This window comes from Gorilla gorilla, chromosome 20, assembly GCF_029281585.2.
Source record: "Gorilla gorilla gorilla isolate KB3781 chromosome 20, NHGRI_mGorGor1-v2.1_pri, whole genome shotgun sequence".
NCBI lineage: Eukaryota > Metazoa > Chordata > Mammalia > Primates > Hominidae > Gorilla > Gorilla gorilla.
In genome coordinates, this window is record NC_073244.2 from 20,652,610 (window position 1) to 20,774,914 (window position 122,305).

At 44.8% G+C, this 122,305-nt stretch overlaps 2 protein-coding genes across 8 annotated transcripts; one reads left to right on the plus strand and one right to left on the minus strand.

Annotated features, from left to right (window-relative positions):
* Positions 1–1,421: 1,421 nt before the first annotated feature.
* On the minus strand, positions 1,422–54,862 carry ADGRE3 (adhesion G protein-coupled receptor E3). 3 transcript variants are annotated; one of them, XM_055371986.2, is made up of 16 exons: positions 54,764–54,862; positions 48,825–48,875; positions 43,454–43,576; positions 41,996–42,151; positions 38,547–38,584; positions 35,049–35,232; positions 31,126–31,245; positions 27,641–27,825; positions 24,592–24,759; positions 21,901–22,098; positions 18,583–18,818; positions 13,735–13,801; positions 13,420–13,511; positions 10,522–10,690; positions 5,951–6,058; positions 1,422–1,776 (listed from the first exon to the last, which is right to left on the minus strand). In XM_055371986.2, the coding sequence occupies exons 1-16, from the start codon at positions 54,786–54,788 to the stop codon at positions 1,738–1,740; spliced, it is 1,959 nt and encodes a 652-aa protein (XP_055227961.1). In that variant the 5' UTR covers positions 54,789–54,862; the 3' UTR covers positions 1,422–1,737. The 3 variants fall into 3 exon arrangements, with proteins under 3 accessions (XP_055227961.1, XP_063557903.1, XP_063557904.1); XM_063701833.1 differs by lacking the exon at positions 41,996–42,151; XM_063701834.1 differs by lacking the exons at positions 35,049–35,232; positions 38,547–38,584; positions 41,996–42,151.
* Positions 54,863–70,519: 15,657 nt separating this feature from the next.
* ZNF333 (zinc finger protein 333) lies at positions 70,520–101,227 on the plus strand. 5 transcript variants are annotated; one of them, XM_031006518.3, is made up of 12 exons: positions 70,520–70,841; positions 74,134–74,177; positions 75,686–75,809; positions 76,242–76,337; positions 79,849–79,931; positions 85,649–85,765; positions 87,280–87,367; positions 95,633–95,721; positions 96,363–96,489; positions 97,240–97,335; positions 97,902–97,978; positions 98,473–101,227. In XM_031006518.3, the coding sequence occupies exons 2-12, from the start codon at positions 74,175–74,177 to the stop codon at positions 99,568–99,570; spliced, it is 1,998 nt and encodes a 665-aa protein (XP_030862378.1). In that variant the 5' UTR covers positions 70,520–70,841; positions 74,134–74,174; the 3' UTR covers positions 99,571–101,227. The 5 variants fall into 5 exon arrangements, with proteins under 5 accessions (XP_030862378.1, XP_055227962.1, XP_063557861.1 ...); XM_055371987.2 differs by having other exon boundaries at positions 70,520–70,621; XM_063701790.1 differs by having other exon boundaries at positions 70,674–70,841; positions 75,617–75,809.
* The last annotated feature ends 21,078 nt before the right edge of the window (positions 101,228–122,305 follow it).

The window sequence follows — 122,305 nt, forward strand, 5'->3', positions numbered from 1 at the left end:
ACTGCGCCCGGCCGTGTCCTCTCTTTTCTTCCAAAATTCCTATTATTCTCATATTAAACATCCCAGTCTTCCTTTTATTCTTCCAAGATTTTAATCTTTTGACCTTTTTTCCTCAGTGCTTTGAGCTATTTCTCCTGTGTGGTCTTCTAAGCCTCAAATTTGGCTTTTGAGAGTGATGACTTAAAAGAAAAAAGCACCCAGCATCAATAGCAGACAGGTGCTAAAGAAAAATAAAAATCATCCAGTAAAATATCTTCTTAAATGTATTCCTTTTTTATTAAGTTCCATAGAACTAGAACTTTTGGGCATGCACTTGAATCTTCTTACATTCTTTAATTTTTTTATTTTTTGCAAAATAAACTTTTATTTGGAGGGACAGCATAATTTAGAGTCCAGGCTCTTCTACACTTTAAACATTTATTTATTTATTTGTTTTATATAGACAAAAGTGTATATATTTATCATGTACAACAGGATGTTTTGAAATATATCTACATCGTGGAATGACTAAGTCAAGCTAATTAATACATGATTACCTCATATAACATTTTTTTTCTTTTTTTTGTGGTGAGAACACTTAAAATCTCTCATCAGGTGTGATGGCTTGTGTCTGTAATCCCAGCACTTTGGGAGGCCCCGGCAGGTGGATCGCTGCTTGAGGTCAGGAGTTTGAGATCAGCCTGGCCAACATGGTGAAACCTTGTCTCCACTAAAAATACAAAATTAGCTGGGCATGGTGGCATGTGCTTGTAGTCCCAGCTATCGGGAGGCTAAGGCAGGAGAATCGCTTGAACCCAGGAGGTAGAGGTTGCAGTGAGCCTAGATCTCACCACTGCACTCCAGCCTGGGTGACAGAGTGAGACTCAGTCTCAAAAGAAAAGAAGTTAGCCTGGGCCGGGCATGGTGGCTCACGCCTGTAATCCCAGCAGTTTGGGAGGCCAAGTCAGGTGGATCACCTGAGGTTGGGAGTTTGAGACCAGCCTGACCAACATGGAGAAACCCCGTCTCTACTAAAAATACAAAATTAGCCGGACATGGTGGTCCATACCTGTAACGCCAGCTACTTGGGAGGCTGAGGCAGAAGAATTGCTTGAACCCGGGAGGCAGAGGTTGCACTCACGCCGTTGCACTCCAGCCTGGGCAACAAGAGCGAAACTCCATCTCAAAAAAAAAAAATTAGCCTGTATCTAGCAAGGAAGTAAAGCCAGTAGGAAGCTGATGGTTTGAGGGAATGAGTGAGTTTAAAGAGCAAGTTTATGGCCAGGTGCAGTGGCTCATGCCTGTAATCCCAGCACTTTGGGAAGCTGAAGCTGGAGAACCAGTTGAGCTCTGGAGTTTGAGGCTGCAGTGAGCTACGATCATGCCACTACACTCCAGCCTGGGTGACAGAGTGAAACTCTGTCTTAAAAAAAGAGCAAGTTTAGGATGAGTGGGACTAAGAACTTGAGGAAAAGGACCTCTTCATTTACAAAAAGTCAAGGAAATATTTTCAGTGGTCATGCTTTGGGTTTCCAGGGACAAGCATTGACTGAATACACCATAGTGAAGAGAAATGCAATTTACCACACATTTGTTGAGAGCCTATCATGGAGAACAAACAGTTTGGGAAGTAAAGGTTGATTACTTCCTCTCCAAGGATGATATGTTTAATGAATTCCCTTTTCCTTAGCTTCATTCTTCATAATGCCAAAGAGATCCATGGATATGATTTTCCATATGGAGTTGAATATTCTAGTTTTAATATTTTCTCTTCACTTGTCCTGGAAAAACATCCCCCTATAAAAGAGGTTTAGATTAAAGGTGGATATAAGGGTAAAATAAAGTAAACAGACAAAATCAACAACATAGAAAAACAGCAGGAGTGATTTAAACCCAGTTTGAACCAGCAGGCAAGGATGGCATGATCTCCTAGCATTTAAAAATCCTAGGGCAGATGTGGTCTTCTTTGGCTTAGAGTGGGAAGACTTATCAAAAATTCAGCAGGAAGAATTCTTCTTTTTGATAAATTTTCAGACGTATTACACTCTGGAATTTCAGCCCCCTGGATGTTTTTTTGTCTATGAAGAAAGGTTAGAGTCTTGTTGGCTTTGTTTCTCTTTGAATGCCTGTTATCTAACATAGTGCCTGACACACTGTAGTACTCAACAAATATTCTCTTTGCACCCCACAACTTACAGCTTGGTTTAGCAGCCCCAAGCTCCACAGAGGAACCAACATCTCCCGAAGAAACCTATGAGGTTAGTGCTTCCTAGCCTAGTTATAAGAGTTGTGTGCAAGAAGTTCAAAGTTACATCTTCCTTCCTGGTATTTATGGTTCATTCATAGAATTTCCCATCTAGATGCAATTTACAAGTCAAGCTTGACTTTTTCCATAGGCAACATTGCCTGGCAACCTATCTGATTTTCCAACTTTATCACGTTTCTTGGGAACAGAGTTAGAAAGTTAACCCAAGGTCAAACTTGTCCATAGAGAAAGAGTTTCATTAGCTTTTTACTCAAACTCTGTGCCTAAAAAATAAAAGCATAGAGATTTTTCTGTAGAGGTGGGGTCTTATTTTGTTGCCCAGGCAGGTCTCAAACTCCTGACCTCAAGCGATCCTCCTACCTTGTTCTCCCAAAGTGCTGGGATTACTGGCATGAGCCACCATGCCCGGCCAAAGCTAATGTATTTCTTAAAGAGAGATTCATATATACATGTATATGAATATTTTATGAGTATATATGAATATATATGAATATATGAATATTTTATGAGTATATATGAATATATATGAATATATGAATATTTTATGAGTATATATGAATATATATGAATATATATATATTTTTTTGAGACAGGGTTTTGCTCTGCCACCCAGGCTGGAGTGCAATGGCATGATCTTGGCTCATTGCAACCTCTGCCTCCCGGGCTTAAGCAATGTTCCTGCCTCAGCCTCCCAAATAGCTGAAACTACAGGCTACAGGCATGCACCACTACACCTGGTTAATTCTTTGATGTTTCTGCAGAGACAGGGTCTCACTATACTGCCCAGGTTATATTTGATATTTTCCCCTTCCAAAGATACACTCATATTATTCAATTTCCACAATGTTAAACGATTTTCCTTATTTCATTGTGGAGAACCAGTAACTGGAATGCTGGCAGCTTTGGGAATTATTTTGGATTATCTGGTAACCTTTCATAGGTCACAGTCAACAGTTGGCACTTTTACTCTTGTTGAGAATAATTAAGCCTAATATTAATCAAAAATTTTTTTTTGAGACAGAGTTTCATTCTTGTCGCCCAGGCTGGAGTGCAATGGCATGATCTCGGCTCACCGTCATCTTTGCCTCCCAGGTTCAAGCGATTCTCTTGCCTCAGTCTCCTGAGTAGCTGGGATTACAGGCACCTGCCACCACGCCCAGTGGCTCACACCTGTAATCTCAGCACTTTGAGAAGCCAAGGCGGGCGGATCACTTGAGGTCAGGAGTTCGAGACCAGCCTGGCCAAAATGGTGAAACACCATCTCTACTAAAAATACAAAAAAATTAGCCGGGTGTGGTGGCGGGCGCATGTAATCCCAGCTACTGGGGAGGCTGAGGCAGGAGAATCGCTTGAACCCAGGAGGCAGAGGTTGCAGTGAGCCGAGATTGCACCACTGTACTCTAGCCTGGGTGATAGAGTGAGACTCTGTCTCAAAAAAAAAAAAAAAAAAAAGTGAAAAGAAAAGAAGAGACAGGTTCTCACTATGTTGCCCAGGCTGGTCTCAAACTCCTGGACTCAAGTGATCCTCCCACCTTGGCCTCCCAAAGTGTTGGGATTACAGGTGTGAGCCACCATGCCCAGCCTCTTTTTAGACGTCTATTCTGTCATTTATTCAAAAAGCCAAATATGGAACGAAATGTCACATAGTGTAGAAAGCTCATTCTGTGGTGCACTGAGCCTGAGTTAGTGCAATGGAAGAACAGAATACCAGCAACCAGATTCCAGAAGTATCATCTTTCTAACAGGGCTATTTCCTCCCCCAGAAAGGTCCCATGATTCCCTGCACCCATCCTCTGCAATTATGCAGAGCAGCTGGGGCAGAATCCCTCCCCTGGAGCCTGTTCCATGGCGTACCGTCACTCTGTGGGCCCACATCCACATCTTTATGGACAGTGGGCATTTGGGGGAAGATGATCCCTCTGCTATGCCTATGCTTGTAAATTTCCCCCAGTGGGAGTCTGTGCTAGATTGCATGGGTTCTGGTGATATGTTTTACCCATACATCTTCACACAACAAGAATACATATGAAAACCAGCTTAAGTGCTGTTAGTGAGCAGAGAGGAGTCACTGAGGAACAATATAACAAGAATGAGGAACTCAAACCAGGTTATCAGGAAAAGGACTCTTCCTCATACCCTCCAGGAAAGCAAGTCTGTACTAAGACTAGCTCCTCAAAGCTACCCTATGTTTCCCAGGCTGATGTCAAACTCCTGGGCTCAAGCGATCCCCCCATCTCAGCCTCCCAAGTAGCTAGGACTACAGCGCCACCACACCTGGCTTCCTTTTTTTTTTTTTTTTTTTTTTTTTTTTTTTTTGAGACAGGGTTTCGCTCTTGTTGCCCAGGCTGGAGTGCAATGGCACGAGCTCGGCTCACTGCAAACTCTGCCTCCCGGATTCAACCGATTCTTCTGCTTCAGCCTCCCGAGTAGCTGGGATTACAGGCATGTGCCACCATGCCCAGCTAATTTTGTATTTTTAGTAGAGATGGGGTTTCTCCATGTTGGTCAGGCTGGTCTCGAACTCCCAACCTCAGGTGATCTGCCCACCTCGGCCTCCCAAAGTGTTGGGATTATAGGCGTGAGCCACTGTGCCCGGCCTGTGGCTTCCTTTTTATTATTATTATTTTACATTGTGGAAATTGAATAACGTGAGCATATCTTTGAAAAAGGAAAATATAGGCTGGGTGTGGTGGCTCATACCTGTAATTTCAGCACTTTGGGAGGCTGAGGTGGTAGGACTGCTTGAGCTGGGAGATCAAGACCAGCCTGGGCAACATAGGGAGACTCCATCTCTCTCTCTATAAAAAAAATTAGTAGGGCATGGTGGTGCACACTTGTGGTCTCAGCTACTCAGGAAGCTGAGATGGGAGGATTGCTTGAGCCCAGGAGGTCGAAACCGCAGTGAGCTATGATCACGCCACTGCACTCCAGCCTGGGTGACAGAGCAAGACCCTGTCTCTTAAAAAAAAAAATAAATAAAATAAAAGGAAAATATAAATTAAAAACTAGAGGAAGCTCAGCAAACGAACTCAGGAGCAGAACACCAAACGCTGCATGTTCTCACTTGTAAGTGGGAACTGAACAATGAGAGCTCATGGACACAGGGAGGGGAACAACACTCACTGGGGCCTGTTAGGGGAGGTTGGAGGGGGGAGAGCATTAGGGAAAAGAGCCGATGTGTGCTGTTTTTTTTTTTTTGTTTGTTTGTTTTTTAGACAGAGTCTCGCTCTGTCACCCAGGTTGGAGTGCAATGGTGCGATCTTGGCTCACTGCAACCTCCGCCTCTCAGGTTCAAGTGATTTTCCTGTCTCAGCCTCCCCAGTAGCTGGGACTACAGGTGCATACCACCACACCCGGCTAATTTTTGTATTTTTAGTAGAGATGGGGTTTCACCATGTTGGTCAGGCTGGTCTTGAACTGCTGACCTCAGGTGATGCACCCACCTCGACCTCCCAAAATGCTGGGATTACATGCATGAGCCACCATGCCCAGCCAATGCTGGGCTTAATACCTAGGTGATGGGTTGATAGGTGCAGCAAACCACCATGGCACATGTTTACCTATGTAACAAACCTCCACATGTAACCTCAGAACTTAAAAAACAAAAACAAAAACAAACAAACAAAAAAACCCCAAACTAGAGGAAGTTTGCAGTGTCAAGAGAGGAGTATGTAAAACATTAGAACAATTCAGATGTTCACTTACCTCACTGGGTTTTGAGTCAGGACCCATCTTGCTGGAAAGTGTGTATGTCTCAGACTCAGATTTTGATTTTACGATCTCTCTAAACCACTTTTGATATTGTTTCTGGACCTGGAACATCAAAGGAAATACCTGGATGGGTTTTGCTAACATTGGTGAACAGCAGAAAGGTCGGTGAGTCAGGAAGAGGATAGAGATGTATTATTATTTATTTATTTTCACAAAACATGGTCTATTCGTACAACGGAATATTATTCAGTCTTATAAAGGAAGGAGATTCTGACACATATGCTACCACACGGATGAACCTTGAGGACATCAGGCTAAGTGAAATAAGCTGGTCATGAAAAGGCACATACTGTATGATTCTACTTATATGAGGTACCTAAAGTAGTCAAATCCATATAGCCATAAAGTAGAATAGCGGTTTCCAGGGCCTGGGGGGAAGGAGAGTGGGGAGTTAGTGTTTAATGGGGATGGAGTTTCAGTTTGGGAAGATGAATAAAGTTCCGGAGATGGATGTTGGTGACGGTTGCACGACATTGCGAATGTGATGCTACTAATGGTACACTTAAAAAAGGTTAAAAAGGTAAATTTTATTTCATATATGTTTTACCACAGTAAAAATTTTCCATTGCAGGCTATATAATTGTTGTAGAAAATTTATGGCCAGGTGTGGTGGCTCACACCTGTAATCCCAGCACTTTGGGAGGCCGAGGCGGGCAGATCACGAGGTCAGGAGATTGAGACCATTCTGGCTAACACAGTGAAACCCTGTCTCTACTAAAAATACAAAATGATTAGATGGGAGTGGTGGCTCATGACTGTAATCCCAGCTACTCCAGAGGCTGAGGCAGGAGAATTGCTTGAACCTGGGAGGCGGAGGTTGCAGTGAGCTGAGATCACGGCACTGCACTCCAGCCTGGGAGACAGAGCGACACTTCATCTCAAAAAAACAAAAGAAAAGAAAAGAAAAGAAAAAATAGAAAATGTATAAGATATGCATATGCAAAAGGAAGAAAACAGAAGTTACATATAATTCCTCAATCTAGTGAAAATCACCAATAATATTTTGGTAGTACCCTTCAATGTGTCTTGGTTTTGGGCACCTCAGAAGCAGACCCTGCAACAAGGGTTGAAGTGTAAGGAGTTTATTTGAGGGGTGATCCCAAGAAGCACCAGTAGGGCAATGAGGAAGCAGGACAGGGAAGAGAAGGCAGCTGGTAAAGAATGCATAATTAAGGTTATTTCCATTGTGGGAATCTGGGGCTCAGCCCCATTCAGGAGCTCTGGGGTAGAGCATGGAACTACCTTAGAGTCAACTTGCCTGAAGGAGGAGGGAGCTGGGGTATTTATCCACCAGCTCCCATCAGTCATGGGTTGATGGCCGGTCTCAAGGGCCATTACTCTTTGGCATCACCAGTTTGCCCTGTGCATGGGCCAGGCATGTCCTGTGGGCAGTATGAAGCCTTCAGGCACAGTCATGGGTGTTTGCAACAAGCAACTCCAGGCATGTAGAGACATAAGCCAAAGGGATATGAGAGGGCCGTGGACAGCATCTGCCACACCGTGATATCCTAACCTTGGCACTGTTGACATCTTGGGTTGGATCATGTTTTGCTGGAGAGGGCTGTCCTGTGTGCATTGTTTAGGATATTTAGCAGCATCCCTGACCTCCACCAACTAGATGCCAGTAGAAACCCCCATGCCAGTTATGACAAGCATTTCCCCAGACATTGCTAACTGTCCCGTGGTGGGAATACAGTTGCTCCTGGTAAGAACCATTCTGATATGGCATAAACACCCATACCTACACATAAATAAATACATAACAATAACACAAACAATGAGGCTTATACTCGTTATATAAACAAAATGAAAGCCTCTGGGGTAGTTTCTTTTGTTTTTTTTTGAGACGGAGTCTCGCTCTGTTGCTCAGGCTGGAATGCAATGGTGTGATCTCAGCTCACTGCAACCTCTGCCTGCCAGGTTAAAGTGATTCTCTAGCCTCAGCCTCCCTAGTAGCTGGGATTACAGGCAGGTGCCACCACTCTCGGCTAATGTTTGTATTGTTTAGTAGAGACGGGCTTTCACCATGTTGGCCAGGCTGGTCTTGAACTCCTGACCTCAGATGATCTGCCTGCCTCGGCCTCCCAAAGTGCTGGGATTACAGGCATGAGCCACCACGCTTGGCTGGGTTCCATTCTGGAGACAGTGTGCAGTCCAGATTATCCCTGAGCACCCCTTAGTAAGGGATCTTCTTGGAGGACACAGACTACTGTTCAGTTGCAGACAAATAAAGTGTTTTGAATTTAGTAGCCATATGAAATAAAACTATATATATCTTTAAAAACTGGATGCTAGGCCAGGCACGATGGCTCACGCCTGTAATCCCAGCACTTTGGGAGGCTGAGGCAGGCAGATCACCTGAGGTCGGGAGTTCGAGACCAGCCTAACCAACATGGAGAAACCCTGTCTCTATTAAAAACAGAAAATTAGCTGGGTGTGGAGGCGTGCACCTGTAATCCCAGCTACTCAGGAGGCTGAGGCAGGATAATCACTTGAACCCGGGAGGCAGAGGTTGTGGTGGGCTGAGGTTGTGCCATTGCACTCCAGCCTGGGCAACAAGAGCCAAACTCTGTCTCAAACAAAAAACAAAAAACAAAACACAACAACAAAACGAATAACAAACAAAAACTGGATGCTATGATATGCCTCAAAAACTGAGATAAACTAAGGGAAGAGTACATATAAGTGTTTTTCGTATGCTCATGTGAAACCCCGTCTCTACTAAAAATACAAAAAAAAAAAAAAAATTAGCCAGGCATGGTGGCAGGCGCCTGTAGTCCCAGGTACTCGGGAGGCTGAGGCAGAAGAATCGCTTGAACCTGGGAGGCAGAGGTTGCAGTGAGCCGAGATTGAGCTACTGTACTCCAGCCTGGGTGACAGAGCAAGAATCCGTCTCAAAAAAAAAAAAAAAAAAAATAATGATGATGATGATGATGATGAAACAAACACTCTGCTAGTGGTGCCTGTGAACCAAGTGGAGATGAGTTTTGCCTCCCGCCTCAGCCTCCTGAAGTACTGGAATTATGGGCATGAGTCACTGTGCTTGGCCCCAGTTTCTCTTTAACAAGGCAGTTAACCTGCAGTACAGTGAAGTTCAAGACCTCATCATGCCCACTGCTGTTCCATGGTTTGAGATGTGAGTTGCAAAAACTGCAGTAGCAGACTGGGATGGATCTATGAGTTTGCCCCTGAAGACAGCCAGTGTTACAAGGAAGGCTGTGTGATCCTGGAATGTGACCTAGTTTGGGACAGTGACGGCTTTGAGGGGCAGGTATCATCTGATATGTCTTGAAGAAAAAGAGATAAATCAGTCCAGCATGGTGGCTTACACCTGCAATCCCGGCACTATATAATTGGTATTGACTGGAAGCTTTTTCTTTTTCTCTTTTTTTTTTTGAGAGGGAGTCTTGCTCTGTTGCCCAGGCTGGAGTGCAGTGGTGCGATCTCGGCTCACTGCAGCCTCTGCCTCCTGGGTTCAAGCGATTATCCTGCCTAGCCTCCCGAGCAGCTGGGATTACAGGCGCCTCCATCATACCCGGGTAATTGTTTTGTAGTTTTTGGTAGAGACGGGGTTTCGCCATGTTCGTCAGGCTGTTCTCGAACTCCTGAGCACAAGTGATCCCCCTGTGTCGGCCTCCCAAAGTGCTGGGATTACAGGCGTGAGCCACTGCACCCTGCCGATTGGAAACTTTTTCTGAAATAGGGCAGAACTGCTTGGGTGTTTTTTCCATGTAACTTAAGGTAGTAATGTAAATAAAATAGTAGTTGGAAAAAAAATAATTCATGTGAAGTGGTGTGTTAGCTGCATTGTTGATCTCCACGATTCACTCCTTTGTAGTTGTATTACACTCTGTCTTAGTCTTTTGGTGGGTTGAGTGTTCTTTTCCCATTGACTTTGGGCTTGGCTGTGTGACTTTCTTTGGCTAATGGGATATTAGTGGAGGAAGAATCACAGGCTTGAGTGACCTTGCCCAGTAGGGTCTGCCTCTTTGTCATTTCAGCATTGTTAGGAGAAGAATATTTGCTGGGTATTTGCTGGGGAGTTGCTCCCCCTTCTGCCTAAGCCTCAGGATGAGTCACAAGGAGCAGGCCTAAACCTGATCTGCATCCTGGAGCAAAGGCAAGCTGAGCTCAGCTAAGATCAGGTGAACCCCAATAGACCTGTAGACCCCAGAATAAGAAAAGCAAATATTTGTGTTTAAACCAATGAGATTTTTTGAGGTTGTTTGTTACACAGCATTAGCTGACTATTACGAGTGGGAAAACTGAGAAAAAGGCATGATTTTTTTTTGACATAGCAATTATTTATATTCTGAAATGTGTTAATAAATGATGTATCTTAACAACTAGTAGCATTTTTAAAGTAGAGAAAATAGAGAGAGTGTTTACAGGTGGATTATAATCTCATGTGGAACATTTAGAGAATGTCAACTTAAATCCCCATTGAACTCCATTTCCAAAATTTTCTTAAGTTTAAAGTAACAAAGAAAGGGGTCAGTGTTTACCTGCTGGCTGAGGAGGCAGTAGACCAAGAAGATGAAGAAGCCTTGGAGGCTGTTGATGATGGTGAAGAGGTAGGCCATGACCTGGGCAGCTGGACCCACCTGTAGCAAGCCCAGACACCATGTGCAGCCCAGGATGAAGAGCTGAGCTGTTGCTTTGAAAGCCAGCATCCTGGGAGGAGGAAGTCAGAGATTAGGATGTCAAAAAACTAATAATGAGCATGAACACCCCTCTAGTTAGCTGTTAATAGTGAGAACTCTGGAGCTAGACTACCTGAGTTTAAATGGAAGCCAGCACTGGCTACCTGTGTGAACTTGTGAAAGCTGCTTTACCTTCTTGCAACTCAGCTCCCTCATCTTATTTTATTTTATTTTATTTTATTTTATTTTATTTTATTTTTGAGATGGAGTCTTGCTCTGTTGCCCAGGCTGGAGCACAATGACATGATCTCAACTCACTGCAACCTCCACCTCCAGGGTTCAAGTGATTCTCCTGCCTCAGCCTCCCCAGTAGCTGGGACTAACTACAGGCATGCACCATCATGCCCTGCTAATTTTTGTATTTTTAGTGGAGATGGGGTTTTGCCATGTTGACCAGGCTGGTCTTGAACTCCTGACCTCAAGAGATCCACCCATCTTGGCCTCCCAAAGTATTGGGATTAAAGGCGTGAACCACTGCACCCAGCCTCAGTTCCCTTATCTTAATAATTGTCCTATTTCATGGGGTTGCTATAAAGATTACGTGAGACTTTAATGGGAAAGTATTTAGGACAATGTATGGGACAAAGTTAGTACCAGACATACATAAGGCATTTTAAAACCTGGGTGCTTTCTCTCTCTCTCACTCTTATCATTTATAGACAGGGGTCATATAATTTTTTTGTTGAGACGGAGTCTCGCTCTGTTGCCCAGGCTGGAGTGCAGTGGTGTGATCTCAGCTCATGGGTTCAAGCGATTCTCCAGCCTCAGCCTCCCGAGTAGCTGGGATTACAGGCACGTCACCACACCCAGCTAATTTTTGTATTTTTAGTAGAGACAGGGTTTCACCATGTTGGCCAGGCTGGTCACGAACGACTGACCTCAAATGATCCACCCACCGCAGCCTCCCAAAGTGTTGGGATTACAGGTGTGAGCCACCCCACCCTGCCGGGGTCATATAGTTTGTTATTCAAACAGGAAGGCTTTTGTGATCAAAAGGAGGTGTACTGTTCCTAACAGAAAGAAATGATAAATGTTTGAGGTGATGAATACCTTAAATACTCTGATTTGATCATTGCACATTTTATGCGTGAATCAAAATATCACAAATACTTTGTAAATGTATATAAATATTATGTATCAATAAGAATAAAAATAATAATAAAAAATGAAAGGGATACTGTTAATAATTACATTGTGTTGACAGACATAAACTGAGACTGTTCCAGGTAAGCTGAGATATGAGGCCATCCTATTTATAGTATTTATGGCAATATATACACACACAATATATATATGTACATATATATTTTATATACACTATCACAACATATAATCACAATATATAGTGATAGTGTATATAAAAATATACATTGTGTTATATATGTATAGAATATATTATATGTGTATGTATATGTGTGTACATACACATATAATATCTATATTACATGCATATATACATTATATATATCCCTAATTATTAAGGATATTACATCAGTGAGGAAAGCTAATTGAGGAACAGTTTTTATAGTGTGATCCTATTGTGTGTGTGTCGGTCTGTTCTACTTAAAAGTGCACAGAGAAAGCTCTGGGAAAATGTCATATTTTATCTCACACATCATACAGGCTGTTAATTCTGGCTTCCTGGGAAGTGGAAGTAGCAGGAAGAGGGACAGCCATTTTCATTTTTTACTGTATATATTTCAAAAGACTGTGAAAAAATGTAACAAAGTTGTCTTATTTTTATGATTAAAATGAAAACAACAAATTACATGCTCAAATTAAAATGGATGCTGCAACATAAAAATACTCATACCTCAAGATATTTTGAAATATTATACAAAATATCTTTTAATCTAGATTCTTATTGAACCTATCACACACAATTGGAGATAAACATTTAAATTGGTATATGTACAGAGAGTTTAATTTGTAATTTAAGCATGTGATTTAATATAGCTAGATTGATCTCTATTGGCTGGGGTGGACATAGCTTTGTGACATTACCAGATTCATTTTTAGGGTTTCTATATAATTTAAGCTTCTTAGTAACTGTTGGATTAGCAAATCTGAGTTGGTTGCTTTTGATAAAAAATATACTCCTGTGTGTATCTTGTGTAGTGTGGCAGAAACGAATGTTTTTCTCCCTTTTCATCTTCCTTTTAGTGTTAGATCTCTTCCCCTTTGAGTTTTAAAACAAGGCACATGGTCAGGGTAGAGACTACATTTCCCAGCCTCCCTTGCAGCTGGGTGTTATCATGTGACCAAGATCAGCCAATGGGATATGAGCAAATGTGGCAACTGCAACTCCTATATTACCTCCTTCCCATGGATGGGATATTGACAAGGGCAGCATCCTTCTAGAGGATGGTGGAGCAACAAAGTAGAAAGCACCTGAGACCCTGGAACACTGTGTGGAGCAGAGCTTCTTTATTAGCCCTGAACTGGTCACTTCTGGGTTGCAACATGAGACTGAAATAAACTTCTATTTTATTCTTTTTTTTCTTTTTTGAGATTTTTTCTTTATCACAGCAGCTTAGCTTGTATTCTAGCTAATTCAGGTTCTCATTAATTGTGATGGTGGAAGATTACAGTGGTCTTGCTAGTCCTGGGAGCATGGCTGTTGAATGTACGTGTGTATGGATATGTAGGAAGGATTGGCAGAAGGAAAGGGAATAGGAAGTACCATGTGTCACATCCTACCTTGTGTTCTGGATGGTTGACACTTCACTACTGAGGGAGGAAAGTTTTCTTTTCAAAATCCAAAAGACCAAGATAAACAATACTAAATTCGCCTGCAGGACCAACACAAACAAGGCAGAGTGCAAGTTAAAGTAATGTATGGTGTCCACTTTAAATTGCACACAGGAGTCCTACCCTCTTGTACATGGGACTGAATTGGTAGCAGGTGGAAAATCAAACCACCCAACAGTGGAAATGCAAGCCCCTTGTACCATCTTGTACCCAGCACTTCTCTTGGTTCTTCCTAGTTTGGGAACATCGAAGGCACATACTCACAGAGAAAATGGCACAGACTGGGCCAAGGAAACTCCACATGAATCCCTGGTCCAGGTGGAGCCAGCATCTAGGAACAATGGGAAAAGAGATACAAAGAGAGATCAGAGAAAGTGTGTGAGATCAACATAAAGTGACTCTTTTCCTACCAGAGAATTGTTTCCAGTTTCTCTTGAAAGTCAGCTGATGACAGGCCAGGTACGGTGGCTCACGCCTGTAATCCCAGCACTTTGGGAGGCTGAGATGGGCGGCTCACGAAGTCAGGAGCTCGAGACCATCCTGGCTAACGTGGTGAAACCCCATCTCTACTAAAAATATAAAAATTAGCTGGGCGTGGTGGCGGGCGCCTGTAGTTCCAGCTATTCAGGAAGCTGAGGCAGAAGAATGGCGTGAACTCGGTAGGCGGAGCTTGCAGTGAGCCAAGATCGCGCCACTGCACTCCGGCCTGGGCGACAGACTGAGACTCCGTCTCAAAAAAAAAAAAAAAAAAAAAAAAAATATATATATATATATATATATATAAATAAATAAAATAAAAAGAAAGTCAGCTGATGACAATAGCTTTTTTTTTTTTGAGACAGGGTCTTGCTCTGTTGCCCAGGTTGGAGTGCAGTGGTGCGATCTCAGCTCACTGCAACCTCTGCCTCCTGGATTCAAGTGATTCTCCTGCCTCAGTCTCCTGAATAGCTGGGATTACAGATGTGCACCACCACACCCAGCTAATTTTTGCATTTTTAGTAGAGATGGGGTTTTGCCATGTTGGCCAGGCTGGTTTTGAACTCCAGACCTCACGTGATTTGCTCCCCTTGGCCTCCCAAAGTGCTGGGATTACAGGCGTGAGCCACCACGCCCGGCCAACAATCAGCTTTGATTACACATTTTGATTGCAACTTTGATCCACACATCATGTGACAGCCACTTTCACTTTATATATTTCAAAAACTAGGAAAAAATTTTAACAAACTTGTCTTATTTTTATGATTAAAATGAAAACAACAAATTACGTGCTCAAATTAAAATGGATGCTGCAACATAAAAATACTCATAGCTCAAGGTATTTTGAAGCAGTAGTATACAAAATATATTTTCATTTAGAGCCTTATTGAACCTATTACACGCAATTGGAGATACACATTTAAATTGGTATGTGTACAGAGAGTTTAATTTGTAATTTAAGTATGTGATTTAATATAGTTAGATTGATCTCTGTTGGCTGGGGTGGACACAGCTTTGTGACATTACCAGATTTTTAGGGTTTTTATAGAATTTAAGCTTTTTAGTAACTGTGGTGTGATTTAGGATAATAGGCACCAAACAGCTAGGAGGAACAGCGTCCTGTTAAGCATTTTAGGAGCACAGTCCTGTTGAATTTTCACACCAGCACTGTGAGGTTGGAACAATGGGGACAACTATTATTCTCATCTCGCTAATGAGGGGACTGAGACTGGAGAGCTCAAATTACAGGAAGAATAAAGTTGGGACCCTAACTCTTGTGATCCAAGAGATTGAAACAGACACTTCTATATCTACTAAGATGGATCCTAAGGTTAAGGAAACCAAGTTACCTATGGGTCGGGGGTTCAGGGCCTGGCTGGTGAAGCAACTGTCTAAATTCCTCTGGCTACAAGAAAACCCACGCTTGCTAAACTCCATAACAATACGAGCCATCAGTTCCCTCCTAACTCTGATGTACAATCCAGACCACTATAACTCTGACTGGAAAGGGAACCAGTCAAAGCAATTATGGATCTTAAGCCAGTTTCAGTTAGTTTATAGAGGCTGTGCACAAACTGTCTTTGTGTCCTTTGGTTCAACTTTTGGTGTAGAGCCACATTCTTCCTCATTATTTATTTTATTTTATTTATATATATTTTTAGAGTTGGATCTTGCTCTGTCACTCAGGCTGTGGTGCAGTTGCTCTATCACAACTTACTGCAACCTTGAACTCCTGTGCTCAAGCGATCCTCCCGCCCCAGCCTCCTGAGTAGCTGGGACTACAGGCATGCACCACTGTGTCCAGCTAATTAAAACAATTTTTTTTTTTTTGGGTAGAGATGGGGTTTTGCTATGTTGCCCAGCCTGGTCTTGAAGTTCTGGGCTCAAGCAATCCTTCCTCCTTGGCTTCCCAAAGTGCTGGGGTTACAGGCGTGAACCACCATGCCTGGTCTTCCTTTTTTTTTTTTTTTTTTGAGACAGAGTTTCGCTCTTGTTGCCCAGGCTGGAGAGTGCAATGGCGTGATCTCAGCTCACTGCAACCTCCACCTCCCAGGTTCAAGTGATTCTCCTGCCTCAGCCTCCCAAGTAGCTGAGATTACAGGTGCGCACCGCCACGCCCGGCTAATTTTTTGTCTTTTTAGTAGAGAGGGGGTTTCACTGTGTTGGCCAGGCTGGTCTTGAACTCCTGACCTCAGGTCATCCACCCGCCTCAGCCTCCCAAAGTGCTGGGATTACAGGCTTGAGCCACTGCGCCCGGCTTTTCTATCTTATTTAATGCTAAAATCCTGCCCCAAAGTGACATGGGATATATGTTATATATATATGTTTATCCATTGTGCATGCACTCTGCTCTCGTCTTAAATAGGTACAGCTTTTCCAAACCTCCTGAATGTGTATGACTCTGTTGAGTAATACAGATCTAGTGAGGCATAAAACCTAACTTGTCCTTCCCCTTTTCAAAGAGGGAGCACCTTTGGCTCATGCTGGAGACTTTCTTTTTTTGGTTTGCAAACCAATATTGCCAATAAAGCTCTCCTTTCTCTGTTTCTCTTTCTTTCTTTTTCTTTCTTTCTTTCTTTCTTTCTTTCTTTCTTTCTTTCTTTCTTTCTTTCTTTCTTTCTTTTTCTTTCTCTTTCCTTCCTTCCTCTTTCTCTTTCTTTCTTTTCTTTCTTTCTTTCCTCCTTTCCTTTCCTTTCCTTCCTCTTTCTTTCTTTCTTTTCTTTTCTTTTTTCTTTCCTTTTTCTTTTTTTTTTCAGAGTCTCACTCTGTCGTTTAGGTTGGGGTGCGTTGGTACAATCACAGCTCACTGCAACTTCCACCTCCCGGGTTCAAGCGATTCTCCTGCTTCAGCTTCCTGAGTAGGTGTGTGCCACCACGCCTGGCTAATTTTTGTATTTTTAGTAGAGATGGGTTTTCACATGTGGGCCAGGCTGGTCCCGAACTCCTGGCCTCAAACGATTCTCCCGCCTTGGCCTCCCAAAGTGCTGGGATTACAGGCATGAGTCACCTTGCCCGACCTTAAAGCTCTTCTTTCTATTATTTATTCATCTTGATGGTCTTTTGAACAACACCCCAAACCCTCTCCTTCTGAAGCCATCTCCATAAACTTTATAAAAATAATCAGAGAAGACAAAAGGGGGAGAAATGAAAACAAGCCAAACTTGCAGCACATCCAGGATTCACTGCCAGGTCAGCTTGCTCTCTGACCTGCTTCCTCCTAGCTGTTTGGTGCCTGTTATCCTAGAATCACACAGATCCTAGATAACAGTTTCCCTTTACTGCTCTATAGGTAACAACTTAAATTTATAAAACATGAAGTTTCAGCCAGGTGCGGTGGCTCACACCTGTAATCTCAGCACTTTGGGAGGCTGAGGTGGGTGGATCACCTGAGGTCAGGAGTTCAAGACCAGCGTGGTCAACATGGTGAAACCCCATCTCTACTAAAAGTACAAAAATTAGCTGGGCGTGGTTGTGGGCACCTGTAATCTCAGTTACTTGGGAGGCTGAGGCAGGAGAATCGCTTGAACCCGGGAGGTGGCGGTTGCAGTGAGCCAAGACCATGCCATTGCACTCCAGCCTGGGCAACAAGAGCGAAGCTCTGTCTCAATAAAACAAACAAAAAAAAAACAAAAAAAATTAAGTTTCCCCTTGAGATATTCTTTCAGGTCCTGTGTACCAGTGAAACTACTGGCTTCAGCTGTTCTGAAGGACCACAGAAGGAGCTGAGTCACCAAAGAAGGCAGTTTCCGTCTCCTGATGATTTCGTCTGCTGTACCCTGAACAATCAATGACCCACATTTTCCAGCCTCCACACCCTCCATGATCCCTTTAAAAGCCCCAGTCCAGACCTCCTTGAGATTGATTTGAGAGTCTTCTGTCATCTCCTCGCTTGGTGCCCTGAGATCATTAAGCTCTTTTTTTTTTTTTTTTTTTTTTTTTTGAGACAGGGTCTTGATCTGTCACCCAGGCTGGAATGTAGTGGCCTGAGCATAGCTCACTGCAGCCTTGAACTCCTGGGCTCAAGCAATCCTTCCATCTCAGCTTCTTGAGTAGCTGGGACTACAGGTGTGAACCACCATGCCTGGCTATTTTTTTTTTTTTTTTAATATTTAGTAGACACAAGGTCTTGCTATGTTGCCCAGGCTGGTCTTGAAGTTGTGAACTCAAGTGATCCTCCTGTCTGGGCTTCCCAAAGTGCTGGGATTACAGGTGTGAGCCACTGTGCTCAGCTAATTTTTTGTAGAGATGAGGGTCTTGCTATATGGCCCAGGCTGGTCTTGAACTCCTGGCCTCAAGTGATCCTCCCACCTTGGCCTCCCAAATTGTTGGGATTACAGGTGTGAGCCACCACACCTGGCCTCATTAAGCTCTTTCTCTGCTGCAAACCCTGCTGTCTTGGTGGATTGGTACATTACTGTGCAGTGGGCATATGAACCTGTTGGTTGTATAAGACTTCCAGAACCTTGCAAACTCTTACCACCATCTCACCCTGCCTTGTTGGGAAAGAGGTTAGAGCTGTTATAAAGGAGAACATAGAGTGCATTGGTTATGTATATTCCCACCATCATCATGAATGCTGCCCTCAAAAGCTTTCTTAGGAAACTGTCCATGACACAGGGTGGGATTCAAGCTCACCGATCAGCAGTTCCATAAAGGTGAGGCCAGGAGGCTGCAGAAATGGCCACAGTCACAGCGGGAACGCCATAGCCGACTGGGAACATGATCCACTTCATGAGTCTGTTGATGCTTGAGTAGTTGACCACTGTCAGGTTCCGTGCAGTGAGGAAGAGGTGCACGCCCTCCAGCAGCATCCAGGTGAAGGCGGCCAGGTAGAGATAGTGCAAAGCACCGGCGATGATGGAGCACAGCACCTGGGGGAGGAGAAAGGGATACCTGAAGGGGTTGTCAGGGTGGAGTACGGCCCTAGGACATCTCCTTGACATTGGCTTTGGGTTCAGAGCACCTGACATCAGACCAAGGGCATTAAAAGTAAAGGGGAACTGGATGCAGTGGCTCATGTCTGTAATCTCAGCACTTTGGGAGGCTGAAGTGGGAGGATTGCTGGAGTCCAGGAGTTTACCAGCCTGGGCAACTTAGTGAGACCCCATCTCAATTATATTTAAAAAAATAGATAGTTGATAGTCAAGGATAGCTTTGGCCACCTGGGCACCAATCCCTTCAACCTGCCCTTGGACTGAAAGGGTAGCAGAATGTGCCACCTCCACCTATGCCACTTTGCAACAGATCACCAGAATTTATCCCTCCTTTTAAACTAAGACTTTGTATACTTTGAGCTATGTCTCCTTTCCTCATCCACTTCCCCCCTCAACCTCTGGGAACCTCCATTCTACTCTCTACTCCTACTGTACTGCGTGGTGACTATAGTTAATATATTATGAATTTCAAAGTTGCTAAAAGAGTGGATTTTGTTCTATTTTATTTCTTTGAGACAGGTTCTCACTCTGTCACCCAGGCTGGAGTGCAGTGGCACAATCATAGCTCACTGCAGCCTTGAACTCTCAGGCTCAAGTGATCCTTCCACCTCAGCCTCCCCAGTAGCTGGGACTACAAGTGTGTGCCACCATATCCACTAATTTTTGCAGAGACGGGGTCTCACTGTGTTGCCCAGGCCAGTCTCCAACTCCTGGGCTGAAGTGATCCTCCCGCCTTGGCCTCCTAAAGTGCTGGTATTACAAGCATGAACTGCCACCCCAGTCCTAAAAGAGTGAATTTTAAATGTTTTCACCACAAAGAAATGATAAGTATGGAAGTGATAGATATGTTTATTATCCTGGTTTGGTCATTTCATAATGTGTATGTGTATGGAAACTTCACATTGTACCCCATAATTTTATACATTTATTATTTTTCAATAAAAAAATAAAATTTAGAAAAAAGTTTCACTTTAGCATAAGAGATTATTATTATGATTATGATTCTTTTTTTTTTGAGACATGGTCTTGCTCTGTCACCCAGGCTGGAGTACAGTGGTTGCAATCATAGCTCACTGCAGCCTCGAACTCCTGGGTTCAAGTAATCTTCCTGCCTCAGCCTCCCAAGCAGCTGGGACTACAGACGTGCAGCACTGTGTCCAGCTAATTTTGTTATTTTTTTTGCTTTTTTGTAGAGACAAGGTCTCACTATATTGCCCAGGAAGGCCTCGAACGCCTGGCCTCAAGTGATCTTTCCACTATTGCCTCCCAGTGTGCTGGGATTACAGGTGTCAGCCACTGTGTCTGGCCCAAGGGATTATTTTAAACTGAAGGCAGTTGAGAAGAAGCAGATACAAAAATAGCTCTCTGCCCTCCCCCTATTTGCCTAAAAGCAGGACATACGTTTTTGTACTTGTCTTTTTTGGGGGGTGAGAACACTTAAAATCTACTTTGTTAGCAATTTTTCAATATAGAATATATTGTTATTGACTATAGTCATGATGTACAATAGCTCTCTTGTATTTATTCTTCCCGTCTAGCTGAAATTTGGTATCCTTTGACCAACATCTCCCTAAACCCCTTCCCTGCTGCCTTAGTCTCTGCTAACAACCATTCTGCTCTTTGGTTTTATGAGTTTGGCTATTTTAGATTCCACACATAAGTGAGATCACGCACTGTTTGTCTTTCTGTGCCTTGCTTATTTCACTCAGCTTAACACTCTCCAGGTTCATCCATGTTATCACAAATGGCAGGATTTCCTTCTTTTTCTGAAGGCTGAATAGTATACCAGGACATTAATTTACAAAGGCATTCCTCATACCTATTCTCTTCCTTCTACCCTCCTACCCTTGCTATGGAGGGGACAAAAGTTGATCACTAAGACAACTTATTTATTTATTTATTTATTTAAGATGGAGTTTTGCTCTTGTTGCCCAGGCTGGAGTGCAATGGCACAATCTTGGCTCACTGCAGCCTCTGCCTCCCGGGTTCAAACAATTCTCCTGCCTCAGCCTCCCAAGTAGCTGGGATTACAGGTGCTCATCACCATGCTTGGCTAATATTTTGTATTTTTAGTAGAGACTGAGTTTTGCCATATTGACCAGGCTGGTCTTGAACTCCTGACCTCAGGTGATCTGCCCACCTCAGTCCCCCAAAGTGCTGGGATTACAGGTGTGAGCCACTGTGCCCGGCCACCAAGACAACTTTAGATCCTCATTGGTCTGGAGCCAACACCGGAGGAATCTACAAAACCGATGATATGGTTTGGCTCTGTGTCCCCACCCAAATCTCATCTTGAATTGCACTCCCATAATTCCCAAATGTTGTGGGAAGGACCCGGTGGGAGATAATTTGAATCATGGGGGGGGTTTTCCCCATATTGTTCTCGTGGTAGGAAATAAATCTCACTAGATCTGATGGTTTTATCAGGGGTTTCTGCTTTTGGATCTTCCTCATTTTTTCTCTTGCAGCCACCATGTAAGAAGTGCCTTTCGCCTCCTGCCATGATTCTGAGGACTCCCCTGCCATGTGGAACTGCAAGTCCAATTAAACCTCTTTTTCTTCCCAGTCTTGGGTATATCTTTATCAGCAGCCTGAAAATGGAGTAATACAACCAATGATACTACTAAGCCTTTATCTATCACTCATTTCCCAGATATTTGCCTTCCCATACTTTGTTCCCCTAGAGACCCAAGATCTTTTCCCCTTCTTCAAAAATTTATCATTCTTTGTCAAAAACGCTGTCGTTCTAAACTACCTCTTTGAGAATGCCTCGTTACCTGGGTATCTCCCACGTATATATGAAATATGCATATATGTTAATGAACTTCTGTTTGCTTTTTCTCTTATCTGTCTTTTGTTATATGGGTCCCAGCTACGATCTCAGAAGGGTAGCGGGAAAATTATATTTTTCTCCTCTACAGACCCAAGGACATTTTATTAAGGAATCTAGTGCAGCATTGCTCCATGAGCTCAGTGTACCTTGGGGCAGAAAGGGCATCCTCTGAGACACTGTCAGTACCTTGGGTTCAGTTCGATCAATCCCCACGAGGAAGAGGAGGTGGGCCAGGAAGAGGCAGAGCGAGAGCTGCAGATGCAGTGACGTGCTGGTGTTCTGGATGGCTTTACACAGAAGGAAGGTGAGGGCCGCCAGGAGGAGGCACAGCAGAGAGACGCTCAGCCCCACGTAGGTGATGACAGTCAGCACGGGATCCTCCTCCTGGGACTGAGAAAAAAAGTTCACAGTGATGCTTTCCTGCACTGGGATTATGGCTCCCTCCTTGAACTGGAGCATCCTAGACACAGGCACCAAGCCCAGTGGTAGTGTGGGACCGTTAGACTGCTAATGTAGATTGCTAATGTAGATGACTGCTAATATACACTGCTAATATAGATGGCTAATGTAGATTGTTGATGTAGACTGCCAATGTAGATTGTTAATACAGACTGCTAATGTGATTGTTAATGTAGACTGCTAATATAGATTGCTAGACTGTCTTTTTTATTTTCAGCTTTATTGAGGTGTATACTTAATGTATCAAAATTACTCATATTAAATGTATACACTTTGATGAGTTTGGACATATGATTTTTTCCCCTAAAAAAAGTAGAATGGCAGTTACCAGAAGCTGGGGAGAGGAGAGAGAGAGAATAGGGAGTTGGTTAAGGAGTGAAGAGTTTCAGTGTTGCAAGATGAAAGGGTTCTGGAGATGGATGGTGGTTGATGACTGCACAATATGATTGTACTTTACTGAACTGTATATACATTTAAAAATGGCTAAGATGGTAGATTTTATGTTCTGTGTATTTTACCACAATCTTTACGAAGTGATTTTTGGGCCATGGTGTCTCACACCTGTAATCCCAATGCTTTGGGAAGCTGAGGTGGGAGGATTGCTGGAGGCCAGGAGTTCAAGACCGGCCTGAGCAACAAGTGAGACCCCGTATCTAAACAAAAAAATAAAGTGTCTTTGTATGCAGAGGGCTTGTGCTATGCAGTACCAGTTTGATCAGAGAGCTCATACTAATGAAGGGATTTAAAAAACTTCTTTAAGTTCAGAGATACATGTGCAGGTTTGTTACATAGGTAAACCCCTGTCGCGGGGGTTTCTTGTACAGATTATTTTTTCACCTAGGTATTAAGCCTAGTACCCATTAGTTATTTTTCCTGGTCCTCTCCCTCCTCCCACTCTCCACCGTCCGATAGGCCCCAGTGTCTGTTGTTCCCATCTTTGTGTCCATATGTTCTCCTCATGTAGCTCCCACTTATAAGTGAGAACACGAGTATTTGGTTTTCTGTTCCTGTGTTAGTTTGCTAAGGATAATGGCCTCCAGCTCCATCCGTGTCCCTGCAAAGGACATGATCTCATTCTTTTTGATGGCTGCATAGTATTCCATGGTGTATGTATTCCATATGTACCACATTTTCTTTATCCAGTCTACCACTGATGGGCATTTAGGTTGATTCTATGTCTCTGCTATTGTGAATAGTGCTGCAGTGAACATACATGTGCATGTGTCTTTATGATAGAATGATTTATATTCCTTTGGGTATATACCCAGTAACAGGATTGCTGGGTTGAATGGTAGTCCTGTTTTCAGCTCTTTGAGAAATTGCCATGCTGCTTTCCACAATGGTTGAACCAATTTACAACCCCACCAACAGTGTGTGTTCCTTTTTTTCTGCTACCTCACCAGCATCTGTTATTTTTTGACTTTTTAATAGTAGTCATTCATGATGTGGTTTATAGTAATCATGGTTTTTTTTTTTTTAGACAGAGTCTCGCTCTGTCGCCAGGATGGAGTGCCGTGGTGCGATCTCGGTTCGCTGCAACCTCTGCCTCCCAGGTTCAAGCAATTCTCCTGCCTCAGCCTCCTGCGTAGCTGGGACAACAGGCGTGTGCCACCACACCTGGCTAACTTTTGTATTTTTAGTTGAGATGGGGTTTCACCATGTTGGTCAGGATGGTCTTGATCTCCTGACCTCGTGATCTGCCTGCCTTGGCCTCACAAAGTGCTGGGATTACAGGTGTGAGCCACTGTGCCTGGCCCAGTAATCATATTTTTGCCCTGGGGTCCTATAGTCTGAGCAACTGAGGTCAACCATGTAGGCATTGCATACCTATGTGAATGATCCCCCAATACACACCCTGAACACCAAAGCTCTGGTGAGCTTCCCTGGCTGACAACACTTCACATGCGTTGTCATAAGTAATTGCTGGGAGAATGAACTGCATCTGTGTGACTTTCCTGGGAGAGGACACTGGAAGCTTGCATAAGGTTTCTCCTGGACTTCTTACCTTGCGTCTTTTCCACATGTTGATTTTTTTTTTTTTTTGAGGTGGAGTCTTGCTCTATCACCCAGGCTGGAGTGCAATGGCTTGCTCTCAGCTCCCTGAAACCTCTGCCTCCCGGGTTCAAGCCATCCTCTTGTCTCAGCCTCCTGAGTAGCTGGGATTACAGGCATGTACCACTATGTTTGGCGAATTTTTGTATTTTTAGCAGAGATGGGTTTTTGCCATGTTGGCCAGGCTGGTCTCAAACTCTTGACCTCAGGTGATCTGCCCGTCTTGGCCTCCCAAAGTGCTGGGATTAAAGGCATGAGTCACCATGCTCGGCCTTTTTTCAGTTTTTTTTTTTTTAATAGCACTTATTACCACTTAGTAGGGGCTCAGAAAGTATTTGCTGGAAGAATAAAACATATACATCATACCTGGCTGGTCAGGGCCATCAGGACAGCGAAGCTGGACAGGTGACTGCAATTACACATGGTGTGACTCTTGTTCACGTGTATCAGGAAGCAGCCATCCCTGGACCACTGGCTGCCCTGCCCTGTGCTCTTCCAGTAGACACAGAAGACCTTTTTGGTACTGGGGTTCATCTGAAAATAGAAAATGGAAAGGGCTCATTGTCTTTGTCTTTCTTTCTTTCTTTTTTTTTTTTTTTTTTTGAGACAAAATCTTGCTTTGTTACCCAGGCTGGAGTGCAGTGGCTCAATCTCGGCTCACTGCAACCTCCGCTTCCCGGGTTCAAGCGATTCTCCTGCCTCAGCCTCCCGAGTAGCTGGGATTACAGACGTGCAGTACCACACCAGGCTAATTTTTGTATTTTTTGTAGAGACAGGTTCAACTGTGCTGCCCAGGCTGGTCTCGAACTCCTGGACTCAAGCAATCTGCCTGCCTTTGCCTCCCAAAGTGCTGGGATCATACAGGCATGAGCCACTGCGTCTGGCCAGCTCATTGTCTTTTTCCTCAGGAGGGATAGTTCTCAGTGTTGGCCTATGCCAGGGTGCCACCTGCTAAGGCACCTGTGTGAAGAGTGACTCAGGTGATTTCTGTTTTGTTTGTTTGTTTTTGAGACGGGGTCTCATTCTGTCACCCAGGCTGGAGTGCCGTGACGCAATCACAACTCACTGCCACCTTGACCTCCCTGGCTCAAACGATCCTCCCATCTCAGCCTCCAGAGTAGCTAGAACTACAACTGTGCACCACCATGCCCAGCTAACTTTTGTATTTTTAGTAGAGATGGGGTTTCAACATATTGCCCAGGCTGGTCTTGAACTCCTGGCCTCAAGCAATCCTCCTGCCTTGGCCTCCCAAGGGGCTGTAGTTACGGGCATGAGCCGCTGTACCTGATTTCTATTTTATGCGGCCTCCAGGACCCCCGATCCATAACCGCAGCTCTTTTGGGATTTTATGTAACATAAAATAAAGCAGAGGCTCCCTGGGAACCACAGTTTCAAGAGATTTCTTTGGTTTTAGAACCTTGCCCCAACCATGGGAGGAAAAAAAAAAACAACCAAAAAAAACAGTGGAGTCTGAAGCTCTCATGTTTTTCCCTAAAGTCTCTCTAAGCCAAATGTCCCTGGTCGTTGTATAATCAATTTTGTCTCTACTCCCTTACAACACAATAATTGCTCATGCAATGAGAGGCATGATATAGGAAAGAAACGTCATGAGGAGAGAGAATAAAATGAGCCTTTGAAGCCAGGCACAGTGGCTCATGACTGTAATCCCAGCACTTTGGGAAGCCAAGGCGGGTGGGTCACCTAAAGTCAGGACTTGGAGACAAGTTTGTCCAACATGGCCAGACATCATCTCTACTAAAAATACAAAAATGAGCCAGGTGTGGTGGCACTTGCTTGTAATCCCAGCTACTTGAGAGGCTGAGGCAGGAGAATCGCTTGGGCCTGGGAGGCGGAGGTTGCAGTGAGCTGAGATCGCACCACAGCACTTCAGCCTGGGCGACAGAGACTCCGACTCAAAAAAGGAAAAAAAAAAAAAAAAAAGAAAATAGAAAAACAGGCCGGATGAAGTCGTTCATACCTATAATTTCAGGGTTTTAAGAAGCTGAGGTGGGAGGGTTGCTTGAGGCCAGGAGTTTGAGACCAGCCTGGACAACATTATGAGTCCCCCCTTCTACCAAAAATAAAATAATTAGTTGGGCATGGTGGCACACACCTGTAGTTCCAACTGCTGGGGAGGCTGAAGTGGGAGAGTCCCTTGAGCCCAGGAGTTCGAGGCTGTAGTGAGCTATGATTGTGCAACTGCACTCCAGCCTGGACAACAGAATGAGACCCTTTCTCAAAAAAGGTAAAGATATAGATCAATTAACTTTAATAATAAATTTTATTTAACCCACTATATCCAACATAGTATCTTTTAAATATATCAGTATAAATTAATAAATATAATCAACATAGATATTATCAAGGAGATATTTTACATTCCTTTCTTCTTTTCTTTCTTTTTTTCTGAGACGGAGTCTGACTCTGTTGCCAGGCTGGAGTGCAGTGGCGCGATCTTGGCTCACCGCAACCTCCGCCTCCTGGGTTCAAGCGATTCTCCTGCCTCACCCTCCCAAGTAGCTGGGACTACAGGCATGTGCCACCATGCCCAGCTAATTTTTGTATTTTTAGTAGAGATGGGGTTTCACGATGTTGGCCACTTGATCACTTGACCTCATGATCCCCCCACCTTGGCCTCCCAAAGTGCTGGGATTACAGGTGTGACCTTTCTTCTTTTCTTTTTTTGTTTTGATTTACTTTTTAAAAATATATTTTTAATTTATACATTATAATTGTATATATTTATGGGATACAGTGTGATTTATACTACTTGTATTTGCATACCATGTAGAATGATTACATCTAGCTAATTATTATTATTATTTTTTTTGCATTTATTCTTATTGGTTCTCTGAAACTCCTGGATCTGTGGTTTGGTGTTTGACATTGGTTTGGGGAAATTCTCAGTCACTTCCCTCCCTCCCTTCCTCCCTCCCTCCCTCCTTCCTTCCTTCCTTCCTTCCTTCTTTCCTCTTTGTTTCTTTGTTTCTTTTCTTCTTCTCCTTACTGTTTTTCTTCTTCTTCTGACAGTGTCTTGCTCTGTGCCCCAGGCTGGAGTGCAGTGGTGCAATCATAGCTCACTGCAGCCTCCAACTCCTGGGCTCAAGCAATCCTCTTGCCTCAGCCTCCCGAGTAGCTGGAACTATAGGAGCATGCCAGCCTGCCTGGTTTAAATCAAGCTAATTGTTTTCTTCTTATTAAGTCTTCAAAGGCTGATTTACAAGATGTAAATCTGGAAATACTGTCTTCAAAATCTCGATTCAGACCAGCTACATTTCAAATGCTCAATAGCGACAGGTGCTCCTGACTACAACCCTGAACAGAGTGGGTCTAGAACCACAGCCTGGGATGATACACACATCGTTTGGCCTGCCTCCTTGAGAACCCACAAGCTCAAATCATACCTGTGACCCACCTTCACGTGCTGGAAAGTCAGCGTCACAGACTTGGAGAGAGACATGTTCCTTTTGGGTCCAATAGCAGCACTCACAACCTGAGAGTTCAGATACACTTGATCTTTCTTATCCGTCTCTTCAAAAAAAGTTGCATTTATGATGTTTCCAAGAGAAGAATATGAGATAAAGGCAATGGCACTGGGACCTGAGGAAAAAGAAAGATGGAATCTTTTTTCTTTCCTTTTCTTTCTTTCTTTCTTTCTTTCTTTCTTTCTTTCTTTCTTTCTTTCTTTCTTTCTTTTTTTTTTTTTTTTTGAGACGGAGTCTCGCTCTTGTCGCCCAGCCAGGCTGGAGTGCAGTGGCGTGATCTTGGCTCACTGCAACCTCCGCCTCCCGGGTTCAAGTGATTCTCCTGCCTCAGCCTCCCAAGTAGCTGGGATTACAGGCACTCACCACCATGCCTGGCTAATTTTTTGTCTTTTTAGTAGAGATAGGGTTTCACTATGTTGGCCAGGCTGGTCTCGAACTCCTGACCTCAAGTGATCCACATGTCTTGGTCTCCCAAACTGCTGGGATTACAGGCATGAGCCACCATGCCCGGTCTGCCATTTTTTAGAAGAGTTGTTCTCAGATGGAGCTTAAATCCTGTGATCCCTGGAGGATTCGTTTTAACAGAGTGCTGGCGCCGGGCATGGTGGCTCACACCTGTAACCCCAGCACTTTGGGAGGCTGAGGGCAGGGTGGATCACTTGAGGTCAGAAGTTCAAGACCAGCCTGGTCAACATGGTGAAACCCTGTCTCTACTAAAAATACAAAAATTAGCTGGTTGTGGTGGCACATACTTGTAATCCCAGCTACTTGGGAGGCTGAGGCTGGAGAATCGCTTGAACCCAAGAGGTGGAGGCTGAAGTAAGCTGCGATCACGCCACTGCACTCCAGTCTGGGTGACAGAGTGAGACTCCATCTCAAAAAAAAAAAAAAAAAAAAAAAAAGATGTTTTCCTACAAACAACCCACTTTTTGCATTTTCTGGAAACTTCAAAGTCTGGTAACACTGAGACAATGAATGATAATCTATTTCTTCTTACAAAGGCTGTAGGTACGGTGGGCACCCTGGCTCGAATCCCTGGCATTCTTGGTTTCTTTAATATGCTGATGAATTCTGCTGTAAGCATCGGTGGTTCTGCCTGGGAACTTCCATGGGCGTGAATTTGTGTTTGGCCTGCACAGAGGACAGGCTGGAAGAGCTTGAAAGTTCAGCCCCCGGAGCAACCCTCCACCAATGATAGATCAGAGCAGATGGACAGACGTCCTAGCTGCCTCTTCTCGAATGGGACAACTCAGTGATATTGAGCCCCAGGTACCCCAACAGCAAGCTGCTCACTCAGGTACCTACCTCACTGGCTGCCTTTACTTGCCTGTCTTACTTTGCCTCTTACTTACTGTGATAGTTCATTTTACATGTCCATTTGGCTAGGCCATGGTCCCCAGACATGAGGCATGGATGTTGCCGTGAAGGTGTTGTAAAGATGAGATTAATATTTAAATCAGTAAACTGAGTAAAACAGATTGCCTGCTATAATGTGGGTGGGCCTTATCCAATCAGTTGAAGGCCTCAAGAGAAACTAGACTAAGGTCTCCTGAGAAAGAGGTAGTTCTGGCCTCATACTATCTTTGGATTCAAGCTGCACTATCAGTTCTTCCTCGTGTCTCCTGCCTGCCTGCCCACCCTGCAGATTTTGGACATGTCGGCCTTCCATAGTCAGGTGAGCCAATTCTTTAAAATGCCTCTCCTCGTCCCTCCTCATCTCTTTCTTTCCTTCTCTCTCCCCATCTCTCTCTTTCCATCTCTCTCCCCCATTTCTCTCTCCCCATCTCTCCCTTTCGATCTCTTTCCACATCTCTCTCTTTCCATATCTCTCTCCCCATCTCTCTAATTCCATCTCTCTCTCCCTATCTCTCTTTCCATCTTTCTCCCCATCTCTCTCCCCATCTCTCGAATTCCATCTCTCTCTCCACATGTCTCTCTTTCCATCTATCTCTTTCCATCTTTCTCTCCCCATCTCTTTCTTTCCATCTCTCCATCTCGCTTTTGATCTCTCTCTTCCCATCTCTCGCTTTTGATCTCCCTCTGCCCATCTCTCTTTTCCAATCTCTCTCCCCATCTCTCTTTCCATCTCTCTCTCCCCGTCTCTCACTTTTGATCTCCCTCTGCCAATCTCTCTTTTTCCATCTCTCTCCCCATCTCTCTTTCCATCTCTCTCTCCCCACCTCTCTCTTTCCATCTCTCTCCCCATCTCTCTAATTTCATCTCTCTCTCCCCATCTCTCTCTTTCCACCTTTCTCCCCATCTCTCTCTTTTGATCTCTCTCTCTCCATCTCTCTCTTTCCATCTCTCTCTCCATCCCTCTTTTCATCTCTTTCTCCCCATCTCTCTTTCCATCTCTCTCCCCATCCCTCTCTTCCCATCTCTCTCCCCATCTCTTGCTTTTGATCTCTCTCTCCCCATCTCTCTCTTTCCATCCCTCTCCTCATCTCTCTCTTCCCATCTCTCTCTCCTCATCTCTCTCTTTCCACCTCTCTTCCTATCTCTCCCCCATCTCTCTCCCCTATCTCTCTCTTTGCATCTCTTTCCTCTCCATCTCTGTCCCCATCTCTCTCTTTCCATCTCTCTTCCCTTCTCTCTCTTTCCATTTCTCTCCCCATCTCTGTCTTTCCACCGCTCACCCCATCTCTCTTTTCTCATCTTTCTCTTTCCATCTCTCTTTCCCCATCTTTTTCCATCTCTCTTCCCTTCTCTCTTTCCATCTCTCTCCCCTTCTCTCTCTTTCCATCGCTGTCCCCATCTCTCTCTTTCCATCGCTCTCCCCATCTCTCTCTTTCCACATCTCTCTCCCCATCTAATTCCATCTTTCTCTCCCCATCTCTCTCTTCCCATCTGTCTCTCCCCATGTCTCTCTTTCCACCTCTCTCCCCATCTTTCTCTCCATCTCTCTTTACCCATCTGCCTCTCCACCTCTTTTTCTCTCCATCTCTCTCATCTCTTGCTCTCTGTCTCCATCTCTCTCTCTCTCTCTCTCTCTCTCTCTCTCTCTCTCTCTCTCTCTCCTCTCTTCCGACACCCCCCACACCCTACACTCTTCAGCTCTTTAGTTGTGATCCTCTGGAGAACACTGATGAATACACCCACTGTTGTTCCTGGGGATCACCTCCCAAAGAAACTTCTCACACTTCTTTCAGGGTTTGCTTCTGGGTGAACCCAAACTGGGACACAGGCAGAACAGCACTTCCCCACCATCCCAAATTGCAAAGTCCCTCCCATACTGAATAATAGAAAACCTCCATTTTGGGAAAATGTCTTTTTTTTTTTTAAAGGGAAAATCTCCAATGTCGTAGTTTGAGGGTAACAAGCCCATGAGGGGAGAGCCCAGTGGGCTTGTTTCCCCATGACTCACACAGTGACATGGCTCTGTGTGAAGGATTCTGAATGCAGCCGTCAGGCATACCTTGTGTGTCTCCCTGGATGACGTCATTGCAACGGAAGTCCATTGAGTTCATTTGGACGTTCAAGTTGAATGTCTTTCTTTCTTCAGAGCAATTGTCTGTAATCACTTGAGTTTCAATAGCTGGTAAGAAAAGCAATGGGCAGGCTTAGTGATATTGTAAGAAACTTTAAAAATATGCATAGGAACAGGACATGGTGGTGCATGCCTGTAGTCCCAACTACTCAAGAGGCTGAGGCAGAAGGATTGCTTGAGCCCAGGAATTCGAGTCCAGGCAACACAGTGAGATGCTGCCTCTAAAAAAAAAATGTTCATAGCAACATAAATGGCTCACATATACTGAATATCTAGGATGTGTCGGGCACTGAGCTAAGAGCCTTACACATGTCACCTTATAAACCTATAACTTCATCAGGGACAACTCTATAGATGAGGAAACTGAAGTCAGAAGTTAGGTAAGACTCTAATTCCTGAAACCAAGTTCTTAACTAACAGCTCTTAGCATAAACCTTTGAAGATACAGTTCTATTTCTAGGAATTTATTCTCAGAAAACGATTGTGGATGGAGGGCAGATTTAGCTACAAGAAAGTTCATAGCAGCTTAGATGATAATGGTGGAAAATGGGGGATTATCTAGATGTTCAACAAGAGGTGATTGATTAAATAAGTGATGACATGGGCTGGGCACAGTGGCTCATGCTTGTAATCCCAGCACTTTGGGAGGCCATGGCAGGTGGATTGCTTGAGGCCAGGAGTTCAAGACCAGCCTGGCTAACATGGTGAAACCCCATCCCTACTAAAAATACAAAAATTAGCTGGGCATGGTGGTGTGCACCTGTAGTCTCAGCTACTTGGGAGGCTGAGGCACGAGAATAGTTTGAACCGGGGAGGCAGAGGTTGCAGTGAGCTGAGATCACGCCACTGCACTCCAGCCTGGATGATGGAGTGAGACTCTGTCTCAAAAACAAGTAAGTAAATAAATAAATAAGTGATGATATATCTCTGTGGTGGGGAACCAGGGCTTCAAATAAAAATAAAGTCACAAATGAATTGCAATCAAGAAAAACTCATGAGAAAAAAGGTAACCACGTGAGTGATGGATGTGTTAGCTAATTTGATTGTGGTGATCATTCCACAGTATATATGTATATCAAGTCATCCTATTGTACACCTTAAATATATACAATTTTCTTTATCAGTTACACCTTAATAAAGCTAAAAAATGTTAAGCTCATGAAAATATGTATCTTAAAAACAGACAACCCAAGACTGGCTGTGAGATGGAAATTGTTGAATTGGGTGATGGGTGCATCAGGGATTTTATTCTCCTATTTCCTTTTGTGCATATTAAAAGGTTAAAAAAAAAGAGAAGCAAGCAACAAAACAGCACATCAAGAATGACACTATTTTATGGCTGGGTGCAGTGGCTCATGCCTGAATTCCCAGCACTTTGGGAGGCTGAGGCCAGTTGATTGCTTGAGGTCAGGAGTTCAAGACCAGCCTGGCCAACATGGTGAAACCCCATTCTACTAATACACAAAAATTAGCTGGGCATGGTGGTAGGCACCTGTAATCCCAGCTACTAGGAAGGCTGAGGCAGGAGAATTGCTTGCACCCAGGAGGCAGAGGTTGCAGTGACCTAGATCATGCCACTGCATTCCAGCCTGGGCAATAGAGCAAGACTCCATCTCAAAAAAAAAGAAGAAGAAGAAAAAAAGAATGACACTAATGACATTCTAGAAACTACTACTGGTTTGTCTAATATTGACTCTCAGTTTTTGAAAAGTTTACAAGTATTTACTCTAATTATGTATTAATGTTTTTCACCTACTGTTTCATTCATTTAGTACGTTTTAAGGAATAGAAATTCTTGAGCTCAGTGTAAGTGAATTTATTGTTATTATTATTATTTTTGAGATGGAGTCTTGCTCTTTGGCCCAGGCTGGAGTGCAGTGGCATGCTCTCAGCTAACTGCAACCTCTGTCCCCTGGGTTCAAGCGATTCTCCTTCCTCAGCCTCACAAGTAGCTGGGATTACAGGCATGCACCACCATGCCTGGCTACTTTTTTTTGGTATTTTTTTAGTAGAAACACGGTTTCACCATGTTGGCCAGGCTGATCTCGAACTCCTGACCTCAAGTGATCTGCCTGCCTTAGCCTCCAAAAGTGCTAGGATTACAGGCGTGAGCCACCTCATCCTGCCCACAATGTTAATTTCATCATCCATTATATTATCGCTTGTTACTCTGTGTTATTTTTATCAAACCTCATTTTGACTTGTTTTTATATTATTTAATATTTTCTACATTAAACTATGTGTTTCCTGTAAAAAAGAATGTCACTATTTTGGTAATATTTCATAATATTAAAGAGTGGAAAGATAGAATAATCATAATTACAGCAATTACTACCGTAGTTTTTCTTCTTTCTTAAAAGTTTGAGTCGTTTAGCTTCTGAGGTATCCTAGTCCTAAGTGCATTACGTGCACTTTCATTATCTCTATTAAAAATTTTTTTTGAGACAGGCTCTCACTCTGTTGTCCAGGCTAGAGTGCAGTGGTGCAATCTCAGCTCACTGCAGCCTCGAATTCCTGGGCTCAAGCGATCCTCCCACCTCAGCCTCCTAAGTAGCTGGGACTTCATTTGCACACCACCATGTCCAGCTAATATTATCCTCATTTTATTGACAGGAGAATGAAGCCCAATGAGGTGAGGGCACTGGTCTCAGATCAAACAGTTAGGACATGGCAAAATCAGGAGAGATGAGATTTACTTGCAATCTGGAAAATGTTTTGATTTTGAACCAAAGTATCCAGATTCCTGTTTTCCAAGAAGAATAGGCACTGACTTTTTCAAAACCTGCTGTGTGTGTGTGTTTTTTTTTTTTTTTTTTTTTTTTGAATTTAAGATGGAGTCTTGCTCTGTCACCCAGGCTGGAGTGCAGTGATGTGATCTCGGCTCACTGCAACCTCTGCCTCCCCGGTTCAAGTGATTCTCCCACCTCAGCCTCCGGAGTAGCTGGGATTACAGTCGTGAGCTACCACGCCCGGCTAATTTTTGTATTTTTAGTAAAGATGAAGTTTCACCATGTTGCCCAGGCTGGTCTCAAACTACTGGCCTCAAGTGATCCACCCACCTTGGCCTCCCAAAGTGCTGGGATTATAGGTGTAAGCCACCATGCCCAGCCCAAAACCTGTTTTTTTTTTTTTTTTTTTTTTTTTTTAATGAGACAGGTTCTTGTTCTGCCATCCAGGTTGGAGTGGCAATGGCATGATCATAGTTCACTGCACCCTCAAACTCCTGGACTCAAGCCATCCTCTCCCTCAGCCTCCCGAGTAGCTGAGACCACAGGTACAAGCCACTGCACCTGGCAAATTTTAAAAATTTTTTTAAAGAGATGGGGGTCTCGCTATGTTGCCCAGGCCGGTCTTGAGCTCCTGGGCTGAATTAACCCTCCCACCTCAGCCTCCCAAAGTGCTGGGAATACAGTCGTGAGCCATCATGCCTGGTCCTCAAACTACATTTAAGTGAAAATTCCAGACCTGGGATTGGAAACTATTGGCAATCTTCTGAATAAACAACTTTATTGAGGTATAATTGATGTCTAACCAACTGCACATATTAAAGTGTACAATCTGGTGAGTTTTGTTGGGTGCACACACCTCTGAAATCAACACCACTATCAAGGCAGGAAGATTTCTATCACCCCTAATTGTTTCCCCAGATTTTCTCATGCCTCTGCCACCCCTCCCTCCTGCCCCTCCCTGTCACTCTAGATAAGTTTGCTTTTTCTAGAATTTATATAAATTTTTGTAATTTATATAAAGGGACTCATGTGGTGTATTCAATTTTTTTTTTCTAATTGCCTAACCCAGATCCCAGCTGCTAACCAGTCCCCAGGGTGTATCAGGCCTCATTATTGTCTTACCTACACTATCGTTTTGGATTTTCAGGACTTTTTGTTCTGGAGCTTTCAAGGCAGTTTCTAGAACTTTCGATTCCACATCCTGGAGAATAGTGGTAGCTGTGGATGAGATTTCTTGTCTCCCTTCTGTTCTCCATAAAGTCTGATTGGTGAGAAGTGACTCAAATTTGTCCACAATCTTTTGCAGCTTTGAAGACATAAAGAATTTTCATTTTTTAAAAATGTAATCTGGTAAGTCCCATATCCAAAAGAACAGTAGAAAGCATGAGAAAGCAGGCTCTGGAGCTGGAGGAACCACGTTCAAATCCTGGCACTTCCTCATGTCCCAGCTTTGCGACCTTGGGCAAGTCACTCAATCACTCTGTGCCCCACGACAGGAAAAGGAACTCAAAGCGTTTTTCTGGAGGATTAAATGAGTTAACAGATGCTCTTCTTTTAGGACAGTGTCTGTATCTGGTAAAAGCTATGTAAGAGTGAGTCACTATTATTATTTTTGAGACAGAGTATTGCTCTGTCGCCCAGGCTAGAGTGCAGTGGTGGGATCTTGGCTCACTGCAGCCTCCAGCTCCTGGGTTCAAGTGATTCTCATGCTTCAGTCTCCTGAGTAGCTGGGATTACAGGTGCACACCGCCATGCTTGCTTAATTTTTTAATTTTTTTTTTTTGTATAGACAGGGTCTTGCTATGTTGCCCAGGCTGGTCTGGAACTCCTGGGCTCAAACGATTCTCCTGCCTTGGCCTTCCAAAGTGATGGGATTATAGGAGTTAGCCACCGTGCCTGATTGGGTTAGTTATTATTAACGTTTTTTGCCAACAAGGTAGTGATAAGTTTGTTAGAAATAGACCAGTGGTTCTCAACTGGGGGGCGATTCTGCTACTCCCTCCACAGGGCACATGTGGTGATGGCTGGAGACATTTTCGGTTGTCACTGTCGCAACAAGGGAGTGGTTGCCACTATTGAAGCAGCGTCACTGTCTGGGGTAAATACCCAGAGTTTGTCATCTTGCGCCAAGATGAAGGACATGGACACACACGAGGAGTGAGTTTAGGAGTGGAGGTTTAATAGGCAAAAGAAAAAGAAAAGAGGGCAGGGCGCGGTGGCTCATGCCTGTAATCCCAGAACTTTGGAAGGCCGAGGGGGGTGGATCATCTGAGGTCAGGAGTTCAAGACCAGTCTGACCAACACGGTGAAACCCCATCTCTACTGAAAATACAAAATTAGCTGGGCATGGTGGCGCGTGCCTGTAATCCCAGCTAGTTGGGATGCTGAGGCAGGAGAATCGCTTGAACCTGGAAGGCAGAGGAGGCAGAGGTTGTAGTGAGCCGAGATCGCATCACTGCACTCCAGCCTGGGCGACAGAGCGAGGCTCCATCTCAAAAAAAAAAAAAAAAAAAAAAAAAAAGAAAGTAGAACAGCTCTCTCCCTTGCGAGAGAGAGGGATGCCCGAAAGAAAGCAAAATCCCGCCCACCGACTAGATTTTATATTCAGGCACTAGATTTTATAGTCAGGCTGAGGAGGCGGTGTCTGAATTATGTAGGGCCCACAGATTGGTTGGGCCAGGTGCGACATTTACTTACTGCTCGGGGAAGGCTGGTTGCCCTACCCACTTGGCCAGTACCATCTTGTCTGCTCCTTACTGTACACGTGACTGGCAAAGAGAAGGGAAGATGGAGCTGCCATTTTGATCATGTCTAGTCCCAGGCAGCCTTTTCCTATTGGCACAGCTGCTGGCATTGACCCATAAGCTTCCAGCTTGCTTGTCTATGTCCGCAGCTCGATTTTACAGGCTGCTCTTTGTTAGAAAAGAAAATTTGGGGCTGCTCTTCATTAAAAGGAAAACCTCACTGAGGACTTCCGTATCCTCACCATCTGCCTAAGTAATTTCTTCTTAACTCCTATATCATTGTGTATTTATTTATTTATTTTTGAGATGGAGTCTTGCTCTGTTGCCCAGGCTGGAGTGCAGTGGCGTGATCTCAGCTCACTGCAACCTCCGCCTCCTGGGTTCAAGTGATTCTCCTGCTTCAGCCTCCTGAGTAGCTGGGATTACAGGCATGCGCCCCCATGCCCGGCTAATTTTTGTGTTTTTTGTAGACATGGGGGTTTCATCATGTTGGCCAGGCTGGTCTTGAACTTCTGACCTCAGGTGATCCACCCACCTCCCAAAGTGCTGGGATTACAGGCGTTAGCCGCCATGCCCGGCCTGATTACTTGATTCTTTATTTGTTCATTACTTCAGTGATCATTCCTTGAACTCCTAATTTGGGGTTGGTTTTATTCCCTTCCTCAAAAAGCTCACAGTCTAGGGATTGATTACATGATGTAATCACATATTTATATAAATGCCGTCAGTTGGCCGGAGACAATAATGGATACCACTGGATACTTGGATCTCTTTTGCAGCAGTGCAGCAGGCCTTGATATACCCTCTCTTGGCCTGTCTTTCTTGGTCTGGGATAGATTCCTGTCTTTAGATGGCAACACACACACGCTCACACACACACTCACACACTGTCATATGTATGTACGCACACGCACACTGTGTGTGTCTATCTATACCTATATCTATAAGTAGATACAGATACAGAGCCCTCTTGGTATACGCATGGCATTGGTTCCAGGATCGTCCATATATGCTCAGATCCAATCCATGCATACTTAAGACCCATGGAACTCACTCATGAAAAGTCAGTGCTTCCTCTTTGTGAGTTTTGCATCCTGCCTATATATATATATATATATATATATTTTTTTTTTTTTTTTTTTTTTGAGACGGGGTCTTGCTCTGTCACCCAGGCTGGAGTGCAGTGGCAACATCTCCACTCACCACAACCTCCGCCTTCTGGATTCAAGTGATTCTCCTGCCTCAGCCTCTGGGGTTGCTGGGATTGCAGGCATGTGCCATCATACCTGGCTAATTTTTGTATTTTTTAGTAGAGATGAAGTTTCACCATGTTGGCCAGGCTGGTCTCGAACTCCTGACCTCAAGTAACATGCCTACCTCGGCCTCCCAAAGTGCTGGGATTACAGGCGTGAGCCACCACGCCAAGCCCGGCAATACTGTAGTTTTGATTCACATTTGGTTGAAAAATGTCCTCGTGTAAGTGGATCCCCGCAGTTCAAATGTGTGTTGTTCAACTGTATATATAGAGATATATCTATAGTGAGCTGGATAATGATACATATATAGTGGTATACCTAATGGTATAGCTGTATCTATCTATCTATAGATATATGTATACATACCACAATTATACATAATATATAATTGTATATAATATATAAATATGTACTATTGTGTAGTAATATGATATTATATGGTAATAATATATTATGTATTTATATATAACATATTCTTTGTCCTAAATAATACATTATATATTTATATATAATATATATTTTGTCCTAAATCAATCCCCATTTGCTCACTTTGGGCTTTGTAAATATTTGTTACTGATGTTTGTTACCTGGGTAGGGTCTGGGGATCAGCCTCCACTCACCTCTTTCCTGCCCTGGGTTGTCTTTGAGGAGGTGGTGTCTGCAAAAGACATCATGATAGAGTTACTATTGGAACTGAGAGTGACCAGGCAGAGGGGTGGGCAGGTGGGGTAAGTAATGGGGTGGGCAACTTTGCACCTAGAAGGTGAAAGCCTGAACTCATAGTCTTTATCTGTTGTTTGTTGATTTTTAAAAATTTTTAAATTTTATTTAAAAAATTTTTTATTTTTTATTTTTATTTTGAAAGAGTCTCACTCTGTTGCCCAGGCTGGAGTGCAACGGTGCGACCTCGGCTCACTGCAACCTTCACCTCCTGGGTTCAAGTGATTCTCCTGCCTCAGCCTCCTGAGTAGCTGGGATTATAGGCAAGCACCTCCAGGCATGGCTAATTTTTGTATTTTTAGTAGAGATGGGGTTTCACCACGTTGGCCAGGCTGGTCTCAAACTCTTGACCTCATGATTTGCCTGCCTCAGCCTCCCAAAGGGCTGGGATTACAGGCATGAGCCATCGCACCTGGCTTTTTTTTTTTTTTTTCCCTTTTTTTTTTTTTTAGACAGAGTCTCATTCTGCTGCCCAGGCTGGAGTGCAGTGGCACAGTCTTGGCTCACTGCAATCTCAATGTCCTGGGCTCAAGCAATCCTCCACCTCAGTCCCCCAAGTAGCTGGGACTGTAGGTGTGTACCACCAGACCTGGCTAAATTTTTTTTTTTTTTTGTATTTTTTGTAGAGATGGGGTTTCGCCATGTTGGCCAGGCTGATCTCAAATTCCTGACCTCAGGCAATCCACCCGCCTTGGCCTCCTAAAATGCAAGGATTACAGGCGTGAGCCACTGTGCCTGGCCTCCAAATTCTTTTATTCCATCTTGACTGGAAATTAGAACTGAAATGTCCGAGAAAACAGAAAATTAGAAGCCTCTTGTGTTTAAAGTCAGCCTGGCTGGGAATGATAACCGAAACAGAAGCATCAATGTCTGGTCATCAGCTGTTAATGAAGACTTTTGTGTTGGTTTCTGTGCTTAGTGAGGACATCTCTGCTTTGGAAATTTGAGGAAGGGTGCACCTGTAGTCCCAGCTGCTTGGGAGGCTGAGGCAGGAGGATCACATGAGCCTAGGCATTCGAGACCAGCCTGGCCAACATGGCAAAACCCTGTCTCTACTAAAAATACAAAAATTAGCTGGGCATGTTGGCGGGTGCCTGTAATCCCAGCTACTCGGGAGGCTGAGGCAGGAGAATCTCTTGAACCTAGGAGGCAAAAGTTGCAGTGAGCCGAAATGACACCACTGCACTCCAGCCTGGGAGACAGAGCGAGACTCTGTCTCTGGAAGAAAAAAAGAAAAAAAAAAAAAAAGACAAGGAAAGTCTAGCAAATGTTTACATATCTTTTATCATCATGCTGAGGTTAAATCTGTACTTATTCTAAATTTTGGTTTTCAGCTCAGTCTATTTGCTTAAAAGCACAAACAGCTTTGTTTTAATACTGAACATTTTATCTTAAGAGTTTAAGAACTTTGACTTACAACCCTGAGTCTAGAATATGTTTGTTATAGGAAACCGTTTTTATTGTAGAAAACTGCCCTTTTGAACCAAAGCTGCACACTTTATCATTGGGTGGGGGTGTCTGTTGCTTAAAGCTGCCAGCCTTGGTAATAACGAACCCCAAATGGGCTCAGTCTTTATAAAAGGACGGTGCAGAGCTCTCAACATTAGGAAAACAACCGAAGGCATTTTCCTTTTTTGTAAAATAAGACAAGTTTAAGAGATTAACATCAGAACCCAGGTAGAATCACAGTCTGCTTCTACACTGTCAATAGAGGTGCGCATTGCTCAGTAAAAGACAGATTTATGGCTGAGTGCTGTGGCTTATGCCTATAATCCCAGCACTTTGGGAGGCCAAGGCAGGAGGATCGCTTGAGACCAGGAGTTTGAGATCAGCCTGGGCGACATAGTGAGAACCCCATCTCTACAAAAAACGAATAAATTAGCCAGGTATGGTGGCTCATACCTATAATCTCAGCCACTCAGGAGGCTGAGGTGGGAGGATTGAGCCTGGAAGTTCAAGGCTGCAGTGTGCAATGATTGTGCCACTGCACTCCAGCCTGGGTGACAGAGTGAGACCCCATCTCTGAAAAAAAAAAAAAAGTTTCTCTCTTATTATCCCTACAGTAGTCAATACGTCATGAGTGGCCTACCAAGTCTCATCTCTTTTCTCATATAGACTTTCCCACCCATGTTTTCCATGGGAGTGGTCATGTTTACATGACACAGTATCTCTCCCTGGACACGGATCCATGGGTGCACATGGGGCTCAAACTGGGCCAATGTATTCATTCCCAAAGAATTTGCAATGGGGTCTCAGAGAGAGAGTCAACTGATCTCTCTTTGGTTGTTTGGGGCAAAAAAAATGGTAAGATCTGGAGCGGGTTGGTGGTCATATTTCCTTTTTTTTTTTTCGAGACAGAGTTTCACTCTGTCACCCAGGCTGGGGTGCAGTGGCGTGATCTTGTCTCATTGCCACCTCTGCTTCCCAGGATCAAGCAATTCTTGTGCTTCACCCTCCTGAGTAGCTGGGATTACAGGCACCCGCCACCACACCCAGCTAATTTTTGTATTTTTAGTAGAAATGGGGTTTTGCCATGTTGGCCATGCTGGTCTTGAACTCCCGGTCTCGAGTGATCTGCCCGCCTTGGCCTCCCAAAGTATTGGGGTTACAGGCGTGAGCCACCCCTCCCAGCCGGTGGTCATATTTTCTGTCCTGTGGTCTAGGAAGCAGAGAAAGCCAGCCTGCAGTGAAAGAGAAGGAAGGAGCAGATCCAAAGATGCTTAGAGACAGGGGCTAGGAGATGCACCCTGGGGGTGTCGAGTTCCCAGTTTTAGTTAATTCCAGAAGCCCAGCTGCATTCCTGTCCTTGCAGGGCATGGCTACGCATCGTTTTCATAAACCCATTTTTTGGCCTGTTAGCCTGAGTGAGTTTCTCTTCCTTGCAATTCAAAGAATGTGGTCTCAATCACCACCTTGTCACATCCTCCATCTCCAAACTACAGTTCCCTTTCTCACCCCCTTATTTCCCTCAACTTGAACTTCCTTCTTTCCTTATAGTTCCCTGCAGAAAATAAAAACCACATCCTGGTCCCACAACAAATACGTCTTTTCTGATGTTAGATTCAATAAAAAATGAGGAAGGACTGCCGCCTGTAAAAAGTCCCAGCACTTTGGGAGGATGAGGCGCGTGGATCAAGAAAAATTAGCTGGGCGTCGTGGTGCACGTCTGTAATCTCAGCTACTTGGGAGGCTGAGACAGCAGAATCGCTTGAGCCCGGGAGGCGGAGGTTTCAGCCACTGCACTCCAGCCTGGGCTACAGAGCGAGACTCTGTCTCAAAACAAAACAAAACAAACAAACAAAAAAACAACAACAGAGGAAGGAAGGCAGGAGGACAAAAATGTTCTTACCCTGACAGGTGTTCTCATTGGAATTACTGAATTGTTCATTCCCAGAATGCAGTCTATATCCTGGGACACATTGACAGTAGAAACTTCCTTCGACATTGTGACACACAGCGTTAAATCCACAATATACGCTATAGGGTGGTGTACATTCATTAATGTCTGGAACACAAAGAAGCAATTGGGTCATTCATTCAGCAAAGATTTATTGAGCATCTACTATGTGTCAGGAGTTGTGCTCTTTCCCCCATGGTCTGTCCTGGCTTTCTGAGACAAATCAGTTTAGGTAATGGTTATCTTGGTTTTTCGCTTTCTTCATTGACTTTGGTGGGGTTCTCCAGGAAGCAGACAATGAGACGAGAATATAAGTATAAGTACTTTATTTGGGAGGGGATCCCAGGAAACACTGAGAGGGCAGTCGCGAAATGAAACAAGAAACTATCTTTTCTTTTTGAGACGGAGTCTCGCTCTGTCATCCACGCTGGAGTGCAATGGCAGGATCTGGGCTCACTGCAACTTCTGCCTCCTGAGTTCAAGCGATTCTCCTGCCTCAGCCTCCCGAGTAACTGGGATTGCAGGCATGCACCACCACGCCCGGCTGATTTTTGTATTTTTAGTAGACACGGGGTTTCGCTATGTTGGCCAGGCTGGTCTCAAACTCCTGACCTCAGGTGATCCACCTGCCTTGGCTTCCCAAAGAACTGGGATTACAGGCGCGAGCCACCATGCCTGGCTGAAACAAGAAACTATCTTAAATGAACGGCCAAGTTTCCAAAACAGCCCCCATTTTGCCTCCCTTTTGCTCCTGCTTCTGGATAACTTGCAAATTATCCCTGGCCAGGTGCAGGGTTCACGCCTGTAATCCCAGTACTTTGGGAGGCCGAGGCAGGAGGATTGCTTGAGCTCAGGAGTTTGAGACCAGCCGGGACAATATACTAATAACCCATCTCTACAAAAAAAAAAAAAAAAAAAAAATTAGCTGGGCATGGTGGCGCGCCTGTAGTTGCAGCTACTTGAGAGGCTTGATCCCAGGAGTTGGAGGCTGCAGTGAGTGTTTTTATTTATCTTGATCAGAGTCTCGATCTGTCGCCCAGGCTGGAGTGCGGTGGTGCAATCTCGGCTCACTGCAACCTCTGCCTCCCAGGTTCAAGCTATTCTCATGCCTCAGCCTCTTGAGTAGCTGAGATTATAAGCGCCCCACACCATGCCCGGCAAATTTTTGTATTTTTAGTAGAGATGGGGTTTTGTCATGTTGGCCAGACTGGTCTCGAACTCCTGACCTCAAGTGATCTGCCCACCTAGGCCTCCCCAAGTGCTGGGATTACAGGCTTGAGCAACTGTGTCCAGCTTGCGGTGAGCTTTGATCATGCCACAGCAGTCCAGCCTGGGCAACAGAGCAAGACCCTGTCTCTAATAATAATGATAATAAAATAATAATAATAAAAAATAATAATACTTCTTTACCGTTACATGTCTCCAAGGGGAATGTGAATAGTTCCTGCCCAGATCCAGAAGTATATCCATGGTCGCAGGTGCAGTGAGTGTTATTGACACAGGAAGCATTTGGGGGGCACTTAGCACAGGAAGCTGCAGGGAGAAGAGAGGCAGGTTAAATGGACTGGGGTCACAAACTCTCCTGTTATAATTAGGCCCTGCCTCTTGATCACCTGAGGTCAGGAGTTCAAGAGCAGCCTGGCCAACATACTGAAACCCCATTTCTACTAAAAATACGAAAAATAGCCAGGCGTGGTGGCGCATGCCTATAATCCTAGCTACTCAGGAGGCTGAGGCAGGAGAATTGTTTGAACCTGTGAGGCGGAGATTGCAGTGAGCCGAGATCGTGCCACTGCACTCCAGCCTGGGTGACAGAGGGAGACTCCATTTCAAAACAAATATATATATTTGTTACATAGGTATACATGTGCCGCGTTGGTTTGCTGCACCCATTTACATTAGGTATTTCTCCTAATGCTATCCCTCCCCCAGCCCCCCACTCCCCTGACATATTATATATGTAAATAATAATAATAATGAGGCCTCGCCTCTGGGCAGGGCCTCTCAAGGCTGAGGAAGCCTGTGCCTTTTCCTCTTGTGAGATCTAAGCACGTTAAAAAATTAGAGTGGCCAGGCGTGGTGGCTCACTCCGCCTGGTGAGGATTTTCACATGGTGAAACCCGGTCTCTACTAAAAAATACAAAAATTAGCCGGGTGTGGTGGCAGGTGCCTGTAATTCCAGCACTTTGGGAGGCTGAGGCGGGTGGATCATCTGAGGTCAGGAGTTCGAGACCAGCCTGACCAACATGGTGAAACCCCGTCTCTACTAAAAATACAAAATTAGCCAGGCGTGGTGGCGCATGCCTGTAATCCCAGCTACTCAGGGGGCTGAGGCAGGAGAATGGCTTGAATCCGGGAGGCGGAGGTTGCAGTGAGCCGAGATCGCGCCATTGTGATCTCATCACGGTGAGAGGCATGGTGAGCACGCCTGTTGACATCTGTAATTCCAGTGCTTTGGGAGGCCCAGGTAGGAGGATTCCTTGAGGCTAGGAGTTGGAGAGCAGCCTGGGTAACATAGCAAGACACTATTGCTATAAAAAATAATTAAAAAATTAGCCAGGCATGGTGGCATGTGCCTGTAGTCCCAGCTACTCTGGAGGCTGAAGTGGGAGGATTGCTTGAGCCCAGGAGTTTGAGGCTGCAATGAGTCGTGGTCATGTCATTACACTGCAGCCTGGGCGACAGAGTGAGGCTCTGTCTCTAAAACAAAAGGACAAAAAAATTTGAATTTGTATGGTACCATGGGAGGGAGATTCTGATCGTGGTATATGTTAAGGTATTTTTTCTTTAGGCTTCATTACTTATGAAAATGATAAATTCACAGAATTGAAAAAAAATCCAACAATAAGTCTCTTATTACCCCAGATTCTGAGCTGTCTACTGCTTATTGTATACTTTTCAGAAAAATACCAATCCATATACACACATATGTGCATCATTTTTCTTTACGTTATAGGAACATATTACACATACTGCTCTGTTCTTTGGTTTTCATGTAAAATTTTGCCTGAGAATTTTTTCCACAGCTTCACATGTGGAGCAACCTCATTTTTTTTTTTTTTTTGAGACAGAGTCTCGCTCTGTTGCCCAGGCTGGAGTGCAGTGGTGTGATATCGGCTCACTGCAAGCTCCGCCTCCTGGATTCATGCCATTCTCCTGCCTCAGCCTCCTGAGTAGCTGGGACTAGAGGCGCCCGCCACCACGCCCGGCTAATTTTTGTATTTTTAGTAGAGGCGGGGGTTTCACGGTGTTAGCCAGGTTGGTCTTGATCTCCTGACCTCGTGATCCGCCTGCCTCGGCCTCTCAAAGTGCTGGGATTACAGGTGTGAGCCACTGCGCCCAGCCGCAACCTCATTATTTTAAAAGGCATTGCAGTATTCCATCCTGGGGATGGACAGTCCCAAATATGCTACTGAAACAAGGGTGCAATTGACCGTGCACGCAAGTCTTAATGCATTTTGGATTTTGTTTTATTTTACTCTATTGTTTAAGAGATAAGGTCTCGCTCTATTGTCCAGGCTGGCATGCAGTGGCAGATCATAGCTCACTGCAGCCGCAACCTCCTGGGTTCAAGCGATCCTCCTGCCTCAGCCTTCTGAGTAGTTGAGATTACAGGCATGTGCCAAAATGCCCAGCTAATTAAAAAAATTTTTTTGTAGAGATGGGGGTCTTGCTATGTTGCCTAGGCTGGTCTCTAACTCCTGGGCTCAAGTGATCCGCCTGCCCTGGCCTCCCAAAGCACTGGGATTACAGGTGTTAGCCACCATGCCTAGCCTTTGGAATTTTATTTTTGGATAAAAATAAAATAATATGTTACATAATTTTTATATTATAATATAATATACAACATAATATATAATTATATAAGATATAAATTATATATTTATACACATATATATTGCATATACACACATATGTGTATATATATGTATACATATATATATATATAGTGTTTTCTTTAACCACGTGTTGATTGATGGGCATTTGAACTGGTTCCATATTTTTGCAATTGTGATTTGTACTGCTATAAACATGCTTGTGCAAGTATGTTTTTTGTATAATGCTTCTTTTCCTCTGGATAGATACCCAGTAGTGGGATTCCCAGATCAAATGGTAGAGCTACTTTTAGTTCTTTAAGGAATCTCCACAATGTTTTCCACAGTGGTTGTACTAGTTTTAATTCCCACCAATAGTGTAAAGTGTTCCCTTTTCACTACATCCAAGCCAACATCTATTATTTTTTTATTATGGCCATTCTTGCAGGAGTAAGGTGGTATTGCATTGTGATTTCGATTTGCACTTCCCTTATAATTAGTGATGTTGAGCATTTTTTCATGTTTCTTGGACTATTTTTTTTTTTTAAAGACAGAGTCTCGCTCTGTCGCCCAGGCTGGAGTGCAGAGGTGTGATCTCGGCTCACTGCAGCCTCCACCTCCTGGGTTCAAGCGATTCTCCTGTCACAGCCTCCCGAGTAGCTAGGGTTACAGATGCACACCATCACACCTGGCTAATTTTTGTATTTTTGGTAGAGACGGGGTTTCACCATGTTGGCCAGGCTGGTCTCGAGCTCCTGACTTCAAGTGATCCACCTGCCTCGGCCTCCCAGAGTGCTGGGATTACAGGCATGAGCCACCGTGCCTGGCCTGTTGGCCATTTGTATATAGAAGAGGTGGTATTGTATTCAGTGGAGCAAAATAGTCACCCACTAAGTATGCACAATTCTCCTGGGGGGACAGGGAGAGGTGGTACCCTCTGCCACTCATTTCTTTCCTGTCTCTTCCCTTCCTGTTCAGGTTCTGCTTAGCTCAAAGTGAGCTCTGAAAGTCTACTCTTAATCTTTTCCAGGACTTAATACCTTACCATACTGAGTATACTGATTTAAATAGTGTCATCCTAAAATTCATGTCCACCCAGAACCTCAGGATATGACTTCATTTGGAAACAGGGTCTGTACAGATGTAATCAAGTTAAGATGAAGTCGTACTGGAGTAGGGTGGGCGCAGGTTGTCCCTTCATGTAGTGTCAGGGTGTGGGCTAGTTTGGGCTTCCTTCCAACATGGTGACCTCAGTCAGGCTGCTTATGGCCTCCAGAACTCTGGGAATGGGACTTGCTGTTGTCTGGGGGAGGCTCGGCAGAGAGGAAATGTGGCTGCTGGTGGCTATGAAGTGAGACTTGGAGCAGACGGAAATTTTTTGGAGTGAAATGTGGCATGCCCTGTAATGCAAATACCCTTCCATCCTTCCCGTGAATGGGCCAGTAAAATCTACCTTGCTCATGAATGTCTTCTTTTCCATGAATGTCTTCTTTTCTGTTTTTTTTTTTTAAATTTGGTAACATGCACGTAATATGAAATTTACCATCTTAGTGCAGCACTATTCACAATAGCAAAGACTTGGAAACAACCCAAATGTCCATCAGTGATAGACTGGATTAAGAAAATGTGGCATGTATACACCAGGGAATACTATGCAGCCATAAAAAATGATGAGTTCATGTCCTTTGCAGGGACATAGATGAAGCTGGAAACCATCATTCTCAGCAAACTATCACAAGGACAGAAAACCAAACACTGCATGTTCTCACTCATAGTTGGGAGTTGAACAACGAGAACACTTGGACACAGGGCGGGGAACATCACACACTGGGGCCTGTCCAGGCGGTGGGGGGCGTGGGGAGGGATAGCATTAGGAGAAATACTTAATGTAAATATCGAGTTGATGGGTGCAGCAAACCAATATGGCACATGTATACCTATGTAACAAACCTGCACGTTGTGCACATGTACCCTAGAACTTAAAGTATAATAAAAAAAAAAAGAAATTTACGATCTTAGCCATTACTAAGTGTACAGTTCGGTGGAATTTAATACATTCATAATGTTGTGGAACCATCTCCATAACTGTTTTCATCTTGTAAAACTGAAACTCTGTACCCACTAAACACTCACTCTAGGCTGGGCATGGTGGCTCATGCCTGTAATCCCAGTAATTTGGGAGGTTGAGGTGGGCAGATGGTTTGAGGCCAGGAGTTGGAGACCAGCCTGGGTGTCATGGTGAAACCCAGTCTCTACAAAAAATGCAAAAATTAGCCCAGAGTGGCACGTGTCTTTAGTGCCAGCTACTCAGGAGGCTGAGGCATGAGATTCGTTTGAACCCAGGAGGTGGAGGTTGCAGTGAGCCGAGATGGCACCACTGCACTCCAGCCTGGGTGACAGAGTGAGACTCTGTCTCAAAAAAAGAAGAAGAAGAAAAAAAGAGACTCTCAGGTTCCACCCTAGACCTGAGCCCTTCCCAGATTCTTAACCCACAGAAACCAAGAGTGATAACCAGACAAACTTTTTTTTTTCTCTTAGATTCAAGAGGTACTTGTGAATCTAGAGAGAGAGTCCCAGGGGAATAACGTTAAACAGAAATGACCTTGTTCATTATTGGTTGACTTGTTTATAATCAGAATGATAATGATTAGCATTCCTTTGTCTCTCCCCACTAGAATGTCTGCTTCATGAGACTTTGTGTGTTTTATTTTCTGTTCTATCTCCACTTTGTACTCACTGTGGTTAGCAAAAACAGACAAATTAAAAATCAAACAAAACGATAAATAAAAGGCTATCCATATTTGATATCATGATAAATTAAGCAAACAAATAATGAAACACAGGAGCAAGGCTTCCCAAATATTGCTCTCAGAACAGGCACTTTTCTCCAGCCCACTGGAGAACATGAGTGGCTCCAGGTCCAGCCCTTGGTCCACAAGTTCTCTGTTCTGGCTCTGAGCACTCACTTTTGGTTTTCTGAGTCACAGCTCCAAAGAGGCTCAGCAGAAAGCAGAGGCCTGGAATAGATGGGAAACAGAAGGGAGAGACATGAAACAATTGAGGAAAGATTCCAAGAAATGCCCCAAGGACTGTGTATCAGTTATCTATCACTGTGTAACAAATTACAAAAATGTAGTGGCTTAAAGCTACATTTTTGTTGAGTATGGAGATCTCTCAAATAACTAAAAATAGGACCACTGTTGGACCCAGCAATCCCACTACTGGATGTCTACCCAAAGGAAAAGAAATCATTATATAAAAAAGACTCCTGCACTCATTACAGCAGCATTATTCACAATAGGCAAGTCATGGAGCCAACCTAAATGTCCACCAACAGTTGACTAGATAAAGAAAATATGCCATATATGCACCATGGAATACTATGCAGCCATAAGAAAGAATGAAATCATGCCCTTAGCAGCAACATGGATGGAGCTGGAGGACATTATCCTAAGTGAACTCACTCAGAAGCAGAAAATCAAATATCGTATGTTCTCACTTATATGTGGGAGCTAAACAGTGGGCAGACCTGGACATGAAGATGGAGACAATAGACTCTGGGGACTTTGCAATAGCCATGACTTGGCTATTGTGAATAGTGCTGCCATAGACATATGAGTGCAGGTGTCGCTTTGATATAATGATTATTATTTTTTTTCTTTTTTTGAGACAGAGTCTCTTTCTGTCACTCAGGCAGGAGTGCAGTGGCACGATCTTGGCTCACCACAACCTCCACCTCCCAGGTTCAATCGATTCTCCTGCCTTAGCCTCCCGAGTAGCTTGGATTACAGGCACTCACTACCACACCTGGCTAATTTTTGTACTTTTAGTAGAGAGGCGGGTTTCACCATGTTGGCTAGGCTGGTCTTGAACCCCTGACCTCAAGTGATCCACCCACCTCAGCCTCCCAAAGTGCCGGGATTATGGGCATGAGCCACTCTGCCCAGCCCAATGACTATTATTATTTTTTTGGGTAGATACCCAGTAGCGGGATTTCTGGGTCCAACAGCAGTTCTATCTTTAGTTCTTTAAGAGATCTCCAAACTCAACAAAAATGTTGTTTTAAGCCACTAAAAAAGGGGAGGATGTGGGGTGGTGAGGGTGGAAAAATTACCTATTGGGTACAATGTTTAATGTTTGGGTGATGGGTACATCAGAAACCCAGTCTCCACCATTATGCGTGTAATATCCATGTAACATACAAGCACATGTACATCTTGAATCTAAGAAAAAAAATGTTTGTTTTGTTATCACTCTTGGTTTCTGTGGGTCAAGAATCTGGGAAGGGCTCAGCTGGGCGGTTCTAGCTTGATGGTCTCATATGATTATAGTCAGTTAGTGGATGGGGCTGCAACAGCTGAGAACTAGCTGGGCATTGTCCCTTCACCTGTTGTCTCAGGGTGTTGGGCTTGTTTGGGCTTCCTTCAAACATGGAGACCTGAAGCAAGCTGCTTTAATGGAACATCTAAGCTCTAAGCATGAGTGTCCCAGCTGATAAGGCTGCATTTCCTCTTGACACTCATCCCTGAAAGTCACCTGGCTCTACTTCCATCATATTCCCTTGGTTACAAGCAAGTTACAAGCTCATTCAGATTCAAGTGGAGAAGAATCAAATTCTTCCTCCTTATGAGAGACCAGCAAGATTCTAGAAACACATTTTTGATGGGGGATATTATTTCCACCTTTTTGGAAAATAGTCTGCTCAGGCTGGCTCTATCATGGCTGGTAAAGAGCCCTTTGCTCTTCCCCATGCCTTTCCAACATCAGATGATGTCATCAGTCATGTTCCTGCTTCTGCAAAGACCTAAAGATGCTGGACAGATGGACTGCTTTTTTTCTGTCACTTCAGCTTTGCAGTGACTTTAGCAGGAAAGTGCTATTAGCATCATCTCTGTTTTTCAGATTAAGAAATGGAGGCACAGAGAGGGTAAGTAACTTGCTCCATTCACTGGGGCTAGTCAGTGGCAGAGCTGAGGTTAAACACGGGTTCTGGGTTCTAGCTGATAACCCATTACACCACATAGCCTCTCCTTCAGAAATCCCACAGGGCACTACCTGCATGGAAGTGCTGTTCAGATTGTAGACACTGTAGGTTGGCATGTTTATTGTGACAGTGACTTGTCCTTTTTTCCCCCAACAGATGCCACTCACCAGATCTGACTGGAGCCTCAAAGTCCTGTAGAGAGTGATATGTGACTTGGTCATTTAGGGCAGTGCAGACCAATTGTAGGATTTTGGAGAAGAGGCCCTGGGGGCTAACTGTGTGACTCTTCAAGAGCGGTAATGGCAGCAATCTAAATCCTTCTGGATCTCTCTCTTGAGTTTCCAATTGCTGCTATCACAAATTACCATGACTGTAGTGGCTTAAAACAACACTGATTTATTCTCTTACAGGTCTGGAAGTCAGAAGTCTTAAATCAGCCTCTATAGGCTAAAATCAAGAATGTTAGTAGGGCTGGTTTCTTTTGGAAGCTCTAGGGGAGAATCTGTCTCCTTGCCTTTTCCAGCTTCTAGAAGCTGCCTGCATTTCTTGGCTCACGGACCCTTCCTTCTTCTTTAAATCCAGCAGCACAGCATCTTCTCGTCTTCCTGATCTTCCACCTCCCTCTTAAGAGGACCTTTGTGATTATTATATTAGGCCCCCTGGAAAATTCAGGGTACTACCCCCATATTAAGATTCTTAGCTTAATCAACATCTGCAAAGTTTCTTTTACCATGTAAGGTAACATATTAACAGGTTCCAGGGATTAGGATGTGGATGTCTCTGGGGGGACTGTTATTTTTCTTCCCGTAATTCTCACCCTTCCCCCAAGAAGATGCCAGGTCTGGTTTGTGATCAGTTACTTATGCAATTGCATTCACAGAACATTTTGAATATTCTCAGCTGGGCTTAATGTCAGGCTGATGTTTCCTTTAAAGTCCCCTTCCTTCTACATTTTTTATTTTTATTTTTATTTTTTTGAGGCAGGTTCTTTTTCTGTTGCCCTGGTTGGAGTGCAGTGGTGCAATCATACCTCACTGTAGCCTTGAACTCCTGGGCTACATGCATGAGATACCACTTGTGGCTAATTAAAAAAATTTTTTTTGGCAGAGATTGGGTCTTGCTGTGTTGACCGAGCTGGTCTTGAACTGTTGGCCTCAAGTGATCCTCCCTCTGCGGCCTCCCACAGTGTTGGCATTATATGCGTGAGGCACTTTCTTCTTTTGTATATATATGAATGTGCAGCAGCCACACAAACCTTACGCCTGCCCAAATGATGACTAGCTCACAGGGCCAACTGATAAACCATATGGCTGAATAGTGTTACCCTGTTCCTAAAACTCAGGCAGTCTAGGGGACCATCATGTTTCCTTAAGACTAGTCTTTAGTCTAACCAGCAAGCCTGTACTCACTAATTTGGGCAAAGGTCTTAAGTTAGGGTTTCTGAAGAGTCATCGGTGTGTCAGAATCCCAGAGTTCTAAGAAACTTTAGAAATCATCCACTGACTCATTTTGTAGATGAGGAAACAGGTCCCCTGGGGTTAAGTGGCTGACACACTAGTTGGGCAAATTTGGGTAAGTTGTTTAACTTCTCTAAGCTTCCTTATGTGAAATAGGGTAGCAGTATGACCTACTTTGTGGGGTTTTGGAGATGACCTAAATGAGGGACTGTGTAGAGCACAATGTCAGGCAGGAAGTCCTCCACTGATACTGGCTGCCTCTGTCACCATCTGACTTCCTCCTTTCCCATTTGGATGCTTTTTCTTTCTCTCTTTTTGCCTAATTGCTCTAGCTTGCTGCCTGTATTATCATTTGAGCTCTGTTGCTCAGGCTGGAGTGCAGTGATGCAATCACAGCTCATTGTAACCTTGAACTCCTGAGCTCAAACGATCCTCCCACCTCAGCCTCCGGGGTAGCTGGGACTGCAGGTGTGTGCCACCATGACTGGCTAATTTTTTTTTTTTTAATGTTTCGTGGAGACAGAGTCTTGCTATGTTGCTCAGTCTGGTCTTGAACTCCTGGCTCAAGCAATCTTCCCACCTTGGCCTTCCAAAGCTTTGGGATTATAGGTATGAGCCTCCATGTCCAACCCTGGAATCCTAATTCTTGACCCAATGCTCATATCATCACCCTTGCCTGTACCATCCAGTGATATGGGCTAAAAGTTCCTGGATAACCAAAATTCACTAATAATCCACCTCAGAAGTGTGGAGGACTCTGTCTCCAGTTGCAAAAAGGCAGGCTTTTTTCACATTTGATTCCACATATACTGAAACACCTCTTATATATAAGATGCTATGCTAGGGGTTGCAAAGGTGAGGGAGACATGACATTAGGATTTAAGTGTAGCTTGTATTATTTTGATAGAATTTACAGCCTTTCAGCTGCCTCTGCAGCAGAATAGCTGTGAGGCTTTGAGAAATTCACAGAACCTCTCTATGATGCAATTTCTTATCTGTAATGTGGAGATGCTATGTGACAATGTAAAGCGATTTAAGTCTAATGCCAGGCTAAAGTAGCTGCTTAATAAATGTAAGCTTTGATTGATATTGGGACTATCAATATTGTTAATTCATCTGGAGCTGGAAAGATGGATGGGATTTCATCCGTACAGAGATGGTGGTTGAAGCCATGGAATTAGGAGATTCCCATAGGGAGAGGGAGTAGAAAAACAGAAGATCCCAGTAAGGATCCTGTGGGAGGAGCATTATAGCAAAGATCTGGAGACAGATGGTTTGGGTTCAAATCCCAGCTCTCTTACTTACTAGCTGTGTGATGTTGGACAAATAACATAACCTGTGCCCCAGTTTTCTTATCTGTAAGATGAGGATACCCCATGAGCATACTGATGATGCAACAGATTAATACATGTAAGATGCATAGTGAGTTTTCAAAAATGTTGGTTATCATTATTTTCTTTGTATAAATTTATGGGATACAAGTGTAATTTTGTTACACGCCTAGATTTCATAGTGGTGAAGTCAGGGCTTTTAGACTATCCACCATCCAAATGATGTACATGGTAACCATTAGGTAACTTCTCATTTTCCACTCTCCTTCTACTCCCTCAGCCTTCCCAGTCTTCATCGTCTATCATTCTACTCTCTATGTCCATGTGTCCACATTATTTAGCTCCCACTGATAAACAAGAACATGAGGCATTTGTCTTTTGGTGTTTGAGTTATTTCACTTAATATAATGACCTCTAAAATTAATAATAAAATTATCATTTATTTTCCTGTCACAGGAAAATGATAAAGGAGGGAGAAGAAAGAATAGCAAGAGAAAAAGGAAAAAAGTCAGGGCAGGGCTAGTTTGCAGAAGTTATCAAGAAGGAGAGGACATCAATTAGAAAACAAAACTTGCCAAGAGGAAGATGAACAACCTATTAGAGACTGGGTGCGGTGGCTCATGCCTATAATCCTAGCACTTTGGTGGGCTGAGGCAGGTGGATCACCTGAGGTCAGGAGTTCGAGACCAGCCAGGGCAACATGGTGAAACCCCATCTCTACTAAAAATACAAAAATTAGCCAGGTGTGGTGATGTGTGCCTGTAATCCCAGCTACTCAGGAGGCTGAGGCAGGAGAATCACTTGAACCGGGGAGGCAGAGGTTTCAGTGAGCCAAGATTGCGCCACTGCACTCCAACCTGGGTGACAGAGTGAGATTCTGTCTCAAAAAACAAAACAAAACAAACAAACAAAACAAACAAAAAACCAAGCTACTAGATTGGATAGGAACATTTTAGGGATATTCAAGAGCATACTTTGAATAGGGTGGTCAGGAAGGAAACCACACTCCAAAGGGAAAAGGTGAGAGTGTTCAGAGCAGAAGAAAGAGGAGGAGAAAATAACCAATTGTTGAACCAAGTGGTTCCTGACTGGGGGATAGGTTAAGCCTCAGTCATTGTTACAGTCACACATACCTGGAAGAAGCAATGGTCCCTGCATTTCTGTGGTATGGGTATCCCACGCCAGCCAGCCCTGGAAGCTCTCTACTGTGCCGTAAGCCAACCACCTTTCCTAGCTCAAGAAATCCCATGAGAATCTTAGGTCAGCTGACTCATGAAATTGCTATCAGAAAAGCAAACTGCTTCCCCTCTTTCGCCATCAGACTCAGGGTTCTGCTTTTCGTTTATTTGCTGTACCTTTTCTGCCTAGCTATTGTTGATCACCTTTGGGATGATTGAGTCGGTAAACCCTAACGAGGAAATGCCCTGAAAGTTACATCACATTGTCTGAGGATTAGGAAGTGCCTTTGGGGCCAAAATAAATCTTAAATAAGCCTGTGGCTTTGAGGTGAGTAAACCAGATTTTAGGGCGTCTGTGTTGGTATCTGAAGTTTCCAGAGGAGTCATTTTAACATATCTTTCTCTTCCCCCAGTAGATGATACTTACTGGTTATGATTGCTGAGCCATAAGAAGTTAAGAGTCCCAAAGTCTCATAGAAGGTAATACATTATTTGGTTATTTGGACCAACCCTAACCAGTCACAGGACTTGGGAGAAAAGGTCTCTAAATCTACCCTTCCTCCAACAAATACTTATTTATTTATTTATTTATGTGGGTCTTGCTCTGTTACCCAGGCTGGAGTGCCATGGCACAATCATAGCTCACTGCAACCTCAAACTCCTGGGCTCCAGCGATCCTCCCACCTCAGTCCTCTGAATCGTTAGGACTACAGGTGCATGCCACCACGCCTGGCTAATTTTTTTTAGTTTTTATTATTTTTTTTGAAGAGAGACAGTGCCTCGCTTTGTAGCCCAGGCTTGTCTTGAATTCCTGGGCTCAAGCAATCCTTCTGCCTCAGTCTCCCAGTGTTGGGATTACCGGTGTGAGCCACTGCACCTGGCTCCCCTGCTTAAAACTCTTCTGAAGCTCTTCATTAGACTTGAAACACCAGACTTCCTACTGAAGCAGTGTCGTTGTCTGGGGTTCATCCTCTCATGCCAAGGAAATCAAGGATGCGGAAGCACAAGAAGTGAATTTAAGGCCGAGCACTGTGGCTCACCCTTGTAATCCCAGCACTTTGGGAGGCTGAGACGGGCGGATCACCTGAGGTCAGGAGTTCAAGACCAGCCAAGCCAACATGGTGAAACCCTGTCTGTACTAAAAATACAAAAATTAGCTGGGCATGGTGGCGCATGCCTGTAATCCCAGCTACTCGGAAGGCTGAAGCGGGAGAATTGTTTGAACCCGGGAGGCAGAGGTTGCCGTGAGCGAAGATTGCGCCACTGCATTCCAGCCTGGGTGACAGAGTGAGACTTCATCTAAAAAAAAAAAAAAAGTGAGTTTCAGAGCAGAAGTTTAATAGGCAAGAGAAGAGAAAAAAGAGAAAAGCTCTATCCTGCAGAGAGAGAGGGGCTCCCAAGTGAGTCTTCCGGTCTCGTGGTGAAATACACGGGGTTTTATAGCCGAGCTTGAGGAGGAGCTGTCTGATTTACACAGGACCCGAGAGATGGGTGGGACTGGGTGTGCTGTTTGCATAGCACGCAAAGAAGCTGGCCGCCCCATCCTCATCTTTTACTATGCAGATGGGGTCTCTACCTGGCTGGCACTATGTTGCCTGCTTTTTTACTGCACACATGGTGATAAAGAAAAGGGAACATGGTGAAACCCCGTCTCTACTACAAATACAAAAAATTAGCCGGGCGCGGTGGCGGGCGCCTGTAGTCCCAGCTACTCGGGAGGCTGAGGCCGGAGAATGGCGTGAACCCGGGAGGCGGGGCTTGCAGTGACCCGAGATAGCGCCACTGCACTCCAGCCTGGGCGAAAGATCTCAAAAAAAAAAAAAAAAAAAAAAAAAAGGGAAGAGGGAACCTCCATGTTGAACATGCCTGCCCCCCCAGGAAGCCTTTTCCTATTGGCACAGCTGCTGCATTTACCTTTGCAAACTTCCAGCTTGCTTATTTATGTTTGTAGCTCGATTTTGCAGACTGCTCTTTGTCGTGGTGGTGATGATGATGATGGTGATAATAACGGTTGTGGTGGTGATGGTGGTAATCATGGTAGTGGCAGGAGTGATGGTGGAGCTATAGGTGGTGGTGGTGACGATGAAGGAAGGGATGATGGTGATGATGACGATGGTTGCGATGATGGTGAAGATGATGAAAGTGACGGTGATGGTAGTAGCGATGGTGATGGTTACATTATGGTGATATTTTCAGAGATGGTGGTGATGATGGTGATTGAAGGTGACAGCTGCAGTGAAGGTGATTGTTGTGGTGATGGTGACGAAGGCTGTGATAGCAGTGGTGATGATGATGGGGTGAAAATAGCAAAGGTGGTGGTTATATTGGTAGTGGAGGTAAAGATGAAAAGAAATGATTTTGGGGCTGCTTTTTGTTAACAGGGAAGCCTTACTGAGGACTCTCTTACCCTCACCAGTTGCCTGAATAATATCTTTTTAGCTCCTGTATCACTAGATACAACAGAAACAAAAATGAACAAACAAACAGGCAAACAAACAAAAAAACCACTGCAAGAAAGTAGCCCTGGTGGCAACTGAAGACACGGTCATGGATTAAATCATTTAGGGAGAGATTATAGAGTGGAAAAAGAACCCTGAGTAATTCATTTAAAAACTGAGGCAATGTTAATTTGTGCAAAGGCAATAGAAAAAAATTAAAAAAAATAAAGGAATGGAGAGGCAGCTAATAGAGGAGACAGGATGAGAATGGCCAGAGAGATGAGGGGTGGGGGTGGGAAATGAATGGAGTATGGTATTATGGAGGTAAAGGAAAGAGATCACAGTGAATTAAGACTGAAAAACACCCACAGGACAGAGCTGCAAGGGGGTTGTTTGTATTCTTAGCATGAACAATTACAGTAGTGAAGGTGGTGGTGGTGGTGATGATGCTGATGCTGATGATAGTGGTTGTGGTGGTGGTTGTTATATATAAAGTTTTGGTGACGTGAAAGAAATAGCACTTGAATATAAAATTTTCCTTTTAATTCTCAGCAAGGCAAGTTACTTCTATATAGAAGGGTGCGCCCTTACAGATGGAACAATGGCGAGCGCACATTCGGACGTGGGAGGGGAAGGGGTTCTTATCCCTGACTCAGGTGGCCCCTGCTGCTGTGTCGTTCCCCTATTGGCTAGGATTAGACCGCACAGGCTAAACTTATGCCGATTGGCTAATTTAAAGAGAATGACGGGGTGAGTGCTTTGGCGGGAGTCAGGGCAGAGCAGGTAGCAGGTAATCGGAATGAGTTAGGGTGGAGCAGGTGATCAGAATGAGTCAGGGTGGAGTAGGTAATCGAAAAAGGTTGCTTTACGAGGAAGTTAAGTTTAAAAGTAGAAGGCAAAGAATTGAACATATTAATTAATTATTAATAAAATAAATTTAGAACTCATATCTAACACGGTGATGATGATGATAATAACGGTTGTGGTGGTGATGATGACGGTGATAGAATGGTTGCAGCAGTGATGGTGGTAATCATGGTAGTGGCAGTAGCGATGGTGGTGGTAAAGGTCGTGGTGGTGATGACGGAAGTGATGATGGTGGTGATGATGATGGTTGCGATGGGGCTGAAGGTGACAAAAGTGACGACGATGGTAGTAGCAATGGTGGTGGTAACATCACAGTGATGTTTTCAGAGATGGTGGTGATGATGGTGATTGATGGTGACAGTTGTAGTGAAGGTGACTGTTGTGATGGTGATGAAGGCTGTGATAGCAGTGGTGATGAAGATGGGAGTGAAAATAGTGGAGGTGGTGGTTATGTTGATAGTGGAGGTAAAGATGGTGGTGATGCTGATAATGGTAGAGAAGGTGGTGGAGGTTGTGGTTATAATGGTGCAAGCCAGAATTATGTGGATTGAGGAAAAAGCGCGAGGGGAAGAAGTGGAGACAGCAAGTGAAGTCACCTGTAAAGACAGTTAGAGAAAAAAGTATGAGCAAAGCAAGATGATCAAGAGACCTCCTTGGGTGTTTGGAGCATGGTGGAATTAGCTGGCTATTGGGATTGTCAAGGCCATGAACGTACGTAGTAGGTTTGTTGGGCTCTCAACATCTTACTGTCCCAGCATGCATGCAGTGAGGCTTCCTGATCTTTCTCCCTAGTGATCGTCTAGGGGTGGGGTTGTAGAGGCAAGAGTTGATCAAGAGAGACAGGTGGTGCTACCTAATGGTCAGGCCAAAGTGGTTGACATAGTTTGGATGTTGTTCCCTCTAACTCTCATCTTGAAATGTAATCCCCAGTGTTGGAGGTGGGGCCTGGTGGGAGGTGATTGGATCATGGGGGTGGATTTTTGATGGCTGGTTTAGCGCCATTTCCTCGGTGCTGTCCTCATGATAGTGAGTGAGTTCTCACGAGATCTGGTTGTTTAAAAGTGTGTGACTCCTCCCCTCTTCTCTCTTGCTCCTGCCCCCACCATGAGACACCTACTTTCCCTTCACCTTCCGCTATGATTGGAAGCTTCCCAGACCTTCCCAGAAACCAAGCAGATGTCAGCTTCCTGTAAAGCCTGCGGAACCACGAGCCAGTTAAAACACTTCTTTATCAATTACCCAGCCTTGGATATTCCTTTGTAACAATGCAAGAGTGGCTTAACTCAGTAGTTATGCTATTACAGAATGTTGGCTGCAGAGTCAGAATCCCTGGGTTCAAATCCTGGCTCTGCCACTGATTAGCTGTGTGACTTTGGGAAAGTTACTCAACCTCTCTTTTCTGCAGGCATCTCTGATCTGGGATAACTGCAATAGTCTCGTAACTCGTTGTCCTTCTGTCCCATCCTTCACTGTGCAGTCAGGACAGCTTTCTGAAAGATGATTCTGGGCCCATCACACCTCTGCCTCACAACCCTGTGAATATTTCACAGGCTAAATGCACTTACTTAGTAGTTGCATAAATCTCACCCCACTCTGGTCCCACTCCACTTCTCCAGCCTCATTTCCTACCCTTCTGCTTCAGCCTTTCCACCTTCCCTGATAAATTTTCTGTTTCCCTGAACTCCACATTCTATTTGTAGCCTTTCATGCCTTTGTATATGTGATTCTCTCAACCTGGAATGCCCCCCCATTTTTTTTTTTTTTGAGACAAAGTCTCACTCTGTCACCCAGGCTGGAGTACAGTGACATGATCTTGGCTCACTGCAATCTCCGCCCCCCGGGTTCAAGCAATTCTCCTGCCTTAGCCTCCTGAGTAACTGGGACTATAGGTACCCGCCACCATGCCTGGCTAATTTTTGTATTTTTAGTAGAGACGGAGTTTCCTCACGTTGGTCAGGCTGGTCTCAAACTCCTGGTCTCAAGTGATCTGCCTGCCTTGGCCTCCCAAAGTGCTGGGATTACAGGCGTGACCCACCGTGCCCCACCTGGAATGCCCTTTCTTTTTCTTTCTTGCCACTCTACTCCTGGCCACGTCCTTCAAGTGGCATTCTTTTGCATGTCCTTCCATGATAAACTCTTGTGAAAGGAAAATAAAGTCTCAGGACCCCAATTCAGGAATAAAATTAAGCTGAAAGCGGAGTCAAGCAGACAGCTACAGATAAAAGGCCAGATATCTTCACAGGTAGCTACTGTATATTCATTTTATCTTACATAAAGTGCCGATTTACTGAGCACAAGGTGAATACATCATTGACTAGTCCCCCACCTGCTCCTTTTTTCTCTGGCAACACATGGGTTCAGTAATGTGACCAAACTCTCCCTCTTTCCCCTCCAGTCTGCTTTTCCCCCTTAAATATTGAAGCCCTCAAAATTATCTTTGGAGAAACAAACAGATGATAGTATGTTTTCCTGTGTTCCTTTCTTCCAGGCATGTTCTTGACCCTAGCAAAATAAGCTTCTAAATTGATTGAGACCTGTCTCAGGTACTTTTTGGTTTATACTCTCCACTGTGCCCTTCCCTGCCTCTAAGATAGAGTTAGCTTCTCTCATTTCTCTGTTCATATCCTATTTCATCAAATCTAAAGCATTATTAATTTTAAGGTACACCATTGGCCGGGTGCGGTGGCTCATGCGTGTAATCCCAGCACTTTGGGAGGCTGAGGTGGGCCGATCACTTGAGGCCAGGAGTTTGAGACCAGCCTGGCCAACATGGCGAAACCCCATCTCTACTAAAAGTACAAAAAAGTAGCCAGGCGTGGTGGCACGCACCTGTAATCCCAGCTACTCAGGAGGCTGAGGCAGGAGAATTGTTTGAACTCAGGAGGCGGAGGTTGCAGTGAGCCAAGATGGTGCCACTGTACTCCAGCCTGGGTGACAGAGTGAGACTCCATCTCAAAAATAAATAAATAAATAAAGGTACACCATTATTTTATGTACCACTACACCTAACCATTAAACTATGATACAATGCTTTATTATTCTTTATAAATTTTTATTTTATTCTTGAATGAGCTATAATAGATTTATTTAGAAATGAATATTTATCATGCATGGCTCCGTTGCATGCATACAAAAGAAACTAGCAGTGGGAACTAAATTTGTTAAGATGTTCTTGAAGCTTCTTCATATTCAGAATCTTCTAAATTACTTTCAACACAGTCACTGGTGTCCATGCTTCAATGTCCATGTTTCTCTATGTCAGTGGTTCTCAAGATGTGGTCCCCAGATCAGTTGCATCAATATTGTCTGGGAATTTGTTAGAAATGCAGATTCTTGGGCCTGGTGTGGTGGCTTATGCTGGTAGTCCCAGCACTTTGGGAGGTCAAGGTGGGCAGATCACAAGGTCGAGAGATCGAGACCGTCCTGGCCAACATGGTGAAACCCCGTCTCTACTAAAAGTACAAAAATTAGCTAGGAGTGGTGGTGGGCACCTGTAATCCCAGCTACTCAGGAGGCTGAGGCAGGAGAATCGCTTGAACCTGGGAGGTGGAGGTTGCAGTGAGCCGAGATCACACCACTACACTCCAGCCTGGCGACAGAGTGAGACTTCATCTCAAATAAATAAATAAATAAATAAATAAATAAATAAATATATATATATATAATGCAGATTCTTGGACCATATCCAGACCTGCTGAATCAGAAATGTTGAGATAGAGCCCAGTGAGTGTTTTTTAACAGACCTTCCAGGTAATTCTGATACATGCTTAAGTTTGAGAACCCAGCTTTGCATGGTATTGTTCTCTGGACCATCAGGAGTATTGTGATGTAGGATTTATTCAAAGAACCCATGAGAGAACCAGAGGCCATTGCTAGTTCTCTGCCATCCTCACATTGCTTAGTGGGGCACCTGAGAATAAATCAAATGTTTTCCAACTGTGATGACAAATGAGATTATAATTCTTTTTCGTAATCAAATTATTGTGGTATAATATTCCAGGGGCTTTCTTGCTGGAAATCTAAAAGTGTGTTCTCAGTTATTGCTGAGAGTTTCTCACAGGTTCACCTCATAGATGTCCCTGAATAGCCCTTTCCATCCTTCCATGCATCCATCCATGCATCCATCCATGCATCCATCCATGCATCTATCCATTTATCCATCCATCCATCCATCATGCATACATGCATCCATGCATCCATCCATCCATCCACTCACCCAGCCATCTACCTTTCATCCGTTCACTCACTGACCTATTCTTCTTTTCATCCACCAACCCATTTATGCACTCATCCATCCACTTAGTCACACACTCAACTTTTCATCTTGGGTGACGGAGGTTGGGATGCTTGTGATTTTGGTGAGGATAGAGATTGAGATGCAAATTATTTTTGGTGTGGGATAGAGGCTGGGATGCACATGATTTTTTAGGGGGATAGAGGTTGGAATGCACACGATTTTTGGGGAGTTAGAGGTTGGGATTCTTATGATGTTTTGGGGGATACAGGTTGGGATGCATGTGATTTTTGGGGGGATAGAGACTGATATGCACATGATTTTTTGGGGGAATAGAGGTTGGGATGCATGTGATTTTTTGGGGGTAGGGTTTGTAATGCACATGATTTGTTGGGGGTAAGGGTTGGGATGCACTTGATTTGTTTGGGGGATGAGGATTAGAATGCACCGAATTGGCTGGGCTCCGTGGCTCACACCTGTAATCCCAGCACTTTGGGAGGCCAAGGTGGGTGGATCATGAGGTCAGGAGTTCAAGACCAGTTTGGGCAAGATGGCAAAACCCTGTCTCTAATAAAAATACAAAAAATTAGCCAGGCGTGGTGGTGGGCATCTGTAATCCCAGCTACTCGGGAGGCTGAGGCAGGAGAATCACTTGAACCTGGGAGGCGGAGGTTGTGGTGAACCAAGATTGCGCCATTGCACTCCAGTCTGGGCAACACAAGCTCCCTCCCCCGCCCAAAAAAATAGAATTTACCGAATTTTGAGTGGAGTGCAGCTTTCATAATGCACGTGATTTTTGGGTGGGGTTTATAATGCACAAGATTTGCTGGGGGGCAGGGTTTAGGATGCATTTGATTTGTTGGAGGGATAAGGGTTAAAATAAAATGCACATGATTTTTTTTTTCTTGGGTGCAGGGAGTGGGATGCACATGATTTTTGAGGCATAGAGGTTGGGATGCCCATGACTTTGGGGGGTAGGGGTTATAATGCATGTGATTTCTTACAGAGGGGTTACTCCTAGAAGAAGAGAACTGAAGAAGGATAGGACAGAGGAAGGAGCTAAACAAGGAGGTAGTCTCAGCAAGAGTCTAGCCTCAGCCTAATCCCATGGGGAGCTCTGGACTGTGCACCATGGAGTTGATCCATCTTGAGGCAGGGCCCTTATACAAGGCCCTTATGTCAATCAATCACTGGCTGTGGCTGCCCTGGGGGTGGGTGCAAGCCAAACCTCACAGGTAAATGAATGAATGCAACCATGAAGAGCAACTGGGTGGAGCTCCAGGAGCATCAACTGCATTGCTCAAACCTTTATCTGGGTCATGCTCACCCACTGCCTCAAACGTTGCTACACAGAGTATGAATGTCACTTCCTCTTCATTTTAAAGTGTTCAAAATAACAATTCTCATTAGCCGTGTTGCAACATCACATGATAAATATGGGAGTGAGCAGCTTCCACATGATTCTTTTTTTCAATTTCTGTTGTTATTTTTCATTGAAAAAATAAGAATTGTATATATTGATGGGGTACTATGTAATGTGTTGATATACGTATACATGTGGAATGATTTTACCAAGTGAATTAACACATTCATTACTTCACATACTTATATATTTTGTTGTAGTGAGAATATTAAATAAATAAATAAAATATATATATATTTTTTAGAGACAGGGTCTTGCTCTGTTGCCCAGGTTGGAGTGCAGTGATGTGATCATAGCTCACTGCAGCCTCGAACTCCTGGGATCAAGCGGTCCTCTTGCTCCAGCCTCCTGAGTAGCTGGGACTACAGGGGCATGCCACCATGCCTGGCATATATATATATATATATATATATATATATATATATATATATATATATATATGAGATGGGGTCTTGCCATGTTGCCTAGGCTGGTCTCCAACTCCAGAGCTCAAGCTGTCCTCCCACCTCGGCTTCCCAAAGTGCTGGGAATACAGGCATGAGCGACTGCGCCTGGCCAAAATGTATTTTTTAAAACAATTTTCAAATATACAATGAATTATTAACTATTGGCACCTTGCTGGGCAATAGATCTTGAAAACTCATTCCTCCTGTTTAACTGGAACTTCATATTCTTTGGCGCAAGTAATGCTTAATTCTTTTTTTATATTTTGAGACGGAGTCTCACTCTGTCACCCTGGCTGGAGTGCAGTGGTGCGATTCTCAGCTCACTGCATCCTCTGCCTCCCAGTTTCAAGTGCCTCTCCTGCCTCAGCCTCCTGAGTAGCTGGGATTACAGGTGCCTGCTACCATGCCCAGCTAATTTTTGTATTTTTAGTAGAAACGGGGTTTCACCATGTTGGCCAGGCTGGTCTCGAACTCCTGATCTCTAGTGATCCGCCCACCTCGGCTTCCTAAAATGCTGGGATTACAGGTGTGAGCCACCACGCCTGGCAGTAATGCTTAATTCTCGACAGGCTCAAAGATGATCATGGCAGCCAGCTTGGTAGTCAGGTTGAATTTATTTAAGTGTCGATCCCTACAGAGAGGATGCTGTTGATCCCTCACCCAGATCCCGTTTTCTGGTTTATTTTCTAGAACTATTTCCATGACAAATAAAATCAAATTTTATTAATGTCAAGAAAGTATTTCTTTGCCCTAAGGAACAAATGGATTGTTCTGTAGGGACTCATCCTCCAGCTGTTGTAAATTAGTTGCTATCAGTCACGGCTGTCTGATATATCAACCTGAAATAATCAAAAGCACCAGATTCCAGTTTTAAAGAGCTCATACAAGAGAAAAGCCAGGAACAGCCACTCTGGGATGCACAAACTCTAGAGAAATGGAGTCAATGCCCTGAAGTTAGAAGCTAAGTTCTTGCTTGTATAGGAAGACAAAGAAATTTAACAGGATTACATTTTCTATACAAGGCTGGTTTATGAGTTATAACAAATTAATTAGTTGCAGTTTTTTTTTTCTGTGTGATTTTTTTTTTTTACTTGTTTCAGGCTCTTTAATCTCTTTATAAGTTAACTAATCTATTTTCTTCAGACTTCTGCATTAGTTCTTTAAAATCACAACAGTTAGCAAGCTGACTTTTTTAATGTGCTCAATACAAATATTTGTGAACTTTTAATATGTTGAGTGCTTTCATTGTGATAACTGGATCTCCATTTGATATTTTCATTTGTATAACTCATTTGCAGTCTGAAAATTTTCAGTGCCAGTCCCTGAATATATCATTGAAAGTTAATTTTCTTTGCATTTTAAAATATCTAGATTATGAAGAAAAAGTGATGAAAATAAATTAAAACTGAATTACCTTAAAAAAAAAACAAAAAAAAAGACCAAGCGTGGTGGCTCACGCTTGTAATCCCAGCACTCTGGGAGACTGAGGCGGGCAGATCACCTGAGGTCAGGAGTTCCAGACTAGCCCGACCGACATGGTGAAATCCCATCTCTACTAAAAATACAAAAGTAGCCAGGCGTGGTAGCGTGCACCTGTAATCCCAGCTACTTGGGAGGCTGAGGCAGGAGAATTGCTTGACCCTGGGAAGTGGAGGTTCCAGTGAGCCAACATCATGCCACTGCGCTGCAGCCTGGGCAATGAGAGTGAAACTCTGTCTCAAAAAAAGATTTGTTTTCTTTTTGTTGTAGCTGGTTTTCATTTTCTTTCCAATTTAAAAGCATGTATTTAACATTCCCTCTAAAGGCAGTGTAATAGCCATGAAGTCCTTATGTGAGAAAGGGAAAAGGGAAGTTGATTTATACTGAAAGTCAACAGCAGAGAAGGAAGGGTCTTCCCTGGCTCTTCAACCACCTGTAACATTTTACAAAACAGTGCCAGTAAAGGAAAAGGTTTAATCTGTAATCAGAGAAACAAAAGCTATGGCTTCCTGGGTTTGAGCTGCCTGTTACGTGACTCGGGCCCTGTAATTCACATTCCTTTAAGGCCCTAAATAATTTAATTGAGTTCCAACAGCTTAATTTTCTTTTTATTTAGAGATGGATTCTCACTGTCACCCAGGCTGGAGTGCAGTGGTGTGATCATGGCTCACTGCAGCCTTGAACCCCTGGACTCAAATCGATTCTCCCACCTTAGCCTCCTGAGTAGCTGGGACAACAGGCATATGCCACTATGCCTAATTAAATTTTTTTTTTTTTTTTTTTTTTTTGTAGAGACAGAGACCTTTGTACGTGGCCCAGGCTGGCCTACAACTCCTGGCCTCAAGTGATCCTCCCACCTAGGCCTCCCAAAATGTCGGTATTACAGGCATGAACCAACTGTGTCCAGCCCCAATAGCTTAAATTTTGAATGACTAATTTTATACCTCCTTCAGATAATTGCTGCCTCAGCTGAACAGGAGTTGCTCTGGGAGGTTATGATCCCCCACCCTTGGGAGGCATCTTGCAGCCAATGGCTATCCAAGATGGGGGTACAAAATGCCAGCTCCTTTCCTCAAAGTAGAATGGGACCAGTTCTGTGTCTCATACTCCAGAGCTCCCTATGAGATTAGGTTGAAGCTTGACTCCAGCTGAGCCCACATCTTTGTTCAACTCCTTCCTTTCCTTCCTACCCTGCTTTCCTTACTCCCTCTCTCCCAAGAGCACCCCAGCAAATCATGAGGACCTACCCTCCTCCCAGGGATTGTGACCTAACCAAATCCCTCCCTTATTTGGTTATGTCATCAACACAAAAGAAGAAATAATTCAAGTTTCCTAACACTTTCTGGTTTTATCCTGAGATGAGATTTAAAAATATAATGCTTGGTTTACAGTAAGACACAAATAAGATCCCCATTATCAATATTACTTTATTGATGATGATGATAATGATGATTGAGTCCTATTTCAGAGTGCTTAATTTCTTTTTGAAATTGAGATAGAGTCTTTCTATATTGCCCAGGCTGGTCTTGCACTTCTGGCCTCAAGTGATCCTCCTGCCTTGGCCTCCCAAAGCACTGGGATTACAGGCGTGAGCCACCGCGCCCAGCTCAGAGGGCTTAGTCTTCACATTATAGTGCCATCTTCTGGTAAGATTAAAGAAAAAGAAATCCAAAGTAGCTTCAAATGCTGGGCTTTAAGAAGCTGGGTTGAAGTACGGATGACGGTCTAAATCTTAAATCTTCCGGGTATGAGGAGTTAAGGCAAATCCTACAGAGATATTAACTTGTTCTTTTTTACATCACCTTAAATCTATTATTGTATCTTTATTATTCTGGGACATTCAGGCCCAAAGATACTCATTAAGTCAGTAAGCTAAATTTAGTGACAAGTGCATGAGAATTAGAGTTAGGAAGCCTGATCATGATATTTATTCACTCATGCATTTGTGAACCCATCCATCCATCCGACAAATGTTTAAGATATGTGGTCTCTGTGCTCGGTGATTTCATGTCAGGTTGATTCATTTTACTCAGTGTTTACTTTCTCACATTTAAAATGGGGTTAACAATGGAAAACAGTGTGGCGATTCCTCAAAGACCTAAAAACAGAAATACCATTTGGCCCAGCAATGTCGTTACTGAGTATCTACCCAAAGAAATATAAATCATTTTATCATAAAGACACATGCGCATGTAAGTTCGTTGCAGCATTACTCACAATAGCAAAGATGCGGAACTAACCTAAATGCCCATCAATAGCAGGCGATATAAAGAAAATGTACACGCACACCATAGAATACTATGCAGATGTAAAAAAGAATCAGCTCATGTTATTTGCAGGGACATGGATGCACTGGAGGCCATTATCCTTAGCAAACTAACACAGGAACAGCAGACCAAATACTGGATGTTCTCACTTCTTTTTTTTTGAAACGGAGTCTACCTCTATTGCCCAGGCTGGATTGCAATGGTGCGATCTCGGCTCACTGCAACATCTGCTTCCCAGGTTCAAGTGATTCTCCTGCATCACCCTCCCGGGTAGCTGGGATTACAGGTGCCTGCCACCATGCCCGGCTAATTTTTGTATTTTTAGTAGAGACGGGGTTTCACCATGTTGGCCAGGCTGGTCTTGAACTCCTGACCTCAGGTGATCCACCTGCCTCAGCCTCCCAAAGTGCTGGGATTACAGGCGTGAGCCACCATGCTTGGCCACTGACTCCTTTCTTACTCCTAGCTTTGTTGAGATATAGTTGACAAATAAAAATTGTATATATTTAAGGTGTACAGCTTGATGTTTTGATATACATACAGTGAAATAATGAAGCAATTAGCACATCCATCACCTCACATATTTGCTTTTTTTTTTTTGGTGGTAAGAACACGTAAGACCTACCCTCTTAGCACATTTCAAGTACATAATATGTTCCTGTTAACTACAGTCACCATGCTGTACATTAGATCTCCAAAACTTATTTATCTGAAATAACTGAACCTTTGTACATTTTGTTTTTTAAATGATACTTTTTTTATTTTTATTTTTAGAGACAGTGTCTTGCTATGTGGCCCAGGCTGGTCATCTGGAACTCCTGGACTCAAGAGATCCTCCTGCCTTGGCCTCCCAAAGTGTGCTGTGATTACATGCATGAGCCACCGCGCCCGGCCCAACTTCTTTGTAAGAACATTTAGCTTAAAACACAGATAAATTGTACTGCATAAAGGTATTTTCTTTCTTTATATCCTTATTCTATAAGCTATTTTTCATTTTTTTTTTTTGAGATGGAGTTTTGCTCTTGTCACACAGGCTGGAGTGCAATGGCAAGACCTTGGGTCACTGCATCCTCCACCTCCTGGGTTCAAACAATTCTCCTGCCTCAGCCACCCGAATAGCTGGGATTACAGGCGCATGCCACCATGCCCAGCTAATTTTTGTATTATTAGTAGAGACTGGGGGTTTCACTATGTTGGCCAGGCTGGTCTCGAACTGCTGACCTCAAGTGATCCACCGGCCTCGGCCTCCCAAAGTCTTGGGATTGCAGGCGTAAGCCACCGTGCCCGGTCTTTTCATATTTTTAAAACCTTTTTAAATGTGAGTAATGTGTTGCACTGCAACATTGTGACAGCTACATCACTAGGTGATAAGAAATTTTCAGCTCCATTATAACCTTATGGGATCACAACTGCGTATGTGTTTCGTGGTTGACCAAAACGTTGTTATGTGGTGCATGACTGCACATGTGCTTGATATATAAAGAATACCAGGGAACTAGTGACAGTGGTTGTTTCAGGGGAGGAAAATTTAGGAATAGAGTGAGCCTCTCGTTTGAACTTTTCCTATAGGTATGTATTATGTATGCTACATAATAAATAGTTTTTAAAAAGTCAGATCTATGTCTTAGATTCACACATCTTATTTTTAGTGAGAAGGGCAACCTGTAGAAGAAACAAAAATACATCGTCCTATTTTTAGAATAAAGACAGTTAGTTGACCCGTGAACACCAAGGGTTTGAACTGTGGCTATCCCCTTATAGGTAGATTTTTTTCTACCTTTGTCCTCCTTGGGACAGCAAGACAAACCCCTCCCTTTCCTCAGCCTACTCAGGGTGAAGCTGACGATGAAGACCTTTATTTATGATCTTTACGATCACTTCCACGTAACGAAGAGTAAATATATTTTCTCTTCTTCATGATTTTCTTAATAACACTTTTTCTCTGAGCTTAGTTTATTTTAAGAATATGGCATATAATACGTATAATATACAAAATATGTGTTAACTAACTTTATGTTATTGGTAAAGCTTCTGGTTAACAGTAGTCTATTAGTAGGTAGGTTTTGGGGGAGTCAAAAGAAGTGAATTTTCCACTGCACAGGGTGGCGCCCCAACTCCCGTTGCCTAAGGGTCAGCCGTATAAAAATATACAAAAACAATCTTAAGTATGGGTATATTTTTGTAGGGGATTGGATTAAGCCCATGGATAAAGGTGGAAGGGGTTGGGGAAAAGGAAGGAGAAAAGGGTAAGTTAAATATTGAGCATCCCTAAAGAGCCCCGGGGAGGGGTCGGGTGTGCCCCTCTCAACCCTTGAAGCCCAGGTCCCCTCATCCCGCCTTCCGAATGCAAGTTCAGCTCCCATTCCCACCCCAAGCACAAGCCCCGCCCCATTTTTGCCCCTTAGGCGCACGACCCGCCCCTACTACCACCCTGCAAACCAAGGCCCCGCCCACTCCGCCATTGGGGTGCAAGCCCCGCCCATCAGCCACCGGAGGGCAAGCCACACTCCACCCCGCCCCCGCGCACAGGCCCTGCCCCACTTTTGCCCCGGGACCTAAGCCCCACCCCTATCCCTGTCTCTCGGACATAGGCTCCGCCCCCAGCACCACCCTCCATGCTCTGTGGGACCCCACTCCAGAGCCTAACCTCATCCCCCGGGTAAGAATACTAGAATTTCTCCTTGGAGGCTAAAGAAGACGTTAGTTTTTCTGCCGCCGCCTAAGGCTACCCTGGCCACAACAGCCGGAGCCACAGCCACTTCCGTTCCCGGCGGCCCCGAGACCGGAAGCGGGAGTGCGCGCGGCGGCGGCCGACGGCGGCTGAGCTGTGCTGCGCGGCGCGGCGCGGCACGGTGGGAGTGTCTCCGGCTGGTCTGCAGGTGTGGCCCGGCCCCTCGGGAGGGCGGGGAGGGCGGGGAGGGCTCGGCTGGCGCGGGGAGGGACTGGAGGGCCTAGAACAGCTCCGCCTGTGTGAGGGGCTTCCTCCCTGCGATCAGCCGGTGGCCGGCGTGAGGCCCACACAGTCAGGGCCCCGCATCTGGGCGCCCGCCGCCCGGTCTCTCGCTCTCAGGTACCCCCCATCCGGGCAGACAGGGCTGTCATCCTGTCAAAAGGGAAATCCCAAACAGTCCAGGTCCCACAGCTCAGAAATGTGGTGACACCGGCCCCAGCTCTCACCTGTCCTTCCCAATTTTTAGGGAAAGTGCATAAAGACGGCCCTACCTTGCCTACAGTATGCAAGATAACTGCGAATTAGTAATTCACGTTTTATTTGATATGATACTTAATATTATCTAGCTTTGCAACTGGAAAGTGAGGTCTGGGTCCACATGTGCAAACTGGTTTAATTGATTGGCCAAATTTACTTAAAAAATTGAATGCATCCTCCATTAAGGAATGAATTAGATGACGAGAGATTTCTTTTGGAGACTGACAATTTGAAGTCTTTTAGCTTAATATCTGTTAGCTTGGCTTTGCATCTCTTCCTTTTCCATAACTTTTTCTTTCTTCTTTTCTTTCTCATAAGAAAGCTTTTGGCCAGGCTTGGTGGCTCACTCCTGTAATCCCAGCACTTTGGGAGGCCGAGGCGGGTGGATCACCTGAGGTCAGGAGTTCGAGACCAGCCTGGCCAACATGGTGAAACCCTGTCTTTACTAAAAATACACAAAGTAGCCTAGCGTAGTGGTGGGCGCCTGTAATCCCAACTACTCGGGAGGCTGAGACAGGAGAATCGCTTGAACACCAGAGGCGGAGGTTGCAGTGAGCTGAGATTGTGCCACTGCACTCCAGCCTGGGTGACAGAGCAAGACTCCATCTCAAAAACAAAAACAACAACAAAAGGAGGAGTTCTTAATTTTTTTTGTTTTTGTTTTTCTTTATTTTGTATGTTTGAGACGACTTTTACTTCTGCTGTGGGCATTGAGTTTCTCACTGTTAGGTTAAGAAAAGCCGTTTCTCAGTTATTTCACAAATATTATTATCAAGGAAACCTAAGATTGTTATTCAGATCTTTTCAAGTTGGCTCCAGTCCTTCCCCCAAGCATGTGAATCACAGAGCTTCAAAACTAATGGAACTTCAGGGAAAAGACGATATAAACTTTGTTAGTACTGGAAATTCAAATTGAGTTGGCCATAAGTGGGATGTCTTTTTTAATAATGGGGTTAAAGCTCGTGTCTACTGAGAAATCAGGAAAAAATTAACTCCAGAGGAAAATCATGCATCAGATTTCAGTTTTACGAGTGAGGTGTTTGTTTCCACAAAGAATATATGCGCTTGCCTTGCCTTTTTAAAAAGAATTAATATTGTTTCTTAAAGATACCTGAAACTTGTGTGATTATGTCTTATGAAAGACAGGCACTTTAAGTTATTCTTATATTTGATTTTTATGGTGTCATATTGTCTTTTTTTTTTTTTTTTTGAGACAGAGTCTCACTTCATCACCCAGGCTGGAGTGCAGTGGCACAATTTCGGCTCACTGCAGCTTCCGCCTCCTGGGTTCAAGCAATTCTCGTGCCTCAGCTTCCCAGGCAGCTGTGATTATAGGCGCCCGCCACCATGCCCGGCTAATTTTTGTATTTTTAGTAGAGACGGGGTTTCACCATGTTGGCCAGGCTGGTCTGGAACTCCTGACCTCAGGTGATCCACCCGCCTCGGCCTCCCAAAGTGCTGGGATTATAGGCGTGAGCCACCATACCTGGCCTCATACTGTGTTTTGTGTGTGCGTGGGCATATTCCTTCTTAGGCTAGCTATACTGAGTCATTCTTGAGGAGTGTTGATTATTTGGCATATTTTCACTGGGGTGCCCTCAATGAATTGGACCCTGTACATGGGGAAACAGTGGGACTGAAATAGTTACAGTGCTTGTCCCTATGGAGGCTTTATTCTAGCTAATAATATTGGTAAATTAATAGTGCCAAAGGCAATATGAGAACGTGGAACAGGAGAACTTGGGGAGGATGTCAGGAAACACATCTGAAAAGGAACAAATGTTTGAACCTTCAAGATGAGTTGTACATAGCTAAACAAGGGGTCTAGCTGTGGAGTGGGGTAGCGGAGGAAACTTGAGAGAACATTCCAGATGTACAGTCTTTCAGGCAGTACAAAGCCTGCTGTGTTCCAGGAGCTGAGAACAGGTAGAGAAAGCGAAAGTAGAGAAAATAAAGTACTGAATGGATGAGCCAGGTGAGAGAGGGAGGCAGGTCCCTGAAGATCATGGTGAGCGTTGGATCTTCTTTTTATTTTTTTTTTTCTTTCAGACAGAGTCTTGCTCTGTCACCCAGGCTGGAGTGCAGTGTGGGATCTGGGCTTATTGCAGCCTCCACCTCCCGGGTTCCAGCGATTTTCTGGCCTCAGCTTCCTGAGTAGCTGGGATTACAGATGTGTGCCACCATGCCCAGCTAATTTTTGTATTTTAAGTAGAGATGGGGTTTCACCATGTTGGCCAGGCTGGTCTTGAACTCCTGACCCCAAGTGATCCGCCTGCCTCGGCCTTCCAGAGTGCTGGGATTATAGGCGTGGGCCACCGTGCTTGACCTGGACCTTATTCTTTTTTTTTTTCTTGACATGGAGTCTTAGTCTGTTGCCCAGGCTGCAATGCCGTGGCGCGATCTCAGTTCACTGTAACCTCCGCCTCCTGGGTTCAAGCAACTCTCCTGCCTCAGCCTCCCTCCCAAGCAGCTGGGATTACAGGCGTGCGCCACCATGCCCAGCTAATTTTTGTATTTTTAGTAGAGATGGGGTTTCACCATATTGGCAAGGCTGGTTTCAAATTCCTGACCTCAAGTGATCCACCCACCTTGGCCTCCAGCCTGAGCAACAGAGTGAGACTCAAAAAAAAAGGTTTACATCACAGTTGGAGAGAGAGAGGCAAAAATCGTTTAAGAAATAAATATCAAATCACACCTTCATGTGGGCAGTGGAGGAAAAGTAGAAGATCTTAGAAGTATTTTGAGGGAAGCTAGAAGTTAAAATGTTCCTTTGATGACATGGGAAGAGTCAGTAGCAGTCACTAGAGGCTGTTGTTTGAAAGGTGCCTTGGGGGCCAACATGTTGCTTATGGAGATAAATGTCCTGTAAGGGTTTTGATTGTGGCCACTCTGCTGGAGATCCCCCAAAATGCTCTGCTTCCGTCCTCACCCCTTCTTTTACCTCAGTGTCTCCTTTATTGCAGGGAGAACACCGACTGAGACCTCAAACCCTGGCTCCAGTGTCATGGTGAGGAAACTGGGGGCTCCTGTGGCTGAAGGGGTGGATATGTAGGATAACTATGTCCTCTGGGCCCTGTCTTCTCTCTCGCCACTTCCCTCCCCAACTGAGGAAGAAAGGGAAGGGTGAGTGAGGAGCATCCTTATCCCTGCCCTAGGGGACCTAGGGACTTCCTTCTGTGCCTGACCTCTAAAGGTGGCATGGAAGAAGAGTCCCACAGCAGACCCTGGGGCTCCGAGTGGAGCTCCTCCAGGGCCATCCTTGTCATCCCTGATGAGACCTATTGAAAACACATGTGGCCATAGAAATATAAATTCAGCTTAAATTAATTAAGATTCAATACATTTAGCCGGGCATGGTTGTGTGTGCCTGGAATCGCAGCTACTTGGGAGGTCGAGGTGGGAGGATAGCTTGAGCCCAGGAGATTGAGGCTGCATTGAGCTAGGATTGTGACCCTGCACTCCAGCCTAAGCTACAGAGTAAAACCCTGTCTCTAAAAAAAAAAAAAAAAAAAATTAAAAAGTTTAAGCGCTCAGTTTCTCAGTCGCCCCAGTCACATTGCCCAAGTGCTCAACAGCCACATGTGCTGGTAGCCCCTTTCTCGAAAGCGCAGGCATGGGACATTCCCATCATCAGAGAGTGATGTCTGTTGGAGAGCGCTGCTCTGAAGAATTCTGCAATTAAAAGGATTCTCAGATGAGGCCGGGCGTGATGGCTCATGCCTGTAATCCCAGCACTTTGGGAGGCCGAGGCGGGCAGATCACTTGAGGCTGGGAGTTCAAGACCAGCCTGGCCAACATGGTGAAACTCTGTCTCTACTAAAAATACAAAAAATTAGCTGGGTGTGTGGCACGCGCCTGTAATCCCAGCTACTTGGGAGGCTGAGGCAGGAAAATCGCTTGAACCCAGGAGGTGAAGTTTGCAGTGAGCCGAGATGGCGCCACTGCACTCCAGCTTGGACGACAGAGCAAGACTGTCTCAAAAAAAAAAAAAAAAAAGAAAAAGACTCTCAGATGCAATGGAAGTCCTACTTTCACAAGTATATAATTAAGGACGTAAGTCTTGGGGGATCCCAGGGACTTCACAGAAATTAAGCTTTCAATCCCAAATTTGTGATGCTGTGCCAATTTGTGATAAGGAGTTTAGGAAAAACTCTCTAAGCTGGGAGGGACAGGCTCTGGCCATCACAAGTCAGTGGAGTTACACAGAGAGCCAAAACTTACACTTTAGGATTTATCCAAATGTTAAAAGAAAGTAAACATTTCAGCTTGGTGGCCCATGTGATCTCTGTCACAACTACTCAGTTCTGCCGTTGTGGCCTCAAAACAGTCATTGATGCATTGTAAATAAATGCACGTGGCTGTGTGCCAAGAAAACATTATTTACAAAAATAGGCTTTAGGCTGGATTTTCCACGCCTGCTGTGTCTGAACATTTTCTCTTCTCCAGTGATAACCAGTCGTTCTGCTCAGTGGTGGGGGTGGTCTTTGCCGAGCCAGAATGTGTGTGCTGTTTTAGGAATCCGTCACCTTTGAGGATGTGGCCGTGGAGTTCATCCAGGAGTGGGCATTGCTGGACAGTGCACGGAGGAGCCTGTGCAAATACAGGATGCTTGACCAGTGCAGGACCCTGGCCTCCAGGGGTAAGGCTGGCGTCACCTGGCTCCTTCCTGTACGCAGGCACTAAATGCTTCTTAAGCGCCTGCCATGTGAACAAGACAGACGTGGCTTAGGCTTTGTGGCACTTACCGTCCACAGGATGACAAAGCTTCATCTGTTGCATTGACTTCTTTCCCTCTGTAGTAAGGCCCTGTTTGGGTCTCCTTGAATTTGGCCCCAGGCTTCTGAGGTGAGACAGCCTCAGCCCCTTGGGGCAGAGGGGAGGGTGTTTGTGGGTTGGGTCCTGAGTTCATTAGCTATTGGGCAAGATCCCTTTGCTACCCATCACACTTGCTCAGCCCAGAGAATCTGAAGCCCATGTTGAAGCTGAAGGAGAGTTTGAGTTGAGAAACAAGAGTTTGTTTTCCCCTGCAAGCCCTCTCTCTCTCAGCGCCTGTGTCTTTCTTCACGTGCAGGAACTCCACCATGCAAACCCAGTTGTGTCTCCCAGCTGGGGCAAAGAGCAGAGCCAAAGGCAACAGAACGAGGGATTCTCCATGCCACAGGTGTTGGTGAGTACCAGGCAGGCTGTGGATCCCCCGACCCCCCTGGTTGGGTGGTGTGCCTTGGGAAGTGTCAAGAGCATTTTCAAAGGCCCTTTGTTCTGAGGGGACATCGAAGGCCATTCGGAGCGAGGTTTCTCAAGTTCCTTTAGCTTCTCTTCTATTTTCACTTTCTAGCCCTCCTCTCCTACTTTCCTTTGGTTTCAGAAAAAGATTTGTTCTAATTTCTCTTAAAAAATTAGAGGGCCAGGTGTGGTGGCTCTTGCATGTAATCCCAGCACTTTGGGAGGCCGAGGCTGGTGGATCACCTGAGGTCAGTTCGAGACCAGCCTGGCCAACATGGCAAAACCCCATCTCTACCAAAAATTAGCCGGATGTGATGGTGCGCACCTGTAATCCCAGCTACTTGGGAGGCTGAGGCATGAGAATTGCTTGAACCTGGGAGGTAGAAGTTGCAGTGAGCCAAGATTGCATCACTGCACTCCAGCCTGGGGGATAGAGCGAGACTCTGTCTCCAAAAAACAAAACAAAACAAAAATTAGAGCTATAAGTCACACACCATGAAATTCACCCCTTTAAAGTGTGCAGTTCAGTGGTTCACAACCTTGTGTAAACATCACCACTACCTAATTCCAGAACATTTTCATCACGCCAAGTAGAAACCCTGTCCCCATGGGCAGTTACTCCCCATTACCCCTCCCTCAGCCCCTGGCAGCCACTAATCTGCTTTCTGTCTCTATGGATTGTCCTATATAGACATTTGTATATGGAAATAGTATCATAAGTAGCCTTTGGTATCTGGCTTAGTATAATAGTTTTGTGTTGCAAGTAAGTTAGACTGGGTGTTTATAAACAATAGAAGTTTATTTGACTCCTGGTTCTGGAGGCTGGGAAGTCTAAGGCTGAGGGGCTGCATCTGGTAAGGGCCTTCTTGCAGCATCATAACATGGTGGACGAGATCATGTTGCAAGAGAACAAGAGAGGCCCAGACTGGTTTTTACAGCAAGGCCACTCTTGAGATAACTAACCCCCTTCTGAAGTAATCACAGGGCAGATTCCTCATGACCTAATCACCTTTTTTTTTTTTTTTTTGGGACAGAGTCTCGCCCTGTCACCCAGGCTGGAGTGCAGTGGTGCGATCTCGGCTCACTGCAACCTCTGCCTCCTGGGTTCAAGCGATTCTCCTGCCTGAGTCTCCTGAGTAGCTGGGACTACAGGTGCACGCCACCACACCCGGCTAATTTTTGTATTTTTAGTAGAGATGGGGTTTCACTGTGTTGGTCAGGCTGGTCGAGAACTCCTCATCTCGTGGTCCACCCACCTCAGCCTCACAAAATGCTGGGATTACAGGCGTGAGCCATTGTGCCCGGCCACCTAATCACCTTTTAAAGTTCCAGCTCTCAATACTGTCGTATGGGAATTGCTTCCAACCCATGAACTGTGGAGGACACACTTAAACTACAGCAGTATCTGTCTTCTTTCACTTAGCTTTATGTTTTCCAGATCCATCCATGTTGTAGCATGAATCAGAACTTAATTCCTTTTTTAAGGCTGAATAATATACATTGTATGGATAAGCTACATTTTGATTATTCGTTCATCAGTTGATAGACAGTTGGATTGTTTCTACTTTTTAGCTATTGTGAATAATGTTGCTGTGAATGTTTGTGTACAATATTTCTTTTCTTTTCTTTCTTTTTTTTTTTTTTTTTTTGAGATAAGGTCTTGTTCTGCCGCCCAGGCTGGAGTGCAGTGATGCAATCATAGGTCACTGCAGCCTCAGCCTTTTGGGCTCAAGCAATCCTCCCACCTCAGTCTCTTGAGTAGCTGGGACCACAGGTGCATGCCCTCATGCCTGGCTAATTTTAAATTTTTTTCTAGAGACCATTCTTCCTATGTTGCCCAGGCTGGTCTTGAACTCCTGGGCTTGGGTGATCCTCCCACCTTGGCCTCCCAGAGTGGTGGGATTACAGGCGTGCGCCACTGTGCCTGGCCTTGTGTACAAGATTTATGTAGACATGTACTTAATTCTCTTAGGTATATACCGAGGAGCAGAATTGCTGGCTTATATGGTAATGCTATGCTTAACTTCTTGAGCAACTGTCATACCACTTTCCAACACAGGTACACCATTTTACATTCCCACCAGCGGTGATGAGAGTTTTGATTTATCCACATTCTCGCCCATACTTGTCATCCAATTCCTCTTTAAATTTAACCTTTTTATGTATGTTCTTTGTCTAGTTCTTTCTTACTCTTTTTTCTAATAACATCTGCTTTCTGGAAATAGTCTCAGTCCTCATAGAATTCTTAGCTAGGAAATTGCCTCTCATTTCCCCCTCATTCCTATGACTGCCAGAGTCCACACATAGCCCTACATACAGATGCTGTCTTCCCTTTCAGGATCTTCCCAAGTCCAAGGTCAGTACTAAAAGCTGGGCTGGGCGTGGTGGCTCATGCCTGCAGTCCCGGCACTTTGGGTGGATCACTTCAGGTCAGGAGTTCGAGACCAGCCTGGCCCAACGTGGTGAAACCCTGTCTCTACTAAAAATACAAAAATTAGCCTGACATGGTGGTGCGCACCTGTAATCCCAGCTACTCAGGAGGTTGAGACACTAGAATCACTTGAACCTGGGAGGCGGAGGTTGCAGTGAGCCGAGATCATGCCATTGTACTCCAGCCTGGGCAACAGAGCGAGACTCCGTCTCAAAAAAAAAAAAAAAAAAATTAGCTGGGCATGGTGGTGCATGCCTGTAATCCCAGCTACTTGGGAGGCTGAGGCACAAGAATTGCTTGAACCTGGGAGGTGGAGGTTGCAGTGAGCCAAGATCGCAACACTGCACTCCAGCCTGGGTGACAGAGTGAGACCCTATCTCAAAAATAAAAAGTAAAGAAAACATGTGGCTCATGCCTGTAATCCCAGCACTTTGGGAGGCTGAGGCGGGTGGATCACAAGGTCAGGAGTTCAAGACCAGCCTGGCCAAGATGGTGAAATCCTGTCTCTACTAAAAATACAAAAAAAATTAGCCAGACGTGGTGGCGGGTGCCTGTAATCCCAACTACTTGGGAGGCTGAGGCAGAGAATTGCTTGAACTCAGGAGGCAGAGGTTGCAGTGAGCCAAGATTGCGCCACTGCACTCCAGCCTGGGCGAAAGAGCAAGACTCTGTCTCAAAAAAAAAAAAAACAAAAAACGTGAATGTGTGTACACACACACAAATATATATATATATATATGTATATATATATATATATATATACACACATATATATTTTCAATTTTATGCCACTATTTCTTTTTGAAAGGAGTTTATTTTTTCCCAATTCATTTCAGACTGGAAATCTCAACTTGAATATATGTATTTGGTATTAAAATTTGAATATTTATATTCAACATTAAAAGAAAAAGCCTATGTGTGTATAGTGTGTATATATATTCACATATATATGTGAATATATATTTTCAATTAATGTCACTATTTCTTTCTGAAAGGAGTTCATTTTTTCTCCCATTCATTTCAGCCTGGGAATCTCAACTTAAACCCAAAGAGTTGCCTTCTATGCAGGATCTTTTGGAAGAAGCATCCTCCAGGGACATGCAAATGGTAAGATGCACGGGGTTTTCCCCGGCTCCCAGCATGGGAGAAGTTGAGGAACACGTGAGGTGGAAATACAGGACCAGAGCCAGGGAGATGTTAGCAGCATGGGTGTCTCTTGGAAGGGAAACAGTGTCTGAGGGGAGTGCCTGTGACTTCTGAATTTGGGCAAACCCTGACTGTTGCTCAAGACTTTTTTTTTTTTGAGACAGAGTCTTGCTCTGTCACCCAGGCTGGAGTGCAGTGGCATGATCTCGGCTCATTTCAGCCTCCACCTCCCAGGATCGAGTGATTTTCCTGCTTCAGCCTCCCGAGTAGTTGGGACTGCAGGCATGCACCACCACGTCTGGCTAATTTTTGTATTTTTTGGTAGAGACAGGGTTTCACTGTGTTGGCCAGGCTGGTCTCGAACTCCTGGCCTCAAGTGATCTGCCTGCCTCAAGATTCTTTTTTTCTAGAAGGTTTCCTGAAGGAAACGTTTTAATAAATGTGAGTCAGACATTGAGTGTGTGAAATACGACTTCCTCCTCAGCAACTGTCAGAAAAACCCCTCCTGGTAGAGAAGCCCCATTGTGAATAGGAGGCAGCCCTGTGGTAGAGCTGGCAACACACTCAACTTGATGAACTCCAGCTGTCTAAACAAGGCATGGCTTGAAAATGCTGAGAATATACTCCCAGTGGGGAGGACCCCTGGGCACTGGCACAGATATTGGCGAGCTTTCCACCATCACTCACCTCTTTTTTTGTTTTTTAAAAGACAGGGTCTTGCTCTGCCACACAGGCTGGAATGCAGCGGCATGTTCATGGCTCACTGCAGCCTCAAACTCCTGGGCTCAAGCAATCCTTCTACCTCAGCCTCCCGAGTGCCTGGGACCACAGGCCTGAGTCACCATGCCCAGCTAATTTTTTCTTTTTCTTTCTTCTTTTTTTTCTTAGAGATGGGGTCTTGCTATGTTGCCCAGGATGATCTCGAACTCCTGGCCTCATGTGTTCCTCCCACCTCAGCCACCCAAGTAGCTGGGACTACAGGTGTGAGCCAGTGGGCCCAGCCATTACTCACCTCTTGTCAGGAGCAAGCTCCACCTGGAGAAAAGGCTCCTGATGAGTTGAAAGGAGGCAGGAAATGTTTCTGGAGGAGCTGTAACCTGGATGTGGGTGAGAGAACTGGCAAGACAGAGGCCACTTTGATTGGAAAGAATGTGGGAAAGTTGTTGGGCATCCTTTTCTTCTTAGGAGACCAGTCTAGATCCCACACTGGAAGGAAGCCCTTTTCAGTGTGGAAAAAGCCTTCCATACGAGCTTGTACATTAATAGTACAGGAGAAAATATACACGGAGTCCCCACCATCCCCCCTTTGGCCCTGAATTTCCTCCGCCTCAAACAAGAGGACCTTCCAAAGTTTGAGTTCCCATTCCTGAGTATTGGTGAAAGTTAGAGTTAGGGTTTGGTTAGAAGGAGGCACAGAGCTCAGCGTCACCCCCAAGTGGGGTGTATTAGTCCCAGGGTCAGTGAGAACCCCGGGATCCCTCAGTCAGTGCCCCTTCCCGTGTGTCATGGATGGATGTCAGCATCAGAGCGTCAGGGATGCCCCACGCAGTGGATGGGGTGCAGTGGCCTCGGTTTTAGAGACCCACATTCAACTTCTTTGCCAGGGAAGCTTCTGGAACACAGAGAAGCCTCAACCCTGTGCAGCTTGGTGTGGGCTGCAGATCAGCCAAAACTCACAACCTGCCTGGCTGTAACAGACCCCTGGGCAGCTGACAGCCCTCCTCACTCCCCAGGCCCTCCTCGTCCTTGGTTTACACTCTTGTTTTGGTGGAGAACACCCTCCAGTAGCTCCTTGGGATCAGGTGCTTGGGTTTTGAGACCTTGAGTTCTGAGAATGTCTTATCAGGGCTGCTGGATTGCAGGTTCCTCATCCGATGTGGTGGTTGCGGTAAGCCTCATTACAGAACATCCTTTTTTCTTTCTTTTCTTTTTAAATAGATATGGGGTCTTGTTCTGTCACCTAGGCAGGAGTGCACTGGCACGATCATAGCTCCCTGTAGCTTCGAACTTATTAGCTCAAGTGCTCTTCCTGCCTCAGCCTCCTCCCGAGTAGCTGGGACTACAGGCACGCACCACTACACCTGGCTGATTTTAAAAAATTGTTTTGGAGACGAAGTCTCGCTGTGTTGTGCAGGCTGCCATTGCAGGGCATTCTGTGTGTCCTGTAGCCCCCAATGCTTGTTGAATGAAGGAATGAATGGATAAGGTGTTGCAGAAGGCATCTCCAGGCCCCATCCTCCACCTCCATGTCTCTCTTGCTCAGCAGGTGGACCCCATGTGAAGAAAGGAGAGAGGGAGGCAGAATGAGCAACGAGGGCCCAGTGCCCTCTTTGTTTCTGTGGGCTCTCTCCTTTCAGTACAGGGCTCCAGTGCCCTCCACAGAACTCCACACCCAGCCCAACAAGCCCCTCCATAATGGGTACTGAGAGTGGCAGGCATGGGGCTCTTGTTACATCAGAGCCCCAGGAAACAGGCGGTCACAGACTATTCTGAGTGGGCAGAGGAGGTCCACCTATGGACACATGTTTAGAGAAGCTGAGGAGTTCATCCCTGAAGACATCAAGCCCGTGAGTAGTAGAGGTGGGTTTGGAGCTAGGAGTTGAACCCAGACCTAACTGCAGAGACCACAGTCTCAGCTGTCAGGTTCTACTGCCTGACGATCATACAACCTGCTGCTGGGTTGATGGTGCTGACCCTTTAGGTAGCCCTTCCAGGCCATGCCAGGCATCATTGTGCCTTGTCACAATCATTGAGACCCTGTATGGTGGCTCCGAGACCTCCCTGTCACATGGGAAAAAGTGCTGATGGCCAGGGACAGATTGAGTCCCCATGGCCTCCCTCTCTTTGGTCGGCTGGTCCAGCAGAGGGACCAGTGAAGAGGAGGGTGGGAAACTGCTCTTAGAAGAGTCCCAAGGAAGCCAGGCACAGGGGCTCACCCCAGAATCCCAGCAACTCAGGATGCTGAGGTGGGAGGACCACTGGAGCCCAGGAGTTTGAAACCAGCCTGGGCAATATAGCAAGAACCCATCTCTGCAAAACATACAAAAATTAGTCAAGGCTAGGTGTGGTGGTGTGCACCTGTAGTTCAGCTACTTGGGAGGCTGAGGCGAGAAAATTGCTTGAGCCCAGGAATTCAAGGCTGCAGTGAGCCATGTGTTTACACCACTGCTCTCCAGCCTGGGTGACGGAGCAGGATTCTGTCTCAAAAAAAGAAAAATAAAACGCCCCAAGGGAGGCTGAGGAACAGGCCTCTCCAGGCTCAGCCCTTCTTCTGTCCCAGGCTCATCCTCTGCTGCATCCCCAGGGCCTGCACTAGCAGTGCCCATGTCTTAGTCTGTTCTCACCCTGCTGATAAAGAGATACCTGAGTTGGGTCATCTATAAAGGATGCAGGTTTAATTGACTCACAGTTCAGCATGGCTGGGGAGGCCTCAGGAAACTTACAACATGGCGGCAGGGGACACAAACACATCCTTCACATGGTGGGCGGCAAGGAGAAGTATAAACAAAAGGGGGAAAAACCCTTTATAAAACCATCAGATCGTGGCCGGGCGTGGTGGCTCACACCTGTAATCCCAGCACTTTGGGAGGCCGAGGCGGGCGGATCATGAGGTCAGGAGATCGAGACCATCCTGGCTAACACGGTGAAACCCCGTCTCTACTAACAATGCAAAAAATTAGCCGGGCGTGGTGGTGGGTGCCTGTAGTCCCAGCTACTTGGGAGGCTGAGGCAGGAGAATGGCGTGAACCCCAGGGGGCGGAGCTTGCAGTGAGCCGAGATCGCGCCACTGCACTCCAGCCTGGGCGACAGCAAGACTCTGTCTCAAAAAAAAAAAAAAAAAAAAACCATCAGATCTTGTGAGAACTCACTCACTATTTCGAGAACAGCAGCATGGGGGTAACCACCTCCATGATTCAATTACCTCCCACTGGGTCCCTCCCATGACATACGGGGATTATGGGAACTACAATTCAAGATGAGATTTGGGTGGGGACACAGCCAAACCATATCAGCCCAGTACATATTTGTTCGACAAATAGGCAGAACGCCTAAAAACAGTTTCTTTAAGTTGAGTGACCTGTGTCAAAATGATTCTGATGGAAACATTTGTCTCAAAATGTACCCGTGGGATTTTGATTTATGACACAGAGAGGCCATTATCATTGGAAAATTTTGATTACTTGTATTTCCTGGGAGGACAGGGCACACCATGCCACACAGGTCCACATAGGGAAGCACCAAGGTCAGCCTGGAGGCAGAAAGGAGCGAGGGGATAGCCCAGGCCAGAGCCTTTCTTGGAGTTTCCACAGGGTAAACCACTCAGGATTTGTCAGTTTGAATAATTTTAGTGGACCTTGGGGGATAGGTGCTGTCCCTGGTTGATTTAGGGCAGGGGAAATATTGGCTGGGTGAGAGTGAGATAAGGAGCTGGTACGGCATGTGGGCTCTGGGTCACAGGGGATTTGGAGATGAAGTTGGCAGGCAGTTTGGCCCTGTGAATGATGGATGCCCTGTGGACAAGGACAGCATTCCTGTTCAGAACCAAGATCTCCCGACCTTGCTTTCTTTTTTGGTTTTTGGGTGACTTAAACAGCAGAAACTTATTTTCTCACCCTTATGGAGGCTGGAAGCCCAAGATCAAGGTGGCGGCAGGGCTGGGTTCTCCTGAGGACTCTCTCCTTGGCTTGCAGGTGGCCACCCTCCTGCTGCCTCTTCACACGGCCATCCCTCTGTGCCACACCTTTCTATAGTGAAATGTCTCATAGCCTCTTCAGGGGCTCTGTCCTAACCTCAGGTCTGTCTTTGTATCTGCAGTGTGTTCAAGCCTCGAGACCCTCGGTGGTAGCTGGTGCCTGCCATAGGTGGGGAGTAGTTACTAGGTCTGAGGCTACCAGATGTCAGACCCGTGTACCCTGACTTTTTTTTTAAGACACAATCTCGCTCTGTCGTCCAGGCTGGAGTGCAGTGTTGTAATCTCAGCTCACTGCAACTTCTGCCTCCCAGGTTCAAGTGATTCTCATGCTTCAGCCTCCTAAACAGCTGGGAGCTTAGATGTACACTACCACACTTGGCTAATTTTTGTATTTTTAGTAGAGACGGGTGTATTAGTCTGTGTTCACACTGCTGATAAAGACATACCCGAGACTGGGCAATTTACAAAAGAGAAAGGTTTAATTGGACTTACAGTTCCATGTGGCCAGGGAAGCCTCACAATCATGGCAGAAGGCAAGGAGGAACAAGTCACGTCTTACATGGATGGCAGCAAGTAAAGAGACCTTGTGCAGGGAAACTCCCCTTATAATAACCATCAGATCTCGTGAGACTTACTCATTATCACGAGAACAATCATGAGAAAGACCTGTCCCCATGAATCAGTTACCTCCCACTGGGTCCCTCCCACAACACGTGGGAATCCAAGATGAGATTTTGATGGGGACAGAGCCAAACCATATCAATGGGGCTTCGCCATGTTGGCCAGGCTGCTCTTGAACTCCTGGCCTCAAGCAGTTCTTCACCTCAGCCTCCCAAAGTGCTGGGATTATGGGCATGAGCCACTGCACCCATCCCCATTTGCCTTGACTTCTGGCAGCCCTAAGCCCCAAACCAAAGGTCTCTCGGGCTGAGAACAGCTGTGGTGCCACCTCTGTCCTGCTCAGCACCCTCTTGTCTTTTGCCAGGGGCCGGGGCTGTTCCTGAGGATGCAGCTGGTGCCCTCCATAGAAGAGAGGGAGACACCATGGACTCGAGAGGACCGGCCAGCTCTCCAGGAGCCGCCTTGGTCTCCGGGATGCACGGTAAGCCTGGGAGAGGTTCACTGTGATGGCACCAGGTGCAGTCAGGAAGGCCTGGGGTGTGGGTTGTCTGTAAATTGGGGGAGGGGAGGGAAAGGAGGGTGTTTGGGGCCTGTAGGAGGCCCAGGCTATGGGCTTGGGGTGGTGGAGTCTGTTTCTGTGTTGAATATACTTGTCCCCAGGGTGATGGCGGGCTCCAGGGCGGGTCCTGGGGAGGGTCTGGTTGTTGGACCGTGGGCCCTGCCTTTCCTGGTCCAGCCTTTTTTCTTCCTGTCCTTCCACCCCAGCCCCACTGCTTCCATAACCTCGAAACTGACAGGAACTGGCAGGTCCTATGACCTGAGGGCTGGGCAAGGGAGCATCCAGGCTCAGGGAAGTGAGGACCTCTTGGCTTAGGGCCCTGCGTGTCCTTACCAAGGCAGAGAGAGAATGGGAGAGAGATGCCGTAAGGCAAGGGTCCCTAACCCCCAGGCCGTGGACCAGTACTAGTCCCTAGCTTGTTAGGAACCAGGCTGCAGAGCAGGAGGTGAGCAGCGAGCATCCATGCCTGAGCTCCGCCTCCTGTCGGATCAGCAGCAGCTGATCCTATTGTGAACTGTGCATGCAAGGGATCTAGGCTGCAGGCTCCTTATGAGAATCTAACTAATGCCTGATAATTGAAGTGGAACAGTTTCATGCTAAAACCATACCCCCACCCTGGTTTGTGGAAAAATTGTCTTCCATGAAACTGGTCCCTGGTGCCAAAAAGGTTGGTGACTGCTGCTGTAAGGCACGTCCTGAGCCCTGCATGAGGAGAAAAGGCCTCTTCCCACTCGTCCCTGCCCTGTTCCCTCCCCCGAGGGACCTGCTGCATGTACCCCCCAACCTCCCATCCACCACCAAGTCCTGCTAGCGTTATCTCCAAAATGTAACCCACCTCCAGCTGCCCCTCCTGTCCCTGCTGCTGCCATCCTGCCCAGAGCCACCGTTAGTTCTCCTGGACTCCAGTTCTGCTCCTGACAGGCACCTGGGCTCCACCCTGGACACAGAGGCCAGAGGGATCCCTTAGAAGTGCAAGTCAGGTCAGATGTGTTTCCTGAGCGAGCAGCTTCCAGCAGAGAAGAGATCACATCCTACTCCAAGGAGAGGTCTTCCTCCCAGAAAAACTCACTGACTGCCTGCTCCTCATTCACGCGGGTCCACCTCCAAACTCCATCTTCCCTCCACCCCTCAACCTCCTGGCCATCCACTCCCCACTTTTTTCCCAGCTTTTCCCTGACTTCTGGAGCCTCCTTGGAGGGTGCCACCTTCCCCAGCCCCTGCCTGGGTGCCCTCTCTCCAGGCCATTTTGGATCACAGTGATTAGCTTTGTATTTAAGGATTGGGTAAATCCTGACAAGGTAAATGGGTCTCTCTCTTCTTTTATTAATATGTTCCCCAAAGCAGGATCAAACATGCACGTTCATTTGGGGTGAGCAGGTGTGAGTGGCCCCCTCAGCTTCTTGACTCTAATCTGTGACCCCTGTCACTCTGTCCAGGGACTGGAGGCCGCTGTGCAGATTCAGAGGGTGGTGATACCAGTGCCTACACTGGGCCACCGCAACCCATGGGTGGCCAGGGATTCTGGTGAGTGAGTGCTGCGTGGAACACGTGGCCAGAGGGCCCTGCTGTCCTTGTGTTCTGTCCAGGAACTTGTATCCTATCCTGCCTGCATTTCCTCTGACTGCAGGCACTGCCGTGGCACCATAGAGAGGATACAGAAGGCCTCTCTCATTATTTGTGTGTTTAAGGGGGAGGGCACTTCCAGTGACAGATCTTTAAGAAAGAGAGGGCTCACTCAACCACAGCAAAGGCCAGACCTCTCTTTGGGCAACATGAAATTCTTGACTACACGATAATGTTGATTTTGAAAAATTATGATTGAATTTACTAGAAATGGCCTGTGTTTTAACTGTGTTTTTATAAATGAGGTTCAGGCCGGTTGCAGTGGCTCATGCCTTTAATCCCAGTGCTTTGCAAGGCCTAGGCAGGAGGATTGCTTGAGGCCAGGAGTTCAAGACCAGCTTGGGTAACATGGTGAGACCCCTATTTCTAAAAAAAAAAAAAAAAAAAAAAAAAAAAAAAATTAGCCATGCATGGTGCCTTTCAAGTTCCAGCTACTTAAGAGGCTGAGGCAGGAGGATCGCTTGAGCCCAGGAGGTCAGGGCTGATGTGAACTACAGTCGCTTTATTGCACTTTGCAGCCTGGGTGACAGAATGAGTCCCTGTCTCTAAAGAAATAGGTTCAAAGCCACTTCTCCTGAGAAGTGGGGAAGAAATTAATTCTAGAAGACAAATAACATTTTAACTTTAACAGTAAGGTGTTTGTTTTCTTCCAGTTGGCCTTCTAGTAAGAATAATAAACTTTGTTTCTTAAAAGTGCCATCCACTCTTGTGTCTGGAATCTCTGTTTTCTTCTTGACAGGGAACAATTCTTAGATCTAAGTCTTGTGTTGCTCTTCAGTATATTTTTGGTAAGTCTTCTGGGCCAGGCTCTATTTTGTTACTTCTTTTTTTTTTTTTTTAATTGAGACAGCATCTCGCTCTGTCACCCAGGCTGGAGTGCAGTGGCACGATCTCGGCTCACTGCAACCTCCCCCTCCTGGGTTCAAGCAATTTTCCTGCCTCAGCCTCCCGAGTAGCTGGGATTACAGGGGTGCGCTACCATGCCCGGCTAATTTTTGTATTTTTAGTAAAGACGGGGTTTCACCATGTTGGCCAAGCTGGTCTCGAACTCTTGACTTCAGGTGATCCGCCCATCTCGGCCTCCCAAAGTGCTGGGACCACAGGTGTGAGCCACCGTGCCTGACCTATTTTGTTACTTCTTGAAGCGGGTAACACCACCACTGTCATCCGGTGGTGAGATGGGGACCAGGAAACAGTCACAAAGAAAACACTGACCCCTCCTCCATGGAGCTCATGGTCAGCTGGGTGGTCAGAGTTCGAAATGAATGACAGAGTCCAGTGGAAGTGTGTTATACAAGGACTTCATCTCAGGGGACAGGGGAGAGTTCTGGGAAAGGATGGATATTTAAGCTTAGGCCAGGGTTTCTCAACTGCAGCACTGCTGATAATGGGCCTGTTCACTCTCAGCTGTGGGCCATCCTGTGCATTATAGGATGCTGAGCAGCATCCCTTGCCTCAACTCACTAGATGCTACGAGCACTTTTCCTCTATGAGTTTGCTAGGGCTGCCATATCAAAGTTCCACCAGCTGGGTGGATTAAACAGCAAAAATATATTGTCTCACTGTTCTGGAGGCCAGAAGCTCGAGAGCAAGGTGTTGGCAGTGTTGGTTCCTTTTGAAGCCTCTCCTTGGTGTGTAGATGGCCATCTTCTCTCTATATCTTCACGTCATCTTCCCTCTGTACATGTCTGTGTCCAAATGTCGTCTTCTTGTGATAGGGTTTGGATTTGTTTCCCCGCCTAAATCTCATGTCAAATTGTAATCTCCAGTGTTGGAGGAAGGGCTTGGTGGGAGGTGACTGGATCATGGGGGTGGACTTCCCCCTTGCTGTTCTCTTGATAGTGAGTGAGTTCTCACGAGATTTGGTTGTTTAAAAGTGTATAGCACCTCCCCCTTCACTCTCTTCCTCCTGCTCCAGCCATGTAGCACGTGCCTGCTTCCCCTTTGCCTTCCGCCATGATTGTAAGTTTCCCGAGTCCTCCCCAGCCATGCGTCCTGTACAACCTGTGGAACCAGGAGCCAATTAAACCTCTTTTCTTTATAAATTCCCCAGTCTCAGGTAGTTCTTTATAGCAGTGCAAAGCAGACTAATACATCTTGTAAGTACACCAGTCATATTGGGCTAGGGCCCGCCCTACTGACATCATTTTAATTTAATTATGTCTAAAGACTCTATGTTCAAATATGGTTACCAGGGGTGAGATAAGATACCAGGGGTTAAGACTTCAAGATATGAATTTTTGGGGTAATACAATTCAGCTCATAATAGCCACATACCCCCTAGTCATGAAAAGCTAAAATGTCTCTAGATGCTGCAGACTGAATTGTGCTCCCCTTCTCCAAGTTCATGTTGAAGCCCTAATGTCTCCCCCGAAGGTGCCATTGGAAATGGGACCTCTAAGGAGGTGATAAAGGTTAAATAAGGTCATAAGGGTGAAGCCCTGAACCAACAGAACTCATGCCCTTACAAGAAGAGGAAGAGACACCAGAGCTCTCTTGCCCATGTGAGGACACAGCCAGAAGGCAGCCATCTGCAAGCCAGGAAGGGAGCCCTCACCAGGAACCGACCATGCTGGCGTCCTGATCTCAAACTTCCAGCATCCAGAACTGTTAGCAGCAAATTTCTGTTAAGTCACCTAGCGCATGGTATTTTGGAATGACAGCTCGACAGCTCAACACCAGACATTGCCAAATGTCCCCTGGGGGTCAAACCCTGACCTAGACCATGATAAATACTATAACATTTAGCTTGGTCAGCTGTTGGGCTGTTAGGAGGTTCAGAGAGAGGATATCAGGCTTAGGAACAACATTGATAAAATTCCCCATGGAGCAGAGAACTGGTTGCATCCAGGGCCCATGGAAGATGGTGTGAAGGCAGCAGGGAGAAGTGGAGAGAGAGTGGTGTGAGCTGACTGAAGAAGAAGCAGGTTCCAGATTGTTCAGGGCTTGGAAGTGCAGGAAAAGAACCTTGGCCCATGTTCTAAGCCCACTGGGAGCCAGTGACGTGTTTAGGTGAGTGGTGCAATGCACCTGTGGTTTTAACAGAACCGCACCCCCAGCACCTGTGAGGAGCGTGGGCTCAGGGAGGAAAGCAGTGGTAGGTGGAGGCCATTAGGAGTAGAACGGTGCTGGTCTAGACTTGGGGTTGAGTGTGGAGGAGGTGTGCTGGGTTCCCCCAAGACCACCCCAGGCTTGATGATCTACTAGGAGGACTCACAGGAGATGTCGTACTCGTGGCTGTGATTTATTACCAGAAGTGGATATGAAGCAGAATCAGCAAAGGGGGTGCCAGGTGTGGTGGCTCATGCCTGTAATCCCAGCACTTTGGGAGGCCAAGGTGGGTAGATCACTTGAGGCCGGGAGTTCGAGACCAGCCTGGCCAACATGGCGAAACCCTGTCTCTACTAAAAATGTAAAAATTAGCCGAGCATGGTGGTGCATGTCTGTAATCCCAGCTACTTGGGAGGTTGAGGCAGGAGAATTGCTTGAACCCGGAAGGCGGAGGTTGCAGTGAGCCAAGATTGCGCCGCTGCACTCCAGCCTGGGCGACAGAGTGAGATTTCCTTCTTAAAAAATAAAACAATAAATAAAAGTAAATAAAAGAAGTGTATCTGACTCATGGTTCTGTGGGCTGTACAAGAAGCACGGCACCAACATCTGCTCCTGGCGAGGGCCTCAGGCTGCTTCCACTTAGGTCAGAAGGGGAAGGGAAGCCAGTGTGCGGAGATCACATGGTGAGGGAGGAAGCAGGAGCGGGGGCAGTGGGGGAGGGAAGGGAAGGGAAGGGGGAAAGGTGCCAGGCTCTTTTTAACAACGAGCTTCCTTGGAAAGTAGTAGAAGAGTACTCCTTCTCTCTGAGGGAGAGCGTTAATCAATCCTTGAGGGATCTGCCCCCAAGTCCCGCCTCCGACACTGGGGATTAACGTTTTGGTGTGAGTTTTGGAGGAAACAGTCCCTAAATTCCAGACTTTCAGAAAGAAAGCAGGTGTTCAACATAAACTGCATTGTTTGTACAAGCAGTTTAAGTGGAGCGAGTTTCTCTTACCAGTTAGGGGGGCGGGAACCTTCCTGAAATCCAAGTTCCCAGACTCCACCCAAGGGCCAACCTTGCAAAGACATCTCGTTAAGGAGCCCATCCAGGCCTGCTGGGTTAACGCCTTTCTGCACAGTAGGGAAGTGAGGAATGATTTAAAACACATAGAGGCCAGCACTTTGGGAGGCTGAGGTGGGAGGACTTCTTGAGGCCAGGAGTTGGAGACCAGCCTGGGCAACATAGCGAGACCCCATCTCTACAAAATAAGAAAATTAGCCAGGCATGGTTGTGTGCACCTGTGGTCTCGCTACTCAGGAGGCTGAGGAGGGAGAATCACTTGAGCCCAGGAATTGAAGGCTGCAGTGAGCTAGTCCAGCCTGGGTGAGAGAGCAAGACCCTGTCTCAAAAAAATTATAATAATAATGCATATAAAACATTTATATTGAGGTGGTTGAGTTGATTTGGTGGTTCATGTATTCATTTACCAATGACATGGAGCATTTTTGTGCCAAGTAAGGTATCGGGGACAGGATGGTAAAAGGCGCCCAGGCTTATTCTTACAAAGCTTCCAATCCAGTGAGGATGACAGAAAAGAAACACTCATGGCAGCAATACATAGCTGGTTACAGATGGGTAAGAGCTGCGAAGAAAGGGAAAGGGTCCTATCAGAGAAAAGGAGAGAAGGGGCTCTTTCTACAGGGGAGGAGACCTCAGGATGGGGCACTCTGAGGGTGACATTTCAGTGGATCCAAAAAGAAAAGGCTCTATGTAGGTGTTGGCTGTAGCGGGAATGGGTGGGAGAGGGGCTTGAGGGTGAGTACCGCCATGTAGAGACGTCATCACTATTTATTCTGATTAGTTGCTGGGATCTGTAGAGTGTCAGAGAGGGGTGAGATTTCTGATCAAAGACACGGACAGCACTTCCTGAGATCGAGGACATGGTTAGGGAGAGCAGGCTTTGGGAGGACGGTGATGAGTGTTTTTTTTTTTTTAAGACATAGTCTTGCTCCGTTGCCCAGGCTGGAGTGCAGTGGTGCAATCTTGGCTCACTGCAAACTCCGTCTCCTAGGTTCACGTGATTCTCGTGCCTCAGCCTCCCGAGTGGCTGGGACTACAGATGTGTGCCACCACACCCAGCTAATTTTTGTATTTTTAGTAGAGACGGGGTTTCGTCATGTTGGCCAGGCTGGTCTCAAACTCCTGACCTCAAATGATAACGCTGGCCTCTGCCTCCCAAAGTGCTGGGATTACAGGTGTGAGCCACTGTGCCTGGCCTAGTTTTTTTTGTAACAGAAATTTCTCTTTCACAATTTAGGATACCAAAAGTCCGAAATTAAGGTGTCGACAGGGCCGTGCTCCCTCTGATGGCTCGGGGGGAGGATCCTGCCACCTGCTTTCTAACAGTGGCCTGCAGCCCTTGGTGCTCCTTGGCTTGTGGATGCAGCCCTCCCGTCTCTGCCTGTGTTGCCTCATGGCCGTCTCACCTCTGTGTATCTGTCTCTGTCTCTTCTGTTAGAACCATCATATTGGATTAAGGGCTTACCCTATTCTCCTGTCGTCTCAACTCATTACATCTGCAACAATCCTATTTCCAAATAAGGTCACATTTTGAAGTACTGGGGGTTAGGACTTCTCTTTTTTGGGGGGTTCACAGTTCAAACCATAGCAGTCTGTTCTCTAGTCCCCCCAAATTCATGTCCTTTCCACATGCAGAATACACTCACGTGGTCCCAAAGTTTTAATCCATTCCAGCGTCAACTCTAAGGGCAAAATCTCATCTAAGCACCATCAACTCAAAGTTTCATCTCGTCTGATGAGAATCCCACAACTCTTCATGTCAGTCATCTACAGCAGGTATGAGGGAGACTCAGAGTGTAGTCCACTGTGGGGCAAAATTCCTCTCCATCTGCGAACCTGTGAGAAACCAGAAAGCAAGTGATCTGCTTCCAAAATACGGTATGGGGCAAGCAAAGGATAGACATTCCCATTTCAAAAGGAGAAAAAGGGGTCATGGGTCCTGAGCAAGTTTAAAACCCATCAGGGCAAATGCTATGAGGTTTCCAGGCCTGGAACAAATCCCCTATGGTTGGAAGCTCTGACCTCTGGACCTCATTTTGGGTACCTTCTATTCCTGTTCCCTTAGATGGGCAGAAAGATTTGAACCAATGGTTGGATACATGGTCTGGTGTTCAGATGTGAGAGTCAGCCTGGAGATTTGGGCTTCATCATGAAGATTTGGGAATTGACACCCAGAGAATGGGTGAGGTTGCACACCAAGGCAGAGAGAATTGAGGGAGACACGAAGAGGAGGGCCTGCAACCTGTGGACGCCAGCAACATGTTGGAGAAGAAGCTCTTACAGGAAAAAGAGGAGGCTGGGGTTGTGATCACTGATCACAGGCTGGGTGGGCTACAAGAAGGAGGGATTGGCTAGGTGCAGTGGCTTGCAGCTATAATCCCGGCTACTCAGGAGGCTGAGGTGGGAGGATCGCTTGAGGCTAGGAATTCAAGGCTAGCCTGGGCAACATAGTGAGACCCCCATCTCTAAAAAAATAAAAAAAAAATTAACAGGGTGTGGTGGCGCACACATGTAGTCTCAGCTACTTGGGAGGCTGAAGTGGGAGGATCACTTGGGCCCAGGAGTTTGAGGCTGCAGTGAGCTGTGATTGTGCCACTGCACTCCAGCCTGGGTGACAGAGCAAGACTCTGGCTCAAAACAACAACAACAAACCCAGGAGAGATTGGATGATGAGCACACATCAGTGGGATTTCCCAGCACGGATGGAGGTCACTGGTGATTCCAGGGTGGTGCCAGCCCTTGGAATGGTGGAGATGGGAAGCAAGTGGGAGGGGAGGAAGTGGGCACAGAGGGTAGATAGCCCACGATAGGGAATGAAGAGATAGAGGTAGCCCAAGGGAAGAGTGGGGTGTTATGGCTTGAATTGTGCCCCTCCAAAAAGACATGCCGAAGTCCTAACCCTGTGAATGTGGCCTTATTGGAAATAGGGTCTTTGCAGCTGTAACCAAGTTAGGAGGTCACAAGGTTGGGCCCCAATCCAACATGACTGTGTCCTTATGAGAAGAGGAAGACACCAGGTGAAGACAGACACACAGGGAGGGGACCGTGTGACGGTGGAGGCAGACATTGGAGTGATGCATCCACAAGCCAAGGAGCCCCAAGTGTCGATGGCCGCCACCAGAAGCCAGGGAGGGGCAAGGAAGGACTTCTCAGAGCGTCAGAGGAGGCGTGGCCCTGCTGAGCTTAACTTTGGACTCCTCCTCTCTAAAACTGCGAGAAGATACCTTTCTGTGGTTTTAAGCCACTCAGTTTGTGATACTTTGTTACGGCAGCTGCAGAGAACACATGTGGGGTCAGGGATTGGGCGTGGGTCAGGTTTAAAAAAGTGAGGGGAAAGGTCCCATCGGGAGGGAGAGGTGAGGATGCAGGGGACGAGGGATGATCGGGGAGTTGCTTGCTTGTCTGTCATAGGCCAGAAGGAGGATGCCTGGTGCAGAGCGAGGAGTGGTGTTGATTTGAAGGCAGGTGGGAAGGAAGTTTCTTTTTAAGGCAGACTTGCAGGTTGGTTGTGGTTTATCTGCCTTCGATTTGTGGTAAGTCCTGGAGCACCACTAGCCCTGCAGTGTAGGGGGGCAGAGGAAGGGGCCAGGCAGCCGGGGAGGAAAAGCTGTCCCAAAGCTGAGTCGGGACAGTGGTGGGGGCTGCAGGAGCTTTGGAGTCTCCTGGTGAATTATGGAGTCTATGGCTCTTGGGATATGGAATGAAGGCATGCGTGTGTGTGTGTGTGTGTGTGTGTGCACGTCTATATGTCTCTTTGTGTGCTGGTCTGTGTGTATATGTTATATATATGAACAGGTGCATGTGGTATGTAACTGTATATGTGTGCGTGTTTGTGTGTATATGTGTGCATGTCTGTGTACGTGTGTGCATGTGATTGCATGCATGCGTGTGCAAGAGCTTGCAGATATGTGTCTGCATGTGTGTGTCCCTGTGAGTGTGTGCATGTGTGTGTGTACACATGTGATCACTCACAGCCAGGGTGGGCAGCCTTGGGGCCTGTGAGTGTGCCCAGTAGGCCAGGCACCAACCCTCATGCCTCTTCCCTTCTCCCCTAGCTGTGCCTGCACGTGACCCTGCCTGGCTTCAGGAGGACAAAGTGGAGGAAGAAGCTATGGCTCCTGGGCTGCCAACCGCCTGTTCACAGGTAGGTAAGAACTTCTTGTTCTAAAAGAACACTGCTGTGCCCAAAGGCTGGACTTGCCTTCTTCCTGTGACCTGTCTGGATCATCTCATGGGGTTGGTCTCCATGCTTTCAGGGACTGGGCCTCTTGCAGTGGGTGTCAGCAAGGGAGCGTGGGCCATGATCCCACCACCTCATTCAGACCCTCCCCAGGCTGCTGAGCACCAGGAGGGAAAACAAAGCAAGGATGTCAGCCGTCCTCATTTTGTGGTCTTCATGGTCTCACTGAACAAAGAGTTGAGTCATTTTCCAGATAGTTCCCTCTTGCCTGTACCGTGCTCAGGTCTGCTGGACCCTGGAGCTAGAAGGGGGACAAATCTGCAAGAGCTTCCTGGCTCCTTGTCAATAGATAAGTCCTGTCCTGAGGTCGAGGACTTGCAACATTAGTTATTGCCTCTTGCTGTTCTTACTTAAGGAGTGGAGAGTAGAGAGAGGAGTTCTGGTTCAGAGTCCTGAGCTAAGGGCCAGATTCTGCGGGATCTCAGAACACTGTCTGAAAGTCCTCTGCCTGGGGTTTCCCTTCCCCAGGCCTGCCAGCCTCCAGCATCCTCTGGTGTACTGGTGGGGGTGGTCCCTGGCTGAGCCGGGATGGATGTGTGTTTTAGGAACCAGTCACCTTTGCAGATGTGGCTGTGGTGTTCACCCCAGAAGAATGGGTGTTTCTGGACTCTACTCAGAGGAGCCTGTATAGAGATGTGATGCTGGAGAACTACAGGAACCTGGCCTCTGTGGGTAAGGCAGCTTCATCTTTTCTTTCCTTTTTTTTTGAGACAGAGTCTTGCTCTGTTGCCTAGGCTGGAGTGTGATGGCGTGACCTTGGCTCACTGCAACCTCCGCTTCCTGGGCTCAGGTGATCCTCCCACCCCAGCCTCCCGAGTAGCTGGGACCACAGGGTGCATCATCATACCTGGCTAATTTTTGTACTTTTTTGTAGAGATGGAGTTTTGCCATGTTTCCCAGACTGGTCTCGAACTTCTGGGCTCAAGTGATCCACCTGCCTCAGCCCCACAATGTGCTGGGATTGCAGACATGAGCCACTGTGCCTGGCCAAGGCTTTGTCTTTTCATCACATTTATGTACCAACCATGAGCTCTAGAAATTGTGCCAAGTCTGGGAAACCTAGAGGTGAAAAAACAGATAATTCCCATCTTCATGAGCTTCCAGTCTACTTACTGGCCTTTCTGTGGAATGAAGATCTTTTTACTGCCCTGTCTTTCTGTGACTAAAAGCTTTTGGGCTTCTCAAATGTATTCCTTAGCTAGGCCCTTGGTTTTGTAGACCGGAGAGCCTCAGTGTCCTCTGAGACCTAGTGAGGGAACTTGTATTTAGTTGCTCAGTGGAAGAGTTTGGCTGTGGCCATCAGAATTTAGGCACATGCATTTTGCCACTCTCATCTCTAGAGCCCCTAAAGACTTGAGAATATCGGCCCTGGTGTCAGGGCATGGCACAGTCCTCGCACATGTGTTTTTTTCTCATGAGCAGCTGATCAACTGTGCAAACCCAATGCGTTGTCTTATTTGGAAGAAAGAGGAGAGCAGTGGACCACTGACAGGGGCGTCCTCTCAGACACCTGTGCAGGTGAGCCCAGGCAGATCAGGTGAGCATCAGCTCTGGTCAGTAAGGGGAGTGTCCAGTTTGGAAACTGTCTATCAGGGCAACCTATTCATACCTTTGACTGAGAAGCCTGTTTGGTTGAGCTCCCTTATTAAATGCCACCTTCTTTCCTTTTTCTCTTTCCTTTTTAATCTCTAAAACTTTGCATTAATCTCCTAGAAAGATCTGTCCTACTTTCTCTTCATATTTAATATTTCCACATGTATATTTTATCCATTTCCTCCCCACTGTACATTCTCGCTAATATTTTTCCTCAACATTAGTCACAATCTTCGTAGAATCCTTTTTTGGTAAATTACCTACTATTTCCTTCCCATGTTCCTCTGATTACATAACTTCTCATCTAGCCACACACCTTAAAATTTTCCTTAACTTTTAGATGCATTCCTTCTCATTGCAATTTCTTCCCGTACATAGGATCAGTATTTGGAAAAAAAAGTCCACATGTGCCTTGCCTACTTTTGAGGTGACCTTGATCCCACAGTTTCTTTCTCTGTGTGCTTAACTTTTTCTTCCCTAATTCATTTCAGAACCTCAATGTCAACCCCAAGAGGCAATTCCTAGCCAAGATACTTTTACGGAGATCCTGTCCATTGATGTGAAAGGGGTAAGGCTCACCAGGGATTATTCGTGGTTCTCTATAGTAGGATGAGTCTGGGGTTAACCGTAAGTTAGAAAAGCAGCCCAAGAGCCAAGAGAGATTTGAGGCAAGAAGTGTTTACCCAGAAGGAAGCAGTTTCTTGGGAGAGAGTCCGTGAATGTCATGAATTGGTGGAAAACTAAATGTAGATCATGTTTGTACAAGTAAGCATTTTCACAGATACGACACATACAAAGTGTTTAAGACTTAATTTAGCCTTACACAAATTGGAAAAATTCTGCATCTAAGAAGCCGCATGAAAATAATGAAAAGATAGCTCTTTGCAACAGAGTATCCACCCTATTCCACTTGAAGGGACTCTGGGTAGAAATGGTATGGACTCTGTAAATGGTAAAAGTATCAGATATAGAACTGTCTTTTTCTTACATTCATTTCACATAGGGGAGAATATCTGTGAATCTAATAAGGCCTTTGGTCTTCACATTTTCCTTCCTCGACAGGAGCAACCTCAGCCTGGAGAAAAACTCTATAAATATAATGAACTTGAGAAACCTTTTAACAGCATCGAACCACTTTTCCAGTACCAGAGAATTCATGCTGGAGAGGCGTCCTATGAATGTCAAGAGATTAGAAATTCCTTCTTCCAGAGTGCCCACCTAATTGTGCCCGAGAAAATCCGTAGTGGGGATAAATCCTATGCATGTAACAAATGTGAAAAATCCTTCAGATACAGCTCTGACCTTATCAGGCATGAGAAGACTCATACTGCAGAGAAGTGCTTTGACTGTCAAGAATGTGGGCAAGCCTTCAAATATTCCTCGAATCTCCGGCGACACATGAGAACCCATACCGGAGAGAAGCCATTTGAATGTAGTCAGTGTGGGAAAACCTTCACGAGGAACTTTAACCTGATTTTGCACCAGAGAAACCACACAGGAGAGAAGCCCTATGAGTGTAAAGATTGTGGGAAAGCCTTCAATCAGCCATCATCCCTCAGGAGCCACGTGAGAACTCACACTGGAGAGAAGCCCTTTGAATGCAGCCAGTGTGGGAAAGCCTTCAGGGAACACTCTTCACTGAAGACACATCTGCGAACCCATACCAGAGAGAAACCATATGAATGCAACCAGTGTGGCAAGCCCTTCCGGACGAGCACTCATCTGAACGTGCACAAGAGGATACACACAGGGGAGAAACTGTATGAGTGTGGGACTTGCGGTCAGGTCTTGAGTCGTCTTTCAACCCTGAAGAGTCACATGCGAACTCACACTGGAGAGAAGCCCTATGTGTGCCAGGAATGTGGGCGAGCCTTCAGTGAGCCCTCATCCCTCAGGAAACATGCAAGGACTCACAGTGGCAAGAAGCCCTATGCATGCCAGGAATGCGGGCGAGCCTTTGGTCAGTCTTCACATCTTATTGTACATGTGAGAACACACAGTGCCGGGAGACCCTATCAATGTAATCAGTGTGAGAAAGCCTTCAGGCACAGCTCCTCACTCACTGTACACAAAAGAACCCACGTGGGAAGAGAGAACATTAGGAATGGCAGCCTGCCTTTATCCATGTCTCATCCATACTGTGGGCCCCTTGCTAATTAACTTCCATTTTGTAAAAATATAAACACATGGGGCTATGACTTTCCCTCGTAATACTCCTTTAGCTGCAGCTTATGTTTCAATGTATAATATTTTCATTTTGGTTTAATTGTAAGTATTGTCTTAACCTCCATTATCGTCTTAACCTCCATTATCATTTATTCTTTGACCCATTTATTATTTGGAATTAGATTTTTCAAAACTAATACGTGGATATATTTTCATAGAGGTATAATGACTTATAGTGAAATGCATACATCTGAAGTGTACAGTTGGATGAGTTTGACAGATGCATACATGCATGTAACCAACACCCCATTCCAGAGATAGAATGTTTCTATCTTTCTGGAAGGTTCCTGCATGTTGTATGGCTATTTCTTAGTTGCCTTTTTGTTGTTGGTTTCTAATTTAATTACATGATGAGAAGAGTATGTGGCCTCTTTGTTACTGAGTCATAGGTATTTGCTGAGATTTGCTATTAGGTCTGGTGTGGCTTATTCTTCTAGCTGCCAACCCAAATTGCCCCTTCCTCCTTAGAAAAGAACCTGGGTTTTCTGTTCAGATTGGCAGTGTGCACTATTAAAAAGCTTCCATCTCCCGGCTGGGCATGGTGGCTCATGCCTGTAATCCCAGCACTTTGGGAGGCTGAGACTGGGGGATCACCTGAGGTCAGGAGTTCGAGATCAGCCTGGCCAACATGGTGAAATCCCCTCTCTACTAAAAATACAAAAATTAGCCAGGTTTGGTGGCATGCACCTGTAATCCCAGCTACTTGGGAGGCTGAGGCAGGAGAATTGTTTGAACCCAGGAGGCAGAGGTTGTAGTGAGCCGAGATTGCACCACTGCACTCCAGCCTGGGCAACAGAGTGAAACTCTGTCTCAATAATAATAATAATAATAAAAAGCTTCCGTCTCCCAGCCCTTCTTGCAAGCAAGGGCAGGCCATTTCCTCCGGTCCTGGCTAGTATGAATATGAGAAGTCACTGGATGTGACTCTGGGGAAGGTGTTGTGTTCAGGGATGGTTTCATGTAGCCACATCTCTCCACTTCTTGCCTTTTGGACAAGTAGACATGATTTCTAGAGCTAGAGGAGCCCTCCTGTGACCATAAGGGTAAAAGCCACAAGCTAAGAAGAGGGTGGCCGGAAGTCATAACCATCTTGCTTCTGTAATCTAAAAGATATTTAGGATAGATTTAATAGAATTGGCATATTTATGTGATTGCAGCAGCCCTGGACTATTTATTTCTGGATGTCCCATACATGAAAAATATGCACTTCTTACTGGTACAATTTTCTTTTGTTTGTTTTTGTTTTTGGTGGGAGGTTTATTTCACCTGAATATAATTCCTAACTGATGCACTTAGTATATGTCAATTTTTATAAATGCTTCATGGATGGTTGAAATCAATGTATTGTATTCTACAAATGTCTGCTAGATCAAGCAAATGTGTTTAAAAACCATCTACACATTTATAAATGTTGATCTGTGATCTAGCATTTATTGAGAGAGGTGTGTTAAACTCTCCCACCATGATTATGTATTGCTGAAAAATCTTTGTCATTCTGTCAGTTTTTAAATTTATGTATATACATACATATATATGTTTTGAAGCAATGAAATTAAATATAGATACTGACATTTTTTACATTTCCAACAAATTGTTACTTTTATTCTTATAAAGTGATCATCCTTTTCCCTATTACTGAACATTCAACCATTCATTGTAATGATAGTAAATACTTATTTAGAGTTTACTATTAATAGATAGTAGCCACTGCCTGAAGCTTTGCATCTTTTAATTTAGTCCTCACACTGACACTTTGAGGTATGTACTGTTATCCCCAATTCCCAGATGAGGAAGCTGAGGCCCAGCAAGTTAAGGTGGGCTATCAAAGTCATCTGGGTGGCATGTGACAGGCCTGACTCTCTCTACAGTGGCAGACCCAGGGGACTAGTCTCCATTTTTACTTGTTTTTTTTTTTTTTTGGTTTTAAAGTTCTCTTAGGTATAACTTACATAAACGTTAATAAATCTTAGGGTACACCTTGGTGAATTTTGTATATGTCTATACCCACCACGGGCTCCATCAAAATATTTTATCATCCCAGAAATTTCCCTTGGGCCCCACCTCATCCTCAAAGGTTATCACTATTCTGACATCTATCACCATAGATTTGTTTTTCCTGTTCATGTAAATGGAACCATAAACAGCCCTCTTGTGTCTGTTTCCTTCACTTAATATAGTGTCATTGAGATTTATCTATGTTGTATTATCAGTAGTTTATGATTTTTAATTGCCGTGTAATAGTCCATAGTCTGAATATACCACAATTTAAAAATTCTATTCTGTTTACAAACATTTGAGTTCTGTCCTCCAGGTTCATCCATGTTATCACAAATGACAGAATTTCCTTCCTCATCAAGGCTGAATAGTATTCCATTTTGTAGATATACCACATTTTCTTTATCCATTCATCCACCGATGGACAGTTAGGTTGATTCCATATCTTGGCTATTGTGAATAATCCTGCAGGTTTTATTGTTATGAATAAAGCTGCTGTGAATGTTCTTGTTAAGTCATACTGTGGACATAGGTATTCATTTCTCATGAGTATAAATGTAGGAATGGAATTACTGGATTTTGGAGGAGACCTATCTTTAGCTTTAGTAGATCTTGCCAGACAGTTTTTCAGTGTGGTTGAAACCATTTACACCTCAATTTGTACATCAATGAATGAAAGTTTCATTGCTTCACATCCTTGGCAACATGTGGTACTGTCACACAAATTAATTTGAGCTACATTAGTGGGTATGCAGCAGTTTCTTAGGTTTAATTTGCATATTCTTGATAAGTAATGATGCAGTGGTAGATGGTTGCCACAATGACTTCTTCTATCCCTCTATGTATATGTCTTTTCCATGTGACTTTGCAGCTCCTCCTATCAAGAGGTAGAGTTTATTTCTCCAAACCTTGAAGACGAGCTTGGTCATGTGACTTTCTTTGGCCAATGGAATGTTGACAAACATGACAGAAGCAGAGGCTGGAAGAACACATGTTGGGCTTTTCCTTCTTAGTTGTGACCATTTGTATGTCATCTGTGGAAAAATGTCTAAGTCCTTTGACCATTTTTAAATTAGTTTTTTGTTGTTGTTGAGTTGTGGAAATTCTTTATATATTCTGAATATTAACTCCTTATCAGATATATGATTTGCAAATATTTTCTCCCATTCTAGGGGTTACCTTTTTACTTTATTAATTGTATCCTTTGATATGCAGAAGTCTAAGATTTTGGTGTAGCCCAACTTATAGATATTTTTTGTTTTCTTTAGATGTCATATCCAAAAAATCATTGCAAATCTAATGTCGTGAGGCTTACCCCCTATGTTTTCTTCTAAGAGTCTTATTGTTTCAGCTCTTGCATTTAGGTCTTTGATATATTATGAGTTAATTTTTATTTGTTCGTTTGTTTTTGTTTTTTTGAGACGGAGTCTTGCTGTGTTGCCCAGGCTGGAGTGCAATGGCACAATCTTGGCTTACCGCAACCTCCGCCTCCCCGGTTCAAGTGATTCTCCTGCCTCAGCCTCCTGAGTAGCTGGGATTACAGGCGCATGCCACCATGCCTGGCTAATTTTTTTGTATTTTTAGTAGAGATGGGGTTTCACCATGTTAGCCAGGATGGTCGTGATCTCCTGACCTTGTGATCTGCCTGCCTTAGCCTCCCAAAGTGCTGGGATTACAGGTGTGAGCCACCACGCCCAGCCAAGTTAATTTTTATATATGGAGTAAGAAAAGAGTCCAACTTCATTCTTTTGCATGTGCATATCCAGTTTTCCCAGCACCATTTGTTGAAGACTGTCCTTTCCCCATTGAATGGTCTTGGCACCCTTATCAAAATTCATTTGACTATAAATGTGAGGTTTTATTTCTGGGCTCCCTCCTCGATTCCATTGGTCTATATGTCTTATCTTTATGCCATTACCGTATTGTGTTGATTACTGTAGTTTTACAATAAATTTTGAAATAAGTGTGGTGTGAGACCTCCAACTCTGTTCTTTTTCAAGATGGTTTTGACTTCTTGGTTTGATATTCTTGAGATTTCATATGAGTTTTAGGATGGATATTTTTCTGTTTCTGCAAAAATATTAAGTCATTCAGCCCATGAACATAGTATGTTTATTTGTGTCTCTTTTAAGTTCTTTCAGCAATGCTTTTTAGCTTTCAGTGTACAGGTTCTTCATCTTGTTGGTTAAGTTAATTCCAAAGTATTTTATTGTTTTTAATGCTATTGTAAATGGATTTGTTTTCTCAATTTCCTTTTTGGGTTGTTCATTGTTAGTGCATAGAAATGCAACTGATTTTTTTGTGTTGATCGTCACACTTCTTTTGAAACCCATATTATGAAGTGTCACTACTCTCCTTGGTCCAAGTTAAAATGCTTTCCTGGATCCAAATGGCATTTCTTTTGTGGGGAATTATCAACAGTAAAGATCTAGGTTGATCAAAACTCAGTCTGAGAAATCACCAACAGGAGAGGGCAGAGATATCCATGGGATGGAGATGGAATAGCCTTTGTTATTATGGGTATATTATGGGCCTCTTTTCTCATCCAATCCAGGATGCTGACATTCAAGGTGACAGATCGGCTGTTCATCTTGGGCTGCACCTGGTGTTTGAGCATTCTGCAGGTGGGCCCAGTTGCTATGCTGTTGCCTATCTCTTCACCATCATCAACACCCTGCAGGGTGTCTTCATCTTTTGGTGTACTGCCTTTTCAGTCAACAGGTGCCACTGTCTAGGTCCCACTCAAGACTCTTCTTGTCCTTGCCTATCTTAATGAGCTGACCCAGAAGATGCTTTGCCTCTAGCAGGTCTGGGGACAAAACAAGAAATGGATCAAAAAGATCAGAATGAGAAGTGCTAGGTCTGAGAAATACACACTCTCTAGAAGGGCTGTGCCTGATGCCTTCCAACCTAGCACAGTAAGATCATACATTGCTCTTCCCCAGATAACTTCTCTTACTGATTCACTTGGGGAGCACATGCTTATAACACTGGCAACCTGGTCCACAGTGGGTGATGTTCTAGGATGGCTCACACGAGGATGGGTCACACTTGGTTGATTTATTGGATGACATTTTCTCCATTAAAAAGTTTGTTTAAGCCAGGCGCAGTGGCTCACACCTGTAATCCCAGCACTTTGGGAGGCCGAGGCGGGTGGATCACCTGAGGTCAGGGGCTCGAGACCAGCCTGGCCAACATGGTGAAGCCCCATCTCTACTAAAAATACAAAAATTAGTTGGGTGTGGTGGCGGGAGCCTGTAATCCCAGCTACTCTGGAGGCTGAGGCAGGAGAATTGCTTGAACCCAGGAGGTGCAGGTTGCAGTGAGCCAACATCATGCCATTGCACTCCAGCCTGGGCAACAAGAGTGAAATTTTGTCTCAAAAAGAAAAACTTTGTTTAAAAATTTGGCTATTCCTCATTAGATGACTGCTGCTTGATTCTTACACATGTGCATTAATTCTTTCCGTGAAAATATTGAGCACCTATTTGGTGCTGTATTTAATGCTATGTTCTTCATAAATGTAGGCAAATACCAAGCACTTTTAGGGAGAGATGTGCTGTGTTAGTCTGTTTTTGCATTACTAAAAAGGAATACCTGAGACTGGGTAATTTATAAAGAAAAGAGGTTTAATGGGCTCACGGTTCTGCAGGCTCTACAAGCATGGCACCAGCCTCTGCTCAGCTTCTGGCGAGGGCCTCAGGAAGCTCACAATCATGGCAAAAAGTGAAGCAGGAGCAGGCACATCACATGATGAGAATGGGAGCGAGCAGGCAGGGGAGATTGCATGCTCTTTTAAACAACCAGATCTCGCATGAACTACTAGAGTGAGAACTGACAGCACCATGGGGATGACGCTAAGCCATTCATGAGGGATTTGCCCCCATGATCCGAATACGTCCCACCAGTCCCCATCTCCAATATTGGGGATTACATTTCAACAAGAGATTTGGAGGAGACAAACATCTAAACTATATTATTCTGCCCCTGCCCCTTAAATCTCAATACCTTCTCAAATTGCAAAATACAATCATGCCTTCTAAATACCTCCCCAAAGTCATAAGTTGTTCCACCATCAACTCAATCAAAAGTCCCAAGTCCCAAGTCAAAAGTCTCATCTGAAGATGAATTCCTTCCCCATGAGCCTGTGAAATCAAAGACATGTTATTTACTTCCAAGAGAAAATGGTGGTATGGGCACTGGTTAAACATTCTCATTTCAAAAGGGAGACACAGGCCAAAAGAAAAAGGCAACAGGCCTCATGCAAGTTGTAAACCCAGAAGAGCATTCATTAAATCTTAAAGCTCCAAAATCTCCTTTGACTCCATGTCCTGCGTCCAAGACACACTAGTGCAAGATATGGGATCTCAAGGCCTTGGGCAGCTCCAGCCCTGTGGCTTTGCAGGGTGCAACCCCCATGGCTGCTCTTATGGGTTGGAGTTGAGTGCCTGCAGGTTTTTCAGGCAGAGGGCACAAGCTGCCAGTGAATCTACCATTCTGGGGTCTGGAGGGAGGTGGCCCTCCAGCTCCACTAGGCAGTGCCCTGGTAGGGATTCTTTTGGGGGTACGGGGGAATCCAATCCTAATAGAGTTCCTCTGTGGGAGCTATGCCGCAATGTCAGTCTTCTTCCTGGGCACCGTGGCTTTTCCATACATCCTTTGAAATCTAGGTGGAAGCCACTAAGCCTCCTTCATGCTTGCAATCTGAGCATCTGCAGGCTTAATACTACCTGGAACCACCAAAGCTTACAGCTTGCAACCTGCAGAGCTGCAACCCAAGCTATACCTGGGCCCCTTTGAGCCAAGGCTGGAGCCTTGAGTGGCTGGAACGTGGAGAACAGTGTTCAAAGGCTGCACAGGGCAGCAGGGCCCTGGAACTGGCCCGCTAAATCATTCTTTTCTCCTAGGCTTCTGGGTTTGTGATGGGAGAGGTGGCCTGGAAGATCCCCAAAATGCTTTCAAAGCCTTTTTCCTTTTGTCTTGGATCTTAGCACTTGACTCTCTTTTAGTCATGTTAGTCTCTTTAGCAAGTGGTTGTTCTGCAGCCCTCTTAAATTCTTCCCCTGAAAATGCTCTTTCCTTCTTTACCACATGGCCAGGTTGAGAATTTTCCAAGTTTTTATGCTCTGCTTCCCTTTTTAAATATAATGTTCAACTTTAATTCCTTTGCTCCCACATCTGACTGTAAGCTGTTAGAAGCAGCCGTGCCTCTCCTTGAACACTTTGCTGCTTAGAAATTTCTCCCACCAGACACTCTCTAAGTCATTACTATTAAGTTCAAACTTCCAGAAAGCCTTAGGACATAGACACAATGCTGCCAGGTCCTTTGCCAGGGAATAACAAGGCTGACCTTTGCTCCAGTTCCCAGTAAGTTCCTCATCTGAGACCTCCTCAGCCTGACCTTCACTGTCCATATCTCTATCAGTATTTTGGTCACAACCCTTTAACCAGTCTCCAAGAAGTTCCAAACTTTCTCTCATATTCCTTCTTCCTTCTGAGCCCTGCAAACTCTTCCAACTTCTGCCCGTTACACAGTTCCAAAGCTGCTTTCACATTTTCAGAAATTTTCTGTATTAGCCTGTTCTTGCATTGCTATAAAGGAATACCTGAGGCTGGGTAATTTATAAAGAAAAGAGGCTTTTTTTTTTTTTGAGATGGAGTCTTGCTTTGTTGCCCAGACAGTGCAGTGGCACAATCTTGGCTCACTACAAGCTCCGCCTCCTGGGTTCACACCATTCTCTCACTTCAGCCTCCTGAGCAGCTGGGACTACAGGTGTCCGCCACCACGCCTGGCTAATTTTTTTGTATTTTTAGTAGAGACAGGGTTTCACTGTGCTAGCCAGGATGGTCTCGATCTCCTGACCTTGTGATCCACCCGCCTTGGCCTCCCAAAGTGCTGGGATTACAGGCATGAGCCACCATGCCCGGCCCAAGAAAAGAGGTTTAATTGGCTCACTGTTTTGCAGGCTGCACAAACATGGTACCAACATCTGCTCGGCTTCTGGTGAGGGCCTCAGGAAGCTTGTAATCACAGCAGAAAGCAAAGTGGGAGCAGGCACATCACATAGTGAGACCAGGAGCAAGAGACAGAGTGGAGAGGTTCCATACTCTTTTAAACAACCTGATCTGGTGTGAACTACCAGAGCAAGAACTGACTTACAGCAAAGGGATTACTAAACCATTCATGAGTGATTTGCCCCCATGATCCAACACCTCCCACCAGGCCCCACCTCCAGCACTGGGGATTACATTTCAGTGTGAGATTTGGAGGGGACAAACATCCAAACTATATCATGTACCTATTAGTTAAATATAACCAAATATCTGAGGCAGTGATTTACAAACTTAAGAGTCCCAGTATCCTAATCATTTCCTTTAATCCCATTTAATGTTAAGTCTCACCCTATACCCTCTTCCCCACAATGGTGGAAAATCAATGGCTTATGTATACATGCATGCAGGTACACATTTATAAAGTAAACTGAGCTATCTTACCTTGGAATTCAGAGTTTATAAAAATTTCCAGTATTTAAAAATATATTTGGCCAGGTGCGGTGGCTCACGCCTGTAATCCCAGCACTTTGGGAGGCTGAGACAGGTGGATCACGAGGTCAGGAGATCGAGACCATCCTGGCTAACATGGTGAAACCCCATCTCTACTGAAAATTAGCCGGGTGTGGTGGCGGGCGCCTGTAGTCCCAACTACTTGGGAGGCTGAGGCAGGAGAATGGTGTGAGCCCAGGAAGCGGAGCTTGCAGTGAGCCGAGATTGTGCCACTGCACTCCAGCCTGGGCGACAGAGCGAGACTCCGTCTCAAAAAAAAAATTTTTTTTCAGAATACTCAAGCTGCAAAATTTGAGCTGAGACTTGGTAAAGGCATGAGATAATTCTTCGAATATTTTTTCTATCTACAGGCTGAAGACAGAAACCTCACTGCTTAGTGTCTCTTCTTATGCTAGGGTGTGATGACAGTCCGTTTCTCTGAGGTCTGGCTGAAGTTGTGGGGGTGGTCTCCTCCTCTCATCCCTGAGGTCTCTTCTGTAGCTTCATATCAGTTTTTAAATGGTCATGTTATCTTGCTAGGATATGTAGAAACTTTGTCTTATGTTTAGCTTTGAAGAATTTCTTGAAGCACATCACTTATAAATGTATTCAATAGAAAGATAAGCAGGTGAAGCCACTCATCTGAAACAACAGTTACTGCATCAAACTTTCTCTAGACCTGGGAATGAGTGACCTATGATGACAATGGAAAGGATGAAGAAAATGGCAAAAACTTCCATGTGAATCCCTTTACACCTTAGGTCATGTTGAATATAAAAATGCTCTAGCAATAAATGCTGGGTGCCGCAAAGTGAAACCAGCACTGAGGCAAAAGTTCTCTCAGCAAGGCAATTTACTTCTGCAGAAGGGTGCCACTCACGTCAATCAAGATCCAAGAGCACAGAGAACAAAGGAGGCCAGGGGGGTTTTATATCCTTAACGCAATCCCTGCCTCCATGTCCTTCCCCCATGGGCTGGGGTCAGCACAATGTAAGCTGACCCAATTGGCTACTTGCGAATATTTCTCCCAGATAAGGAAGGGGGAAGGGGATGTGAGTTACAATGGTGTGACGTGCAGTTTTGAAGGGTATGTGTGTGGTTTTGAGGGGTGGAATGGGTGCAGAATGTGTGACCGAGGGAACAGATGTGAGTTATTGATTAGTGCCGACGGGAAGGCTGTTTACAGTAACTTGGGGCAGGGAGGCACAGAGACAAGGAGGTTAACAGACTGAACCTTTGAAGAGAAACTGAGAGATTCATTGCATCCTACAGTCAGGGTTTCTCAACTGTGACCTTATTGGCCAGATAATTCTTTGCTGTAGGAACTGCCCTATGCACTGAAGACTGTTTAGCAGCATCCCTGGACTCTATTAACTAAATGCCAGTAGCTTGGGTTGGGGAGATGTTGGTCAAACGATACACTTTTTTTTGTTTTTTGAGACAGGGTCTAATTGTCGTTCAGGTTGGAGTGCAGTGGTGTGGTCACAGCTCACTGCAGCCTCAAACTACTGGGCTCAAGTGATCCTTCCTCCTCAGCCTCCAGAGTAGCTGGGACCACAGGCATGCACCACCATGCCTGGCTAATATTTTTTGTAGAGTTAGGGTTTCTCCATTTTGCCCAGGCTGGTCTTGAACTCTTGGGCTGAAGCAATCTGCCCACCCCAGCCTCCCAAAGTGCTGGGATTATGGTGTGAACCACTGCGCCCGGTGGGATACAAATTTCAGTTAGACAGGAGGAAGAAGTTCAGGAGATCAATTGTAGAGCATGGTGACTATAGTTAATAATAAATTATATTCTTAAAAAATGCTAAGAGAGTGGATGTAAATTGTTCTCACCACCAAATAACTATATGAGATGAGGCATATATTAATTTGCTAGATCTTGTTATTCCCCAATGTATACATCCATTAAACATCATGTTGCTCTTGATAAATACATCCAATTTTATCTGTCCAAAGAAAAATGCCAGTGGGATCCCTGCTAGTTGTATACTGGGAAGGGCAGAAATCCTCAGTTCTTTGTTGTCTTGAGAGAAAGATTTTGGCTAAAATGACTACTTTAGCCAAAAAGAGAATTTATTGAAGGAAAATAGAGAGAAGAGAGTTATTTTTATTTTTTATTTTTTGAGATGGAGTCTCGCTCTGTCACCCAGGCTGGAGTACAATGGCACAATCTCTGCTCACTGCAACCTCTGCCTCCCAGGTTCAAGTGATTCTTCTGCCTCAGCCTCCTGAGTAGCTGGGATTACAGGTGCCCGCGACCATGCCTGGTTAATTTTTGTATTTTTAGTAGAGATGGGGTTTCACCATGTTGGTCAGGCTGGTCTTGAACTCCTGACCTCAGGTGATCCGCCCGCCTCGGCCTCCGAAAGTGCTGGGATTACAGGCATGAGCCACCTCCCTTGGCCAGCAGAGAGTCATTTAAAGGGACATTACATCCTGCAATGATGAGGCAGAGCGGGCCGCTGAAGGGAGTGAGCCAGCAGTAGCCCGAGTTCTGCCTTAGGTTTTTTACAATCTTGGGCTCTTCCTTGAAGTTCCCTCCTTTGTCTTAAGTCTCTGCCTTTTTCTTTGCTTAGTTTTCCCACTCCTGCTTTAAGTCTCTGCCTTGTCCTGCCTCATTCCCACCCAGGTTTATGGGGCCTTCCCTTACCATTAGTTGGTGCACACGTGTGGCCCAGTGCTATATAGGAATCCTACCTAATGGCTGCATTGCTCATTGCTACCACCCGAGGAAGGTCATATAGCAGTTACATCTATCAAATAGCGGTTAAAAGATTTTCTCCTTTGTCCTCCTATCAACACGTAGCTAGATTCTGACAGGTTAACTGCAGAGTGAGTGATTACTGGGCATCTTAAGGGGAAATCCTTTCCGCTTAGGTATTTCTGCTCCTCTCTGCTTGTATCTAGCATGCAAGTTTTGGGTGGTCCCTGGGGTGTGAGACTTTCCATATCTCCGTTTCCTCAGGAGCTCCCCCTCCTGCTCATGTCTAGCTGTCTGCCTACTCTAACTGTCCTAACAACAACAACAAAATCCCCAGACACTGCCAAAAGTCCCATGGGGGTTAAATTGCTCCCAGTTGAGAACCATTGTCTTAAACACCTAAAAAAACTATCAGTAATTTTCTTAGTAACTCTGTTTGTTTGTTTATTTATTTATTTTTTCGAGATGGTGTCTCACTCTGTCACCCAGGCTGGAGTGCAATGGCGCGATCTCAGCTCACCACAACCTCTGCCTGCCAGGTTCAAGCGACTCTCCTGCCTCAGCCTCCCGAGTAGCTGAGATTACAGGCAGGTGCCACCACGCCTGGCTAATTTTTTTTTTTCTTTTTTTGTATTTTTAGTAGAGAAGGGGTTTCTCCATGTTGGTCAGGCTGGTCTCAAACTCCCGACCCCAGGTGATCCACCCGCCTCGGTCTCCCAAAGTGTTGGGATTACAGGAGTGAGCCACCGTGCCCTGCCCAGTAACTCTGTTTTATGGTTATTTACAATTCTGTAAAGCAGTGTTTCACAAACCTTGAAGCAGAGGAAACAGGATGTACATTTTACAACGGAGAGATAAGCTCTGTGACACACTTAAGTGCCCTTATCTTCTTTAGCTTGGGAGTTAAATAAACGTAGGTGAGAGTTCTGAGAAAAACCAATCCAGTGAAACATGTCATCTGAATTGAGACTTATAATTTGATTTTATTTTTTCTTTGTTATTTTTAATTTTTGTGGGTGCAGAGTAGGTGTATATATTTATGGGGTACATGAGATGTTTTGATACAGGCACGCAATGTGAATTAAGTATATAATGGGGAATGGAGTACCCATCCCCTCAAGCATTTATCCTTTGAGTTACAAACAATCCAATTACACCCTTTATATTATGTTTAAATGTACAATTAATTTATTGACAATAGTCACCTTATCGTGTGATCAAATAGTAGGTCTTATTCATGTTTTCTATTTCTTGTACCTGTTAACCATCCCCACCTCCCCACAGCCCTCACTACCCTTCCCAGCCGCTAGTATCCATCCTTCTACTTTCTATGTCCATGAGGTCATTTGTCTTGATTTTTAGATCTCATAAATAAGTGAGAACATGTGATGTTTTGTCTTTCTGTGCACGGCTTATTTCACTTAGCATAATGACCCCCAGTTTCATGCATGTTGTTGCAAATGACAGGCAAATCCAGCTAGCAAGATGATTTCAATAACAAGAGCTTTTAAGGGAGAAACGGAAAGTCCTGCTTTCTTTTTTTTTTTTTTTTGTTTAAATCTTGTTTTCTTATTTCCTTTCTTAGAAGGGACTTGTAAGCTATCTTTCTGCAATTTTATGTATCATTTAAAATTAATTTTTCTACCAGAAGAATTAGAAAGATACTAATTTGTTTCATAGAAAAATCTGAACTGATGTCCTTTGAGCCATGAAGAGAATAAGACTCTTCTTCATGTTTATTGTGTGTTACAAAAAATTCATCATATCAGAAATTTGAAGAAAGTCATTGAAGACATATGTGATGCACAATTCTTGCAGAAACGAATTTTTCTGTGCCCTGCAGCAAACTCTTGGTCCAAGTCCTTGGTCACCTTGGTTTAAGCTTTTTTCTACAGCTTCTCCTTCCTTCAAAGACTTTTCTGGATGCTGGAAATCTATAAGGAGAACAACCAGCCTCAAAGGATAGCAACAACATCCAAAAAGACTGGGATGTTCACACTATGGTCTGAGTTTCTTAATCACTTTGTTCTCTATTTCCATGGGTTTACTTACCCACTTCTTAAAAATATGTTTACTCACTATGTCTAGAGCAAAGATCAAAATAACTCTTTATGGAGCTTATGAGACAAATACAATATTTCTTCCAGCTAGAGTTAGCACAGAGGCCCAAGGAACCCTGTAAATCAACATTATGGTTATATTGCTACTGTAGAATTTATAAAACACACTCTACAATATGCCATCTTCTTTTTCCTTCATGCTGATGTAGAGAAAGATTTTGAAACCCCAAACGGGAATGTGCGCCAAGTTCCATCTCAAAGGAATGGCATTCACAATTTCCAGGCCTTCTAATCATATGCTTTTTCCACGGTGCATTTCTACTTTTCTTGAACAGAGGTACTATACAGTTAAAAAAGTCTTGAAGATTTCGGTCGGGCGCGGTGGCTCACGCCTGTAATCCCAGCACTTTGGGAGGCTGAGGCAGGTGGATCACGAGGTCAGGAGATCGAGACCATCCTGGCTAACATGGTGAAACCCCGTCTCTACTAAAAATACAAAAAATTAGCCGGATGTGGTGGTGGGCGCCTGTAATCCCAGCTACTCGGGAGGCTGAGGCAGGAGAATGGTGTGAACCTGGGAGGTGGAGCTTACAGTGAGCCGAGTTCATGCCACTGCACTCCAGCCTGGGCGACAGAGCAAGACTCCATCTCAAAAAAACAAAAAACAAAAAACAAAAAAAAACCTTGAAGATTTCCTGCATATCCATCAATAGAGGCAATCAAGAGTGACTGTATCAGTCACTTGAATTTTAAGCTACTGCTTTTTCAAATATGACCCAAATATTGAAATTAGTAGGCAAAGGTTTCTTTCTTTAACTTTTTAAAAACATTTTTAATTGTGGTTAAAAAAACCACATACAATGAAATTTACCATCTTAACCATTTTTAAGTGTAAACGTCAGTAGTGTTAAGTATATTTATGTTGTTGTGATCTCCCAAAGTCTTCTTCTTGAAAACTGAAACTCTATACCAAGCTTTTCCAACCTGTGTGTGGCCCAGGATGGCTTTGAATGTGACCCAACACAAATGTGTAAACTTTCTTAAGATATTAAGAGATTTTTTTTTTTAGCTTATCAACTATCGTTAGTGTTAGTGTATTTTATGTGTGGCCCAGACAATTACTATTCTTCTAATGTGGCCCAGGCAAGCCAAAAAATTGGACACCCTGCAGTCTATACCCATTAAACAACAACTTCTGTTTCCTTCTAGCTCCAGCCTTTGGTAACCACCATTCTTCTTTCTGTTTCTATGAAGTTGACTACTTTAGATACCTCACAGAAGTGAAATTACACAGTATTTGTCTTTTTGTGACAAGTTTATTTCTGTTAGCATAATTTCTTCAAGGTTTTCCCTGTTATAATATGTGACAAAACTTCCTTTCTTTTAAGGCTGAGTAATATTCCATTGTATGGATGGACCGCATTTAATTTATTCATTCATCCATCAATGCACATTTGGGTTCTTTCTAACTCTGGGCCCTTCCAGATATTCAGCCCTATGAGGCCTTCCCCTGTCTTCCCCCAACACTCCACACTCATTCTCCATTGACATTAAAGTTACTGCCATTCCTCTTTACATCCTCACTCCTTCTTATTTTTCCCCAACCCTCATACTCCATTGCCCTCTTTCACAACAACACATTCCAGTTTCTCACAGTTCTCCCCATCCCCCACTTTGTACTCATGGTCCAAGCTACCTGAGAACCTTCTTTCCATACCAGGTGGCTGAGTCCATAATCTCCAGTGTACTTTGAGTTCTCACAGTCCAGCCTGCTCTCCACATTTCCCTCAGGCCCCTATACCTGCCCAATTCTCACTCCCTCCCCTCTTGTTCCTGCTTCACCTCATACCTATTCATATTCAGCCCACCACCCTAAATCTCTACAAGCTCTCCAAGTCCACCCTCCATTGCTGCACCAGCCTCCCTCTATCCTCTATCCTTCCTAGTCTCTCCCATTCATGCCCTATTCAACTTGGTCTCCTCATTTTATAACTCCAAGTTATACCTGATGCAGTCGCTCCCCAACTCCCTGTTGCTCCAACCTTCTCCCCAGGCTCTCCACAGCACCCAGTGCCTCCTCTCAATGTCAGTCTCTTCCAGTGCCAACCAATACCTCTCAGGCCTCCTCACGATATCTCCAATCTTCTCATCTTCATTTTCTTTTTTCATTTTGTTTTTTTGAGACGGAGTTTCACTCTTGTCGCCCAGGCTGGAGTGCAATGATGCGATCTTGGCTCACTGCAACCTCTGCCTCCCAGATTCAAGCGATTCTCCTGCCTCAGCCTCCCAAGTAGCTAGGATTACAGGCGCATGCCACCACGGCCAGCTAATTTTTGTATTTTTAGTAGAGACGGGGTTTCACCATGTTGGCCAGGCTGTTCTTGAACTCCTGACCTCAGGTGATCTGCCCGCCTCAGTCTCCCAAAGTGCTGGGATTACAGGTGTGAGCCACTGCACCCGGCCACTGTCTTCATTTTCAGAATGTTCCACGTAGTTCTTCCCAGCCCCTTCCCTCTTATCCCACCATCAGTCTGTCCTCCTTCCTTCCTTCTTTCCTTCCTTCCTTCCTCTTTTTCTTCCATCTTCCTTTTTTCTTTCTTCCCTTCCTCCTTCCCTCCCTTCCTTCCTCCCTTCCTCTCTTTCTTTCACTTTTTTCTTTTTCTTTCTTTGCTTTTCCTTTCTCTATCTCCTTTCTTTTTCTTTGTCTTCCTCTCTCTTTCTGTATTTCTTGCACTGCAAATTTAAGAGTTTATTATTTAAAAAAAGTTAAAGCTAGCAAAGCAGTTTGTAATAACCCAAACTGGGAACAACCCAAATGTCTATCAACAGTGGTTTTTTAAATTTCAACTTTTATTTTAGATTCTGAGGGTACACGTTTAGGTTTGTTACAAGAATATATTGCATGATGTTGAGGTTTGGGGTACAAATGAATCCAGTTAGTGAGCATAGTACCTGATAGGTAGTTTTTCAACCCTTGCCCTCCTCCCTCCCTCCTCCATCTAGTAGTCCCCATTGTCTAATGCTCCCATCTTTATGTTCACGTGTACCCAATATTTAGCTCTCTCTTACAGGTGAGAACATGCGGTATTTGGTTTTCTAAGTTAATTCACTTAGGATGATGGTTCCAGCTGCATTCATGTGGCTGCAAAACACATCACCATCAGTCTTTCAAACTCCCATCCCAGAATGCCCTAAATAGCAGATATTTAGGACATTCATAGGCAGTCCCTTACATGCTGCCCTGGTCTCAAGCACCGCCCCTCCTGCCCCCTCCCCCCAAGGATTGGCCCCTTTATTCATTCAATTTCTCTTCTCTTTTCCTCATTATTCCTCCCAATTTTCAGCCACCCAACTAATTTGGAAGAATTTCCACATCCAATACTCTCTTGCATGTTCATATCGCTAGAATCCAACCTCTGGATATCAAAGGATCACTACTGGGGCTTGAAGACTCCAAATCTGCAGATTCTGAAGCTTGCAGGTCAGTGGCCTTGGACTTTCAAACTTCCAGTTCCGTGACATCCGGGCTCCTTAACTTCCGGCTTCCGGGAGCTTAGTCACATACTTCTGGCTTCCGGATTGTAGGTTCCCCGCAAGGAGACTAAGGCCTGGGTGGGTCTTTGTTTCCCCAGCCGTGCAATGACTGTTAGATGCAGAAAGGGGGAAAACAGCCAGGGAAACTGCTCACAGTGGACCCCCACGGTGGAGAGCTGGAGGGAGAGGTTTCTTCAAACGTGTACCCTAGCTCCTTTGTCTGCTGTCTTTGGTGGGCGTGGTCTTGTACTTAAAATCCAGCTGAGAAGCCAAACTCTACCTTAAAGCCGTATTTCATGTTTCAAACTGGATGATATAATTCTGGAGAAATGAGATGGGAAACTCTGCTGCCTACTTGCCCCTTAACTCTTGTTTGTCTTTGGGTTTCTTACTACATACCAGAGCTTAATCTTTATTTTCTTTCTTAATATTCAAGCACAACCCATGAGCAAATTAACATTATTTCCATCATAAATAAAGAGAATGGACTTAATAAATTTAAAAAGGTGAAGATATGGGGGCAAATGGATGCTGCCATCAGCTGACCCTAGAGTTTCCTCTGACCTACCTTCCCCAACCTTGTCTGTGTTTCACTTCTGCCATGTCCTTAGAGGGGCTGTGTGTCCCCCAGACCACAGAGTCCATTGCGCTGCACCTTTGTTTCCTCCTCATTTTCCATCTTACAAATAATCAATATTCCTGGATGTAGGATCATGTCTGTCTTATATGTTTTAGTTTCTCTCAATTTAGCATTATGCCTTGCACAAGAGTATAGGAATACCTCATTTCATTGCCCTTCACAGATATTGCATTTTTTACAAATTGAATGTTTATGGCAGCCCTGTGTCAAGCAAGTCTGTTGGTGCCATTTTCCCAACAGCATGTGCTCACTTTGTGTCCCTGCTTGAGCATTTTTTAGGAATAAACTATTTTTAAATTAAAGTATGTACATTAAAAAAAAGACATAATGCTATTGCACACATTACGGTATAGGGTAAGCATACTTTTATGCACACTGGGAAACCAAAAAATGTGTATGACTTACTTTATTGCAATATTCACATTATTGTGGTGATCTGGAGTGGAGCCTGCAATATCTCTGAGGTGTGTCTGTATGTGCTCATCACATATGTGATGAATGGATGAATAAATTAGTGTAGAGTGAAGTGCTTCCATGAACCTGAACATCATGGTCTGGAAACTATGGGCAGTGGGTCAAATCTGGCCCACCATCTGTTTCTGTACAGCTAAGAATAGCTTTTACATTTTTCAAATGGGTGAAAACAAATAAAAAGAAGAATGATATTTTGTGTCACATGACTGATATATGAAGTTCAAGGTCAGTGTCCGTAAAGTTTTATTAAAACATAGCCATGATCATTCATTTATGATTGTCTATAGCTGTTTTCATACCACAGTGGTAGAATTGAGTTGCTGTAAATACCTGGCTCACAAAGCCTAACATATACACCATCAGGCTCTTTAAGAAAACATTTGGCGACCCCTGCTCTAGGTAGACTCTATGGGGATATGGGCTCTGCACTCATAGGGACCCACATGTTCCAAGCCTCCAGCTGTGTGTTCTGCTTCCTCAAGCAGCGCTGACTCTGATATTCTCCATCTCACCTTAGCAGTCTATATCAAGCAAAGGGCATGCAGAATCCCATGCACCCATCATGTATGTAATAAAAGGCAGATATTATGTAGTCTCTTGAACCAGCCTTAGGCATGGAGGTTGAGGATCAGGAGTGACTTGAGGGCACTGACTGGCAGAGCAAGAGCCCCGTTATTTTGGACAAACACCGCCACTTTAAGTTTCACCTTCATTTTTAGCCTTCTGGATTTAAGGAAATTACTTTTTAAAAAACTATAAGCAGCCAAAAAAAGCAGACAGTAAAATGCAGATAAAACAGCTTGGGCACAGAGGAAGGTGGAGGAAAAGTCTCTTGGGTAACTGCCAAACTTCACCCTCATACAATGGGCCCCAGTAAAACAGTGGGCCTTAATAAGCACATTCCTTTCCCTCCAGGTGCACTAAAATAGGGAAGCTAAAAGCAGACTTGGGGGGTATGCCTACAGCTGCAGAAAAATGTATAAAAGCAAACACACCACTCTCCCTCCCATATAAGCACAACAAAAAAACACAGAAGCAGTCCAAGCCTCTAAGAAACTCTCCCACCCTAAATCCTTAAACACTCTTAGTCTGTAGAAAAGACTCTAACCTAATTCGGCCAGCAGCCCCTCTCAGGTGTGTTTTCTCTAAAATAAACCTGTCTTAACCATCAAGCCACTTTTCGTGTTTTTTTCCTCTTTCTTTAATTCTTACACTGACCTAGTGGTGGAGGCTTGGCAAGGATGCCTGTTACCAAGTGGGTTACTTCTGCACTATTTATAGAGAAGGAGAAATGGCTAAAAGTAGAGGTACCAGGTTGCCAACAATGGTTACTTGGTGGGTAGCATTCAAAGTTCTCCAAAGCCCCTAAATCAATACTCATTGAGCTTATACGGACAGGCACAGAGCAGTGAAAAATGTGAGTTGCACTGGGAGATGTTCCCAGCTGAGTTGACAAAGCAATGCTCTGTAATGTTTTGGTTCTTATAAAAAGGTGCCCAGAGGATGGAGATGGTAGGTAGTGTAGGGCAGTGCAAGAAGCTCCAGCTCTGGGACCAGTTGGATGGGGTTTGAATCCTAACCCTGGCTCCTGTTAGTGGGATGGCCTCAGGCAAGTCACTTAACATTCAGGATCTCAATTTCTCTTTTGTAAAACAGATAGAGGCTAGGTGCAGTGGCTCAAGCCTGTAATCCCCGCACTTAGGGAGGCTGAGGCCTGTGGATCGCCTGAGCTCAGGAGATTGAGACCTGAGCCTGGGCAGCATAGTGAGACCCACGTCTCTACAAAAAATACAAAAATTAGCCAGGTGTGGTGGTACACACCTGTAGTTTCAGGTACTTGGAGGGGGACTGAGGCAGGAGGATTGCTTAGGCCTTGGGAGGTCAAGGCTGCAGTGAGAAGTGTTTGTGCCATTGTACTCCAGCATGGGTGACAAAGCAAGACCCTGCCTCAAAAAAAATTAGAATCTACCAGGTTGAGTTGCTTTTGGAACTTAATATTATCATCTATGTGAGATTTCATATATTTTTGTATTTTTACTAGAGACAAGATTTCACCATGTTGACCAGGCTGGTCTTGAACTCCTGACCTTAGGTGATCTGACCACCTCAGCCTCCCAAAGTGCTGGGATTATAGGCGTGAGCCACTGTGCCTGGCCAGGAGCAGAGGTTTAATAGGCAAAAGAAAGAGAAAGGAGAACAGCTCTTTTTCTTGCATGGGAGAGGGGCGTCTGAATGGGAAATCTGACCCTCGTCATAGTGTACCAGATTTTATAGACAGGCTTGAGAAGGCGGTGTCTGATTTACCTAGGGCCTACCCCTATGTGAGCTGGCCACCCCACCCTAATCTTATTATGCAAATGAGCTTTGGCTGACACTATGTTGCCTGCTTTTTACTGTACACATGGCTGGCAAAGAGAAGGGAACTTGGAGCCGCCATTTTGGACATGCCTAGTCTAGGTAGCTTTTTCCTATTGGCACAGCTGCCAGCATTCACCCGTGGAAGCTTCCAGCTTGCTTGTCTATGTCTGCAGCTCGATTTTACAGGCTGTTCTTTGTTAGAAAAGAAAATGATTTTGGGGGTTGCTTTTCATTAAACGGAAAACCTTACTGAGGACTTCCTACCCTTGCTATTTGCCTAAATGATTTCTCCTTAACTCCTATATCATCACCATGCTTGGCTAATTTTTAATTTTTTTTTTTGGGTAGAGATGGTTCTCACTCTGTTGCCCACACTGGTCTCAAACTCCTGGGCTTGAGCCATCCTCCCGCCTCACCCTCCCAAAGTGCTAGGATTACAGGGCATGAACTGTGCCATACCCATCTTCGAGGTTTTATGGTCATGTAGAATTTCTGTTCAAGGAAAGCAGATAACAGACAGGGTTAAGGGCATTTGCTTGGAATATTTGGGAGTTTTGCAGGTCATTCCTTTGAAATGGAATTTGTTGCACATCCCTGATCTGAGATTAGAAACTTTTCTGCATGTTGGTGTGAAGATGAAAGAAGACAATGTTTATAAAATAGTTTATACTTCAATTGCCTAGCAGTAGAAACCTGATTTCTAGGAATTTCGGCTTCTGAGTCAACTCTAGCTGCAAGAGCCACTTCATTTTCCCCTAAAAGCTCCATGAAGGCAGGAGCCGTGTCTCTCTTGATCTACGTGTGAGTAATCAATATTTTTCACATGACTAAATAATCAAACCCGTAGAACTAGAGAACAACAAAAACAAAAACAAAAATTAAGAAATCCAGATCGTGGTGTGAACATTCTAGTCCTTTCAGATGTTGTTGGTATGAAAGTCCTCTTAGGCTCGTTTTCCTGCTTCATTTTAAGATTTGGAGGAGTCTTTGTAGGAAGGAGAGGCTGTGAAAGAGGTCTTAACGTTCTATAGCTTCATAAATATTGTGCTTCAGAGTGACCAAGATATGGGCCACAGCTGGCCGTCCATATGCTGAGAGTTTGATGAGCACATTGCAGGGCATGGAAGGTTTCCGGTTTCTGCGGGAATTGAATGCCAAGCACGCCTTCCATAACATCCTTCATATTGCTGACATGGTGAATTTCTTGAAACACACAGAACAAAGTCTTTTCTTTCCCCTCTAGATGGCTCAAAGATTGTTCAGATTTTCCACGGGCAAAGAGGGAAGATCTTATTCAGAAGATTTTTCTAGTTAACCTGAAATATATATATATGTATGTATTTTGTTGTTGAGACAGAGTTTCACTCTTGTTGCCTGGGCTGGAGTGCAATGGCGCAGCCTCGACTCACTGTAACCCCCGCCTCCCAGGTTCAAGCAATTCTCCTGTCTCAGCCTCCGGAGTAGCCAGGATTAGAGGCATGCGCCACCACACCCGGCTAATTTTGTATTTTTAGTAGAGACAGGGTTTCACCACGTAGGCCAGGCTGGCCTTGAACTCCTGACCTCAGGTGATCTGCCTGCCTCAGCCTCCCAAAGTGCTGGGATTACAGGTGTGAGCCACTGAGCTGGCCTGAAATATATATATATTTCTAAATATATTTAGAAACATAGATATATTTAGAAGTATATATTTAGAAATATATAGATATTTCTAAATATAGATATTTAGAAATATATAGGTATTTAGAAATATATAGATATTTAGAAATATAGATATTTAGAAATATAGATATTTAGAAATATATAGATATTTAGAAATATAGATATTTAGAAATATAGATATTTAGAAATATATAGATATTTAGAAATATATAGATATTTAATATCTATATATTTAGAAATATATAGATATTTAATATCTATATATTTAGAAATATATATTTAATATCTATATATTTAGAAATATATATATTTAATATCTATATATTTAGAAATATATATAAGACTATAGAAAGAAAACCTATAATTTCCATTTTGAAAAAGAAATAAGAAATTAGTTAAATAAGTAGATTATAGCTGCTTGTGCCACAAAAATAAGTAACTATGTGAGATGATAGATATATTAATTTGCTTCACATATAGATAACCATTTTATTATCTATATGTATCCCATAACTTCATGGGTTAAACCTCAATTGTGTGTATACACAATAAAATTTATTTAAAAAAAGAAATTTAAGAAGTCTTTTTTTTTTTTTTCTTTTTAGAGACAGGGCCTTGCTCTGTCACCCAGTCTGGAGTGCAGTGGCACCATCTCTGCTCACTGCAACCTCCAACTCCCAGGTTCAAGTGATCCTCCTG

Coding starts and splice junctions, on each gene's coding strand:
- ADGRE3 (XM_055371986.2), bottom strand. CDS start 54,788: ATGCAGGGACCATTGCTTCTTCCAG. Junction 38,585..41,995: donor CAATGAGAACACCTGTCAGG/GTAAGAACATTT, acceptor TGTCTTTTGCAG/ACACCACCTCCTCAAAGACA. Junction 6,059..10,521: donor ACTGCCTCCTCAGCCAGCAG/GTAAACACTGAC, acceptor TTGATGTTCCAG/GTCCAGAAACAATATCAAAA.
- ZNF333 (XM_031006518.3), top strand. Junction 95,722..96,362: donor TGCCAACCGCCTGTTCACAG/GTAGGTAAGAAC, acceptor TGTGTGTTTTAG/GAACCAGTCACCTTTGCAGA. Junction 97,336..97,901: donor CCTCTCAGACACCTGTGCAG/GTGAGCCCAGGC, acceptor AATTCATTTCAG/AACCTCAATGTCAACCCCAA.